The sequence below is a fragment of the Callithrix jacchus genome, chromosome 2 (assembly GCF_049354715.1).
Source record: "Callithrix jacchus isolate 240 chromosome 2, calJac240_pri, whole genome shotgun sequence".
Classification (NCBI taxonomy): domain Eukaryota; kingdom Metazoa; phylum Chordata; class Mammalia; order Primates; family Cebidae; genus Callithrix; species Callithrix jacchus.
Window position 1 is genome coordinate 65,322,562 of NC_133503.1, and position 144,179 is coordinate 65,466,740.

Sequence of the window (144,179 nt, forward strand, 5' to 3'; positions counted from 1 at the left end):
CTGGTTAACTAGTATGACCCTGACTCTACAAAAAATAATAATTTTTTTTTAATTAGGAAAAAAAAATTAGCTCCTTTATCTGAGAGGTAGGTAGTGGATAAAAATTTTTTAAAAGTTTATCTCCAGGGTCACATCTAAAATCCCCTGTCCCTGAGGAAAAAAAAAAATTTTTTTTGAGACAGAGTCTCCCTCTGTTGCTTAGGCTGGAGTGCAGTGGTGTGACCTTGGCTCACTGCAACCTCTACTTTCCAGGTTCAAGTTAATCTCTTGCCTCAGCCTCTCAAGTAGCTGGGATTGCAGGTGTGCACCAACACAGGGTTTTGCCATGTCGGTCGGGTTGGTCTTGAATTCCTGAGCTCAAGTGATCCACCCACCTCAGCCTCCCAAAGTGCTGCAATTACAGGCATGAGCCACTGCACCTGTCCTAAAAAAAAAAAATTAAGACGGTCTTGCTCTATCACGCAGGCTGGAGTGCAGTGGTGTGATCTTAGTTCACTGTAGCCTTGACATCCCAGGCTCAAGCAATCCTCCTACCTCAGCCTTCCAAGTAGCTGGGACTACAGGCATGTGCCACCACACCATCTAATTTTTAATTTTTTTTGTAGAGATGGGAGTCTCAGTATGTTACCCAGGCTGGTCTCGAATTCCTGGCCTCAAGTAATTCTCCTGCCTTGGCCTCCCAAAGTGCTGGAATTAGATATGACCCACCATGACTAGCCTAAAAAATAATTATTGATTAAAATATATCAAACAGCCTTTTATGACTTTCTAGTAATGGTTTATCTGACACATAGGAGTTTCTTAATAAATGTTGATTGAATCGGTGTTGTTTCCCATTTTGACTGATGAAGAAAATGAACTTAGGTTAATTATCCAAATCAGAGCATAAAAAGCCAGGATTTGAACCTGAGCCTGACTGCATCAAAGGCCATTCACTCCCACATTCGCTACTTTGTCAGCCTTTCTTCACTGGAGTCTGTTAAGAGACTGGACATTTATGTGGAACAAGCAAGAACCTATGTGTTTGCAGCCAGTAGTGCTACTTACAGAGAAAAGCATTATCACCAGCCGTCCAGGTCTAATTCCCTCTGCCACTCAGCAGTCATCAGCCTTTGAGCAAGTTACTCATCTCTGGGCTTCCATACAGATGATAATGCCTGCTCTGCCTTCCTATCTCATCAAAAATACAAAGATAAATGGCAAGATCAGATGGATGCCATTTCTGAGTACTCTTTGAAAGCTATGAGTATACAAATGTTAATTTTGCTATTCAGTTTACTTATATGTCCAATTTTGACATTCATTCTGCACTCACAGAAGCAATTATTTTTCACAAAAGAAAGTGTGTTCAGCTGGGCACAGTGGCTCACACCTTTAATTCCAGCACTTTGGGAGACCGAGGCAAGCAGATCACTTGAGGTCAGGAGTTCGAGACCAGCCTGGCCAACATGATGAAACCCCGTCTCTACTAAAAATAGAAAAATTAGCCAGGCATGGGATTACGCCTGTAATCCCAGCTACTCAGGAGGCTGAGGCAGGAAAATCACTTGAACCCAGGAGGTGGAGGTTGCAGTGAGCCAAGATTGCACTGCTACACTCTAGACTGAGAGACAGAATAAGACTCCATCTCAAAATAAAAAGAAAAAAGAAAATGAGTTCAAAAACCACAAAACTCAAGATAGGTTCTCTGACTTGGCATTGATACATTGAATTCACTGATACAAGGTAGACAGATACTGTCCTGTCCCTGAAGTCAGACAGATTTGGGTTCAGATCCTGCTCTTGTCCTTGGGAGATCATTTTTTCTGATCTTCTGTTTTTCCATCTATGTAAAAAGCTGTCAGGAATGGTGGCTCACACTTATAATCCCAGCACTTTGGGAGCCCGAGGTGGGAGGATAGCTGGAGCCCAGGAGTTTGAGACCAGCCTGTGTAACATAGTGAGACCCCATATCTACAAAAAAGAATTTAAAAACTAGCCAGGTATGGTGGCCCATGCCTGTAGTCCCAGCTACCCAGGAGGCTGAGGTGGGGAGGATTGTTTGAACCTAGGAGGTCAAGATTGCAGTGAGCCATGATGACACCATGGCACTCCAGCCTGGGCAACAGAGCAGAACCCTGCCTCAAAAATAAAATAATAAATAAATAAAACAGAGTAGGTGTCCACCATACAGCAGCTGTATACTCATTAACATGCTGAGCTATGTATCTAATGAGTATAATGAGTAGGTTAACCAGTGAATTCTGTAATTTGTATTTTCTAATTTGATTCTTATCTTTGTTCTCAACCAATACATATTTTAGGACTCCAAGAGTTGCATGAAAGTCAGATTTCATACTAAACTCATAGCTCCTTACTGTATAGTCTGATACCTGGTCTGAGCTCCAGATTCCAGCCATTACTTTCATCAGTAAATTTAAGTTATGATATCTTCTAGGAATCAGACTTGGCTAGTTTTCAGCAACTTATCCCAATGAAAATGATCTATAAGAACTGCAATCCCCTGTAGGCATCCAAATCATACCACATTGCTGCTGCTGAGCAGGTGAATAATTATGCATGATCAAGAGTAGGAACTAGGCCTCAAGTTGAGTTTTTCCTTTTTTTGAGATGGAGTTTTGCTCTTGTTGCCCAGGCTGGAGTGCAATGGCACAATCTTGGCTCACTGCAACCTCTGTCTCCCGGGTTCAAGCAATTTTCCTGCTTCATCCTCCCAAGTAGCTGAGATTACAGGCATGCACCACCACACCCAGCTAATTTTATGTTTTGGGTAGAGATGGGGTTTCTCCGTGTTGGTCAGGCTGCTCTTGAACTCTCGACCTCAGGTGATCCACCCACCTGGGCTCCTCAAAATGCTGGGATTACAGGCATGAACTACTGCTCAAGTTGAGTTTTAATCTTAGCTCTGTCAGTTCCTAGCTGTGTGACCTTGGGCAAACTGCTTAACCTCTCTGGACCTCAGGTTTGTCGTTTATAAAATGGTGATAAAACTAGTACTTACTTCATAGAATTGTCAGATGTATTACTTGATATACTGTGTATAAAGAACTGTGCTCAGGAAGGTCTAGCTATCATCTCTTAAAGGAGATTGGCAATGGAGTTCGTTCACAGGAACAGAGTGAAAAGTTTTTCTCAAGGGAGTTCAGACAAATACTGGTTCTTGAAAAAAGGGAAGGGTTTAAGGGCAATAGTGATATGTTGGAGCTGCTGCAGGAAATGGGAATTGGAGAATGCAAGATGGGTGGGCCTCCCTATCAAAGTTCAGGCCATGGGGTATTAGCTTGTTTCCAGGAATGACTGCATTATACAGGTTTGTTGTTGTTTAAGACAGAGTCTCGCTCTGTGGCCAGGCTGGAGTGCAGTGGCACAATCTCAGCTCACTGCAGCCTCCACCTGCCCGGTTCAAGCAATTCTCCTGCCTCAGCCTTCCAAGTAGCTGGGACTACAGGCATGCGTCACCACGCCCAACTAATTTATATATATATTTTTAGTAGAGACGGGGTTTTACCATGTTGGCCAGGATAGTCTCAATCTCTTGACCTCATGATCCACCCTCCTTGGCTTCCCAAAGTGGGATTACAGGCGTGAGCCACTGTGCCTAGGCCTGAATTAAACAGTTTACTACTGACCTTTTTATCACATTTGCAGATGTCCATTCCCTTGAGTGGTTCCCTTCTGCTATTCTGGGAAGATACCAAACTTTAAACTTCAGATAACTGCTTTTGAATGTCTGCTTTCACATTGTATAGCCATGAGATGTTCAGCCACATAATTTTTTTTTTTCAGACAAGGTTTCACTCTGTCACCCAGGCTGGAGTGCAGTGATGATTTCAGCTCACTGCAACCTCCACCTCCCAGGCTCAAGTGATTCTCCTACCTCAGCCTCCCAAGTAACTGGGACTACAGGCGCATGCCACCACTTCCAGCCAATTTTTGTGGTTTTTGTAGAGACGAGTTTTCACCATGTTACCCGGGATGGTCTTGAACCCCTGGGCTCAAGCAGTCTGCTTGCTTTGGCCTCCCAAACTGCTTGGATTACAGGCATGAACCACCACATCCAGCAGCCACAGAACTTTTGTTGCGAGGTGGATTGGCAAGTAACTGAATTTTCCAGGAACCAGACAGAACTCTACTAACCAAGAGTCCACCATTCTCTGCTGACGCTGCACACTTTGAGCAGTTCCTATCTGGTAGTTTACTAGAGTCTTTGTTCATTGGCCTTTTAAACTGGTATTTCTTAATACTTATATATGGTACAAAATAAAAATGTAAAACAAAAAAGTAGATGGTGAAAAGTATGTTTCTTTGTCACCTTGAGTCTCAATCACTCAGGTCTCTCCAGAGGCAGTTTCTAGTTTCTGTTGTATCCTTTCAAAAAACAGTATTTATTGTATTCATATACAATTGAATGTTTATTGAAATTTTGATCCATGAAGAAGTTCTCATGAGAAAAGCAGGCCATTCAAATTTAAACAGCTATGTAAGGTTGATTTATTGTCTGAACACCATAATTACAAAAACATGCACAAATAGGAAAATGTTCTTTGCCCATCAGAAATAACTAAATCAACCACGTTCTAATCTATTCTTAGCAGGAGGGCAGCTAGTTCTAGGACATGCTTTTAAAGGTCTCATCTTATGCAGCAGATGATGTCTGAATCTTGTGAAGTTGTGTGTAATTTAGGATCCTTTGTATGCTCACTTATTACTTTAAATAGGAGAGGCAACATGGCTTATTGGAAAGAACAGGAGCTATGAAGAGCCACATTCATATCCCAGTTCTGTCACTTAAAACAGCTATGCTTTGAACAACTTACACATTTAAGCCTTTTGGGGCTTGGCATGGTGGTTCACGCCTGTAATCCCAGCACTTTGGGAGGCCAAGGAGGGTGGATCACCTGAGGTCAGGAGTTTGAGAACAGCCTGGCCAACATGGTGAAACCCCGTCTCTACTAAAAATACAAAATTAGCCAGGTGTGTTGGTGAGCACCTATAGTCCCAGTTACTTAGGAGGCTGAGACAGGAGACTCTTTTGAACCCTGGGGTGAGCCAAGATCGCACCACCATACTCCAGCCTGGGCGAGACAGAGCGAGACTGTCTCAAATAAAATAAACCAAATCTAAGCCTTTTAAAAATCCATACAATAGATTTTAAAATATCTATATTCAGTGTTGTGACCATTAAATGAGACAGATAATTCAAATCATCTAGTCCAATGTCTGGCAGATAGCAGTCACTCCAGCAATGGTGGCAGTGGTAATAGCGGTAGCCATACACAGTGCACGTTCCATGTACACTACTGGGCAAAGGAGTAATAAAGCCTGATAGGGTTTTCAGCTTCCTCCATGACTTCCAAACCTCCAGAGTAGCTTTGAAAAGAGCTTTATGACAGCATAGCTTCGTGACGCTGCCTGCCTGTTTTTACTTATAGGACTGGGTTTAGGAAGGTTTTTACTTAGAGGACTCGGCTCATTGCACAACAGTGTTTCAGTCAACTCTTGTTTACTCAGTGCTGTTGGGGGGCCTCTGAGGCTCTTCCTCTAGTGGTGCTTCACAAACTTTTTGGTCTCAAGACCTGTTACACATTTAAAAATTATGGAGGATCAAAGGGACTTACATTTATATAGGTTACAGCTATCGATATTTGCCATGCTAGAAATTAAAACCACGTTTTCACACATTAATTTTATTATATTATTGTTATTTGAGACAAGGTCTCACTCTTCACCCAGGCTGTAATGCAATGGTGCAATTATAGCTCACTGTAACCTTGAACTTGTGGATTCAAGCAATCCTCCCTCCTCAGCCTCCTAAGTAACTAGGACTATAGGAGCATAACACCAAGTCAAAATTGTTTTTTGTAGAGTTGGGGGTCTCATTTTGTTGTTGCCCAGGCTGGTCTGGAACTCCTGGCCTCAAGTGATCCTCCTGCCTCAGCCTCCCAAATCACTGGGATTATAGGCGTGAGTCACTGCATCTGGCCAACATATTCATTTTAAATTAATATAAAAAGAGCAGCCGGGCACTGTGGCTTACTCCTGTAATCCCAGCACTTTGGGAGGCCGAGGCGGGTGGATCACGAGGTCAAGAGATAGAGACCATCCTGGTCAACATGGTGAAACCCCGTCTCTACTAAAAATACAAAAAATTAGCTGGGCATGGTGGCAAGTGCCTGTAATCCCAGCTACTCAGGAGGCTGAGGCAGGAGAATTGCCTGAACCCAGGAGGCAGAGGTTGCGGTGAGCCGAGATCGCGCCATTGCACTCCAGCCTGGGCAACAAGAGCAAAACTCCGTCTCAAAAAAATAAAAATAAAAAGAGCAATAAGAAACCCATAATATGTTAACATAACATTTATATGGAAAATGGCTGTTTTTTCCAAAACCACAAAAAATGTAGTTGGGGCCAGGCATGGTGGCTCATGCCTGTAATCCCAGCATTTGGGAGGCCAAGGCGGGCAGATCACGAGGTCAGGAGAGCGAGACCATCCTGGCCAACATAGTGAAACCCTGTCTTTACTAAAAATACAAAAAAATTGGCTGAGTGTGGTGGTGAACACTGGTAGTCCCAGCTGCTCAGGAGGCTGAGGCGGGAGAATTGCTTGAACTCAGGAGGCAGAGATTGCAGTGAGCCAAGATCAGGCCACTGCACTACAGCCGTGGCAACAGTGCAAGACTCTGTCTCAAAAAAAAAAAAAAAAAAAAAAATGTAGTTGGAAGAGTAACATTGTATTACATTTTGGGAAAATTCCTTAACCTCTGGCTCAATAGAAGACAAATGCATTCTCATACTACTGCATTCAATCTGTTGTGATATGTTGTTTTAGATGAACTATAGGAAGAAAATTCAGCCTTACAAAGAATCACAGTTAGAAAAGACCTGCTGGGAGAGTCTCAGGTACTCCCCAGGGGTCCTTGGACCACACTGCTCAGTCCTATTTGTTTTCTGAAGACTTTAGCACCTTGAAGGCAGAGAATATTTCTTCATTTGGTGGGTAACTGAGTGAGGACAGTTTTCATGTGATGTGTGAAAAAATGCTCTTGACAGATTGACTGATAGAGGGAGCTATAGGCCAATAGTAGCCCACATACATAATACGGAGATACTAACTTTTCTTATTTCACAGATGAAACTGACAGATTTAGACAGAATTGGTGTCTAAAGAGTTACATCCCTGGCCGTGGTGGTGGCTCACACCTATAATCCCAGCACTTTGGAAGGCTGAGGCAAATGGATCACCTGAGGTCAGAAGTTCGAGACCAGCCTGGCCAATGTGGCGAAAACCTGTCTCTACTAAAAATTTTAAAAAATAGCCGGGCATGTGGAACGTGCCTGTAATCCCAGCTACTTGAGAAGCTGAGGCAGAAGAATCACTTGAATCCAGGAACAAAGGTTGCAGTGAGCTGAGATTGTACCATTGCATTCAGCCTAGGCAACAAGAATGAAACTCCATCTCACACACACACAAAAAAAAAGAAAGAAAAGAAAAAGAGTTACATCCCTGCATTTCCAGACATTGCTTCTCAAAGAGGCTGCCTAGAAGATAAGGCAAAGGTTAGACACTCAAAGGGATCAATTCAAGACAAAATATTTGCTATGTTTAAGAAATGGGAAAGAATTCACAATAGCCAAAAAGTGTAAGCAACCCAATGTCCATTGATGGATGATCAGATAAACAAAATGTGCTATATACATATTTGGAATATTATTCAGCCTTAAAAACAAAGGGGACAGTCTGACACTTGCACAGCATGGATGAATCTTAAGGATGTTATATTAAGTGAAAGCCAGCCACAAAAGGACAAATGCTGTATGATTCCTCTTGAAGAAACCTAGAGTAGTCAAACTCATAGAGACAGAAAGTAGAATGGTGTTTTCCGTGGGCTAGGGGAGGTGGTTGGTTTTATGTTGGTGGTGGTGGTGGTGGTTTGTTTGTTTTTTGAGATAGAGTCTTACTTTGTCACCCAGGCTGAAGTGCAGTGGCGTGACCTTCTGCTCAAGCAATCCTCCCACCTCAGCCTCCACAGTAGCTGGGACTACCGGCATGCACCAACATGCCCAGCTAACTTTTGTTTAAATTTTTTGTAGAGATGGGGGTCTCACCACTGCACTTGGCTAGAAGTGGTTAAGGGATATGAAAAAGTTCTGGGCTGGGCACAGTAGCTCATGCCTATAATCTCAACACTTTGGGAAGCCTAGTCGGGCAGATGACTTGAGCTAAAGAGTTTGAGACCAGCTGGAGCAACATGGTTTAACCCCATCTCCATAAAAAATACAAAAAATTAGCGGGGCATGCTAGTGCATGCCTATAGTCCCAGCTACTGGGAGGCTGAAGTGGGAGGATCACCTGAACCTCGAAAAGGCAGTGAGCCATGATCATGCCACTGCACTCCAGCCTGGGTGATGAAGTAAGAACCTGTCTCAAAATAAAGTTTTAAAGAAAGGAAGAAAGAAGAAAAAAAGTTCTAAAGATTGGCCAGGTGTGGTGGCTCAAGCCTATAATCCAAGCACTTTGGAGGCCAAGGTGGGCGGATCACCTGAGGTCGGGAGTTCAAGATCAGCCTGGCCAACATGGTGAAACCCTGTCTTGAAAAAAAAAAAAAAAGGTTATAAAGATTGGTTACACAACAATGTGAATACACTTAATGTACACTTTTAAAAAGTTAAGAGACCGGGTGTGGTGGCTCACGCCTGTAATCCTAACACTTAGGGAGGCCGAGGCAGGTGGATCACCTAAGGTCAGGAGTTTGAGAACAGCTTGGCCAACATAGCAAAACCTTGTCTCCTCTAAAATTACAAAAATTAGCTGGTGGTGGTGCATGCCAATAGTCCCAGCTACTAGGGAGCCTGAGACAGGAGAATCATTTGAACCTAGGAGGCAGAGGTTGCAGTGAGCTGAGATCACACCACTGCACTCAGCCTGGGTAAGAGCAAGACCCTGTCTCAAAATTAAAAATAATAATAATAAAAAGGCTAAGATAGTACATTTTATGTTACCTATGTTTTACCATTATTAAAAGGAAAGGGCCTGGGCACAGCACGTTATATCTGTAATCTCAGCACTTTGGGAGGCAGAGGGAGTAGGATCCCTTGAGGCAGGAGTTCGAGACCAGCCTGGGCAAAATGGTGACACCCCATCTCTACACATACACACGCGCACGCACACACGCACACACACACACGAGGGTCCCTTGAGGCAGGAGTTCGAGACCAGCTTGGGAAACATGGTGAAACCCCATCTCTAACTCTCTCTCTCTCTCTCCTTCTATCTATCTATCTCTCAGGCCAGCATGGGGGCATGCACCTGTAGTCCTAGCTACTCTGGAGGCTGATTTGGGAAGATCCCTTGAGCCCAGGAATTCAAGGCTGTAGTAAGCTATGATTGCACCACTATATTCCAGCCTGGGTGACAGAAGGAAACTGTCTCAAAAAAAAAAAAAAAAAGAAGGAAAGAAAGGGGCCTGGCGTGACCTGGCGTGGTCGGGCGCAGTGGCTCACGCCTGTGATCCCAGCACTTTGGGAGGCTGAGGTGGACAGATCACTTGAGGTCAGGAGTTAGAGACCAGCCTGACCAACATGGTAAAACCCCATCTCTACTAAAAATACAAAATTAGCTGGGCATGGTGGTACATGCTTATAATCCCAGCTACTTGGGAGGCTGAGGCAGGAGAATTGCTTGAACCCGGGAGGCAGAGATTGCAGTGAGCCGAGGTCACGCCATTGCACTACAGATTGGGCAAGAAGAGCAAAACTCCGTCTCAAAAAAAGAAGAAGAAGAAGAAAGAAAGGGGTCTGGTGCAGTGGTTCATGCCTATTATTCCAGCACTTTGGGAGGCCGAGGCAGGTGGATCACTTGAGGTCAGGAGTTTGAGAGCAGCCTGACCATGGTGAAACCCCATCTCTTCTAAAAATAAAAAATAAAAAATTAGCCTGGCATGGTGGTGTATGCCTTTAATCCCAGCTACTCGGGAGGCTGAGGCAGGAGAATTGCTTGAACATGGGAGGTGGAGGTTGCAGTAAGCCAGCATCGTGCCACTGCACTCCAACTTGGGTGACAAAGCAAGATTACATCTCAAAAACAACAAAAAAAGAAAAGGAAAGAAGAAAAAAGGAAGAAAGAAAGGAAGAGGAAAGTGGGAGTAAACTTCTTTCTCTGAGTTTGTTCTGACTGATCTCATCCTTAACTACTCAATTCAGTTGCACAATTACTTACCGATCACATTATATGAAGAAAGTGCTTCCAGAAACAAAGATCAGTGAAACAGAGCCTATTCTCAAGGAGTTGGCCCTCTAGTAGAGGGTCAGTCAAGATACATATACAACAGAGCCAAAGAGACGTGCTAACAGGAGGAAACGGGTCTTGGAGAAGGCAGTGCTTGGACTAGAACTTAAGGACCATAGGATTTCTGCTGGGGCTAAGTTTTGGGGAAGCACTGTGAGCACAAGGAGACCAGCTAGTTTCCTACATTGCTGATCGGGTTAGAGGATTAGAATCATATCTGAAAAGTTGGTACAGACGTTGAAGAGTATTGGTCCAGTTTCTCATTTAATACAGGAATCCATTCTACTTAATGAAAGTAATCAGGAGGTAATGCAATGTGGCTACTGCAAGGAAACCATGGCCCCTGGTAAAGGACATTGCATTTATAGACCTGCTTTCTATCTTGCTTTCACTTGTAGGCTTTATCAAGCTCCTCAACCTCTCTAAGAACCTGCTTCCCTGTCTATTCCAAGCTTGGCACATACTATAATTAATATTATGTGAAAATTCTCAGCAAGTGTTATAAGCTCTGTTTATCAGCTGAGCACAGTGGTTTATACCAGTAATCCCAGCACTTTGGGAGGCTGAGGTAGAGGATCCTTTCAGGCCAAGAGTTGCCTTGGTAACATCATGAGGCTCTCTCTCTACAAAATATTTAAAAAATTAGCCAGATGTGGTGGTGCACAACTGTAGCCCCAGTTCCTCAGGAGGCTGAGGCAGGAGGATGGCTTGAGCCCAGGAGTTCCAGGCTGCAGTGAGCTATGGAACACCACTGAATTCCAGCCTGGGTGACAGAGCACGGCCCTAGCTCAAAAAACAACAACAAAAAAAACCCATTTTACCTTTTTTTTTTTTTTTTTTTTTTTGAGGTGGAGTCTCACTATGTATCCCAGGCTGGAGTGCAGTGATGCAGTCTCAGCTCACTGCAACCTCCGCCTCCTGGGTTCAAGCGATTTTTCCACCTCAGCCTCCCAAGTAGCTGGGACCACAGGCACGTGCCACCATGCCTGGCTAATTTTTTTTGTATTTTTAGTAGAGATGGGGTTTCACCATGATGGCCAGGATGGTCTCAATCTCTTGACCTCGTGATCCGCCCGCCTCGGCCTCCCAATGTGCTGGGATTACAGGCGTGAGCCACCGCGCCCAGCCCAATTTTTGAATTTTTAATAGAGATGGTATTTCACCATGTTGCCTAGGCTAGTCTCCAACTACTGACCCCATCAGCCTCCCAAAGTGCTGGGATTACAGGTGAGCCACCATGCCTTTCCTGTTTTTTTTTTTTACTATTCTGGCTAATTTCTACTTGTCTTTCAAGGCTCAGCTGAGGACTAGTTGGGTGGAAAGCCTTGTCTGGTCATCCACTTACTTTCACACTGCATTGAGTGGCCTGTTTGCAAGTCATCAGTTCCCTAGAATGTGAACTCCCTCAGGGGTGCCTGACTGACTTCTGTAATTCTAGAACCTGGCACAGTACACAAGATATACAGTGGTGCAGTAGTTAAGAGCTCTGGCCTTGAAAATCAGATCATCAGAGGTTGAATCCTGGCACTGCCAGGATTCAATGTGACTTTTGGCAATATCCTTAGCCTCCTCCCTGGGCCTCAGTTTCTTCAACTGCAAAGTGGGGATAATAATTATAATTACTTCATAGGCTGAAGTGAGGAGTTCAACACCAGCTCATGCACTTTTTTTTTTTTTTTGAGACAGAGTCTTGCTTTGTTGCCCAGGCTGGAGTGCAGTGGTGCAATCTTGGCTCACTGCAACCTCCGCCTCCCGGATTCAAGCGATTCTCCTGCCTCAGCCTCCTGAGTAGCTGCGACCACAGGCGGGCACAACCACACCCAGCTAATTTTTGCATCTTTAGTAGAGACAGGGTTTTGCCATTTTGGCCAGGCTGGTCTTGATCTCCTGACCTCAAGTGATCCACCCGCCTCAGCCTCCTAAAGTGCTGGGATTACAGGCGTGAGCCACCGCACCCGGCCGTGGGCTCATGCACTTAAACATCATGGCCCAGTGCCAGGCACAGGGCATTTAGAATAGTAAGTTACTATTGTTAAGTTCTCTTTATGTCTGTTGCACAAGTAGATGAGACTGTCTAAAAGGGCCAAGTTCTCATCAGAACACTTTGCTAAGCCCCTCGTGACCGAACCCCTAGCTCTGGGGTGAGAGACGTGCCTCTAAGGAGCTGCGGCGGGGAGTCAGCCAGGCGAGGGCGGGGCTCTGCCTGGGCTCCCGGAGGGATGGAGGCTGGCGCGCGGGTCACGAGGGTGCTCGGGAGGCGGGGCTTCCGCACGCTGGTCACGCGGTCCGCTGTTGACACTTCCGGGTGAGACCGAGTGAGGCTGCGGGGTAGGGGCTGGCGCTCAGGCGGCGACCATGGCGTATCACGGCCTCACGGTGCCTCTCATTGTGATGAGCGTGTTCTGGGGCTTCGTCGGCTTCTTGGTGCCTTGGTTCATCCCTAAAGGTCCTAACCGGGGGTAAGTGCGCGAGGTCCGCGTTGGGAGGGACGCGCGGTGAGGAGAGGGCTGGCGGGGAAGGACACGACCCCCAGACGGGTCTGAGAACCTGGCAGGGGCACCGCCTGCACTCCAGAGTCAGGCCCCCGACGCGGCGGAGCTCCTTGTGTTCCTTTTCGCAGCAGCTTCAGAGTCCTCCGACCTGAGCGAGTGGAGGACACTCAGGAGGGTGACCTTTGGCGGACCCTAGTTGGAAACGACTTTCAGGGGAGTTTTTTTTCTTATCATTGTCCTGGGTGGGGAGGTGCAGTCAGAAATGAGCAGGCCGAATCTGGGAGAAACTGGGGTTTGTCCCAAGTCGACTGTCTCCCTTTAGCCCTGCCTTTCACCCACAGGAGGCCTCTGTTGCCTGAACTTAAGAAAAGGATCAAATAAGTAAAACAGATTGTCCTCTTTGCCTCCCATGCTGTCGCCGTTGCCTACAGAACAAGCTTGTTCCACAACATTGAGCCCAGGCCTTGCATCTAGTGGGCGCCAGGAGGTAGTTGGGGCCTGATCTAAAGCGAGATTAATTACCAAAGAGCAGGAGGTATTGTTGAGAAACCCCTGCGTCATACCTTTTGGAGGGCGCTCCGGCTCTTGTATGTGAGTATAAGAAGTGCTTAGAATGATTGGCTAAAAAAGATTTTTTTTCCCCAGACTTCTTTGTTGATTAGAGAGCTCTGTCTATTTTGGAATTAAACTTTTTAACTGTAGTGTAAAATAGAGGGTTATCTTCAAAGGAGCCTTGAAACACCCTCTTTCTGGTTCCTCTTTTCCTTTTTAGTCATTTTTTCTCAGCTCAAGATCATGAGAAGTACAACTTCAACTGAAGTCAGTTTGTCAGAAACATCGATCTGTTGCTTCATTCCTTGGACCTAACTGGTGGCTTCATAGTGCCTGGTTTTCACAGTACCTTGTATGCACCGGAGGCACCCAGTAAATACCTGTTGAGTGGATACTTCTATTGTCTTTATTAAAAGAAAAAGATTTCTATTACTTCCTTAATATTTTGTGACCTGAACCCCTTTTGCTCCCTGAATACACTTGATTTATTAGTCTAAAATAAATTACATATTTTTTTTAAAAAAGGGAAAAATGGTAGATGAATTTTTATCGTTTTTAAGTATCAAATTCCTCCTCCTTGGTAACACCAGTTATATGGGGTCATCACTCCTACCTCTGGAGGTTGATGGGCAGAGTCAGAATTCTGGCATTATTAAAGCAATTGTATTTCCCGAATTTAATTAGACTTGTTTTTCTACTGGAGTTAGAGAACAACAAAGTGTTCCTTTGTTGTGTTTATATCTTCCACTGTTTCATTACCCTACTGTCTGCCTTTCTGGCTTTGTACTCAGAAAAGCATTTATTAATGTACTAATAACACTGACAATTTCTTTCTTAAAGACCACCCTCTCCCCTTCCTTGGGATGTCATTGCTCTTATCCAGGGTAATGAAACCCATCCTGTTTCCACTCAGTTTCTAGCCCTAATGAGTGTCATTGATTCAGGTGTTTGACCAACAAGTGATATATAGATGTGTCACTTTACAAAAGATACATTCTGAAGAATGTGTTGTTAGGGCTTTTGTGTGAACAACAAAGAGTGTACTTACACAAATACATGGTATACACCTAGGCTATATGGTAGAACCTATTGCTTCTAGTCTACAAACCTGTTCAACATGTTACTGTCCTAAATACGCAAATACCACTGTGTTACAACTGCCTATATAGTTGGAACACAATGGTATTTGTGTATCTAAACATAGAAAAGGTACAGTAAAAATACACATCAAACACTTAAAATGGTCCACCTATATAGGGCACTTACCATGAATGGAGCTGGCAGGACCGGAAGTTGCTGTGGGTGAGTCAGTGCGTGGTGAATGAATGTGAAAGACCAAGACATTGCTGTATACCATGGTGGACTCTAGAAACACTGTACACTTAGGCTACATGAAATTTCTGAAAAAATATTTTTCTTTCTTCAAAAAGAAGAATAGCTTCCTGTAACTTCCTGTAACTTCTTAGCTTCCTGTAACTTTTTTTCTTTTTTTTTTTTTTTTGTGATGGAGTCTCGTTCTGTCGCCAGGCCAGAGTGCAGTGGCGCACTCTTGGCTCACTGCAACCTCTGCCTCTTGGGTTCATGCGATTCTCCTGCTTCAGCATCCCAAGTAGCTAGGATTACAGGCACACGCCACCATCTCCAGCTAATTTTGTATTTTTAGTAGAGACAGGGTTTCACCATGTTGGCCAGGATGGTCTCTATCTCTTAATTTCGAGATCCACCCACCTCGGCCTCTTGAAGTGCTGGGATTACAGGCGTGAGCCACCGCACCCGGCCAGCTTCCTGTAACTTTTTTACTTAAGCTTTTGAATTCTTTTTAACTTTTGACTCTTTTATAGTAACACTTGGCTTAAAACACAAGCAAGGCTAGGCATGGTGGCTCATACCGTAATATGCAGCACTTTGAGAGGCCAGACAAGAGTATTGCTTGAGACCAGCCTGAGCAACATAGTGAGACCCTATCTCTAAAAAAAAATTTTTTTTAATTAGTTGGGCATGCTGGTTCATGCCTGTGGTCCTAGCTACTGGGGAGGCTGAGGGAGGAGGAATGTTTGAGACCAAGAGTTCCAGGTTGCAGTAAGCTATGATCATACCACTGTACCCCAGCCTGGGCAACAGTGAGATACTCTCTTCAAAAATGAAACAAGTCCAGTGGCAGAGTCTGGGAAGGAGGCTGCAGGTGCTATGTCCACCTTCATAGGCGGCAGGAAGAAGCCCCGGAAACAGCCCAAGAAGCAGGCCAAGGAGATTGATGTGGAAGATAAGTTTTTTAAACAAAAAGAGTAGATGAAACTGGAGGATCTAAAGGCAAAGGCCACAGGGAAGAGGCCCTTGGCCATAAGTAGAATTAAGAAATCTGGCAAAAAGCAAGCTATTCCATGTGCCTGAGGCAGTCGACAGTGACCCTTGATTCCATTTGTATTTAAACATCTGGATTACCTGCTATAACATCTTTTTTTTTTTTTTGACATGGACTCTCACTCTGTCACTCGGGCTAGAGTGCAGTGACACAATCTTGCTTACTGCAACCTCTGCCTCCCGGATTCAAGCAATTCTCCTGCCTCAGCTTTCCGAGTAGGTGGGAGGGTGCCTACCATCACACCTGGCTAATTTTTGTATTTTTAGTAGAGATGGGGTTTTACCATGTTGGCCAGGCTGGTCTTGAACTCGACCTCAAGTGATCTGCGTGCCTCAGCCTCCCAAAGTGCTGGGACTACAGGTGTGAGCTGCTACACACGGCCCCCTGCTATAACATCTTTTGCCACTTGTAGTCAGAATGAAGTGTTGTCCTGGAGCCTGTTGTACATTGTACATGTAAGAATATTTGAGAACAGATCAAAACACAGACACACATTGTACAGCTGTATGATTTTTTTTTAAAGAGACAGAGAGTCTTTGTCACCCAGTCTGGAGTGCAGTGGCTCCATCATAGCTCACTACAGCCTTGCCAAGGCTCAAGGGATCCATCCACCTCAGCCTCCCACTAGATAGGACTATAGGCGTGCATCACTACACCCAGCTAATTTGTTGTTGTTTTGAGACAGGGTCTCGCTTTGTTTCCCAGGCTGGTCTCCAGCTCATGGCCTCAAGCAGTCCTCCCACCTTGACCTCCCAAAGTGCTGGGATTACAAGCATGAGCCACCTCACCCAACTCATTTTTTTTTCGTTATATCCTATCCTGTAAGTTTTTTTCCACTTAAATTTTTGTTTAACTTTTTTAACTTTTTTGTTAAAAACCAAAACACAAACACACATATTTTGTTTGCTATGTGTGTTTGTGTTTTGGTTTTTAACAAAAAAGTTAAACACACATTGCTATGCCTACACAGGTTCAGGATCATCAAAATATCACTGGGCAATAGGAATTTTTCAGCTCTGTTATAATCTTATGGACCACCTGTCATTTAGGCAGTTGTTGACTGAAAGGTCATTATGTGTCCATTGCCAAGTTCTGTATTATCTGGGCCCAGTTCACAGTCTCTGCTGCAGTTCTTGCATTTCCTTCTCTTGGCTGGATCAAGCAGGTCTAGGAACAGTGTCTCTCCTAGGAGGAGTTGCTATAATACATTTTGAGAAGCACTGCACGTAGGTTGATGATCCCTGTGACCTTGAACAATTCAGTTAACTTTTTCATATTCCCATTTCCTCATTTTAAAATGGCAATATGCTTTTCTGTAGGGATTTTTTAAAAAAGGAAATATGAGTGCACAATTTAGTTAACTTTTCCATGTTCTCATTTCCTCATTTTAAAATGGAAATATGTTTTTCTGTGGGGATTTTGTTTTCCTGGGGATTTTTTTTTTAAAAGGGAATATTAGTGTTGAATTGCCCTACTTCCCCTTTACCTCTTGAAAATACTGAAAATCTGTTTGTTTGTTTGTGCTGGGATAACAGGTTCAAGCCACTGCACCTGGCTTTGGTGAATTTTTAATACAGGAGAGCATTTCTGATTTAAATGATGGAAAATATCTTCAAAAAATAAAAATGGGCCTGACATGGTGGCTCACGCCAGCACTTTGGGAGGCCAAAGTAGGAGGATCACTTGAAGCCAGAAAATCAAGACCAGCCTGGGCAATAAAGTGAGACCTGGTGTCTACAAAAACAATCTTTCAAAAATTACCTAGGCATGGTGGTATACACCTCTGGTCCCTGCTACTCAAGAAGCTGGGCAGGTGGATTGTTTGAGCTCAGAATTGAGCTCAGGATTGCTTGAACCTCCACCGAGGCTACAGTGAGCTATCTAGCCTAGGCAACCGAGTGAGACCCCTTTCTCAAAAAAATTCCCTTCTGCCCTTTCTTTTCACTGCCTCATCAGGTCCTGTAACCTCCTAATCACCCAACTTTCAGCATTCTGGTGTGCAGGGGTCTCTTGGGGAAGAGAATTTAACATCAGATGTGTCTGCTTTTCTCCCTTCTTTCCTCCTCAAAGGGTTCCTTTATTTATCTCCTTAATGAATTTTTTTTTTTAACAGAGTCTCACTCTGTCGCCCAGGCTGAAGTGCAATGGCACCATCTTGGCTTACTACAACCTCCGCCTCCTGGGCTCAAGCAGTTCTCCTGCCTCAGCCTCCTGAGTACCTGGAATTACAGGTACGTGCTACCATGCAGGCTGATTTTTGTATTTTTTAGTAGAGACAGGGTTTCGCCATATTAGCAAGGCTGGTCTCGAACTTCTGACCTCAGGTGAGCCGCCCTCAGCCTCCCAAAGTACTGGGATTACAGGTGTGAGCCACCATGCCTGGCTGAAGATTTTTTTAATTTATTTTTCAAAACAGGGTCTTGGCCAGGCATGGTGGCTCATGCCTGTAATCCCAGCACTTTGGGAGTCTGAGGCAGGCAGATCACAAGGTCAGGAGATGGAGACCATCCTGGTCAACATGGTGAAACCCTGTCTCTATTAAAAATACAAAAATTAGCTGTGTGTGGTAGTGCGTACCTGTAATCCCAGCTACTTGGGAGGCTGAGGCAGAATTGCTTGAATCCGGGAGGCAGAGGTTACAGTGAGCTGAGATTGTGCCATTGCACTCTAACCTGGGCGACAGATCGAGACTTCATCTCAAAAATAAAAAAAATAGTAAAATAATAATAATAATAGAGATGGGGGTCTCGCTGCGTTGGCCAGGTTGGTCTTAAACACCTGGCCTCAGCCTCCCAAAGTACTAGGATTACAGGTGTGAGCCACCATGCCTGTTTTTTTTTTTAAAGGGTCTCCCTGTGTTGTCCAGGCCTGGAGTGCAGTAGCGTGATCATATCTCAATGCACCCTTGATATCCTGGGCTCAAGTGATCCTCCCATCTCAGCCTCCCAGGTAGCTGAGGCTACAGGCATGCCAATGTGCCCAGCTAACTCCCCTTTTTTCATGAATATTTTCAAACATATAGAAAAGTAGGAAGAGTAGTATAATAAGTGCCATATATCACCACCTAGATTCAGTTATTGTTCAATGTATTTATATTTGCTTTATCCATGAGTGTGTGTATATATAATTCTGCTGAACCATTTGAAAGTAAATTGCAGTTATTGTGGCATTTCACCACTCAGCATGCAGCTTCTAAGACCAAGCACATTAGGAGCTGACACGTCAATGAGGGAGCATTTATATGTAACTATTAATATTAAACAGGCAATACAAAGGAGCCTCAACTCTTTCAGTTCTCTGAGATGGTCTTTTGGAGAAGAGAGAAGACAGGGAAGAGATTCCACAATGGGGCACGGAATGGGGGAAGATGAATAAAAGCTTGGAATTGAGAATCCTAGACATAACAGGTTTTGGGGGACATTGAAGGTACCTGCGCCTTCAGGAATGAAGGACTGATATTTGAACTTAGGGAGAGGTGAGAAGGATGGGTTGGAGGGAGTTACAAGTGAGGAGGTGGACTTGATTCTGTAGGTCTTCAAATGTTTTTATTGTGCGACTGTCAAAATTTATTTAGCACAATCCCCCATACATGTTTATATTTTATAAGTGTAATATATAAATTATGTATTTCAGACAATCTGACCAACTCTTAACTGATCAGTGCTGCCAGCCTGATCTACTTGGATTATTATAATTCCTCTCAAATGGTTTGCCTGCTTTCTTTTTTCTTTTTTTTGAGACTGAGTTTCGCTCTTGTTACCCAGGCTGGAGTGCAATGGTGCGATCTCGGCTCACCGCAACCTCCGCCTCCTGGGTTCAAGCAATTCTCCTGCCTCAGCCTGCCGAGTAGCTGGGACTACAGGCGTGTGCCACCATGCCCAGCTAATTTTTGTATTTTTAGTAGAGACAGGGTTTCACCATGTTGACCAGGATGGTCTCGATCTCTTGACCTCGTGATCCATCCGCCTTGCCTCCCAATGTCTGCTTTCTTTTTGCCCCTCTTTCCCCGGTCTCTTTCATCCCAGTAGAGAAATCCCATTAGAATTTGAATCAGATTTTATCAGTCCTCTCCTTAAATCCCTCCAAATAATTTCTCTTTTCACTCAGAGTCAAAGCTTTTTAAGAGTGGAAGTCCTTTCAGAGGCCACAGGGCACCTCTTTGACCTCACCTTTCCCCAGGATCCTTTCTCTGCTTCAGCCACACAGACCTCCTTCCTCTTTGAACACCAGGTACTTTCTCACCCCCTGCCTTTCAGATTAATTCTGCCTGGAATGCTCCGTCACCTTGTTCAGGTCTGCAGAGACGCCACCTCCTCAGCAAGGTTTTTCCTGACCATCTTCTAAAATTTCAGCCACAATCTCCAAGCCCTGATAGACTCTCTTTTTTCCTGCCTTATTTTCCTCCATCAGCACTTACTGACCATCTGGCATATATAGGTGGATAATTGTTGTTTGTTGTGTGTTCACCCTGTTTGTTGTCTGTCTCTGCCAGTGGCACATAAGCTTCATGAGGCAGGGTTTTTTTTTTTTCTCTTTCTTTTTTTGTTTTTTTTTTTTTGAGGCAGGGGTTTTTATCTATTTTGTTTACTGTTGTCTCCCCAGAGCCTAATACATGCTGGACACTCAGTGAGTGAAAATCTGTTGAATGAGTAAATGAGTGTGCCAATATATTAATCAAAGAAAATACACAGGAAGTGACTCATGCCTGTAATCCCAGCACTTTGAGAGGCATAGGTGGGTGGATTGCTTGAGGCTAGGAGTTCAAGACCAGCCTGGGCAACATGGCAAACTCCATCTCTACTAAAAATACAAAAATCAGCCGGGTGTGGTGGTGCATGCCTATAATCCCAGCTACTTGGGCTGAGGCACGAGAATCGCTTGAACCTGGGAGGTGGAGTTTGCAGTGAGCCAAGATTGTGCCACTGCCCTCCAGCCTGGGTGACACAGTGAAACTGTCTCAAAACATACACACACACACACACACACACACACAACTTCTAGGGGATGAGTTAAAAATAAATAAAAATAGGAGTTCTGGGCCAGGCATGGTGGCTCACACCAGTAGTCCTAGCACTTTGGGAGGCTGAGGCAGGAGGATCACTTGAGGCCAGGAGTTCAAATACAACCTGGTCAATATATCAAGACTCCTCCCTCCCATAATACTAGCCAGGCCTGGTTGTACACACTAGTAGTCCTAGCTACTTGGGAAGCTGAGGCGGGAGGATCACTTGAGCCCAAGATTTGGAGATTACAGGGAGCTATGATCATGCTACTGCACTCCAGCCTGGTGACAGAGATCCTGTCTCTAAAAAAATAAGAGTTACAATATTTGGTTCCCAAGTTCTAGGAGATGGTCTTGTTCTTCTTAGGGTGTGGACATGCCTCTTGGAAACCAAATGATGGATGATGGCGGGGGCGGGGGGGGGCGTCGAAAGTTTTTTTTTGTTTTTCTTGAGACAGGGTCTTACTCTATCACCCAGGCTGGAGTGCAATGGCGTGATCTTGGCTCACTTGCTCTCCCAAGTTTAAGTAATTCTCCTGCCTCAGCCTCCCGAGTAGCTGGGATTACAGGCACCTGCCACCACGCCTGGCTAATTTTTGTACTTTTAGTAGAGATGTGGCTTCACGATGTTGGTGAGGCTGTTCTTGAACTCCTGACCTCAGGTGATCTGCCTGTCTTGGCCTCCCAAAGTGCTGGGATTACAGGCTTGAGCCACCGCACCTGGCCCTGACAGGTCTTAAGTGGAGAATCCTGGTGATTGTTTATAGACTGAAGGAGAAGGAGAAAAGTTTCACTCTGCCAGCAGTTACTTAGTCAGGGGAACCAGGTGAATTTTGTTGCTGACAATGGGAATGGGAAGAAGGAAATACACATGGGGAGAGATACTTTGAAGTATGAATTCACAGTATTTGGTGACTGTGGAGGTGTAGAAGAGGCATGAGCAAAAGATGATGGATTTGAGGGTGGGTCGGATGGGTGGAAATGGCAGAACTTATTCTGAGGAGTAGGAGATTTAGAAGGAGAGCTTTTAGAAAGAGAGATGGGAAGAGAATAGCATAACTGAGGTTTAGAAATGATCTCTTTGCTGATGAGAGATCAAAGTAACTTTCAGACATGAATGAAGATGGAAGAGCTCACCACTAGAGAGTCATATTTTTAGAAGTACAGTGTTACTTCGTTACAGAGAATACTACCAAATAGGGTAATTACTTAGGTGTCAAAACTAATTGTCACCGTGGCCTTTCTTGTTCAGTTTCAGATAAATTTGGTTTGGACATCTATACCATGGCATCAACACATATCTCTTTAAATGCAAATATTTGATTATATAAACTTATCCCAGGTGCATCTTGAGCACACTGCAGTCTGCTGGATATTTGAGCAGATGCAGATCCATTTTCTTGGTGCATAATCCATGCTAGTTTGATAATTTGGAAAGGGGACTTAAACCATTCTGTGATGTTTGTGTAGTTTGCTAGTTATTTAATAACATTTTTCTTTTCCTTTTTTTAGAGTTATCATTACCATGTTGGTGACCTGTTCAGTTTGCTGCTATCTCTTGTAAGTATATTGTCTCTTGTACGTAGTTTTTTCTTTATTGATTATTATTATTAATTTTGAGACAGTGTTTCGCTCTTGTTGCCCAATCTGGAGTGCAACAGTGCAATCTCCGCTCACTGCAACCTCCACCTCCTGGGTTCAAGCGATTCTCCTGCCTCACCCTCCCAAATAGCTGGGGATTACAGGCATGCACCACCACACCCAGCTAATTTTATGTTTTTGGTAGAGATGGGGTTTCACCATGTTGGTCAGGCTGGTCTCGAACTCCTAACCTCAGGTGATCCACCCACCTCAGCCTCCCAAAGTGCTGGGATTACAGGCGTGAGCCCCCATGCTCTGCCAAGTAAATTTTTCTTAAAATAATAAGTAATTATTCTTGGTATTTGTAATGTGTGTGGTTTACACATTTGTTTTATTGGAGCTCGTCCCTCATGTAATATCTAGAAATAGTGTCCTAAAACTGAAAATACCACACTTTCCATGTGCTCAGTGTATTTACATAGAGTTGTTCAGTTGCTGTATCCTTCTGGGAATACAAGTGCGGTTTAATTGGCACAAATTTAAAGCTTATAATTAGCTGTAAATTATGATTGTACTACTTTATATTTACTATGGTGAAGTATTTGTTTATTTATTTATCTATCTTTTGAGTCAGGGTCCCGCTTTGTCATCCAGGCTTGAGTGCAGTGGCATGATCACAGCAACCTCAGCCTCCTGGGTTCAAGTGAGTCTCGTGCCTCAGCTACCTGAATAGCTGAAATTACAGCACATACCACCATGCCTGGCTAATTTTTGTATTTTTAGTAGAGATGGGTTTTGCCATGTTGGCCAGGCTAGTCTGAAACTTCTGACCTCAAGTGACCCTCCTGCCTTAGCCTCCCAAAGTGCTGTGATTACAGGCATTAGCCAATGGCCCAGTGTATTATTGTGAACTATTTAAATCTACTTATTTCACTGAAATATCTCTCTAATGGAGCTAATAAAGCCATTCTTTATTGTGACTTTTGTTTAACTGATGGACAGAAATTGAGCTAGAATTATAATCAAGTAGACTAAGGATAATTTTTTTTTTTTTTTGAAATGGAGTTTCGCTCTTGTTACCCAGGCTGGAGTGCAATGGCGCGATCTCGGCTCACCGCAACCTCCGCCTCCTGGGTTCAGGCAATTCTCCTGCCTCAGCCTCCTGAGTAGCTGGGATTACAGGCACGCGCCACCAGCCCATCTAATTTTTTGTATTTTTAGTAGAGACAGGGTTTCACCATGTTGACCAGGATGGTCTCGATCTCTTGACCTCGTGATCCACCCCCCTCGGCCTCCCAAAGTGCTGGGATTACAGGCTTGAGCCACCGTGCCCGGCCAACTAAGGATAATTTTTTAACAATTCATTGTAAGTTGTATCAAAATATACATATTGATCACATATCATAAAACTCCTAGGGATTTCTTTCAGTTTATTTTTTTGAGGCAAGGTCTTGCTCTGTTACCCATGCTGGAGTGGCTCCATCATAGCTCAATCATAGCAGCCTCAAACTCAGACTCAAGGAGTCCCCCTGCCTCAGCCTCCCAAGAAGTTGGTACTATTGTCATGCGTCATTATGCTCAGCCAATGTTTTAAATTTTTGTAGAGATGGAGTCTTACTGTGTTACCCAGGCTGGTCTTGAACTCCTGGTCTCAGCAATCCTTCCATCTTAGCCTCCCAGAGTGCTGGGATTACAGGCAAAAGTCACTACACCCAGCCAGGATTTCTTTTTAAGAGTTTAGAACCAATTATTTTCTTTTCTTGGAGAAAGCTTTCTAGCTTCCTGAGATTTCAGTGACATGGAAAGTGTTGGTGTTCACTGAGTATTGTTTAGTGCCCATGTGAGGTAGGAAGCAACAGTTCTGAACCATCCAATAGATGAAAGACCATGACACTTTTCTCTTCCAGAAATATTTTTAATAAAAAGTGGCCATTTCCAAGAAATACCCACTGCATGCCCATCAATAAAAGAGAACCATAACAAAATAGAAAACAAAATCATATGGCTGTGATTTAAAGAGAAAAAGAATGCAGACACGAGCACATCAGCAAAGTCCAATATTTAAGTCACATTCCGTCTTATGAGCTATGATTAGGAAGGAATCTGATTAGATACCAGAATAAAACTTAAAACAAATGCTGAACCATTTAGGTCAAAGAACCTCTATAGAAGCATCTGTCTTCAAAGGCACTCTGGTTTGAGACTCAATTTTAGAATAAGGCATAACAAATATGTTAACAGAAGGCATGCAAGGTGGTGAAAGATGGATTCTATAATTCCCCACATACTCTGAACCTAATAAAACAAATCTAGATTTTTTTTAAATTCCCATTTTTCTTTAAACAATTGCCAAGACTGAAATCAAAGATAAATAGAAGGCACAACAGTTTTGCTCTGGTTTTTATCTGGGTGTTGGGAATTTTTTTGTTTTTTGGTTTTTTTTAAACAAATACAAATTAAACATGAAAGAACTCTACTTCAAAAAAACTAACAGTTCAAGAAAAGCCTATCAGTTGCATTCTAGACATTTAAAATCTATGTCACAATTTAAATTTCAATGGTAAAAACAGTAGGTTTTAGAATTGTTTTGTGATCCTATATCAAAAGAAAAATTCTATTCCTTTTATTCAGTTTTTAAACATACCAGTGAAAACCAAACTTGTCAAACTTTTCAGTGGCAATTTCTCCACACCAGAAGGTAGTCATGACTCTCAAAGAAGAAACAATTTGGGTTTTTTTCTACCTTCAAAATGTTATCAAATCCTGTATTTCTCACAGCCTTTTGAAACACGTAGAAAATAAGAAATATTCCAATGAATGAAACATACCAAATGTCAGTAATATGCAAGACACATTCCTTTGGGGAAATGGCTGTTTAAAAAAAAAAATCCATTCTGTATATGCAGAGTAAGCAAGAAATTCAGCCTTTTTTTTTTTCTTCTTTAAAAATCTGTTACTCCTAAAATATCCACAAAATTGGAAGTGAAAGACTATAGGTCAGGAAAAGGAAAAGAGGGAGAGGGAATACACACAAAAAATTACACAAACTTGAGCAGTTTATAACAGATTGGTGTCATACTGCAAGATACTAAAGGCTGGTCAAAGAAATTCACCGTTCTGTAGGAACTAGGGTTTATATGGCTGCATGAAGATCATGAAGATTCCCTGCCATGGAGCAAGCTCCCTTCCCACTCCAAATCATGGTTTCTGCACTATGCCTCCATGGGGAGAGCCTCAAAAGACCATGAATTTTCTTTTTGACTCTGAATCTGTGAATGTTCAATAGTGGCTTCTGCACTAAGGTTTTTCCAAGAAGTTTATGGAGAAGAAATCTTTGCCAGAGTTACTTCCATGAATTTTGGCTATCTGGCTAATCATTTAGTCACTTGTTAAATGCAACTCGGTGTTTAAAGCTGAATCATAATACATTACAAAAGTTGTTCTAGGCTGGGTACAGAGGCTCACGCCTGTAATCCCCACACTTTGAGAGGCTGAGGTGGGCAGATCGCTTGAGCCCAGGAGTTCAAGGCCAGCCCGGGGAACATGTTGAAACACCCTTTCTCTACGAAAAATTATCCGAGTATGGTGGCACATTACTGTAGTCCCAGCTACTTGGGAGGCAGAAGTGGGAGGATCGCCTGAGCCTGGGGAAGTCAAGGCTACAGTGAGCCGTGATTACCCCAGTGCACTCCAGCTTGGGGGGCAGAGTGAGACCCTATCTCAAAAAGAAAAAAAAGTTGTCCCTAATGATGTTGTTTGACTGTTTAAACACTAAGGCTCAGCTGATGAAACTCTAAAATTTACTTTAGTCTTTTTTTTTTTGGTTAGAGTGTTAAAAGAGGCTTTTTTTAGGTTATAACTTAGCCTATTTTAACTGGAAGTCTGACAGGTAGCATGTGGAGGGAATTCTTATCATCACTGTGTTTGGCTCTAAAGAAATACATGAGGCCCAGCACGGTGGCTCACACCTATAATCTCAGCACTCCAGCACTGTGGGAGGCTGAGGCAGGTGTATCTGAGGTCAGGCTCACACCTATAATCTCAGCACTCCAGCACTGTGGGAGGCTGAGGCAGGTGTATCTGAGGTCAGGAGTTCAAGACCAACCTAGCCAACATGGTGAAACCCCATCTCTACTAAAAGATATTTTAAAAACTAGCTGGGCATGGTGGTGTGCGCCTATAGTCACAGCTACTTGGGAGGCTGAGACAGGAGAGTCACTCAAACCCAGGAGGTGGATGTTGCAGTGAGCCAAGATTGCACCACTGCACTCCAGCCTGAGCATCAGAGTGGGACTCCATCTCAAAAAAAAAAAAAAAAAACAAGAGTAAATCAGGGCAAATATGTATATTATCAATAACTTGTGTTAGTTGATCATTGACCATCAGCCTATCCTACTGAATCACCTATGGGAATTAGAATAAGGGAGCATTGTATCAATCCAGGTGTCAAGGATTGGTCTGTCATTGAAAAGGCCTTTGTTTTTATTGCTTTTAAGATATCTGCAATGTGAGCAGTAAGGTCTGTGGTGGTACCTTATAAAAGGGAAAATGGGGGCCGACTGCATGGCTTAATGCCTGTAATCCCAGAACTTTGGGGGCCAAGGTAGGTGGATCACAAGGTTAGGAGTTTGAGACCAGCCTTGCCAACATGGTTAAACCCTGTATCCTAAAAATACAAATTTTAGCCGGGTGTGGTGGCATGCGCCTGTAATTCCAGCTACTTGGAAGGCTGAGACAGGAGAATCACTTGAACCCAGGAGGCAGAGGTCGCAGTGAGCCAAGATCGCACCACTGCACTCCACCCTGGGCAACAAGAGTGAGATTCTATCTTGGGGGAAAAAAGGGGGTTCCCTTTTTTGATTGCACAGAGGAATGACTTGAGATTAAACCAAAAAAGGACCAAAATATTTTGTGACTTCCTGGTTCTCTATAGAGTTCTTTGAAATGTGGTTAATTTTTATTATATTGTCTTTAAAAGAAACAAAAAACCTTTCCAGTCATTCCCATGTCTTTTATTTCCACTTTCTTTTCTTTTCTTTTTTTTTTTTTCTTTCTGAACACAGGGTCTTGCTCTGTCACCCAGGAGTACAGTGGTGCTACCATAGTTCACTGCAGCCTCAAACTCCTGGGCTGAAGTAGTCTTCCTGCACCTCAGTCTCCTGAGTAGCTGGGACTACAGGCACACACCAGCACACCTGGCTAATTTTTTTTAACTTTAGTAGAGACGAGGTCCTGCTGTGTTGTCCAGGCTAGTCTTGAACTCCTGAGCTCAAGCAGTCCTCCCACCTCAGACTTCCAAAGTGCTGGGATTACAGGCGTGAACCACCACACTCAATTATTTTTCCACTTTCAAGTATAAAATGAATAATTGAATTTGAGCCTTTGTCCTTGCTATCTAGACGTTAGTCCATTTTTTCCTTTATGCTCTGCTGACAGTGGATCAGTACGTAGAGATGTATTAATAAAGGTAGTACACAGTGTTCAAACATTAAAAGGTTCTGGAGGCCATTTTATGGGGAAATGAGCTGGATAGTATTGACTTTTTGAAATCATTTTTCTTCTGTTTCTTTGAAATTCTGATCATATATCCTATTTAGCATAATACCTGAGTGAAAAATATAGATGGAATTCAAACCCCAAATATTTTACATACCTTATCCCACAAAGGAGTGAGATTCTATTAAAAAACAAAATTGAAATTCAAAGGAAACTTCACTGTTTGGCACTGGTACATTTTCTTGAAAATGACCCTTTGCAAGTAAGGCACACCCAAAGAGACTTCGGCTTTCCTAAACAAAGTCATGTTTTGAAATGCATTAATGGACTTTTAAATTGCCTTCTGTTTGTTGCAGTTTTTTTCTGTTGCCAGTTGTTCTCCTTTAAAGCTTGATTCTGTGAGGCTCAACTTGTTTGAGCTCTGTATAAATTAGGTTCTCTACCAGTAGAACCCAGATTCTGTTAATAGTTCAGCAGAGGAAAATCTGAATGTTACATCTGTTTCCCTTTTTAAGGCACAAGATTCACTTTTGTCTCTTAAACATACAATCTTGTTAAGTTACTATACTATATTTCTGGTCTTAGGTTAATTTTTTTTTTTTTTTTGAGACTGAGTTTCACTCTTGTTACCCAGGCTGGAGTGCAATGGCGCGATCTCCGCTCACCGCAACCTCCTGGGTTCAAGCAATTCTCCTGCCTCAGCCTCCTGAGTAGCTGGCACTACAAGTGCGCACCACCATGCCCAGCTAATTTTTATATTTTTAGTAGAGACGGTGTTTCACCTTGTTGACCAGGATGGTCTCTATCTCTTGACCACGTGATCCACCGGCCTCGGCCTCCCAAATTGCTGGGATTATAGGCGTGAGCCACCGTGCCCGTCTGATTTTTAATGTTGAATTATGTTGTTTACTCAGTCACCAAACTCACATGAAATTAGAAATATTAATGTTGTATTGTGAAGATAAAGTTGTTTCTTGGAAAACATGCTATGTCTTAGCACTTGACTAACTGTAAATCAAACTGGCATCATGATATAGGAAAATAAATACTGTCAGGATAAAATAAATAAGGGTCAGGAGACTGGTTCTTTTAGGTGAAAGGATATTTTGCACAATTATGTTGTAGGGTGGTTTTGAGTTTTAAGTAAGATGCTGTGTGTGAAAACTAATAGTAAAGCACAATAAAAATTAAAGTAATAGTGTAAATGATTTTTTTTTTTGAGGCGGAGTCTCACTGTCGACTAGGCTGGAGTGCAGTAATGAGATCTCGACTCACTGCAACCTTCACCTCCCAGGTTCAAGTGCTTCTCCTACATCAGCCTTCTGAGTAGGCGGGACTACAGGTGTGTGCCACCATGCCTGGCTGTTTTTTGTATTTTTAGTAGAGACAGGGTTTCACCTACTTGGCCAGGCTGGTCTCAAACCCCTGACCTCAAGTGATCCACCCACCTTGGCCTCCCAAAGTGCTGGGGTCACAGGCATGAGCCACCACCCCTGGCCATTCAGTGATTTTTTTAAATAAGTTATTTTAATTCAAAGAACTGTGTTATTTGTAAGCACAGTTTGCTTACAGGGTTGGTACAGAGCCTTATTAGAATTTATTCATTCAACGTATATTTGCTTTGCATGAGCAGCCACTGTATCTGGACAGTGGATGTGTAGCAGTGAATGAACAAAGCAGACAACCTCCCTGTCCTCTTTAATGAGGAGAAGCAGATAAAACAAATGAAGAGCCAGAGAGGCCCAGTCATTCCCCTCATTGTCCCTTCATTCACTTCCCAAACAAGTTCCGCCATTCACTCATTTCCACAAATACTTACTCAGTTATGACTTCAGAAGATTCCTCCTTACTCGATCTTCAGCTGCCTGTTGCTGGCCATCACACAGGGACCTGCACAGACCACAGAAACTCCACCTCACATGTCTAGGAATTTGCAAACCCAGAGCTGAGCCTCACCTCCTTCATTGGCCTTTCTGGATCCTGGCTCTAGAGCCACTTTGAGCACAGCACATAATCACCTGCCAGGGGCCAGGGTATACCACTTCAGTCTCCAACCAATAGCCACATGTGGTGGCTCACGCCTGTAATCGCAGCACTTTGGCTGATTGGTTTCAGGGCTGCTATTTACTTTAACATGTATTTCTTTTTTAAGTTTATGATTTTGAGCTTTGAAACCATACTATTTTCTCTCTACAAAAGTAGAAAGATTAGGATAATAAACCTTCATGTGCTTACCACCCACCTTCAAAAATGATCAATTCATGGCCAATCTTGTTTTATCCCCACTTTTCCTCCCCACCCCAGATTACAAATCACAAATGTGCCAGTTTATCTGTAAACATTTCAGTATATATCTCTAAAAGATACTCTTTTTTAAAAAGTATATATAACCATAATACCATTATGCACAAAAAAGTTAATTCCTTTATATCATCAAATATCTTATATTTAAATTTCCCTAATTGTCTCATTGTTTTACAGCTTGCTGGAATCAAGGTCCAAATAAAGACCACACATAGCAATTGGTGGATGTCTCAAATTTCTCTTTATAAGCTTCTTCTCCATATCTTTCTCTTCTCTCTTAGAAATTTTAATAGAAAAACTGGGTTGTTTGCCCTTTAATGTTGCAGAGTTTGGTCTTTGTTAATTGCATATTCATGGTAGTAGCACATTCTTCTGTATTTTCTGTGAATTGGTAGCCATATCTAGAGGCTGATCAGATTTAGCTTCAATTTTTTTGACCAGTCTCCTTCATAAGTGTTGTTGAGTACCTCCAAGAGGGGTACATAATAGCCGATTTTTCTTTGTACTGTTGGCCATCATTTATGATACTCTGTTTCTGTAATTTCTTGTTCATTCATTAGCTAGACTGTATTTATAAATAAAAGCCAAAACTGGTCGCTCATGCCTGTAATCTCAGCACTTTGAGAGGCTGAGGCAGGAGAATTGCTTGAGGCCAGGAGTATGAGACCAGCCTGGGCAACATAGTGAGACCTCATCTTTACAAAAAAATAATGATAAAAAAGTACATCAGCCAGTTGCAGTGGCTCACACCTGTAATTGGCCAAGGCAGGTGGATAGCTTGAGCCCAGGAGTTCAAGAGCAGCCTGGGCAATACAGCAAAACGCTGTCTCTGCAAAAAATATAAAAATTAGCCAGGCGTAGTGGCATGCACTTGTAGCCCCAGCTACTCGGGAGGCTGAAGTGGGAGGATCACTTGAGTCCAGGAGGTGGTAGCTGCAATGAACCAAGATTGAACCACTGCACCCAGCCTGGGCAGCATGTGACAGAATGAGAGCCTGTCTCAAAAAAATAAATCTGTAGAGATTTACTTCATAGACTATTTGTTTATCCAAATAACTGAAAAATAATTCATAAAGAAAAGATAGGATAAATATGTATTCTCCCTTTACTTACCAGTTTTCAAAACAATTGGTTCCCTAGCATCTTCTAGTAATGAGCAATGATTTTTGTTTTGTGCTAGTGTTGTTATGGTCATATACATATACTTAAACATATTTGATTGTATTGCAAGTGTAATTAATATCCTTCTTGTTCAGTTTGTCCCATCATTGGCCAGGGGGAGACTACTCTAGTTGGTTCCTGAGTCCCTTTGACAGGACAGTGGCATGTGTTTTATTTAGCCTTTCATTGGCTGGTTGTTAGTCTCTGTCTTCACCCCTAGCTTTGAAGTTCCTTCAGGACAGGAAGTATATTTTGTAACGGTAGAATCTCTGCCTTCGCTTTTGGCATGTCTCCTATCTGACTTGGTGATAGCTGCTAATAAAAGGAGATAGTGGCATTGATAATGGAAAGGGTGGGTAACTCAAATTAAATGTGTTCCTAATTTTAGACCTTCCTGCCTTTCATCCTTTCAGCTTAGATCTCCCACATGGATAGCTAGAGGAAGCCATGTGTGTTTTATTTATTATTTATTTTTATTTTTATTTTTTGAGACAGAGTCTCAGTGAAGTGCAGTGATGTGATCTAGGCTCACTGCAACCTCTGCCTCCAGGGTTCAAGCGATTCTCATGCCTTAGCCTCCTGAGTAGCTGAGATTACAGGCTTGCACTACCACACCTGGCTAATTTTTGCATATTTGGTAAAGACGGGGTTTTGCAGTGTTGGCCAGGCTGGTCTCGAACTCCTGGCCTCAAGCAGTCTGCCCACCTCAGCCTCCTAAAGTGTTGGGATTACAGGCTTGAGCCACCCCACCTGGCTGCCACGTGGGTTTTAATTTGCTTGTTTCCTTCATTGAGTTTTTCTCCATTTGTATCTTTTATTTATAGTTACTGTTATTTTCACCCAGAATCCATCCAGCAAGCATTTTATAGAGCACCTACTGTATACCACTTCCATTTCCTGGGTATACAGGGAAGAACCAGATCTCTGCCTTCCTGGAGCTGACAGTCTAGCGATGAGAGTTAAACCAGCAGATTAACAACACAACAGCAAAGTTTCTTCCTCTGTAACAGACAATTTGAAATAGTACTTTAAGGGGACAGATAACCTGTTGTGATAGAAAACAATGAGGGTGGTGGCAGGAAAAAAAAGATTTATTCATGGTGGGGTCACAGAAAGCCTGTCTGAGGAGGAATCAGCCATAGAGGAATTGGAGGCAGGGCTTTCTGCAAATGTAAAGGCACTGAGGGGTAAAGGGCTTAGGATAGCCAGGGACAGGGGCATGCACCTGTAGTTCCAGCTACTTGGGAGGCTAAAGCAAAAGGATTGCTTGGGCTCAGGAGTTTGAGACACGCCTGAGCAACATGGGAAGACCCTGTCTCTTTTTTCTTTCTTTCTTTTTTTTTAAAGCAGCTTGGAATGTTCTGGCAGGGTAGTGTTGTTGGGCTTAATAGTGAGGTGCAGTCAGGTGTGGTGGCTCAAGCCTGTAATCCCAGCACTTTGGGAGGCCGAGGCAGGTGGATCACGAGGTTAAGAGATCGAGACCATCCTGGTCAACGTGGTGAAATCCCGTCTCTACTAAAAATACAAAAAATTAGCTGGGCACGGTGGCGCATGCCTGTAATCCCAGCTCCTCAGGCGGCTGAGGCAGGAGAATTGCCTGAACCCAGGAGGCGGAGGTTGCAGTGAGCCGAGATTGCGCCATTGCTCTCCAGCCTGGGTAACAAGAAAGAAACTACATCTCAAAAAAAAATTAGGTGCAGAGTGGTAGGTTCAGGGTTTATGCAAGGCCCAGGCCAGGGGGTATTTTATGGGCTGTGCTGGTCCTTGTGTGATTGACAGCAGTAGGGGGCTGAAGGATGAGTGAGGGGGAATCTTCCAAGGTCATAATTGAATTTGTGGGGTATTTGTGGGAACAGTGGATGCTGGAACCTTTTGGGAGGTGAATAAAGAGGCTATCAGGGAAGTGATTGGGCTCTTGATTTGTTTACTATCTGCTTCTCATTAGAGAGGGCAGTGAGGTTGTCTGATTTGTTAATTCATTGCTATACATCTAGTGCCCAGATCCAGTGCCTGCTGATGCTAAATAAGGAGTTTAGGTTTATATTAAGTGAATAGGAGACATTTTAAGATTTTTAATGAAGGAGTGATTTGAGTGTGATGATTACTCTGGCTGCTCTGTGGAGAACAGACGGTTTGGCGGCAAGAATGGAAGCAGGAACACCTGTCAGGAGGTGACTGCATGCATGCCAATGAGAGATCATCATGGTTTGGTCTGTGGTGAAGGAGGAAGGCACGTAGATTTGAGAGCAAATTTAGGGGGTAGAATTTATTGGTCATACTGATGGATTAGATATAGGAAGCAAAAGAGATGGCTCCCAGTTCTAGGTTAGGCCATTTACTAAGATGTTGAAGACTTGGGACTGGATGAATTTGAAGACAGATTCAACTGCTACATGCTAATTAGGAATCAGATTGCTCTGAGACGCCCAAAAGTTGTCAGGAACTTAGCTATAAGCAGAGACATTTGAGGTCATAGGAACACATAGAATCACCTAAGGCAGTGGTTCTTCGCTGAAGTTCCTGCTGGCCTCCAGGGACAGAGACCAGGGATGCTGCTGAACATCCTGTACTGCACAGGACAGCCTCACTTTCCCCCAACGAAGAATTACATAGCCCCAAATTTCAGTAGTGCTGAGGTTGAGAAGCCCAGACCTAAGGGAAGGGGTAGAAGAGAAAAGTAAAGAAAAGATCCAACTAAACCTGGGGAATGCCAACATTTTTATGTAGGATTGATGAGGAAGAGCCAGAAAAGGGCAACCTTGAGCCTCCTTTGGTGAATAAGGATGGTGACTGGGAAAGCATGAAGGGATCAGGGTGGTGATCAACAAGCTTGAACTTCATTTGCCTAAGGACGTGCGGTTGCACTTCTTTAGAGTCAGCTTTTCACAAGGATGGCGGAATATTGGAGGCAGCACAAGGGGAGCAAAGATGTTGCAAACCCCAGTTGCCAAAGCCTGAGATACCTGGCGTGTAAAAATAAGCAGCCTTCTCTGCTTGAGAGAGCTTGGTGAGAAGGGATGAGAAGCTAGGTTTCAGTTAAGCTAGAGGCAGTGGAAAGTGCTGGAAGAGAAGGAGGTACATGAACAAGTAGCAGATCATCAAGCAAGAGTTACAGAGAACACAGTGGAAGGATTTGGAAGAAAAGGAAGGGATGCACCATTGTTGCATCAAATGGTGAGATGAGCGGAGCAGTCTGGGGATGGGGAGTAATAGATGGTCCTGGGAGGTTTTCAGTGCCGGTAAAAATTGAGGTAAGCAAAGATATGAGACCTGTTGAACTTAGTTTGTATGTTCTGTTATTAGGCGAGAATTTGGACCTGAAGGCTTTCCAGAATAGCTTGGCAGTGGAAAGGGTTTTTGCAGTGAGATGTGACTGCTGTAGATACTAAAATGGTACAGGTCTTGCCTTGTTTTCATTTTTCTGTTTTGCTATGTTTTCCCAGTATAGATATCCAGTTGTTGCTGCATCGGCTTTTGAAAATCCTTTCTCCGTGAAATTGCTTTGGCATTTTCATCCAAAATTACACAATCATGTCTGATGAGTCTGGCTCTGGATTGTCTCTTCTGTTCATTGATCTCTTTGTGTAGCCTTGTGGTAATATTATACTATCTTGAGTATTGCAGATTTGTATTAAAATCAGAAAGTGTGAGTCCTCCATCTTTGTGCTTCAAGATCGTTTTGGTTATTCTAAAATAGCCATATATATTTTAAAATCAACTAGTCAGTTTCTACCAAAAAAAAAAAAACTCTGTTGGGATTTTAACTTGGGTTGCGTTGAATATATTAATTTGAAGAGAACTGACATCTTCATGATGTTGAGTTTCCTAATCTCTTTTTCTTTCCTTTTTTTTCCCCTCGCTTCATCAGAAGAGTTTCCTAATCTTAATAGCATCTCTATGTCCAGCCTCATGGGATCGCTCCACGTATTTAGGTTTTCTTTTGTTTCTCTCAAAAATATTTTGTAATTTTTGGTGCAGAGATCTCGCATGTCTCTTGGATTTTGGGGGTTTTCATTTTTTAATAGAGACAGAGTTTTGCCATGTTGCCCGGGATGGTCTTGATCTCCTGGGCTCAAACAATCTGCCCACCTTGGCCTCCCAAAGTGCTAGGATTATAGGTGTGAGCCACTGGGCCTGGTATGTCTTTTGTTATTTTAATGTATTGAGTATTTTAATGTCATTTTTGATGCTCTTTTAATGAAGTAGTTAGGGATTTATCCATTTTATTAATCTTTTCCAACAATCAAAATTTTAGCTTTGTTTCTTTTCTGTATTTTTTGGTTCATTTCAATGTTGCCATCTGCACATTATTATTTCCTTCCAATTCTTACTTTGGTCTTTTCTAGTGTAATCATATTTAATACAATAAAATTCCCTGTAATCACTGCTTCAGTGACATCCCACAAATTTTGATATGGTGTGTTTTCATTTTACTCCTTTTGAAATATTTTCTAATTTTTCTTGTAATTTTTTTAGACCCATTGGTTATTCAGAATTATGGTGTTTAGTTTCTATTTTTTTATTAATTTCTAAATATCTGGTGCTGTTCCAGATATCTTCTTATCATTAATTGATTTATCATTTAATTCCATGTGGTCGGAAGACATACTCTTTAAGATTTCAGTCTTTTGAGATTGGGACTTATTTTATGACCCTGCATATGGAACAAGATGGTTCAAATTTTCTATGTCCTTATTGGTTTTGTTTGTTTGTTGGTTGGTTGGTCTACTACTATTAATTACGAAAAGAGGAATGCTAAAAATCACTAGTTATGATTGTGGATTTTTCTGTTTCTCCCTCTCTTTCCTCTTTAGTTTTGATTGATTTATGCTTAATTCAAGATACAATCCTTTAGGATCCTAGTTTTTGGAAGGGGTGAAGATTTTATTAAACTCCACTCTGGTCAGGCCCTGGGCCTTGTCTACTGTTTCCTGTGCCGTTTCAGATCTATAAACAAAAGCTCAAGTTCATCTTGTTTGTTACATACACTCAAGGTGTAGAAAGCAACCTGTAGTCACCTTCCTCTCTGAGTAATTGCCTTCAGTTGGGTTTGTTGTTGTTGTTGTTGGCCTGAGAATTGCTTGAGTTTCTCATGGATAATTTGAGACGTTTGTATATAGGGAAAGAGAAGGGAAATCTAGGTACCTGGCCAAGCATATTACTTGCTATATGGAAAAGTTTATTTTTCTTAGTCTGACTATAATTTTTTTCTTCATAACTTGGCAGATAAGAGGAATTTTCACACTTTGAGGTGGAAGGTCTGGTATAGAAAATAAGTATGGAGAGAAAAAAGGAAAGATATTTCAAGTTTAGAATTGGCAAAAATAGAGCATATTTCTTTGGTAGTGAAATAGCCATAGGTTGGCATTAGGTTAATGGAAAACATGTTTATGACTTTTTAAATTTTTATTTTCTTTTATTGAGATGGAGTCTCGCCATGTTGCCCAGCCTGGTCTCGAACCCTGAACTGAAGCAATCTGCCCATCTCAGCCTCCCAAAGTTCTGGGATTACAGGAATGAACCATCATACCTGGTCATGTTTATAACTTCTAATCTGAAGCTTGATCTTCTCTTCCAAACTCTCATGGCTTTCAGTATTTAGTGTTGCTGGAATTAAAATTCCGTTCCATATGATTATAGAACTGAGATCCCTGTTTCCTTGCTGGCTGTCAGTTGGGACCACTCTCAGCTCCTAGAGGCCACCTGCATTCCTGGCCATATGGTCCCTCCATTTTCACAGCCAGGAAAAGAGAATCTCCTTTGTGTCAAATCATCTCATCCCATAGCAGTCTAGGGTTCAATAAGGAGATAGAAACCACATAGTCAGTTAAACAGGGGAAAATTAAAGAATTTTTTTTTTTGTTTGTGAATTAGGTAGCCACCCAAACCAAAATAGATTGAGAGAGATTTCAGAATTATTAATTATGGCAAAAGAGTTACTAAAAGATACAAAGAACTATATTTGGTTCCCTAGGACTGAGGGAGAATACCCAAAGGACAGACTTGGAAGGGATTCAGACCTCACTAGAGAAAGTATGGTTGAACCCATCAGATAGCAAAGGAGTTTGTTGGTTTGGGCAGACCAGAGTTTGCCTGGAGTTTCTGGGTAAGCAGTTGGCCTCTTCTGGAGTACAAGCAGTGGGAGAGGTCATCGGGGGCATGGATGTAGTGGGAGTCCCTGTCTCCATAAGAACAGGAGGCCTTCAAAGCATGTGTACTTTGCAGAGGCTCTGTTTAACATGTCCAGAGGGCTGCTGAAGTTATTGCCAGGCCAAAGCTACAAGATCAGAGAGATACCATGTTCTGGCCTCAGACCTTAGTAGGCTTCACCAAATGTTCTCACACCTACTCTGTGACCTCCAGCCTACACCTGAAATGTCCCTCCAGCTTCCTCTACTGAGAAAGCTTAACAGCGTGCTCACTTTATAAGAGAAATAAAGTAATTCACTTGTTTATTACAAAGCACACATTGAAGGGTGTATTCAGAGCTGAGAGGCAAAAAATTAATGACTGAAACACAGATTCCAAATGTCTTTGTCAGGGACAGTCCTGTTCCTTTTAAGAACTCAACTGAGGGCTGTGTTCATGCCTGTAATCCTAGCACTTTGGGAGACCAAGGCAGGCAGATCAGTTGAGGCCACGAGTTCAAGACCAGCCTAGGCAACATAGTGAAATCCTGTCTCTAATAAATTAAAATAGAAAAATCAGCCAGACATGATGGTGTGCACTTTTAATCCCAGCTACTCTGGAGGCTGAGGCACAGGGTCACTTGAATCTGGGAAGCGGAGGTTGCAGTGAGCCAAGATCACACCACTGCACTCCAGCCTGGGTGACAGAGCAAGCCTGTCTGAAAAAATACAAATTAAAAAAAAAAAAAAACTTGCTTGAAGCCATGTCCAGTGGTGGCAGCTCATGCCTGTAATCCCAGCTACTCAGGAGGCTGAGATGGGAGGATTGCTAAAGGCCAGGAGTTCAAGACCACCCTGGACAACATAGCCAAATTCCCATCTCAAAGAAAAAAAACAAAAATTCACTGAATAGGTCACATTCACTCAGGATAATCACTTCTTTTTTTTTTTTCTTTTTTCGAGGTGGAGTCTTGCATTGTCACCCTGGCTGGAATGCAGTGGTGCAATCTCAGCTCACTGCAACCTCTGCTTACTGGGTTCAAGCAATTCTCTTGCCTCAGTCTCCTAAGTAGCTGGGATTACATGGGATTACAGGTGTGCGTCACCACGCCTGGCTAATATTTTGTTTTTTAGTAGAGAGGGACTTTCACCATGTTGGTCAGGCTGGTCTCAAACTCCTGACCTCATGATCCACCCATCTCAGCCTCCCAAAGTGTTGAGATTACAGGCGTGAGCCACTGCGTCTGACCTGGATAGCCACTTTCTTAAAGCCAGCTGTATCAGATAATATAATCTAACTATGGAGTGACTGTCCTGTCAGATTCACAGAGTTTTATACAGAGAGTATATACTGAGAGGAGGGAACCTCGGGAGAATTGAAATCTGCCTGCCACAGAGTGGGTGGTCATGGGAGAGGAGGTGGAGATGAGAATGACTCAGTGCTACATGAGAAACTCCTTTGTGAAGTTAAATAGGTTGTAGTTCATTCTTTGGCTTGAATACATTTTTAGCTGTCTTACAGAGAAGAGAAGGAATAACTAGTGTTTATTGAACATCTATTTGTCAGCCATGGCATAGAGCACTTTATGTTATCTCTTTAAATTGTAATACCTTGAGGCTAGGACTATTATCACCATTTTACAAGAGGGGACACTGAGGCTTGGGGTTTTAAGGACATTTGCCTGGGTTCATTTCACCAGTATTTAGTGTTGCTGGAATTAAAATCCAACTCTAATACCAAATCCCATGTTTTCTAGGAGCATCTACTAATGTTGCTGCTCTTGAAAGTATTTGTATCATTCAGTAGGGATGAGAGGATTTGACAGAGGTCGTTTTACTGGCACTGGGGCAAATCACTTGCCTGCATTTCTGCTGTCTCTTAAGGAGCTCACCGACAGAGATCACTCCTGTCATGGCCCTGGCTGGAGGGACAGTGGATCAGAAGAGAGGTCCTGGCTGGACTTCCCCATTCCAGCAGGGAAGCTGAGACTGCTCAATCTGTGTGTCACCAGGAAGTAACCCGTGCCTTTGTTCTCTGTTCTTATAGCTGAATGTGGAACAGAGGAACAAAGCAGCACTTGAGAGAGCTGAGTATAGTTGTGAGGGCATATTTTATGCTGGGAGAGTTCTAGTAACCAAGAGCTGAGCTCCTAAGAAGTAGCCAGGGAGAGTTTATAGTATGAAGCACCCGTGCATATCTCTATGAAAGCACACTCTGCTACTCTTCCTTGGTTTATTTCTCACAGCTCACGAGTCCCTTTGGGTTGGCCCCTCAGCCAACTCCTCTTCGCATCCTTATAGGCTGACATGGAACATGGCACTGCTAAATGAAATAAATAAAGAATCCCTAGGCTGCCTGATTTATCTTTTTTTTTTTTTCTTTTTCTGTGAGACAGGGTCTTGCTCTGTTGCTCAGGCTAGAGTGCAGTGGCATGATCATGGGTCACTGCAGCCTCGACCTCCAGGGCTCAAGTCATTCTCCCACCTCAGCTTCCTGAATAACTGGGACTATAGGCATGCACCATCACGCCTGGCTAATTGAAAAAATGTTTTCTTGTAGAGACGGGGGTCTCACCATGTTGCTCAAGCTGGTCTTAAACTTGTGGGCTCAAGCAATCCACCTGCCTTGGCCTCCCAAAGTGTTGGAATTACAGACATGAGCCACCGCACCTGGCCTGTTTCATCCTTTTTTTTTTTTTTTTTTTTTTAAAAAAAACAGTTTCACTCTTGTTACCCAGGCTGAAGTGCAATGGTGCGACCTTGGCTCATCTCAACCTCCGCCTCCCAGGTTCAGACAATTCTCCTGCCTCAGCCTCCCAAGTAGCTGGAATTACAGGCATGCACCACCACACCTGGCTAATTTTATATTTTTAGTAGAGAAGGGGTTTTCTCCGTGTTGGTCAGCCTGGTCTTGAACTCCTGACCTTGGGTGATCCCCTCACCTGGGCCTCCCAAAGTGCTGGGATTACAGGCATGAGCTACTGTGCCTGGCCTGTTTCATCCTTAATAGCCTATACAAACAGCCTGGTATAATGGGACTCAGGAGTCCAGGGTTCCCCTTTTCCAGCTCTATCACTGATTCTCTCTGGGGTATTAGTAGGCTCACTAGGATTTGATTTCCTCATCGTTAAAATGCAGAACTTGACCTTGACCTCAGATCATTCCAGCTCTGCAGTTCTCTGAAGACATTATTCCACCATAGCTACCTCAGTTGTTTAAATAACCTCAGATTGGTTATTAGGGTAGCCTTCAGGTTCTGAAGACATGCAGTACAGTTTGGGCAAACATGAAAGGTACATTTAGTTCCTTTCCTTGTACACATGAAGTAATAGATTCATTGGAATATGATCTCTTCCTCCACCCACTTCCATCAATTCAGAGTGGATTTTTTTCCCTTCCAATTCTCTGCATGTTTATCGGCTTGAAAGGGAAATTTTAAGTCAGGAGGTAGTCAGAGGGGCAGGCACAGAGCTCAGCTGATTAGGGGGGTAAATTCCTCTGTGAAATTTCAAATGAACTGGACTAGAATTTTTTTTTTTTTTTTTAGTCTCACTCTGTCACCCAGGCTGGAGTGCAGTGGCACAATCTCAGCTCACTGCAACCTCTGCCTCCCAGGTTGAAGTGATTCTCCTGCCTCAGCCTCCCGAGTAACTGGAACTACAGGCATATGCCACCACACCCGGCTAATTTTTGTATTTTTAGTAGAGACCTGGTTTGCTATGTTGGCCAGGCTGGTCTTGGACTCCTGACCTCGGGTGATCGGCCCACCTTGGCCTCTGGAATTTTCTTGAACTGTGGTTTCTTGGTTTTTTTCTTAAGTGAGAGGGGTGTGTGCATGCATGCACACATAATGTGTATGTGTGTGTACTTTGATAACCCATATGCAGAAGAGTGAAATTGGACCCTTTCTGTCACAATATCCTAAAGTCAGCTCAGGATAGATTAAAGATTTAAACCTGAAATTATAAAACAACTGGAAGCAAACATGCAGACAACTCTTCAGGCCATTGGTTTAGGCAAAAAAATTTTTTTTCTTTTTTTCTTTTTTTTGAGACAGTCTCTCGCTCCGTTGCCAGGTGCCAGGCTGGAGTGCAGTGGCACGATCTCGGCTCATTGCAACCTCTGCCTTCTGGGTTCATGCAATTCTCCTGCCTCAGCCTCCCCAGTAGCTGGGACTATAGGCACGTACCACCAAGCCCAGCTAATTTTTGTATTTTTAGTGGAAACAGGGTTTCACCATGTTGGCCAGGATGGTCTTGATCTCTTGACCTCATGATCCTCCCGCCTAGACCTCCCAAAGTGCTGGGATTACAGGCGTGAGCCACCGTGCCCAGCTGGTTTAGGCAAAAATTTTAAGATTAAGAACTCAAAATCACAGATAACAGGCTGGGTGCAGTGGCTCACACCTATAATCCCAGCACTTAGGGAGGTTGAGGTGGGAGGATCATTTGAGCCCAGGAATTCCAGACCAGTTTAGGCAACATAATGAGACCCTGTCTCTACAAAAAATTTTAAAAATTAGCCAGGCGTGGTGGCAAGTGCCTGTGGTCCAGGCTACTCAGGAGGCTGAGGTAGGAGGATCACTTAAGCCCAGGAGCCTGGGAGAGCAAGGCTGCAGTGAGCTGTGATTGGGCCACTGCAGTCCACCCTGGGCCACAGAGCAAGACACTTGTCTTTAAAAAAAAAAAAAAAAAAAAAAAAGAACGATCCAAGATGGCTGCTCGCTAACATCTCAGGATTGCAGCTCCCAGTTAAAGCACAGAGAACAAGAGGACGCCACACTTTCAGACAAAATTTGGTCACTCACGGAGCAGAAGATTCCCAGTGGAGGAATCACATGGGTCACCAGTGCAACTCTTGTGGCCGGCGCAGCGGTTTTGCCCGCTCCTCAGCGCAGCAGCTCGTGGTGCAGAGTAAACGGGACTGGTTTCCCTTCTGACCGAGGTTTGGAGCTCTGGGAAGGCAGAGTCACCTATTATGGACTCAAGAAGGAAGCCAGACTGGAGATTCCCGGGCAGAAAAGCACCAACAGTCTTTTAACGCCGCTGTTTTGGCTGGCGCAATGGGTCGCTCATATTTCGGCCCTGGGAATTAACAACTTGGATGTCCACTCAGAGACCTAATTTGAAAGTTGGTAATTACAAAGACGACAGGTGGATAAATTTACAATGATGGGAAGAAACCAGCGTAAAAAGGCTGAGAATACTCAAAATCAGAATGCCTCTCCCTCTAAAGAGGATCACAGTTCCTCACCAACAAGGGAACAAGGCTTGATGGAGAAGTCTGATTAACAGAATCAGACTTCAGAAGTTGGATAATAAGAAACTTCTGTGAGTTAAAAGAACATGTAGCCCAATGTAAAGAAACTAAGAACTTTGAAAAAAGGTTTGACAAAATCCTAATGAGAATAGACAACTTAGAGAGGAATATAAGTGAATTAATGGAACTGAAGAATACAATACAGGAACTTCGAGAAGTATGCACAGGTTTAAACACTCGAATTGTTCAAGCAGAAGAAAGGATATCAGAGGTCGAAGTCCAACTTAATGAAGTAAAATGAGAAGACAAGATTAGAGAAGAAAGGATAAAAAGGAATGAGCAAAGTCTCCAAGAAATGTGGGACTATGTGAAAAGACCAAATTTACGTTTGATAGGTGTACCTGAATGCAACGGAGAGAATGAATCCAAACTGGAAAACATTCTTCAGGATATTATTCAGGAAAATTTTCCTAAACTAGCAAAGCAGGACAAGATTCAACCCCAGGTAATATAGAGAACACCACAAAGATATTCCTCAAGAAGAGCAACCCCAAGGCACATAATCGTTAGATTCACCAGGGTTGAAACGAAGGAGAAAATACTAAGGGCAGCCAGAGAGAAAGGTCAGGTTACCCACAAAGGGAAGCCTATCAGACTTACAGCAGATCTCTCAGCAGAAACTCTACAAGCCAGAAGAGAGTGGGGGCCGATATTCAACATCCTTAAAGAACAGAACTTTCAGCCCAGAATGTCATATCCAGCCAAACTAAGCTTCACAACTGAAGGAAAAATAAAATCTTTTATGGACAAGCAAGTACTCAGAGATGTTATTACCACCAGGCCTGCTTTACAAGAGCTTCTGAAAGAAGCATTACACATAGAAAGAAACAACCAGTATTAGCCTTTCTAAAAATATACCAAAAAGTAGAGCATCGACATAAAGAAGAATTTACATCAACGAATGGATAAAACAGCCAGTTAACATCAAATGGCAGTAATCCTAAATTTCTTTTTTTTTTTTTTTAGGGAAAAAGAGAAAAAGAAGGGGAAAAAAAGAAAAAGAGGGAAAAAGGAATATTACTTCATTCCTAAAATGGGTTTCAATAATGGCCGATCAATATTTTGAGTGTTTAAAGTGGTTAATGCATATTTTATGTGTTTAAAATGGAGACCTCTATTGTGTTTATTTGTTCTGGCTCTGAGTTCAAATCCTGGATATCGTTATCAATTTGTTGTCTCGTTGAATCTAAATCTCACTATGTGTCTTATGTATCTGGGTGTTAAGATCTCTTATTGTTACATTAATCCTTTTACCCTTGTATCCTTATAGCTTTGAAATCTATTTTGTCAAATGTGAAAATTGCAACTCCTGCTTTTTATTTATTTATTTTTGCTCTCCATTTGGTTGGTACGTTTTTTTTTTTTCCAACCCTTTATTTTGAGTCTATGTATATCTTTGGATATACCGTTGGATTTTGTCTGTATCTTTTGATTGGGAGATTTGGTTGATTTAACTTTAGGGTTACTGCCATTTGATATTAACTGGCTATTTTGTCCTTTTGTTGATAAAAATTCTTCTTTGTGTTAATGCTCTTTACTTTTTGGTGTATTTTTAGAAAGGATCATACTGGTTGTTCCTTTCTGTGTATAATGCTTCTTTTAGAAGTTCTTGTAAAGCAGGCCTGGTGGTAATAAAATCTCTGAGTACTTGCTTGTTCCTAAAAGATTTTATTTTTCCTTCAAATGTAAAGCTTAAATTGGCAGGATATGAAATTCTGGGCTGAAAGTTTTGTTCTTTAAGTATATTGAATATTGGCCCCCACTCTCTTCTAGCTTGTAGGGTTTCCGTTGAGAGATCTGCTGTAAGCCTAATAGGCTTACCTTTATGGGTAACTTGATCTTTCTCTCTGGCTGCCCTTAATATTTTCTCCTTCGTTTCGATCTTGGTGAATCTAACGATTATGTGCCTTGGGGTTGGTCTTCTTGAGGAATATCTTTGTGGTGTTCTCTGTATTGCCTGGGGTTGAATAGTGTCCTGCTTTGCTACATTAGGAAAATTTTCCTGGATAATGTCCTGGAGAGTATTTTCCAGCTTGACTTCATTCTCTCCGTCACATTCAGGTACACCAATCAAGCGTATATTAGGTCTTTTCACATAGTCCCATATTGCTTGGAGACTTTGCTCATTCCTTTTTATCCTTTTTTCTCTATTCTTGTCTTGTCGTTTTGTTTCATTAAGTTGGTGTTCGACCTCTAATACCCTTTCTTCTGCTTGATCCATTTGGCTGTTTAAGCTTGTACATATTTCACTCAGTTCTCATGTTGTATTTTTCAACTCCATAAGTTCATTTGTATTCCTCTCTATGTTGTCTATTCTTTTCAACGTTTCATCGAACCTTTTTTCCAAGTTCTTAGTTTCTTTACATTGGGTTAGAACAAGTTCCTTTAACTCCCAGAAGTTTCTTATCATCCACCTTTTAAAGCCTACTTCAGATAATGGAACACAGTCCTTTTCCATCAGGGCTTGTTCCGTTACTGATGAGTCCTTTTCCATCAGGGCTTGTTCGGTTGCTGATGAGTCCTTTTCCATCAGGGCTTGTTCCGTTGCTGATGGGTTCTGATTTTGAGTATACTCAGCCTTCTTAGGCTGTTTTTTTCCCTTCATTATAGATGAACCGCCTTTCTAATTAGTTTTCTGAGTCGACGTCCGACTTACTGATTCCCAGTGCTGGGATCCGAGCCACCCACTGTGGCAGCCTAAATAGCAGCGATAAGACTGATGGTGCTCTTCTGCCCGGGAATCTCTGGTCTGGCTTCCCTCTTGAGTCCGCAACAAGCGGCTCTGACTTCCCGGAGCTCCAAACTCCGGTCAGTAGGGGAAGCAGTCCCGTTGGCTCTGCGTGAAGAGCTGCTGCGCCGAGACGCCGGCAAAACCGCTGCGGCGGCCACAAGATTCGCGCTGGCGACCCGTGGGGCTCCTCCACTGGGAATCGGCTAATCGGTGAGTGACGAAAATTCGTCTAAAGATGTGGCGTCGTCTCGTTCTCTGAGCTTTCACTGGGAGCTACAATCCTGAGCTGTTAGTGGTCGGCCATCTTGAATCGATCCTAAATTTCAATTGACTAAATCCCCCAGTCAAAAGATAAAGCCAAAACGGTATGCTACATCCAGACCCATTTCACACGCAAGGATACACAAAGACTCAAAACAAAGGGATGGTGAAAGATTTACCAACCAAATGGAGAGCAAAAATAAATAACTAAATAAAAAGCAGGAGTTACAATTCTCATATCTGATAAAATAGATTTTAAAGCAACAAAGATAAGTGGTAAAAGGATCAATGCAACAACAAGAGCTAACGATCCTAACACCCAGATACATGGAGACTTAGACTCAATGAGACAGAAAATTAATAAGGATATCAAGGACTCGAACTCAGATCTGGAACAAGTAAACTTAATAAATACTTATAGAGCTTTCCACTTTAAATACACAAAATATGCATTCTTGTCAATGCCACATCACACCTACTCATAGGTTTAAATGAAATATTAATTGGCCATTATTAATACCCATTTTTTTTTTTAGAATAAAGCAATATTTCCATTGTCTCTCCCACTTTTTCTTCCTCTTTCTTACTCTCCTTCACTCCTTGTTTTTCTTTCCTTCTCTCAAAAAAAGAAAAAAGAAATCAACTTGTAGACCTCTAGATCCAGGTCAGCAATGTCTCTCTCATTGCCTGATTTCCTTCCTTCCTTTCTCTCTCCCTCCCTCCCTTTCTTCCTCCCTCCCTCCCTTCCTGCCTTCCTCCCTTCCTACAAAAAAAAAAGAAAAAAAGGGCACAGGCAACAGAACAAAAATAGACAAATGAGACTATCTATTATTAAACTAAAAAGCTTCTGCACAGCAAAAGAAACAATCAGTAAATAGACAACTTATTGAATGGGAGAAAATATTTGCAAACTACTCATCTGACAGGGGACTAAGTTCCATAGTAATAAGGATCTCAACAGAAAAAACAAAAACAAAGAATCTCATTGGAAAATGGATAAAGGACATGACTAGATATTTCTCAAAAGAAGATGTACAAATGGACAACAGTGCTCTATATCACTAATCACCAGGGAAATGCAAATCAAAACTCAATGAGATATCATCTCCCTCCAGTTAGAATTGCTATTACTAAAAAGCCAAAAAATGGCTGGGTGTGGTGGCTCACACCTGTAGTCCCAGCACTTTGGGAAGTCTAGGCAGGCACATCACCTGAGGTTAGAAGTTTGAGATCAGCCTGGCCAACCATGGTCAACGTGGTGAAACCCTGTGTCTACTAAAAATACAAAAATTAGCTGGTGTGGTAGCAGGTGCCTGTAATCCCAGCTATTCCTGAGGCTGAGGCGGGAGAATCACACCACTGCACTCCAGCCTGGGTCATAGAGGAAGACTCCATCTTTAAAAAAAAAAAAAAAAAAAGGCCAAAAAATAACAGATGCTAGCAAGGATACAGAGGAAAAGGGAGCTTTTATACACTGTTGGTGGGAATGTAAATTAGTACAGCCAGTATAGAAAACTGTATGGAGGTTTTTCAGAAAACTAAAAATAGAACTACCATATGATCCAGCATTCCCGCTACTGGTTATTTATCCAGTGGTAGAGAAATCAGTATATCCAAGGGATACCTGCACTTGCATGTTCATCGCAGTGCTGTTCACAGTAGCAAAGATAGAGAATCAGTCTAAGTGTCCATCAACAGGTAAATGGATGAAGAAAATGGGCTGTATGTACACAATGGAATACTATTCAGCCATAAAAAAGACTGAAATCATGTCATTTGCAGCAACGTGGGAGGAGCTAGAGGCCATTATCTTAGGTGAAATAAGCCAAGTGCAGAAAGACAGATATCATGTGTTGTCACTTATATGTGGGCACCAAAAATTTGATGTCATAGACATGGAGAATAGAAAGACAGAAGGGACTGGAAAGGAAGGAAGGTGTGGGGATAAAAAGAAGTTAATGCGGACGCGCGCGGTGGCTCAAGCCTGTAATCCCAGCACTTTGAGAGGCCGAGGCGGGTGGATCACGAGGTCAAGAGATCGAGACCATTCTGGTCAACATGGTGAAACCCTGTCTCTACTCAAAATACAAAAAATTAGCTGGGCATGGTGGCACGTGCCTGTAATCCCAGCTACTCAGGAGGCTGAGGCAGGAGAATTGCCTGAACCCAGGAGGCGGAGGTTGCGGTGAGCCGAGATTACGCCATTGCACTCCAGCCTGGGTAACAACAGTAAAACTCCGTCTCAAAAAAAAATAAAAAAAGAAGTTAATGCAATGGGTACAAACATTAAACACAGAAGAATTAAGTCACTTCTATGTTTGATTGCAGAATAGGGTGACTATACTCAGCGACAGTACTTTGTATAGTTCATACCAACTGGAAGAGAGGATTTGAAATGATACCAACACAGGCCAGGTGTGGTGGCTCATGCCTGTAATCCCAGCACTTTGGGAGGCCCAAGCAGGCAGATCACCTGAGGTCAGGAGTTCAAGACTAGCCTGGCTGGCCGGGCTCAATGGTTCACCCCTGTAATCCCAGCACTCTGGGAGGCCGAGGCGGGCAGATCACCTGAGGTCAGGAGTTCAAGACCAGCCTGACCAACACAGTGAAACCCCGTCTCTATTTATAAATAGATAGATATGATACCAACACAGAGAAATGGTAAATAAGGAGAGAATAAAAGTTTCTAAATACTGACCTGAGCAAGCAAAGTGGTCTTCATTCTTGCTTCTGGATATTCTTTAGCGAAGGTACCAAAGGCTTGTCGATGCTAAGTGGATGGACTCTCATTTCCTGAATTCTCAATATAGATTTAACTATATTCATGCCTTCTGAAATGTTCTCAGTTCAGATATTCCAGAAGGTCACTTTTTGAAGTGGGAACATTAATCTGATCTGATTCCTGGTCTAGGATCTACTACTACCTAATAGCATTGTGACCATAGGCCAATCACTTAGCCTTTCTCTGCCTGTTTCCTGGTACAAGAATTAAATGAAAGGTTATATGTGAAGTTGTGATGTTGTGAAATATAATTTAGTCTTTGTCCTCATTTCCTGGTATACAGCTCCTAAAATCCTCAGAATCTCCGAAGTCATATATTTCTTTGTATACTAATGAGTTGACTGATGATTGGCAGCCCCTTGGTAGCTCCAGGAGGGATCTGATCATGAGACAACCAAGGAAGGATTAGAGTCAAAGGTTTCAGCCTACAGCCCAACCTCGGGGGAAGAGTCAGGGGCCAAACATTAAACTGATCACCAATGGCCAGTGATGTAATCAATCATGCCTACACAATGAAGGTTCCATAAAAACCCAAAAAGACTGAGTTCTGAGAGGTTCAGGAAAGCTAGAAGCTATTCCTGGAGGGTGGTGTTCCCAGGAAGGGCATGAGAACTTTGTGCCCCTTTCCATAGCTCACCCTGTAGATCCCTTCATCTGTATCTTCTGTACTATCTTTGTTTGTTTGTTTGAGACAGAGTCTCACTCTGTCACCCAGGTTAAAGTGCAGTGGTGCAATTCTGGCTCATTGCAACCTCTGCCTCCCAGGTTCAAGTGATTCTCTTGCTTCAGCCTCCCAAGTAGCAGGGACCACGGACCACCATGCCTGGCTAGTTTTTGTATTTTTAGTAGAGATGGGGTTTCACCATGTTGGCCAGGCTGCTCTTGAACTCCTGGGCTCAAGTGATCCACCTGCCTTGGCCTCCCAAAGTGCTGGGATTACCAGGTGTGAGCCACCATGCCCAGACTGTAATATCTTTTATGGTAAACCAGAAAAACATGTTTCCCTGAGTTCTGTGACCTGCTCTAGCAAATAATTGAACCTAAGGAGGGTTGGGGCCTCCCCGGTTTATAGCCTGTTGGGTAGAATAACCTGGGGCTTGTGATTGCCATCAGAAGTGAGGGGCAGTCTTGTGGAACCAAACACTCACCCTGTGAGATCTGATGCTATCTCCAGATAGATAGTGTCAGGATTGAATTGGAGGACACCCAGCTGGTGTTCGCTGCAGAATTGATTGTGTGCTTGTTGGTGGGGAGAAATCCCCACAGGTTTGGCTGTAGAAGTCTTCTGTGTTGATTATTGTGGTGTGAAAGCAGAGGAAAAGGAGTCAGTGTTTTTTTACTCTCAGAAATAGCATCAGTATATTTTAAAAGTTCCCTGAATGATTATAATTTGCAGCTGGGGAAGAAAATCACTCATACAACATCCTACAAAGAGCTGGGAAGTGGTGTTATCATTCTCTGTTACATATTCTTAGCTATGAAAGGAGACGGGCTAGTTCAAATTCTAATGTATTTTTTATTTAGTATTTCTAAGCATTGGCCAGTTGTCTCAGTCTCTTACAAAAGTGTTTTTTCAGGCAGCTTGTATTGCCTGCTGGGATTGGGGAAGTCCTCGGTTAGTTTGGAATTTTCCATGACTCTTAGCTCTGCACCATTAGCGTCAACTGCAGTCACAGAGCTCTTGAGTGTGTCTGCCTGTGCCGTTCTCCTCCTCCTTTTTTTGTAATGTCAGATGGATGTTAAACCTCAACTATAAGTCTTGGTATTATGTTTTTGTTTAATACCCTAGTTCTGAGTATGGATCAGAGAATCTCATCTGAATGAACTTTTTGTTTATTAAGTAGTGAGCTTGAGCTATTTTGGCCTGGTTTCCTCAGGTGTCATGTTTCCTGTCACAAAATCACCTTTCGTTTCTGTAGGCACAAACTTCTGATGCAGTGCTGGCTAATTCTCCAGCAGTCTCTCCACTGGTGATCAGAATCAGTCTTTTGATCCTTTGATTGGAAAAGCTCTAAAAATGACTGCAAATGGGAGAAAAGAGATCCACCCAGATAATGACCTAGTTGAGGTTTGACTCGTTCCCCTCTTATGGGGAGATTTAAAGTCCTGAAAGTTTAAAAGGAGACTGCTGTAGTGATATATCTACTTTTCCTTAGAAAGCGATTCCCAGTCAGGCACGGTGGCTCACGCCTGTAATCCCAGCACTTTGGGAGACCAAGGCAGGCAGATCACGAGGTCAGGAGTTTAAGACCAGCCTGGCCAACATAGTGAAACCCTGTCTCTACAAAAATACAAAAATTAGCCAGGCATGGTGGCCCAGCTGCTCGGGAGGCTGAGGCAGGAGAATGACTTGAACCCGGAAAGCGGAGGTTGTCGTGAGCCAAGATTGCGCCACTGCACTCCAGCCTGGGCAACAGTAAGACTCCATTTCAGAAGAAAGAGAGAGAAGGGGGGAGGGACAGAAGGAGGGAGGGAAGGAAGGAAAAGAAACTGATTCCCTAGATTCCATGCAGAAAGGACAGCAGTATGGGCTGGGTACAGTGGCTCATGCCTGTAATCCCAGCACTTTGGGAGGCCAAGGCGGGTGGATCACCTGAGGTCAGGAGTTCAAGACCAGCCTGGCCAAGACGGTGAAACCCCACCTCTACTAAAAATACAAAAAATTAGCCAGTCATGGTGACAGGCACCTGTAATCCCAGCTACTCAGGAGGCTGAGGCAGGAGAATCGCTGGACCCCAGGAGGCGGAGTTTGCAGTGAACTGAGATCGTGCCACTGCACTTCAGCCTGGGCGACAGAGTGAGACGCCATCTCAAGGAAAAAAAAAGAAAGGAATGCAATATATTTTACCAAATTTCACTTTCCCAGATCGGTAGTTGGAGGTTGGTTGGGCTTGTTTACCTTAACCCTGCCCTCCTTCCCGCACCACTGCCCGCCAGTGAGAGAAGTTCAAATTCATACACAGTAGACCTTTGAATAATGTGGAGATTCGAGGTTCCCATCCCCTGCACAGTTGAAAATCCATTTATAACTTTTAAATTCTCCCAGATTTAACTACTGATAGCCTACTATTGATCAAGGGCTTTACCAATAACATAAACAGTCAATTAACACATAGTTTTTATATGTATTATATCCTTTGTTCCTATAATAAAGGAAGGTAGAGAAAAGAAAATGTTAAGAAAATCATAAGGCAGAGAAAATATATTTACTATTTATTAAGTAGAAGTGGATCATCATAAAGGTCTTCATCCTTGTTGTCTTCATACTGAGTAGGCTGAGGAGGAAGAGGAAGAAGAGGGGTTGGTCCTGCTGTCTTCGTGTGGTAGAGGCAGAAGAAGGGGTGGAGGAGGTGGAAGGGGAGGTGGAAGCAGGAGAGGTGAGAGGTGGGCATATAAGCAGACCCAGGCATCCAAGTCAATGTGCATGGTTCAAACCCATGCTGTTTCAGGGTCAACTGTATTTTGAGTAGGAACTAAAGGCAGTATGTATTCTGCTTTCATTCCCCTGTCTGCTCAAGTGTTACCTACTTCCCTGACCACCCTGTCAAAGTAATGCCCCCACAAGCCATTCTCTGTTCCTTCTCCCTGCTTGATTTCCTTCGTAACAGTTATCACCTGACATTATATTATGTAAGCTCTGTGAGGATGGGGACATTTCATTTTTCTTCACTGTATTTCTGAGGCCTGGAACTTAGTAGGTGCTCATTAAATATTCCTTTAGTAAGTGAAGAATGGTTTGAATACCCAGATCTTTGCATATTGTCTTTTGTTCTTTGCTTTTGTCTAAGCTCAAACTTTATTTGGCATATGAATTACCATATCATATATAAGACCCTTTATGTAGAACTTTGTAATATAAGAAAATTTAAAGATAAACCTATGCTATTTTTCTTTTTTTTTTTTTTTAGAGACAGGGTTTAACTTTGTCACCCAGGCTAGAGTGCAGTTATATAATTATAGCACTCCAGCCTTGAACTCCCAGTCTCAAGGGATCCTCCTACCTTAGCCTCCTGAGTAGCTGTGACTACAGGTACAAGTCAGCAAACCTGGCTTATTTTTAAAAATTTTTTGTAGAGACAGGTTCTTACTGTGTTGCCTAACCTGGTCATAAACTCCTGGCTTCGACTGATCCTCATCCTTTCAAAGTGCTGGGATTAAAGACATGAGCCACTGCACCCAACCTATTTTTCACTTTTAGCCCTGAAGTAAGATATGACACCATTGTACTCACTTTATAGTTAGTCTGCTCAAGTGTTACAGAGCAGTACCTACAGAGCAATACCTTGTTATTTAGATTCTGAAGTAAACTGGGGGCAAGGGAAATGCCCATTTTGTTAAGTTCCACAATAGAATGTGTTACATATTTTAGTGGTGATGGGGATTAGAGAAGGGCATCTTACATGTTATAGTCTTATTGGAAGATGATAAGCTGAAATCAAACCTTTCCTTTACCAGTAAAAATGAGCTTGTCATATAGGTTGTGGGTCTTAACATTTGGAGAATGGATAAAATAAGACCGATTTTTCCTGAGGTTGGATGTTATTTTGATGATAAATTCAGATTAGGTGAAAATATTTTGAAGCAAAGACATCATGAATTCAGGAAATCTTGGATATTTGGAAAGATAATCAGGTAATGAGAGAAAAGACAGAAACATACTGTGATGAAGCCTCACTGCCTTGTAATATGTCTCAAGATGAAGGCAGGCTACGTCCTGGGAAATGCTTTGTTATCAGACGTGCTGCTGTTAGCACAAGGCACGTGGAAGGTTTGGTATGAATGGAATAGATTTAAGTTTCGCTAGTACACTTTTTCCATGCTAATTAAAAATGGTCATGTTCCAACATGATTTCACCGCTTTATTGTTGTTCCTCTCCCATCTTTCTTTTAGTTGGCTAATTGCAATTCTGGCCCAACTCAACCCTCTCTTTGGACCACAGCTGAAAAATGAAACCATCTGGTATCTGAAGTATCATTGGCCTTGAAGAGGAAGGTCTGTTCTACAGCACTCAGTCTTTGAGGTGACTATGTTTGTGACCTTTCCCATCAGTATGATCGGGAAGTCAGAGTTTGCTGTGACTTTTTCTTAGCATTTTATGACCATTTTAACACATGACAAGGGCAAGCTGCTGAATACAAACATGATCTGAAGAGCAGAAATAAATTTGGTACTTAAGCCATTCACCTTACCTAAGTCTCAGTAAGATTCTCTTTAGATTCTGCTATTACCCTGCCTTTTTAAGTAAATACAGTTTGATTTATAAAATTAAGCTTGCATGTACTTTTTCAGACACAGATCAAAAAAGTAACTGTTTAGGGCCGGGCACAGTGGCAACCCTAGCACTTTGGGAAGCCGAGGTGGGTGGATCACCTGAGGTCAGGAGTTCAAGACCAGCCTGGCCATCATGGTGAAACCACATCTTAAAAAAAAAAAAAAAAAGTAACTGTTTATACTTAGCATTGTGAGATCCAGCAACTTTAAAAAGTGGCTGGCAGATTTAAAATTGAGCAGGTTTCTTTCCAGCAGTAGTCAGCCGTCCGGACAGAACCGTTCCTGTGATGGTGTTACACTGCTGGGAGAGTAATGTCTTGTCTTCATCTGGTTGCCTCCACCACTGTTCTGGTGGCGTCTGGCACTGGTGCAAGACAGAGCTGTGCTTCCCTGAGAGTGTGCTAAGCATTCACTTTGGCTGCTTAGTTCTAGTCTGGGAGCAGACAAAAAAAAAAAATTAAGAAGGTTTCTGAATGCTTTGGTTGAAGAAAGGTGCCTGTGTTCATTTGTTTTGTGTTGCTATAAAGGAATACATAAGACTTGGTAATTTATATTTGGCTCACAGTTCTTCAGGCTGTATAAACATGACACCTGCATCTGTTTGACTTCTGGTGAGGCCTCAGGAGGGTTTTACTCAGGGCAGAAAGCAAAAGGGGAACAGGTGTGTCATATGGTGAGCGAAGGAGCAAGAGAGAAAGGAGGAGGTGCCAGGCTCCTTTAAACAAGCAGCTCTTGTGTGCATTAACAACTACTTCACTCATGACTGTGGGGAGGTGTATTAGTCCATTTTCATGCTGCTGATAAAGACATACCTGAGACTGGATAATTTATAAAGAAAGAGAGGTTTAATGGACTCATAGTTCCTCATGGCTAGGGAGTCTTCACAATCATAGTGGAACATGAAAGGCACTTCTTATCAGAACCAAGCAAAAGGGGTCTCCCCTTATAAAACCATCAGATCTCATGAGATTTACTACCATGAGAATAGTAGTAAAATCCGCCCCCATGATTCAGTTATTTCCCACTGGGTCCCTCCCACAACACATGAGAATTATGGGAGCTATAATTCAAGATGAGATTTGGGTGGGGTCACAGCCAAACCATATCAGGAGGGTACCAAGCCACCCATGACCAAAACACCTCCCACTAGGCTTCACCTCCATCATTGGGGATCACATTTCAACATGAGATTTGGAGGGGACAAATAATCCAAACTATATCAGTGCCTTTTTTTTTTTTGCGGTGGGGGGTAGGGGTGCAGGGACGGAGTCTTGCTCTGTTGCCCAGGCTGGAGTGCAGTGGTGGTGTCTCAGCTCACTGCAACCTCTGCCTCCCGGGTTCAAGCAGTTCTCCTACCTCAGCCTCCTGAGTAGTTGGGACTACAGGCGCATGCCACCCAGCAAACTTTTTGCATTTTTAGTAGAGAAGGGTTTCACGTGTTAGCCAGGATGGTCTCCATCTCCTTACCTTGTGATCCCCCCGCCTCAGCCTCCCAAAGTGCTGGGATTACAGGCGTGAACCACCACACCTGGCCCATCGGTGCCTTTTGAAAATCAGTTGTAGCTTCTGTTGTGTTCTGACGGTCAGAGAGGTTAGGAGTGGTATAGTGGAAAGATTTATTCACTGGCTGAGAGTCAGGAAACCTCTTATTTAATTTGTTGTGTTGTTTTCATTATTTTGTGTGTTTTTTGTTTTTGTTTTTATTTTTTTGAGATGGAGTTTCGCTCTTGTTACCCAGACTGGAGTGCAATGGCGCGATCTCGGCTTACCGCAACCTCCACCTCCTGGGTTCAGGCAGTTCTCCTGCCTCAGCCTCCTGAGTAGCTGGGATTACAGGCACTTGCCACCATGCAAGTTTTTTTTTTTTTTTTTTTCGTATTTTTAGTAGAGACGGGGTTTCACCATGTTGACCAGGATGATCTCGATCTCTTGACCTCGTGATCCACCCGCCTCGGCCTCCCAAAGTGCTGGGATTACAGGCTTGAGCCACCGCGCCCGGCCTCATTATTTTGTTAAGTGGAGGTTAGCTTTAAATGCCTTGACTAGATTTGGGTACAACTTTTTTAGCTTTTTCAGTGTTACTGTAAACTGTGTATTGCCTCCCATCAGGAGAAACAGGATGTCTGACTCTCCTATTTTTAGTAATGCTAATGTGATCACTGGGTTCAGTAAGGTTCCTTCAGTTGTAAAGTTCTTTTTTGTCAAGTGATTTTATCCATGGATGATCATAGCCTGAATTTATCATTTTAGTTGATACAGCAAATGGTGATTTGCTGCTGCTTTTTTTTTTTTTTTTTTTAATTGAGACAGGATCTCACTCTTGTCACTTAGGCTGGAGTACAGTGGCACAATCACAACTGACTGCAGGCTTGACCTCCTTGGATTAAGCATCCTCCTGCCTCAGCCTCCTGAGTAGCTGGAATTATAGTCATTTGCCACCATACCTTAATTTTTTGGTTTTTGAGACAGGGTCTCCCTCTGTCACTCAGCTGGAATACAGTGGACCATCATGACTCACTGCAGCCTTGCACTCCTGGCTCAAGTGATCCTCCTGCCTCAGCCTCCTGAGTAGCTGACACTTCAGGCATTGCACCACCATGCCTGGCTAAATTTTAAATTTTTAATAGAGACAAGGTCTTGCTATGTGGCCCATGTTTTGGCTAATTTTTAAAATTTTATTTATTTTTTTTATAGAGATAGGATCTTTCTGTGGCCCAGGCTGGAGTGCAGTGGTGTGATCACAGCTCACCGCCACTTGAATTCCTGGGCTCCTGGGATCCTGCCGCTTTAGCTATCCAAACAGCTACAGGCATGCAGCGCCACTTATCACTGATTTTTTTTTTTTTTTTTTTTAATTTTTGTATAAACCAGGTCTCATCATCTTACCTAAACCGGTCTCAAACTACTGGGCTCAAGTAATCCTCCTACTTCAGCCTTCCAGAGTGTTAGGATTATAGCCATGACCCACCATGCCCAGCCACAAATGGTGATGTTCCAGTTCTATCTTTATTTATTTATTTACTTCCAGCCAGAGTCTTGCTCTGTCGCCTAGTCTAGAGAGCAGTGGCACGATCTTGACTCACTATAACCTCCGCCTCCCGAGTTCAAAGGATTCTTCTGCCTCAGCATCCCAAGTAGCTAGGACTATAGGCGTGTGCCACCTGTAGTGGCTAATTTTTGGTTATTTTTAGTAGAGATGTGTTTTTACCATGTTGGCCAGGCTGGTCTTGAACACCTGACCTGAGGTGATCCATCTGCGTATGCCTCCCAAAATTCTGGAATTATAGGTATGAGTCACCACGCCCACCCAGTTTCTCAGTTGTATTATTACCTGTGTATTTGATGAACTGAAATGCTTCTATAAAGATTTCCTGCCGGGCACAGTGGCTTATACCTGTAATCCCAGTACTTGGAGAGGCTGAGGCAGGCAGATTACTTGAGCCCAGGAGTTTGAGACCAGCCTGGGCAATGTGGTGAATTAACCAGGCAAGGTTTTGCACACCTGTAGTCCCAGCTGTTCGGGAGGCTGAGGTGGGAGGATTGCTTGAGCCTGGGAGGTAGAGGTTATAGTGGGCCAAGATCCAGCATAGGTGACAGAGCAAGACTGTGTCTCAAAAAACAAACAAAAAGCTTTTCCTCATCAACAAATTATTTAGTAGCCTTGAAATACAGATCGCAGTGGCTCATGCCTGTAATCCCAGCACTTTGGGAGGCTGAGGCGGGTGGATCACGAGGTCAGGAGTTTGAGACCAGCCTGACCAACATGGTGAAACCCTGTCTCTACTAAAAATACAAAAATTAGACAGGCATGGTGGCACGTGCCTGTAATCCCAGCTACTCAAGAGGCTGAGGCAGGAGAATCCTTGACCCTGGGAGGCGGAGGTTACAGGGAGCCGAGATGGTGCCATTGTACTCCAGCCTGGGCAACAGAGCAAGACTCCATCTCAAAAATAAAATAAAATAAAAATAGGCCGGCGCCTGTAATCCCAGCACTTTGGGAAGCTGAGTCAGGTAGATCATGAGGACAAGAGATGGAGACCATCCTGGCCAACATGGTGAAACCCCATCTCTACTAAAAATACAAAAATGAGCTGGGCGTGGTGGCACACGCCTGTAGTCCCAGCTACTCGGGAGGCTGAGGCAGGAGAATTGCTTGAACCCGGGAGATGGAGGTTGCAGTGAGCCGAGATCGCGCCGCTGCACCCCAGCCTGGCACCTGGCGACGGAGCGAGACTCTGTCTCAAAAAATAAATAAATAAATAAATACGGATCATAAAGAAATACAGGAAATGTAGAATAAAGGTTTAATTCTTTTAATTTTCATAGTAAGATGTTGGTGGCCAAGTTACTTTCAGGGTATTCAATGAGATTTTTTTTTTTTAATTTTAAATAATTACATTTTTTACCTTTTGTATCCTTTCTATGTTATTTTGGTTTGTCTATTTGTTTGTTTGCCCATGAGAGCCTGTTTAGGCTGGCTTCTATGTCCTTTTAAAGTTAGTTTTTGGTAGTTTCCTCACTTTCTGACAACATCAAGATGTCTAGGCCCCTCTTGTATATTTTCTGTCCCAGACTTAGATTTAGCTGTTCCTTCAATTGCTTTCTAAATTTCCCACTAAAAGGATGTCTGAGAACTAGTCAGTTCTCAGGCCCACTTGACCCTAGTTCTGTTGAGTGGAAATGGTGTTTAAAAATCACGATTGAATGCTAGGTGTGTTTGTTGCTGCTGGGGTATAATTGCTTCTAAGACTTTTCAGTGGAAAGAACCAGGAAGTATGTATGTATTTTTCAGAAGAAAAATAATCGTAAGTTTACATTAGTATTTTCTCTTCAAATATAACATTACAGAGTTTTTATTTCTTTGGTTTTATACTTGTATGTGTACTGAAAATCCTTGTTCCTTTTCCTTTTTTTTTTCCCCCGAGATGGAGTCCCACTCTGTTGCCAAGGCTGGAGTGCAGAAACCTTCACCTCTAGGGTCAGGTGATTCTTCTGCCTAAGCCACTTGAGGAGCTGAGACTACAGGCACACTCCACCACACCCAGCTAATTTTTGTGTTTTTGTGTGTTTTTGTTTTTCTTTTTTCGAGATGGAGTCTCACTCTGTCGCTAGGCTAGAGTGCAGTAGCACAATCTCAGCTCACTGCAACCTCTGCCTCCCAGGTTCAAGTGATTCTCTTTCATTGGCCTCCCGAGTAGCTGGAACTACAGGCACGTGCCACCACGCTCAGCTAATATTTCTATTTTTAGTAAAGATGGGGTTTCACCATGTTGGCCATGCTGGTCTTGAACTCCTTACCTCAAGTGATCTGCCCACCTTGGCCTCCCAAAATGCTGGGATTACAGGTGTGAGCCTAACCTGAAAATTCATTTCATGCCTGACCTGAAAATTCTTGTTCCTTAATAACAGTAACTTTTGTTTTTTGTTTTTTTTTTGAGATGGAGTTTCTCTCTTGTTACCCAGGCTGGAGTGCAATGGCGCAATCTCAGTTTACCGCAACCTCCGCCTCCTGGGTTCAGGCAATTCTCCTGCCTCAGCCTCCTGAGTAGCTGAGATTACAGGCTTGCGCCACCGTGCCCAGCCAATTTTTTGTTTTTTTTAGTAGAGACGGGGTTTCACCTTGTTGACCAGGATGGTCTCGATCTGTTGACCTCGTGATCCACCCGCCTCGGCCTCCCAAAGTGCTGGGATTACAGGCGTGAGCCACTGTGCCCGGCCCCAGTAACAGTAACTTTTATTATTCTACAATGTATATAAAATTTTTTTATCTGAGGGTCTCTGTCACCCAACCTGGAGTGCATCACCACAACCTTTGCCTCCTGAGCTCTCGATCCTTCTACCTCAGCCTCCCAAGTAGCTGGGACTCTAGACACACAACACCACACCTTGCTACTTTTTTGTATTTTTGGTAGAAACACGGTTTCACCATGTTACCCAGGCTGGTCTCAAACTCCTGAGCTCAAGCGATCCACCTGCCTTGGCCTCTCAAAGTGATGGGATTACAGGTGTGAGCCTCTGTACCCAGCAAAATACTTTCAAGATAATGCTAGTATAACTAATAGATATGAGTTCATCAAGTTCTGTTTCCTGAAGTCACTTAAAATAACAGCTGGTACAGTGGTATGTGCCTGTAATCCCAGCTGCTCAGGAGGGTGAGGCAGAAGGATCTCTTGAGTTCAGGAGTTTGAGACAAGCCTTGGCAATATAGCAAGACCTCATCTCAAATAATAATAATAATAATAATATATATATATGTATTTTTTTTTTACTGCAAGGTACATATTTTTATTTTGAGGCAGGGTCACACTGTTGGTCAGGCTGGAGTGCAGTTGCATGATCTTGGCTCACTGCAACTTCTGCCTCCCAGCTGAAGCAGTCCTCCCTTGTCAGCCTCCCAAGTAGCTGGGACTACAGGCATGTGCCACCATGCGTGGCTAATTTTTAAATTTTGTAAAGATTTTGCTGTGTTGCCCAGGCTTGTCTCAAACTCCTGGGCTCGAGTGATCCACCTGCTTCAGCCTCCCAAAGTGATGGGATTACAGGTCTGAGCCACCACATCTGGCCTGTAATTATTATTATTTCCCCTGACAGTATTGTCACCAGTTTGATAATATAGTTAGACTAAGTTGTGTTCAATTTATTGTATTTTTTTTCTGTTTTATTTGCTGCTGTTTTTTGAATATAAAAAACATATTTCCAAAGTCAAATTATGAACAAGATATATTCAGAGAAATCTATCCTTTCACTGTTTCATTTTGCAAAGATTAAGCAAATACATATATTTATACATACGTATACACACACATATATTTATACATATGTATACACACACTGCTGTTACAGAAAAGATAATCAGTTATATATACTATTCTGTACCTTGTTTTATTCACTAAACAATATATGCTAGAGATTGCTGCATGTTGGCATATACACACTTTTTCATCTCTTTATAGCCATTGATATCCTTTCAGATTATTTCTAGTCTTTTGCTATTACTAATAAAGCCACAGTGCCATCCAATGCACTTATGTCATTTTCTGATTTTGCCGGTGATCTTTAACGTAGCCTCCTTGAAAATGGAATCTGTGGTTTAAAGATACATACAATTTTTCTAGATACTTCTGCATTGTCTTCCGTAGAGATTATACTGTTTTTGCATTCCTATCAACAGTATATGAGTTTGTTTCTCCACAACCTGAATTCTGCCAATTTCCCCTTAAATATATATATTTTTATATATGTTTACACGTGTGTGTGTGTGTGTGTGTAAGAGATGGAATCTCACTATGTTAACCAGGCTGGTCTCAAACTCCTGGTGTCAAGGGATCCTCCTGCCTTGGCTTCCCAAAGTGCTAGGATTATAGGCATGAGCCAATGTGCCTGGCAATAATACCAATTTTTTTTAACCTGCCTTTTTCATCAAGTTCTGTTTTCTACCTTTATTTCAACTATAGTGAATGTTAGCTAAGGCTGTTGATTGGGGTTTGACTCTGAGAACTTCAGGCCTCAGTTGGATCTAGTTCCAGCATTACTTTTCACTGGACTTCTCTGAGTTTCATTTCCTTCCATTATAAGGAGAAAATTGGGCCCTTTGACACTAAATAACACTGGATGGGTGTATCTGAAGACATTTTATCTGCTTATTCTTTTCACTCTCAAGTTCTGTCAACCTGAATAGTTGACAGATTCCTCATGTTTTCACTCTGGTGAAAACAGCACAAACTTGGGCTGCTTGAAACCTTTATACTAAAGATGGTTCCTTTAAAAGCAAAATGCCAGGAAGTAGGAGGGCACAGCCAGGCGATCCCTAATTATGAACATCATGTCATGCCTATTCTGCATTCAACAGAATTATAACAGTAGCAAACTCTAAGACTTTGGAGTTAACATATCAAGAGAGCTAATCTCTGCCCAGCATTAGAACAGACAGGCTCTTAAGACAGAAGGACTTGCCTTTTTGGATGGTAAAGTCGAAGGATTGAGCTCTGTTTACCTTTTGAATTTTTAAATTTTACCTAATGATGAGGTGATAAAGGAGTTTAGAAAGTAGATTTGGGTCTGACCTCACCTGATAAGGAAAAATGTTTGATTTTGTACATGATTTATTTTAAGAGGCCAGATTTGGAAAGTAGGTATAAGCCAGTCATGGTATTCAACAGAGAAAAAGGGGGACCAGTTATGAAAGCTTTAGAATAATCTTATATAGATGAAATGGAATCAATCCAAAGACACACTGTTAAATACATGGCTGATCTTTTGCTGCTTTAATCACTGTAATTGTCATGATTTTCCTTCCCGAATTGAAGAACCGAACCACAGCCTAATGAGAGGCTGAGTTATAGCACATTATGTTTATTGGCTGGAAATAAATGTGCCCAGTGCCCACTCCATCGCTGGCTTTGCCAGCCTTGTCTGCTCCCCTTAGATTCCTAAGTGTGCCTTCATAAGATGTATATGGGACTCTGATGCCAAGGTTGCTGTTTTTGTTAATGTTCACTTTCCCACAGCCTGTGGGGTGTAGTGCTACTATGGAATCTCCTTGGAGGAGTGGCTTTGGCTTCAGACCCAGTGTCCTGGAAGTTACTTGGTTTAGCACAGCATTGTTACCTGGTAGATGAGCTGATATGGTTGACCACAGTCTGAAGCCATAGAAATGCTCTATTTTATTATAATCTAGGCCATGAAAGAAATAGAAGATATTGATAATTAGGCCTCTGCCCTGTGCAAGCTGTTTTTCTATGCATTGCAAAAACGCTTGGGTGCTTATGAGGTGTATGGTACTAAGTAGGGATTTCAAAGAAGACTGGGCTTCAAAGGGGTTTGTGATCTGTTGGGAGGTTGAATTAATGCATACTTGGGAAAAGTTCAACAGTGCAAGGTGTTATGTGGTTAAAAAGTGTATCTTTTACTCTGACCACTCTGGCTGGGGATTCTGCTGCCACTTCAGACTCAGCCATGCCTCCATTTCAGTTCCCAGTATCATAGTTTTCCCTTTCAGGGTCAGAACTTGTCGCATCTTTTTTCTCCTCTTCCTCAAATCCATTTGCTCTTGTTTTGTCTCTTGTGTCTGCCCTTCCTTTGCAATTCCTCCTTCAGGCACTCAGACTTCTGCCTCAACTTTCTACAGCTCTGAATTATGGCAGGGGCTCCTCATCTGATCTCCCTGGCTCCACCATCATTTTCTGCAGAACAACACTGTTTCTTTTCTGGTGTAGCACTTCCTGAAATAGATCGGCTTGCCTCAGAAACTGTCAGTAGTTGCCTGTGGCCTGCAGCAGGGGTTTTTTGTTTTTTTTTTAACCTAAGGGTCCCTGATTGTAGAGTACATGCCCTCTGAAATTTGATATAAAATGTTGTAAGCACACAGCTTTTACCAGGGTCACCAGCAGTCCCATGAGTCATAAAAGAATGGCTAACTGCAGGTCATGTCCTGCTCTCTGACCTGACTGTCAAGGCCTTCCCTTCCCAGTCTGCCTCTCTTCTCACTGCTTTCTGCCCCAGGCCCTAGTGGTACAGGCCCTACTATTTTCATGTTCTTGACCTCATTAGCTCTACTTGGTGTTTACTGACTCTCACTACCCTACTACATTCATCAATTTAGAAAACAACTTGGTAAATACACTCTCCTGTGAAAATTCCTTCTGCTTTCTTGCCTTAGTTCACCCATTCTCTCTTAATTCTTTCTGATGCTTTCTCTTTGAGTGCCCAGCTGGCAAATCCTAGCACTTCCTTCCTTGGCCGCTTTGTTTGAAAGTGATTTCTTTTCTTCCTAAAGGTATTAAGCTCTCCAGTTTTTGCCATTCATTTGGTACATTGCCTGGAATTGTTAAATACATGCTTAACTCCTTGTATTTAATCTCTTAACAATATATATAACCTTACATATCATAGTAAGGAATTATTTTACAAATTTATCTGAAATTTTTAAAAAGATAAAAATTAAACCTAACATATCCTTTAAGAATTATATTCACTTACTCTTTCCTGATTTCTTGATTAATATTTTTGTTATCTTCATTGTCAGTTTTATCTTTTTTTTTTTTTTTTTTTTTTTGAGACAGTCTCACTCTGTTGCCCAGGCTAGAGTACAGTGGCACGATCTTGGCTCACTGCAACCTCTACTTCCTGGGTTCAAGTGATTCTTGTGCCTCAGCCTCCTGAATATCTGGGATCATAGGAAGGTGCCACCATACCCAGCTAACGTTTGTATTTTTAGTAGAGACGGGATATTACCATGTTGACCAGGCTGGTCTCAAACTCCTGATCTCAGGTGATCTGCCCCGCCTCCCAATGTGCCGGGATAACAGGCGCTAGCTACTGTGTCTGGCCCATTGGCAGGTGTTTGTTTGTTTGAGATGGAGTTTCACTCTGTCGCCCAGGCTGGAGTTCAGTGGTGCGATGAAACCAGTGTTAAAGTGAGACAAAATCACACTACTGGCTGGAGTATAGTAGTTCAATCTTGTCTCACTGCAACATCGGCCTCCCAGGTTCAAGTGATTCTCCTGCCTCAGCTTCCCTAGTAGCTGGGATTACAGGCATGGACCGCCATGCCTGGCTAATTTTTGTATTAGTAGAGATGGGGTATACCATGTTGGCCAGGCTGGTCTCGAACTCCTGGCCTCAAGTGATCCACCCACCTCGGCTTCACAAAATGCTGGATTACAGGCATGAGCCACCAAATCTGGCCCTCTGTCAGTTTTATCTGATAGTAACCTTAATGACTCCTTTATTTTGCAAAATGAGAACATGGACCCTTTGATTATGTTCTCCAGCCCCACCCACAATCAGCTATTTCATATCAAAGATGATAAGAATATAGGCTTCCTCAATTTACTCCAAAATCAGCCGGACACAGTGGCTCACACCTGTAATCCCAGCACTTTGGGAGGCCGAGGTGGGCAGATTGCTCAAGCCCAGGATTTTGAGACCAGTCTGGGTAACATGGTGAAACCCTAGCTCTACAAAAAAACAGTACATAAATTAGCCAGGTGTGTTGGCACACACCTGTAGTCCCAGCTGCTTGGGAGGCTGAGATGGGAGGATCTTGAGCCCTGGAGGTGGCAGTTGCGGTGAGCAGTGATGGTGCCACTGCATTTACTCCAGCCTGAGTGACAATGAGACCCTATCTCAAGAATAAATAAATAAAAATTTACTCCAAAATCAAACCACATGAATTTTCCATGTAATATATGCTCATTTGCATTTTATTTATTTATTGAGATGGAGTCTTGCTCTGTCGCCCAGGCTAGAGTGCAGTGGTGCAATCTCTGCTCACTGCAACCTCCACCTCTCAGCTTCAAGCCATTCTCCTGCCTCTGCCTCCCAAAGTGCTGGGATTACAGACATGAGCCACCATGCCTGGCCTACATTAATTTTAAACTGGCATCATTGATCTTGAGTGAAAACTATCCTCCATTTATATATCGTTTTTCAAAAGTGAAGGCTTATTTTTCTTTTTTTTGGATTTTTTTTTGTCAAAAAATACCTATACTATGAAGAAGTCTAATCAGTGTGCTCTTCATGACAAACCATACATATTCACTACTTCAGTATTCTCAGGTAAAATTTATTTTATTGGCCAGGTGTGGTGGCTCATACCTGTAATCCCAGAGCTTTGGGAAGCCAAGGCAAGAGGAAACTTGAGCCCAGGAGTTTGAGACCAGCCTGGGCAATATAGCGAGACCCCATTTCTACAAAAATTTTCAAAATTAGCTGGGCATGATGGAGTGGGCCTCTAGTTCCAGCTACTTGGGAGGTGGACACAGGAAGATTGCTTTAATCCAGAAGGTCAAGGCTGCAGTGAGCTGTGTTTGTGGCCACTGCACTCCAGGTTGGGTGAGGGAACGACTGTCTGAAAAAAATATTATTAGCTTTGCACAGTGGCAGTATTGTAGCCAATGAGGTTTATCCAAGGCACGATTATTGTTAATTGAAAGCTTTTCCCAATACCCCGCCGTGACGACTTGCAATGTAGTCGGCATTGGCAATTTTTGACAGTCTCTACAGAAACCAAATTAAAAAAAAAAGAAAAGAAAAAATTATTATTTAATGATTAGAGATAGGGTCAGGCTCTGTCACCTAGGCTGGAGTGCAGAATGACATAATCATAGCTCACTGTAACCTGAAACTCCTGGGTTCTAGTGATCCTGTCACCTCAGCCTCTGGAGTAGCTGGGACTGCTGGTATGTGTCATCATACTATAGAGAGTCTCACTATGTTGCCCAGACTGGCCTCAGGCGATCCTCCCGCCTTGGCCTCCCAAAGTGCTGAGATTACAGGAGTGAGCCACCATGCCTGGCCTAAATTTGTAATCTGCCTGATACTGATACTTGTATAAAGCAGCTGTTCTGTGGCCTAAGGAAGAGAGCAGAAAATTATCGCTAGATTAAGTGAAAGATTTTATGAGGCTTTCAAACTACAAGAAACAAGTAGCTCTGGTAATTGCCACTCCTTGGCCTGATGTTGTTTTCCTAGCACATTGTAAATATAATCTGATTAGAGCCTGATAGCTCATGCCTGTAATCCCAGCACTGTGGGAGGCCAGGATAAGCAGAACGCTTTAACCCAGGAGTTGGAACCCAACCTTGGCAACATGATGAAACCCCATCTCTACAAAAAATATAAAAATTAGCCAGGTGTGTTGGTGTGCCCCTGTAGCTCCAGCTACTTAGGAGGCTGAGGTGGGAGCATCATTTGGGTTTGGGAGGTTGAGGCTGCAGTGAGCCGAGATCACACCACTGCACTCCAGCCTGGGTGACAGCGAGACCCTGTGTCAAAAAATAAACAAATAAAAGATGGCATTGAGTTTAAGCTACTAGAAAAAGAAAAGTGTCATTTGTCACCTACACTTGAATAGCCAGAGTGGGGAGCAAGCTAGAAGACAGTCTCAAGTACAAGACCAGTGCAAGGAGCCTGCTCCCTAGGAGCCTGGCCCCAGAGCAGAGCTCTCCGTGCCTTTGGGAACCTTGCTTCCATGCTGTCAGAGGGAAGGGAAAAATACAGACTCTTGAAACTGTGATGAATTCATTAGATTCCAGCACCATCAATCTCAGTCAGCTTCACTCTTCCTGCTTTCTGTGACATAGACTGTTACTTGTGTTCCTCAGTTCAGCAGTGTCCTTGATTACTGGACCTTTTGCCACAGCCCTACAAAACCCAACCAAACTTGCACCAGACTGATTATCCTGTGTTTCTTTTATTGTTCAGCATCTGCACATTTTTAAATGTTGGCCTGGTTAACTTTCTTGATGTTAACTTTTTGCCTTCCTGAGGATTGAATGTATGAGAATCAGTTACCAGAATGGTTTTGTTTTGCAGGTCACAAGAAGAGAATGCCTTCTAGATGCAAATCACCTCCAAACCAGACCTCCTTTCTTGACTTGCCTTTTTTGGCCATCAGCTGCCTTAAACGTTAACACCACGTTTGAATGCCTTTTTCTACATACAATCCAGTGTGTTTTCCTTCAGCTTTTTTACACTTTGGTGACTTACGTGCCTACTTAACTTGAACTGTGTGGACTCCACAAAATGATTATGCACTCTTCTGAGATAGAAGATGCTGTTTCTTCTGAGAGATCCGTTACTCTCTCCTTGGAATCTGTGGATTTGAAGATGGCTCCTGCCTTCTCACATGGAAATCAGTGAAGTGTTTAGAAACTGCTGCAAGACAAACAAGACTCCAGTGGGGTGGTCAGTAGGAGAGCACATTCAGAGGGAACAGCCATCTCGACAGAATCACACCAGACTCTATTTTCAGGATGAATTTCTTATTTCTGCCATCTTTTGGAATAAATATCTTTTTCCTGTCTATGGAAATCTGAGTTCAGTGTTTGTAAAGTTCCTTTTTATAAGCTTTTCTATTGCTACATATGCCTTTAAAAAATAATTTTGTAGTCTAAACATAGGTTAGATATATAAACCCTACCATGTAGTTTGAGATGCCTGAAAAGACTGGTAAGTGCTTTTTTAAAGCATTCAGTAACCATTTAAGTGCCTACTGTAGCCAAGGCACTGGAGAGATCAAAGATGTGTACATTGGAGTCCCTGCAAGTTCACAAGCTATTTGGAGAGGTGTGATTAGTATACATAGAGCTGTATATAAGGCTGTGTTTGAACTTTGTCCTTGAAAGTGGTAACATGGTGAGCAGGTCAAGGATATCTGCTAGCCATAGAACAAGGCAGCAAATGCTGCTGAGATGGAACCATTACAGCCTCAGACACAGGACTAAAGAAGTCAAGAGTGATTAAAAAGCCAGGGGCAGGAGACAATAATTTTGTGTTTCAGTAGCAGGCATCTTGATACACTAATTTGAGGGATTTATTACTTTTAAGAAATTAAAAATTAAAATGAACCTAAATGTTCACCAGCGCATGGTTTTTGACAGCTAGCCAAGAATGGATTTCCTGTTTTTCAGTTTGTACTTTTCTATTCCTCTCAAACTGTCTGAACTCATTACTTTGCTATTCTTATTACCAAAGTGGATTTCAAGTTAAGTGACTCTCCTGCTCTCATTTCTTTTCATTCTTTACTTTTGTTTTGGGCAGTCTGTTAGGCAACTCCAGTCTTCATTTTTCCAGCAGGAGGGCCACATTAGCTAATTTCGTGGAATCCATGAAACACTGATGATTTGAAGTTAAAGGGGCCATGGTGATATAGGCTAATCCTATCATTTTTATAGATAAGGAAGCTGAGCCTAGACCGGGAGAATTTCTCACCCAGCTTAATGCAGTTGGTCAGAGGCAGACCGGAGTAGGATCTATGTGTTTGTTTGGTTTTGTTTTTGTTTTTGAGACAGAGTCTCACTCTGTCACCCAGGCTGGAGTGCGGTGGCATAATCTCGGCTCACTGCAACCTCCACCTCCCAGGTTCAAGCAATTCTCCTGCCTCAGCTGAGACTATAGATAGGCACACGCCACCATACCCAGCTAAGTTTTGTATTTTTAGTAGAGATGGGGTTTCACCATGTTGGCCAGACTGATCTTGAACTCCTGACCTTGTGATTCACCTGCCTTGGCCTCCCAAACTGCTGAGATTAGAGGTGTGAGCCACCGTGCCTGGCCAGGATCCATGTTTTCTAATTTTCACACTAGAGCTCCTTTCACAGGCTACCTTGCCTCCCTCAGAGTTGTCTTGGCGAGGAGCCAACTCTGGGTCTCTGGTGGGAGGGAAAAATTCTACCATTGCAGATTATCAAGCTGTCTCCTACCAGAACAACATACATGGCCCTTAGTCAGTATTTGTCATCTGAGAAAGTAATGCTGGTGGTTACTGCGGGTACATAAAAGGATGCCACAGTCTGAGCTCTGATGGTGTGAGGAAGTGTGACTCCAGTGCTACTGTGTTCCCAGATTCTACAAGTCAAACTCTGCAGCCTGTCGTCACTGGGGACGAGTCTGACACCTTCCCCACTCCCACCCTAGACTGCTTTCCAGCAGATTACAAGGTTTTTGAAACTGTTTTCCAAGCTGAGCCTCATGGTGACCTTAATGTGGCAGCACTTCCCTTGAGTGTGGCTTTTGTCTATCTTGAGTTCAGTTTATGCATTAGCTGACAGGGAGCCTGCATAAGTTCCGCACAGCAGATCTTAGCTGTGGGGTGCCTTCCACTGTGATGGCGGGTAGCTTTGGGGGTTCTCATTGGTCATCATAGTTTGGCATGTTTCCAATTAAATGGCGCAGTTGAAGGCAGAAGTCATTACCCTGACTGATTCAAGATTATGAGTTCTGTTTTATTCTGTCAGTTGGTAGTAGTCCATTTTTTTAAGAAGCCCCATCTTTCTTTTCTTTCTTTTTTTTTGAGACTTAGTTTTGCTATTTTGCCCAGGCTGGAGGGCAGTGGCATAATCTCAGCTCACTGCAACCTCTGCCTCTCAGGTTCAAGCAATTCTGCCTCAGCCTCCCAAGTAGCTGGGATTACAGTTGCCTGACACCACATCCAACTAATTTTTTGTATTTTTAGTAGAGATAGGGTTTCACCATGTTGGCCAGGCTGGTCTCGATACTCCTCACCTCAGGTGATCCACCCGGCTCAGCCTCCCAAAGTGCTGGAATTACAGGTGTGAACCACCACACCTGGCCAGAAGCTCCACCTTTATTTTCAATAAAAAATTAACAGACTGAATTACTTTTATTACTATGCACATCAAGTTACTGAAATGATGATTTCATATACTAAACCCCTAAAGATCGCACTTGCAGGTACAGAGATACAGAAATGTCTACAGCCCGCAGATGTTTACTTGAAAAGATTCTTCAACAACAGTTTGTTATTGGGTTTCCTCATCTAGCTAAAGATTCTCTAATTCTCCACAATCAAACGGATGTCTATGATTTTGATGACAAAATTTCTAGTGAAGTGATCCACTTGTATGCTTCTGATGTGTCCTAAGTGAGTTAAAGGAGACACTGGGGAGTGAGCTGGATTATGTTACTGGTTTGCTCGTGGGCTTGCTTGCTATTTGGAGGGAGTGGGTTCCTACAGACATGAGTAAGGAAGATCAGGGTGTTGACTGCACTAACAACTGTGGGAAACACGGGAGATGGGAGCACAGAAGGGCGTGGTGCTATGCCAATGAGGTTTTGCTCATCCTCCAGTAGTCCTCCAGGGAAGTAAAAGGCCCTAATAAGGTAGCAGCTCAGGCCTGAACTTACAGGGTTCTCTCCAAACCCTACTGTGACGTAACTCTTAATGAGACCCTGCTGGCCTCAGCATAAAGCAGAGATCACCTTTGCCTATGAAGAAGGAAGGAGCTCATTTCTTAGCCAAATTGTTTGTCAGAGATCTCCCAGAAAAATTGCTTGCAAGCTTCCAAAGGCCAGGTACTGTAACAAGGCCACCACCTAAGTTACCCTACTATGGTTGAAATGAGGAAGGGAATGATGAAATCAGCTCAGGGGTTGTGAGAGGACACTCACCAAGTTCCCTTTGCCCAGAAAGTCACCACCCTTGAACTCTGGATGTCTCATTTATTAAATTCTTGAGAAAATTCAGTGCTATTAATACATAAATCCAGGTATATGTTCTCTCCTCAGCTCACCCTTAATTATGGAACTATTTTGTTACAACGTGATCATACATCTGAGATGGATGTTTGTGAATCATACTTTCTTAACCATTCCCTTACTCCATTCAGTGTATGTCAGGGCCCAGACTGGAAGGAGCTCCATTTAGCCCTTTCAGAGGTTACTGAAAATGTTCCTGTGTTATATTCCATGTGATGTGGCCTCCTGGGACAATCAGTAGACTAGAAGTCCTAGGTTTGCAGTCTTATTCCATCACTAGCTGTGTAATGGGCAAATAATTTCATTTCTGACTCTTGGGTGTTTTCATCTGTGAAATAGGGATCATGCATACCTTTTCTACTACATGAGGTTGTTACAAAATGAGATTTTGGTGGTGAAGATGATTTGTGAATTATCATAATACAAAAGGAGTATTTTCCAAATAAATGACCAATTCCCTAGGGCACACTGATGTTACTTTTCTATTAAGATAGGACCCAGAGGGACAGCCAAGTGATTTTTTTTTCTACATATGATTACACTTTGGGTTTGTTTTGTTTTGTTTGAGACGAAGTTTCACTCTTGTTGCCCAGGCTAGAGTGCAATGGCATGATCTCGGCTCACTGCAACCTCCGCCTCCTGGGTTCAAGCAATTCTCCTGCCTCAGCCTCCCAAGTAGCTGGGATTACAGCTGCTTGCCACCACATCCAACTAACTTTTTGTATTTTTAGTAAAGATGGGGTTTCACCATGTTGGCTAGGCAGGTCTTGAACTCCTGATCTCTGGTAATCCACCTTCCTCGGCCTCCCAAAGTGCTGGGTTTATAGACATGAGCCACTGTGCCAGGCCTATGGTTACACTTTTGATTAGTCATTTGTACTTGGAAGTAGGGGTTTACAGAAAAATAAAAGGCACCCTTATCGGGCCCTCAGTCCTGAGTTCAGAGCCTAAGTGGCTGGGCCACACCCTTCCTACCCTTCCATGTTCTCCCAGCTCTTTTTTTTTTTTTTGAGACGGAGTTTTGCTCGTTACCAAGGCTGGAGTGCAATGGCGCGATCTCGGCTCACCGCAACCTCCGCCTCCTGGGTTCAGGCAATTCTCCTCCCTCAGCCTCCTGAGTAGCTGGGATTACAGGCACGCACCACCATGCCCAGCTGATTTTTTTGTATTTTTAGTAGAGACAGGGTTTCACCATGTTGACTGGGATGGTCTCGATTTCTTGACCTCATGATCCACCCGCCTCGGCCTCCCAAAGTGCTGGGATTACAGGCTTGAGCCACTGTGCCCGGCCTCTACCAGCTCTTATACCAGGAAGGAAGTATTTCTGGCATGATTTTGAAGATGAAGGGTGAGGATTGATTGGTTTCTTTTAGCACTGTTTTTGTTGTTTTCTTTAAGCATATAATGATGTCTAGATGTATGTTACTGCCCCAGATTTATATTTTATCTTTTCTTTGATGTTGCTTCAAAAGTTGTACCTTTTTGTTTAGCGCTTTTTTTTTTAAGCAATGGTAGGTGTTTGGTCATGCTGAAGTAAGTTTAGAATTTGAGAAATGATTTAAAATTGTTGCTAAGACTCATGAAATATTTGGCAAGAGTCAGTTACTCCTTTATTAACATGAATTGTATTTAAAAATATGTGTCTGCACATTTTAGAAGTTTCATACTCCATCCTCTATACAAAAGTTCTTTTCTGTTTGGGAGAACATATGTGTTGAAAATGGAGATGGAGGCCAGACATGGTGGCTCACACCTATAATCCTAGCACTTTGGGAGACTGAGGCAGGCACATCACCTGAGGTTGGGAGTTCAAGACCAGCCTGGCCAATATGATGAAACTCCATCTCTATTAAAAATACAAAAATTAGCCAACTGTGGTTGCAAGTGCCTATAATCCCAGCTACTTGGGAGACTGAGGCAGTTGACTTGCTTAAACCCAGGAGGCAGAGGCTTCAGTGAGCTGAAATTGCTCCACTGCACTCCAGCCTGGGCAACAGAGTGAGACTCCATCTTTAAAAAAAAAAAGACAAAAGAAATGGAGACTAAAGCAAACGTTATGTGTTACTTTTTCCTTGGCCCTTTTATTTCAGTTTTCTCTCAAGAGTTGAGTGGATGAAATTAACTGCAGAAAATTCATACTTTTCAAAGGACAGTAAAACATAAAATATCATTGTAAAGAATACTTAGTACGGTTAACTAGAAATAACCTAATGCTGACATAAGGAGCTGTTTAAATCATGTTGCTGTATACAAATGAAGGAAAATCCATTTTGTTTTCAAAATATATGCCTAGAAAAGAGAAAAGAACAAAATTACTAACATTGCTTGCCTCCAGATGGTAATTACAACTCTTCTTTTTCCTTTCAGCATTTTCTCCAATGAAAATGTAATAGTGTAGTAAAAAGAAACAATATAAGTTATTTAATAGCAAAAGATAATGGTCAGATTATGCTACAAGAAAAGGAAAACAGGATTTTAAACTTCTATGCATAGAAACAGCCTGGTATGAAACAGACCAAGATGTGCAAAGTGATTATTTATTTTACAATGTTGTGTCTTTTCCAAATTTTCCATAAACAACATGTATTACTTTCATAATCAGGAAAAAAAAGTATATTTTTGAGGGCATCATTGTCAGAAGTGTTAGTACTTCCTTCAAACATAATTTAGTGCACACACACACATTTTTTAAAAAGTTATTCAGGGTCGGGGAAATGAAGTTACTTAGATTTATGAAAACACTGAAGTTATTATGAATCAACGAAAATAAGTGAGTTCATACAGAAATTGTGATTGTTTTCATTGTGCAGGACAGAGCACTGATCATTCCATGTATAAGATCCAACCTCCTTTTGTATAGATGCTCACAGTGACAGAATGGGGAAATCAAAGGGGAGCATTGATTTTTATACTTCCCACACAGAAAAGTGGAAGCCTAGGGTATTAATGCTCTGGGGTCCCACCCAGGTTAGAAAAAGCCCAACTGTTCTTCCATGCCTAGCTGCTCCAAGCAAAGCTTTCATTCAGGGTGTCACTACTTCAGTTAGAATTCCATCTCAGTGAAATGTATTGACCCTCTTTTTCCAACTCCCACCGCCTCTGACGCCAACTCCAAAAAAAGGGAGTATTCCAGTAGCTGAAGATGCTCAGCAGCTAATACTGCCACCACCATGAATCCAATCAAGATTCCATATCAGTTTCTGACAGGATATTGACATGGTTTCCATGGTTTCCTTACACTGTCCACAGTGTGGTATTACTGTGGGTTGCCACTCCAGAACAGAACAAGCAGAGCAGATATTTTGTCAAAGTAAGCCTGTTTTGAAGAAGCATGAATTAAGAAGCTAAGTGTGACTTTGTCCAAGCTGCAGACACATTTCAGCAACAGGTTGAAAAGGTAGTTCAGCCAGTTTCAACCAGGTTGCACAGATATTATCAGGTACTGTTTTTGTCCTGATGTTAGCTGCTTGAGCAAAAAGACTCAGCAACCAGACTTCCTACAACCTAGAGTTTAGCAGGGAAGAAAATTAAATAGTAATGATGAATGGTTATTTATGCTACACCATTGCTTCTCAAATGGTAATGTACAGATTGCCTGGGGATTGTATTTTAACAGATTCTGATTAAATCAAGATGGGAGCAATGATTCTGTATTTCCAACAAGCTCCCAGGTGCTGGTGCTTCTGGTGGGTGGACCCCACAAGAGCAAGGTGCTGTATCTTAGGGAAGTACAGATTGCTAGGTAAGAGTGAGCACTAGAAACACTAAATTCCTGGTGGGAAGAAGGGTACTTGAAGGAAATGACCTTTAAGAGTAAACCCCAAGGATGAATAAGAGTTTAGCAGAGAGGGTGGGGTGCAGTGGCTCACACTTGTAATCCCAGCACTTTGGAAGACCAAGGCAGGAGGATCACCTGAGGTCCGGAGTTTGAGACCAGCTTGGCCAACATGGTGAAATCCCATCTCTACTAAAAATACAAAATTAGCCAGGCGTGGTGGTGTGCGCCTATAATCCCAGCTACTTGGAAGGCTGAGGCAAGAGAATCGCTTGAATCTGAGAGGTCACAATGAGCCAAGATCACGCCATTGCACTCTAGCCTGGGCAACAGAGTGAGACTCCGTCTCAAAAAAGGCTTAGCAGAGAGGAGTGGCTGAGGTATTTCCAGTAGACTTGTGAAGTTGTTGCAGGAGTCCAGGAGAGATAGGTGTCCCTGAGTGTGGTAATGGAAATGAATTCAGAGAATAAGCTACATTGGGGTCATAATTATTAGTTCATATACATAAACTTCAGTGAGTGATTGGTTATGTGGGGGGCAGTAAGGAACAGGAAGGAGTTGAGGATTATACCAGGATCCGACTGGGTGATGGAGCCCTTTACTAGGGTGGAGGCACAGGGGATACAATAAGCTTGTTATAGCCCGATGGGTTCTTCTTGCCTGCTGCCCAGAAAAGCCAATGCACTGAGAATGGCCTGAGTGTTGCAGCAGAGAAAGAATTTAATAATCACAATGCCAGCCAAGCATAAGGACTGGAAATCATTCTCAAATCTGCCTCCCCAAGAATTCAGAGGCTAGAGTTTTTAAAGGAAAGTTGGGTGGGCAGGCGGCTAGGGAATGGGGAATACTGATTGAGTTGGGGATGAAATAATAGAGGGTTGAAGCTGTCTTCCTGTACTAAGTCAGTTCCTGGGTGGGGGTCACAAAACCAGTTGGGTCAGTTTCTTGGTTATCAGTTCCCAGCTGGTCCATCAAAATGCACAGTCTGAAAGATAACCTCCAACACCAGTCTTAGGTTTTACAATAGTGATGTTATCTATAGGAGTAACTAGGGAGGTTACAAATCTTGTGACCTCTAGCTACCTGACTCCTGAACCATACTTCTGACCTTGTGGCTAATTTGTTAGTTTTCTGAAGGCAGTTTGGTCCCTGTGTGATGAGGGGGTTAGTATTGGGAAGGAATTCTTATCATCTTTGTTTTAAAGTTAAACATAAACTAAATTTCTCCCATAGTTTTCTTGCCCTACACCCAGAAATGAGCAAATACAGCTTGTGAGGTTAGAAGCAAGATGGAGTCAGCAATGCTGGATATCTGTCACTATCATAATCTTTACAAAGGTGGTTTCAAGCTTAAGGACACCGTGGAGTCTAGTTGTAGACAAAGAGTTGCAGGAAGCTGAGGTGTCCACTGCGGAACACTCCGAGTGGGCAATTGTTATTTGGGCCTTGAGGTTAAGAAGGATCAGACTGGAGGTTAGAATGTGGGCACCAACACAGAGATCATAGAAAATATGGGTGTGCATAAGGGCCAGGAAGAATGTGATAGAGTGAGAGGAGAGGCTGTCAAAGCTGCAGACCTGAGGAGCACCCACTCGTCAGGGGTGGGCAGAGGAAGAGGAGGACTCTGTAAGGGGCAGCCATTGTAAATGGTCCTGGTTTGGATAGCTGTCAGCACCACTCTCACCCCCAGTTTATTAAGTATTTTACATACATTATTCTGGTAAGTAAGTGGGACACATATTGTTCCTCTTTTATAGCTGGAGCAACAGATCAACAGTACAGCAAACCTACTCCCAACAGCTTGGCTGCCTTTCATCTGGTATGTTTACAGGGCCTCCAACCAGCCCTCACTCACCCACAGCTAAGCTGCCCAATTCTGAGATTCTGCTGCTTACAGCTGCAGTTTTTTCTCTCCTGATTTTTCTTCATTGTTATCAGTGCTATGGCTAATAATAATGCCTAACACATAGCAGTTCCACATACAGATTTTTTTTTTTTGTTATTATTATTGAGATAGAGTCTCGCTCTATCACCAGGCTGGAGTGCAGTGATGTGATCCCAGCTCACTGCAACTTTCGTTTTCCAGTTTCAAGCAATTCTCCTGCCTCAGCCTCCCAAGTAGCTGGGACTACAAGCACACACCACCACTTCCGGCTAATTTTTTGTATTTTTAGTAGAGATGGGGTTTCATCATGTTGGCCAGGATGGTCTCAATCTCCTGACCTCGTGATCTGCCCACCTCTGCCTCCCAAAGTGCTGGGACTACAGGTGTGAGCCACTGCGCCTGGCCTATTATTATTTTTTAAGACAGCATTTTGCTCTGTCACCCAGGCTGGAGTGCAGTGGTGCAATCTCGGCTCACCGCAACCTCTGCCTCCCTGGTTCAAGCAATTCTCCTCCCTCAGCCTCCAGAGTAACTGGGACTACCGGCACGTGCTACCACGCTCGGCTCATTTTTTGTGTTTTAGTAGAGACAAGGTTTCACCGTGTTAGCCATGATGGTCTTCCTCTCCTAACCTCCTGATCCACCTGCCTCAGCCTCCCCAAGTGCTGGGATTACAGGCATGAGCCACTGCACCCAGCTCACAGATGTTATTCTTAATGTTTCACATATGTTAACTTGTTTAATCCTTATAACAACCCTATTAAATACATTTATTATTATCTTCATTTTATAGATGAAGAAATTGAGGTCTAATGTTGCAAGCTGTTGTCAAAAGATAAAGGTATAACAAACTTAGTTTAAAGATTTCAATTGACTTTATCTGCAATTCTAGAATCAGGCAACACTTCATTCCATAAAACTGAGTAAGTCCCAAAGAGCTGAGCTTTACACACAGAGAAGGGCTGAAGAAAGCAGAAGCAAGGAATAGTGTTAGTCACTTTTAGACAGAACAATAGAAATGTAACTGTTTAGTAACATTGGGTTACTTCAGGCTATCTTTTTTATTTAAGGATTAAAGCAGAGGAACTTACCTATCATACTGATTGAAGATTGAAACTGGCCTCTTTGGGAAACTGGTTGTTGTCTGTCTCTCCTATTTCTTGCTAGATCAGAAAACAGTTTAGGTTTGGTGATCTGGAACTTTAACATGGCTGACTCCATTTTTATTTTTAGCTGGTCTGTTGGGGACTAGTGTAGGAGCTTATTCCGAAACAATGGCCTCCTATAATGTTTTATTTAAAACTGATAAGTAGAGGACACACAGGGTTTAAATCCAGGAGACTCCGGCTGGGCACCGTGGCTCACACCTGCAATCCCAGCACTTTGGGAGGCCGAGGCGGGTGGATCACGAGGTCAAGAGATCGAGACCGTCCTGGTCAACATGGTGAAACCCTGTCTCTACTAAAAATACAAAAATTAGCTGGGCATGGTGGCGCGTGCCTGTAATCCCAGCTACTCAGGAGGCTGAGGCAGGAGAATTGCCTGAACCCAGGAGGCGAAGGTTGCGGTGAGCTGAGATCGCGCCATTACACTCCAGCCTGGGTAACAAGAGCGAAACTCCGTCTCAAAAAAATAAATAAATAAAATAAAATAAAAATAAATCCAGGAGACTCCGACTTTAGGGTTCAGGTCTGTCACTGAGGCTCCATGGCATGTTTCTGATGTGAAATTCCTCACCTTACCCACTGTCTTGTAGTCTTAGCTTCTTGACCACACCTTCAACCTTTCAGTGCCTATGGTTCCTCCCAGGTCTGAAAAGTCACATGGTTCTCATAATACCTTCCATTAAGCCAATAGGTTCCTGAAAATGAGGCCAGAGGCCATGTGGAGAATCCTAAACCTACTGCCTGGGCATGGGCAGGGTCCTGTGGTTCTGAATGGCTCAGAATGAATGAATTTCCTCCCATCCCTGGGATCCCAGCTCCCGTCTCCCCCTAGCTCCCCACCCAGACAGCCTTGGAATTACTAATCTCCTGCCTTAGAGGCAGACTATCAGGCCCAAAGGTAGTTCTTTCATTCTCTTTTTTTGTGACACCTCAATGCCCTCAGGCAATAAAAGGGCCTGGCTTGATTTCCCTGAGTTGCCCAAGGGGGCTGGCACCTGCGTTTCTCAGGTAAGGTGCAGCACTACCTGCTCTATGCCAGCGTTTCTGAAGCGCGGCGTCATGGGATTTTCGAGTGTTACACAGCAGGTGCATAGACAGTGCAGGTCCCCGAGAAAGCATCATCCTATCTTACCTCCCTCTGCCTGGAAACTTTCACCCCTCTCAGCTCGACCCCAGGGGCAGGTCCTGGAGGCAGTGTCTCTCCTCCTTCCCTCCAGAGGTGTGCACTCTGCTTCCCACAGCAACCCTTGCTTATCCCCATTATCACAACTGTACAGAACTCTCAGGTCTTTTCCAGGGGCCGCAGAAGCTTTCCTGCACAGGATAACTTGTTTAAGTTTGATCCCTACCATCTTGCACAAAAAGTTGCTAAGTAAATGTTCATTCACTGAAAGTTGGCTTGTAAAAAAACATTTTGTGAGAGATCAGCTTTTTTTTTTTTTTTTTTTTTTTGTAATTTTAGTCTCTAGGTATTGAGTTTGCTTAAAGGAAGGTAAAACTGTCTGACCTGGAGCTCTAAGGTCTTAGTGGGTAAATTTCATGTGACAGTCACACAGTGCCCCCTCACTTAGAAGAGCCCTGCACGTGATTTGATGCTCTGCTCTTGTATTGAAATTCTTAGTAATTTTTTTTATTTTTGAGACAGAGTTTCGCTCTTGTTGCCCAGACTGGAGTGCAATGGTGTGATCTTGGCTCACTGCAACCTCCGCCTGCCAAGTTCAAGCGATTCTCCTGACTCAGCTCCTCAAGTAACTAGGATTACAGGCATGTGCCACCACGCCCTGCTAATTTTGTATTTTTAGTAGAGACGGGGTTTCTCTATGTTGGTAAGGCTGGTGTCAAACTCCCGATCTCAGGTGATCTGCCCACCTCGGCCTCCCAAAGTGCTGGGATTACAGGTGTGAGCCCCTATGCCTGGCCTTGAAATTCTTAGTAATTTTTGAACATGGTCCATGCATTTTCAGTTGTCACTTAGCCCCACAAATTATCCAGCTGGTACCGCATACTAGAGGGAGACCCTCCAGTCAATCAGCAGGTCTGAATTGGGATCTACAACTATCTGTAATCCCTCTGAAAGCACCTGCACCATTAGGGGTGTGTATATTTGTGTGTGTTTTTCTGGAGAGCAAGTCTGTGGCTTTCATCAGACCTGAAGCAAAGCTCCAAGCAGTGGTTATTAATAATAACAGTAGCCATCTTTTACCTAGTGCTTATTGTGTGCCAGGCCCTAAGGACATTAGGTAATTGTGATAAGGACAGGAGGCAGGGAAATACCGGGTAGAAGACAGTGGTTCTCTGGCAAAGGCCCCACCCACAAGCCCAGCCCGTGGCCCTAACTGAGAACTTTACATCCCTGTTTTCCCACCTGAGTGTCACTTTTTCCAAAACTACCCCGGCCTGCCAGACCCTCCCATCCTGTACCCATAAGAACCCCAAACTCCACTGGCAGAGAAACAGAGCAGCGTGGCAGAGGAGAGAAGAGAAGAAGCATCTGAATGTCAAAGAGGCAGCTGGTCGCCTGGTTAGTCCCCAGCCAAACTCCAGGTGAAGATCATCTTCCCACTCTATCCCCTTTCCTGCTCCCCATTCCACTGAGAGCCACCTTCATCACTCATTACAACCTCCACATTCACCATCCTTCAAGTCTGTGTGACCTGATTCTTCCTGGATGCTAGATAAGAACCCAGATGCCCAGAGGGCAGGGTGTAAAAGGCCATCACCCCGACTCTCCTCTGAGTTGGTTAACACTTAGCTGTCCATGGGCAGCAGGTGCTAATAGGAGCATTAATTGTAATACACCCCTAGAGGCTACAGTGGGTCCAGAGTCCAAAAGTGCTGGCCCTGGCCACAGCACCTGCTCGCCTGTGTGCTCCCCCTCCTGCAAGGGGTTTGAGTAAGCAAGCCACACCCCTGTTGCAAGTCCCCCAAAGTGAGGCAGGGAACTCTCCTGTCTCAACTGTGATAAGTTCATTATCTAATGCACAGCAAGTCAATACCTCGTGACAGCAGGTTGTAGCAGAGAAACAGGATTAATCACAGGGTCATGAAACGAGATGAGAGGGAACCTTAAATCCATTTCACTGAGGAGTTTGGTGCTAGGATTTCTAAGGGTTTTGGAGTGGGCCAAAGTGTGGAGATGGTTGATGGGTTGAAGAGTGCAGAGTGGGGAGTGGGGCGGGGGGCAAAAAAAAAAAAAGAAGACTGCAGAGTGAAGTCATGGGATAGGGAGCTGAAGAAGCTGGATTCTCATGCTGATCCTGTTCCTCTGTGGGAGTCTTCCAACTGGGTACTGGAGGTGGGGTCTAGAAAACATCTTAAGTGAGCTTTAAGCAAAAGGCTTATGATTCTAATATCAGAGATCCTGTCTATAGGAACAATGGGGATGGAAATCAATTTTTTTTTTCTTAGATGGAGTCTCGCTCTATTGCCCAGGCTGGAGTGCAGTGATGCGATCTCAGCTCACTGCAACCTCCACATCCTGAGTTCAAGTGATTTTCCTACCTCAGCCTCTTGAGTAGCTGGGATTACAGGCACATGCCACCAAACTCGGCTAATTTTTGTATTTTAGTAGAGATGGGGTTTCATCACATTGGCCAGGATGATCTTGATCTCCTGACCTCATGATCCACCCACCTTGGCCTCCCAAAGTGCTGGGATTACAGGTGTGAGCCACCGCGCCCGGCCAGGAAATCAATTCTTAAGTGGTTTCATGACCCTGATGTCAGAAGTCCTGCCTGTAGGAACAACAGGGATGCAAATGATCAGTGTCTAGTGCTCCATGCCTTTTTTTTTTTTTTATTTTAGATGAAGTTTCACTCTGTTGTCCAGACTGGAGTGCAGTGGTGCAATGCCACCTCCACCTCCCAGGTTCAAGCAATTCTCCTGCTTCAGCCTCCCAAGTAGCAGTGACTACAGGCATGCACCACCACGCCTGGCTAATTTTTGTATTTTTAGTAGAGACAAGGTTTCACCAAGTTGGCCAGGCTGGTTTTGAACTCTTGACTTCAGGTGATTCACCCGCCTCTGCCTCCCAAAATGCTGGGATTACAGGTGTGAGCTGTTGTGCCCGCCCATGCTCCATGATTTTTAGCAACAAGGAAATGGGGGGCCAGAGGGCAGCCTGATGAATGCTTAATTATATTTCTGGGCTGGGCGTGGTGGCTCACGCCTGTAATCCCAGCACTTTGGGAGGTCGAGGTGAGCAGATCACCTGAGGTCAGGAGTTCGAGACCAGCCTGGCCAACATGGAGAAACCCCATCTCTATTTTGAAAAAATTATGTTTCTGTCCAGAACCTGGCATGCAATTCTTGTCAACCCTGCGGGGACAGTTTCAGTTACATTTGTTGCTGTATGCTTCACCAGATTTTAATTGGATTGGGGCAGGGCAGAGAGTAGTATTGCACATTTCCTGTCTTCTGTCTTCTTAATACTTCCAACTCCTCTGTCCTCACCCAGAGAGGAGAAGAAAAAACCACCTACTGGGTCCTCCCTTCTCCCATGGTGCTCACAGGAGACTCAGCCTGTGTCATTACTCTTTTCGTTAGGAGGAGGGGAGAACCACCCCCTACTTTGTCCTAATCCCTACTTCAAGTCCCACCATTACTCCCAATTTTCCCAAAAGTGGTTTCTTCTTTGGCCACACTGTGGAGAGGTGACGGGGTAAGTAAACAAGAGGCCCCCCCCTTTTTTTTTTGAGACTATTGTGCACGCTGGAATGCAGCCATGTGACCATAGCTCACTGCAGCCTCAACCTCCCAGGCTCAAGCGATCTTCCCACCTCGGCCTCCCAAGTAGCTGGGACTACAGATATATGCCATCACATCCCACTAATTTTTAATTTTTTTGTACAGACAAGGTCTCATTATGTTGCCCAGGCTGGTCTTGAACTTCTGGCTTCAAGGGACCCTCCCACTTCAGACTTTCAAAGTGTTGGGATTACAGGCGTGTGCCACCGTACTCAGCCTAAGACTGGCTGTCATACTGATGGGTTTTCTGGCATCAGGAAAGAGGCGTAGCCAGCTCACTTGTGACCTGCTGCTGGAATCCCTCTGGCTTTATCTATAGGTAGATACTGAGTTATGGGGACTGAGTAATGAGAAGAAGACTTGGTTCTTCCTCCTGGTACTGCCTCTCTTAACATAGGACAGAAGCTACAGCTGGCATTCAGGTCTGTTGATGTGCTTTGTGTCCCACTGTTGCAGTTCCAGAATGTTGTACCCATTTATTTTACACTTTTCATCTTGGAGTCTGGGCCTTGTGAAAACAAGATGAGAACCCCCAAAAAAAGCTGTTGGGTATAGTCCCAAGTTTTGCTGTCACATGAGGGAACGCTAAGACTTGGTGGATTTGTGGGTTAAAAAAAATACTTTGGATAATAGGATCCCCTAACTTCACCATCAATTCTCTGAATTTTAGCAGCCTCTCTGAACAGTTTACTTTCTTCACTTGGCAATCCAACTTCACTGTGTTAATGGGATTGGGTTATTTGGTCCACGCCTTCATTTGTATTTCAACAAACTATTCTCATGGCTTCTTATCGATCCGTTCCTCCACTTTCTGTTTTTATCATCCTACTTCTGACCTCATCAACAGAACGTCTTATTGTACCTGTCATTTAGGAGTATTTTCTACAACAAATGCTGGATTGTTCTCACTCCTTAGCTTCCTGGTTCACTATCAGTTAGAGTTGCTGATACTACCAGGGTATGTTCAGCTCAGCACTGACAAAATAAAACAAAACAAAAAAGCTATAGGAGCTATTAGTTGTCCTATGAGTTTCTAGTCTTAGTGAAATAGTCAAAACAATTTTGAGAGGAATGCTGCCTTGGAAGATAACAGAATCCTGAAGCCCCTGAGTCTCTGGCTGCTTTCCCTTTGCTGTGCTACTTTCCCTTCTCTGCTGCTTCTCTACTAAGAAGCTTCCAGGCACATTACTCCATGGATTGTGGAGAAGGGGGGGCATCTATTTTTAAATTTTATTTATTTATTTGAGACAGAGTCTTGCTCTGTTGCCCAGACTGGAATACAGTGGTGCAGTCTTGGCTCACTGCAATCTCCGCCTCCTGGGTTCAAGTGATTCTCCTGCCTCAGCCTCCCAAGTAACCAGGATTACAGGCACCTGCCACCACACCCGGCTAAATGTTTGTATTTTTGGTAAAGACAGGGTTTCACCATGTTGGCCAGGCTGGTCTCGAACTCCTGACATCATGATATGCTCGATTCTGCCTCCCAAAGTGCTGGGATTACAGGCATGAGCCTCTGGACCCAGCCTAAATTTTATTTTAAAGAGACAGGGTATCATCATGTTGCTCAGGCTGGTCTTGAACTCCTGGGTCAAGTAATTCTCCTGCCTCAGCCTCCCAAAATGCTGCAATTATAGGTGTAAGCCACCATGCCTAGCTGGGAGGTATCTAGTATGCATCAGGCCCTGCATTTAATCTTCAGAATCAACCTGTGAGGCACATTATCACAGAATTAAGGAACAAACAGGTTAGTTACTTACCCAAGTAAGTTTTTCTAGCAAAAAAGTGGCACTGAAATGCATATGCATCCTGCTCTTCACAAACTTCTTTTTTTTTGAGGCGGAGTTTCGCTCTTGTTACCCAGTCTGGAGTGCAATGGCGCCGCAACCTCCACTTCCTGGGTTCAGGCAATTCTCCTGCCTCAGCCTCCTGAGTAGCTGGGATTACAGGCGTGAGCCACCATGCCCAGCTAATTTTTTGTATTTTTAGTAGAGACGGGGTTTCACCATGTTGACCAGGATAGTCTCATCTCTTGACCTCGTGATCCACCCGCCTCGGCCTCCCAAAGTGCTGGGATTACAGGTGCGTGAGCCACCCCGCCAGGCAACAGAAAGGTTCCACCGAGACTCCTACTCAGATCCCTGGATTCAGAGTCCAGAATGCTCACTATTATTACACCATGGAACCTTTCTTCACAAACTTCTAAGGCCTCCCTTCTGCTAAACTCTACTGTTGAACTGTAGGCTTTCCAGGTCAGTCTTCTCTACTAGGTTCTGAGTTCTTCCAGGGGAAGGACTGTGTCTTCAGTACACATGTTAGGTACTCCACAGAGGTTACAGTTATTTCTCTCCCTTTCCTAATCCCTGCCCATCACTAAACATAGGCTGGAAGATGGTTATCTAATGAAGTGCTTTGCATTCTTTCTTCATCACTCGAAGATTTGTGTTTATGCCCACTGTTTTTTTTTGTTTTTTTTTTTTGAGGCGGAGTTTCGCTCTTGTTACCCAGGCTGGAGTGCAATGGTGCGACCTCAGCTCACCGCAACCTCCACCTCCTGGGTTCAGGCAAGTCTCCTGCCTCAGCCTCCCGAATAGCTGGGACTATAGGTGCGCACCACCATGCCCAGCTAATTTTTGTATTTTTAGTAGAGTCGGGGTTTCACCTTGTTGACCAGGATGGTCTCGATCTCTTGACCTTGTGATCCACCCGCCTCGGTCTACCAAAGTGCTGGGATTATAGGCGTGAGCCACCGCGCCAGGCCTTATGCCCACTTTTTATTGAAGAAGTAATATCAACACACAAGATATGAATAATACAAAGCAGTAAGTACATCAAGTGCTTAGTTCAGTGGTAGAGAAAAGGAGATTAATGAGGGCAGAAATAGACATGGTAGAAATAGATTCCATGAAAGAGGTGAGATCTGGAGCCATGGAGGATGAACAGAATTTAGATATTAATCTGTCCTTTCAGACCACAAACAGACCCCTATGCCATGGCAGGACTGGTGCTGGGGATGTGAAATGGGGTGGGGTGAGGAATCAAGATAAACAAATGAGAGACTAGAGAAGGATATTTGGGACCAATTCTAGTGCTTTCTGTGGAAGTAAGAAACCGAGGCTCAGAGCTGTCATATGAAGAACATTGAGTCCTCTTGAGAGATCATGCAGTGGGAAGAACTGACCTTTCTTCTTCCCCCAAATAATTACTTTATTTTATTTCATTTTTTTAAGATTAGTCAAGTGCAGTAGTGAGGGAAGGGAGCAGAACAAGGAGTTCCATCTGTAACTGACTGTGAACAATTGAGATAACTCACTATCTTTGGACCAGCCCCCTCCTCCGCCAATGTTTTTTTTCTTTGAGACGGAGTTTCACTCTTGTTGCCCAGGGTGGAGTACAATGGTGTGATCTCGACTCACTGTAACCTCTGCCTCCCACGTTCAAGCGATTCTCCTGCCTCAGCCTTCCGGGTAGCTGGGATTACAGGCACCTGTCACCACGCCCAGCTAATTTTTGTATTTTTAGTAGAGATGGGGTTTCATGGCCAGGCGCGGTGTCTCACACTTGTAATCCTAGCACTTTGGGAGGCTGGGGTGGATGGATCACCTGAGGTCAGGAGTTCGAGACCAGCCTGACCATCATGGTGAAACCCCATCTTAAAAAAAAAAAAAGAGAGATGGGGTTTCACCATGTTGGTCAGGCTGGTCTCGAACTCTTGACCTCAAGTGATCCACCCACCTCAGCCTCCCAAAGTGCTGGGATTGTAGGCGTGAGCCACTATGTCCAGTCCCAAATAACTTTTTTTTTGGTAAGATGAATGAAGGATGGATCCCCATTGCCAACCATCAATTAGTATCTGTTTTCAATTCACTCTCTTCAAAACTCCAGTCTTCTCAGAAAGAAAATCAGTTTTTAGTGTCAGAAGGACACAGCTTTTCCTGGAGCTCTTCCAGCTTTGAGTTAATTAATCTCATGTCTAAAGCTGTGAAGTCTTATTTAACAAATTACACAAGCCTAGAGGGGTCTGGAAATAAAACAGTTGGACCTGAAATGATAATACTCTCTTAAAAGATGTCTATGTGAGCAACAGGCATAGCTCAAATCTACTACAATGAAGATTTACACATAGTGCAAATTTATGACCTACAGGTCATATGGAAAGTTAGGACCTACGCCAACCATTTTAATTCTTTCAGGATGTGGGCTCAGTGTTGACGTTAAAAGGATCATAGAGAACACCCAGTTTTAGTCCTGATCTCTTGTGGTGAAGAAACTGGAACTCAGAGGTCACCCTGGATCTTACAGTTAGTGGTAGAGCTCAAATTGGGGTCTTGGCTCCAAAAACAGTTTTCCAAACACATGAAGGTTTGAAGTAGGTAAAATGCCTGCACATACAAAGGATATATCTGGAAGAAGACACAGAATGGGGTTAACTGTGGTTGTTTCTGAGAAAGAAAAATGAGTAGCCAAGAAACAGGAACAGGACAGAGATTTAATTTTCACTGAATACTTTTTTGTACCTTTTGAATTTTGTACCATGGATATATGTTACCTTATTGAAAATTTAAAAAAATTTTTAAGAATTAAATGGAATTCTAAGTATCCATTGCTTTGTTTCTCCGCATCATATTTGTATAAAGCATGTTTTTCTGACTCATGCTATCTCAGTATGTAAATTATTCCACAGGAGCCAGGTTAAACACTTTGGAAGTGGCGATGTCAGTTGGTTACTACTTTGTGGCTAGAACAAAAAGCCAATGCTATTAGAGAGTTCCAACTTCCTGACAACTTTGACTGTGACAGAATCTGGCAGGATAAAACCCAGAGAAACACAAATCAATTCAGAGCCAGTGATTTCATTCACTCCAGAGCAGGATATAGTCATTAACAAACCTTGATGGAAAGGTCTCCTTTTGCCAAAACCTCATCCTTTCCAAGACAACGGAAGAGGGAAAGGTGGGAATCCAATGTAATTTACTAGTAAACACCTTCAGAAGGCAGAGCCTCATGCTAGGAGATAAACCTGGCTGCCCCCTGACCCCAGGGAACTGCCCAGTAGAGATGAACATGCCTGTGTCCAGACAGCAGTGTAACAATGGAAGGGTTGGCCATCTGCTGGAGCTTTTTCAAATATCATATTACAAGAGAGGATGGTTTGTGATGTATTCTGGGGAGATTTAATGCATGAATCTCATGGGAACAAGTCAGGGAACTTGGCTCAAACTTCCCAAGCTAGTTTTTCTCTGTTTCAATTTTAAATTTTCGTTGATGTGGAAAATTAGAATGTGGTATGTATTTGATTTAAAAAAATTATAATCCTGGTACTCACTGTGCAGTAGGGGAAATACTCATTCCTTCATTGGGCATTGAGACCCTACTATGTGGTTGATATTGTGAAGGCTACAGAGGGGAGATCTACACCTTTACTTTCCTCTTAGGTATCTACATATAGCTATCTATCAATTTTGTGTACAAAAGTATTATTTTAGTGGCTGTTAACCTGCTAAAGTCTCTGTACTTGCTAAAGTTATCTGTACTTGCCATTCAGTCCACAGTACATCTTCCAAATGATGCAATTTAATAATTAAACTACTCATTAAGTGAACAGTTAATTCTTTTCTTTTTTAAAATAAAGACGGGGTTTCACCATGTTGGTCAGGCTGGTCTTGAACTCCCGACCTCAGGTTATCTGCCCGCCTTGGCCTCCAAAGTGCTTGAATTACAGGCGTGAGCCACCATGCCCAGCCATGAATAGTTAATTCTTAAACAATTTAATAATTAAACTATTCATTAAGTGCTTAGTATATGCCAGGCACTATGATAAGTGCTTTATATGAATCATTTCACTTAATTCTCACATCATTCCCAAAAGGTACTTACAGAGGAGGAAATTGAGCTTTACAGAGGTTAAGTAATTTGTGCTGCTTTACATGTGGTGAACAAGGATTCAAATCCAGGCTATTCACTGAACCAGTATATAACGACTTTCTATGTACCAGGCATGAAAGGTAGAGGATAAACACAGCCAGTCCCTGCTTTCCTGATGATTATGATCTGTGGCTTTTTGATTCCAAAGTCCATGGTTTTGGCAATGACACTATACTACTTCTCTCAATCTGTGCAAAAGGGAGTACATTTTCAAAGGCAATTCTTCCTAACAGAAAACTGGCACCCTGGGCAGGTGTCTTTATTCTCCAATCTTCCTTTCCCTGTACTTAAAAAATCAAATTTCTGTGTTCAGATCAATTCCGTGCCTTTAAGATGTATAAAAAGCATCTGCAAGAATAGGCTGTGACAAAAGACAAGGGCTCCAGCCCTAGCTAGCTCATTTACTAGCTGCCTGACCTCAGGCAAGTAACTCCTCTCAGCCTCAATTTTCCTGTCTGAAAAATGGATAGATTACTACTGTATGTGTTTGCAGGGAAAACTGAGATGATAAGCCCACCATATAGTTCTCGTTAAAGGGACGCTGTGTCACGGAGTCTTGTTTGTCTAGGTGCTTCTGTAACAGTGACATTGCTTGTACAGTCGTATTTGTGCACTTTAAAAGTGTATGCAGTCTAATTGATCCCTGTGTCTCGGAATACGTGCTAAATATTGAGTTGGTGAATGAATGAACGAACGACAAAAGGCAAGGTTTGTTTCTAATTAAGACGTTCAGATGCGGAGGTCGTCCATTACCCAGGACATCGATATAATCCCCCAGCTAATCAAGTTAGTCACTTCAAGTTTCAGTGAACCTAAACTACAAAATGGGCAAATGAACACCTCGTGCCTCACAGCGCATTTTGAGATTTGATAAAACGCTGGATTTGAAGCCTTTGTAAAAGGAACATCCTCTCCCAACCCGGGCCTGCTGCCGAGTATCGGAGACAGCCCACGCCAACACTGCAAAGACCGGCGCCGAGCCCCCGCTCCGCCCTCTCTTCCTGGTTTTTTCAGGTAACCCGCCCCTCCGGCGACACGTGACAGGGGTGCCCCGCTGCACCCAGTCCCTGATTGGCCGGGCTGCGGAACGCCTCGCGATTGGCCCGAAACCGGCGGGCCCCCGCCTCCCTCCTCCTCCTCGCCGCGGCCCACGTGAGGGGGGCGAGTCACGCGATTTCCGGGAACCCGTCAGGAAGGACATAAACAAAACAAACCCGAGGCAGCATGGAGAGGGGCCGTGGCCCCTGCAGCGGAACCGGACCGAGTCCCTGAGCCGCTCCTACACCCACAGGTGAGCGCCGTCGCCCGCTGCCAGGAGTCCCCAGGGGCCTGGGCTTAGGGGACGAGCGGAGCGGGGGACGGAGGGCCGCTTGCCTAGGAGGCAGCAGCGCCGGGGCTCTGGGCCGGGCCGGCGCGGGGCGGGGGCCGGGACCACTGCCGAGTGCGAGGGCGCGCGGGTCGCGGGCCACCGCCTGCAGGTCTCGGGGGGCTTCACTCCCCTCCCCCACTCCCGGCCCGGGACGGTTACGTAAAAGCGCGGGGCAGCGGTAGGTGGGACTCGCGGGCAGGCAGCAGACTAGGCCGAGGGTGGGCAGCGCCGGGCGTCCGGCTGGCCGGGCCGCCCGGCCCTTCCCCGCTGCCTCGGAGCCCCGGGCCGCTGCTGCCGGCAGTCGGCCTGTCAGAGAAGAGAGCGGGTGGGAGGGGCCCAGGAAGGGAGGGGAGGCGAAGCTGGCGGGGGAGGAGGGGAGAGAGGGGCGTGTGAGGAAGGGCCGGGGCCGCGGAGGTTGGAGCCAGGCTGGCAGGAGACTAGGAGGCGCGGGCTGCAGCTAGGTGGGGTCCGAACAGGGGTGTCTCGGGGGTAGCCGCTCCCCCTTCTGTCCCCGCCTCAGAAGCGACGGGCGAGAGGGGCCTCCCTCCCGGGATTTGTTTATATGTCTTCTCAAAGCAGCTTGAAGCGGCTTAGGGGCGGAGCCCTCAGAGCTGAGTGGCAGGCTCTGCTGTCCAATGAAGCAGGCGGACGGAGACCACTGCACCAATGGGCTCGGGGGAGGCGGTGCCGTGGCCCCCCTGCCCCCAGTTAGGCTGTGCCGGAGGTGGGCCGGGCGGGGCGGCCATGTTAGATGGGAGGGGACCAGTGGTGGTGGGTCACTGAGAAGGGAGGAGACAGGGCAAAGGGCGAGGGAGCCGGGCCGGGGGTGTTTCGGGTGTCCGAAGGCGAGTCCGATCGGACCAGGAAGTAGCTCAGGGGAGCCTGACCCCGACTCGCCTTTTTCCTCACACGAGCTGAGGAGGCAGGGAAGTACCGAGGGTAGTCAAGCCTCCCCTGGGGGTGGTTCCTGGGACTAGATGGAGCTCAGTCTCTGGATTCTCCCTCTTTCTCGGCCCTACGCTTCCTGACAAACCTGGCCGCCAAACCCTGTAATCGCCCTCCTTTAACCCAAGAAAGCAAATCTTTCTGCTGTTTCTGAGCTGGCTTGAGCCTTAAGACTACCTTAAGGAGGTACTTGGATAACTAGCGGTCTGAATTTCTGTACCAGGCCTGAGATAAGAGACAGGCAGTGAAGGGGAAGTTTTGCTTTTCTGAATTTTGTAAAAGAAAACGGGACTAGAAAAGCCGAGAAAGTTGAGGGCTGGGCGGGATTTCTGTTTTTTTTTTTTTTTTTTTTTTTCCAGTCAGGATGCCTTTTAAAGATTAGGCCCGGTGCTTGTCCTAGTCTTACTAGTAATTTGCCCGTCTTGTTCACATGAGTTGGTAGCCCACATTAATTAGCTTCTTGAGAAAAAACTGAGCCCAGAGAGTTATTTAGGTTCGAAGGTTCTTTAGGACTTTCTCCAGTGAATATCTTGCAGGTGAAAAATAGGATCAAGGCCTGGCATTTCTTTTTTTAAAAAAGCAGAAAACGAGACTTCAGTATAAATCTGGTAATCTGTCATAAACTGGTTGTCACTTGATTGAACTTTTAAATATCTTTAATCTTTTAATCCAAAATAGCTAGGATATACACCAGAGGCAGGGGAAAATGGTATGAATGATTCGAAATCACTTATTCTGTTCCAATTGTATCATGATTTTTTTCCTTTTGGCCTTGTTAAATACTTAATTTAGATTTGTGTTAACATTGGATTACAACCTGTGGCTACATTGGTGTTGTCAAGGGTACCAAGCTATTGTTGCATCTTTGGTTAAGCACTTAGGTGTAGGAACATGCCTTAGATAGATCTTGCAGGGGCTAATGAAGAGTTAGCTGTATTAAGAATTTGAATTATCTTTTATTTTATTAGCTGGAGAAAAAGAGTAATTGGCAAACGATTCATCATTTTTTTTTTTTTTTTGAGATGGAGTCTCCTTCTGTCACCCAGGCTGAAATGCAGTGGTAAGATCTTGGCTCACTGCAGCTTCCACCTCCCAGGTTCAAGCAATTCTCTGCCTCAGCCTCCCGAGTAACTGAGATGACAGGCGTCTGCCACCACACCTGGCTAATTTTTGTATTTTAATAGAGACGGGGTTTCACTGTGTTGGCCAGGCTGGTCTCGAACTTCTAGCCTCTGGTGATTCACCTACTTTGTCCTCCCAAAGTGCTGGGATTATAGGAGTGAGCCACTTTACCTGGCCTGATTGATCAATTTAGTACTTTGGCATGACTGACTCAGTTCTATTAATAATGATACATAAAAACATAATCCCTGATTATTTGATAAACTTGAGTTCTTAAGTATAATTTTTGCAGTAAAAAATAGTATTAGTTTATCAGTTTTTATTTTTCTTTCTTTTTTTTTTTTGAGACAGAATTTTGCTCTTGTTACCCAGGCTGGACTGCAGTGTCACGATCTCAGCTCACTGCAATCTCTGTGTCCTGGGTTCAAGCAATTCTCCTGGTTGACCCTCCCAAGTAGCTGGGATTACAGGCATCTACCACCATGCCCGGCTAATTTTTGTATTTTTAGTACAGATGGGGTTTCACCATATTGGCCAGGCTGGTCTTGAACTCCTGACCTCAGATTATCTGCCTGCCCTGGTCTCCCAAAGTGCTGGGATTACAGGCATGAGCCACTGCATCCAGCCTATCAGTTCTAATTGTATCGGATGGCGCTGCATTGCTCTTGAAACCATAGCCCTTCATAATGCCATAATTAGTTTCAGAGAAGTATAGTGAAAATTAAAAACTTTTCATTGATACCTAGAATATTCCAGGCACTTTTCAGTGTTGCATCGATTGATAAAGTCAATCAATTAGCATTGCTTATATAATGTTCTCTTATTCTAAGAATGGCAAATAGATTAAATAGAACTTATTTGGGTATAATTCTTTCATATGACTGGTAGATCAGCTTTGAGATTTTTAGATTCCTAAACATAAGGTGGCTAAATACCTCCAGAAGAGAGTCTGGATGCTCCATTTACTATCTCATTCTCTGTCATGTCAGGTGAAAGCAAGCTTTTTTATAAAGACAATGTTCTACTTACTTTACTGGGTGGATGGGTGGGTTCTCAAACATCAGTGTAAGAAGTAAAGGAATAACTAACATGATTCCTGGTGGTGGTTACTGAATACAAGTGACAATGAAGTACAGTGAGTTTGTGTGTTGGTTCTATTAATGTAGCTCAGCTTTTTTTTTTTTTTTTTTGAGATGGAGTTTCACTGTTGTTACCCAGACTGGAGTGCAATGGCAGAATCTCGGCTCACCGCAACCTCCACCTCCTGGGTTCAAGCAATTCTCCTGCCTCAGCCTCTCAAGTAGCTGGGACTACAGGCACGCACCACCATGTCTAGCTAATTTTTTTTTTTTTTGTATTTTTAGTAGAGATGGGGTTCACCTTGTTGACCAGGATGGTCTCGATCTCTTGACCTCGTGATCCACCCACCTTGGCCTCCCAAAGTGCTGGGATTATAGGCGTGAGCCACTGCGCCCAGCCTAGTTTTCTTTTCTTTCTTTCTTTTTTTTTTTTTTGAGACAGAGTTTTACTCTTGTTGCCCAGGATGTAGTGCAATGGCGTGATCTCGGCTCACTGAAACCTCCGCCTCCTTGGTTCAGGAGATTCTCCTGCCTCAGCCACTTCCCTAGTCGCTGGGATTAAAAGGCGTGTGCCACCACGCCTGGCTAATTCTGTATTTTTATTTTTATTTTATTTTATTTTATTTATTTATTTATTTATTTATTTATTTATTTATTTTGAGATGGAGTTTCGCTCTTGTTACCCAGGCTGGAGTGCAATGGCGCGATTTCGGCTCACCGCAACCTCTGCCTCCTGGGTTCAGGCAATTCTCCTGCCTCAGCCTCCTGAGTAGCTGGGATTACAGGCACGCGCCACCGTGCCCAGCTAATTTTTTGTATATTTAGTAGAGACGGGGTTTCACCATGTTGACCAGGATAGTCTCGATCTCTTGACCTCGTGATTCACCCACCTCGGCCTCCCAAAGTGCTGGGATTACAGGCGTGAGCCACCGCGCCCGGCCTTAATTTTGTATTTTTAGTAGAGATGGGTTTTCTCCATGTTGGTCAGGCTGGTCTCAAACTCCTGACTTCAGGTCATCTGCCTGCCTCGGTCTCCCAAAGTGTTGGGATTACAGGCATAACCCACTGCGTTTGGCCTTGTAGTTCAGTTTTTAAAAGATGAAGAGAACTAAATTCACTGGCTTTTAATTTTTGGTCAAGATTGGCATTTATATGTTTATTAAAAAAATACATATATGCTCCGTTTCCTGGGTTCAAGCGATTCTCCTGCCTCAGCCTAACAAGTAGCTGAGATTACAGGCATGTACCAGTATGCCCAGCTAATTTTTTGTATTTTCAGTAGAGACAGGGTTTCACCAATTTGGCCAGGCTGGTTTTGAACTCCTGATCTTAAATGATCTGCCTGGGTCGACCTTCCAAAGTGCTAGGATTACAGGTGTGAGCCACCGCGTCCTGCCAATTATGTGATTTTGAAATGAATTAGCAGTGACTTGTTTCTATGTAGGTTTGAACTTGGACTTTTTTCGAGGACAATTCACTGACACTTTTACCGTATTCAGTAGCTAATTTCGGGATAGGTAAACTCTTAGACTAGACATAAATTTGTCAGATAATTAGTTCTGATTATTTTAAAACAGGGGTTGGCAGACTTTTATTTCTGTATTGGATCAAATAGTTAATATTGAGACTTTTTCAGCCATATAGTCTTTGCCACTACTACTCAACTTTGCAATCTGTAGCATGAAAACAGCTGTAGAAAATAAATGTTTCTACATATTTTTGGGCTGTATTTCAATAAAAGTTTATTTACAAGAACAGGCTGTGCCTCTATTTGTGCTTCCACGGCTATAGTTTGTCAACCCCTGTTGTAAGACATCAGTCATTGAGTTTTAAGTACTTAGATGTTAAGGTGTTTCAGAATGCACAAATAGACACTTTAGGTAAATTTGAGCATTTGCAGATTGTATGTATCTCCTGCTTTGAAGAATTTTTAGTATAAGAGCATATGGCAACACTGTATTTTGTATTTTTACTTCATTTACATATAAATGTTTTCTTGAAAAGCTGTTTAAAGCAAATATTGGTACAAGTCCTGTTGATTTTAGAGAAGCATTCTGATTGAAAAAATTTGGCCGTAAGATATGATACCTAAGAATCTTAATATATTCAAGATATGGTCCTCTTGAGGTTTCAAAGCTCATTTAGCTTTTAATCCTTAACAAAACTGTATAGCTGTTTCAAGAGATGATAGTCACGTGAATAGTCAACACATGTCCTTATATTCAAATATACAGTTAATTTAGAAACTATTAATACATCGAGTGCTCATTGCCTGAGATGCTTGAAGAATTACTTAAAGAGAGTAGGATGCTTTTTCCAGACTCGAAAAGGTACAGATTACCTTCCCTCTTTTTCTGGGAAAAATGTCAAGTGCCTGGTGAAGCAGAGATGCCATAATCTAAAAATATACACTGACAAATACTTAATTTTTTGATAGCTTTTGCTTTGTTTTTAATGTAATATTTCACCATTTTTGTTGACCTGGACTGGATTTCAAGTGGAAGCATTAAAGTTTAGAAAAGAGAATGTATTGACCTTTATGAACTGAAAAGCATCATGTAGCCTGCAATCTGTTTCTAGTTCTAGCTAGTCTAGGGTCTGGCTAGATGACTACAGGTAATCTCCATTTATTAATTTTTAGTGGTAGGGATCAATAATGTTTTCCATCTCACAAGGGGATACTGGGACATTTTTAGTTACTGTATTCTTAAACTGTTGTACTTTGAATATGCTAGAATTTTGGGTTTCTCGAAGCCACCTCTCAAAGCTGGATTCGATTTTCTCCTGGCTTGTCTTCTTACTAAACTGTGAGCTCCTTGAGGTCAGAGTCTTTTTTTTTTTTTTTTTTTTTTTGAGACGGAGTTTCGCTCGTTACCCAGGCTGGAGTGCAATGGCACGATCTTGGCTCACTGTAACCTCTGCCTCCTGGGTTCAAGCAATTCTCCTGCCTCAGCCTCCTGAGTAGCTGGGATTACAGGCATGCACCACCGTGCCCAGCTAATTTTTGTGTTTTTAGTAGAGACGGGGTTTCACCATGTTGACCAGGATGGTCTCAATCGCTTGACCTCGTGATCCACCTGCCTCAGCCTCCCAAAGTGCTGGGATTATAGGCGTGAGCACCCGCGCCCGGCCGAGGTCAGAGTCTTGTATTTTATTTCTGTATATTCACTGCCTCACACTGTGCCTGATACTTTATAGTGCTCTTGAACTGTTTAAATGAGGCATGCGTTGCTAAGAACTGTTTATCTGTAAGGTAATAGTCTACTATTAGAGATGTTGGGCTTGTCTTAGTTAGAAAGGAGGAATTAAATCGTCTGTTCAAACAAAAAGCCTTCATTCTAAAGTTGATCCGTTCTTTTAGAAAAGATTGCAGAGAAGCTATTTTGATGATGATAAAAATTTCCTAATTCCTTTGTTAATTTGTTTTCAGATGAACTCCATTAGTTACACCTGTTTAATATTCCTCCCAGGTGTTAAAAAAAAAGTTGTGTTTTGTTCTTTGGATTTGTCCTTAATATTTGGCAAATAGGCCAGGCGCGGTGGCTGAAGCCTGTAATCCCAGCACTTTGGGAGGCCGAGGCGGGTGGATCACAAGGCCAAGAGATCGAGACCATCCTGGTCAACATGGTGAAACCCTGTTTCTACTGAAAATACAAAAAAATTAGCTGGGCATGGTGGTGCGCGCCTGTAATCCCAGCTACTCAGGAGGCTGAGGCAGGAGAATTGCCTGAACCTGGGAGGCGGAGGTTGTGGTGAGCCGAGATCGCGCCATTGCACTCCAGCCTGGGTAACAAGAGCGAAACTTCGTCTCAAAAAAATATATATATATATATGGCAAATATGGATGGAATCTTTTTATTTTATATAGATTTGGGATAATTATTCATCTGCATTGCAGGGTCTTTTTTTTGGGGGGGACACTGTAAAAATCATTCTTGTTAGAAAGTCTGATTCACCTCTGTGGGGTAGGCTAGGGTTTGGAGCGAGTTTGATGCAGGGTATGGCAATGGTATCACCAGCCAAGACTTACATGCATTTTCACCAATTTATGACCTTTCTTCCAAAATCTATATTGGAACTCTCCTTCCTAAACAGCTTTCTAAACTACTGCTCTCCCTACTAATTCTTGTCGACTTAAATCATTCTACACTCTGTCTTTTCAACACCAAAACCACTTTTATACCTTTTGTTATCAAGTCATGTTTTAAATTATATATGGGTATTACAGACTTTGACAGTTTCCTACGAAAGCCTCACAAGTTTGTTGATTTCTTTTTTTTTTCTTGAGATGAAGTCTCACTCTGTTGCCCAGGCTGGAGTACAGTGGCATGATCTTGGCTCACTGCAACTTCTGCCTCCTGAGTTCAAGAGATACTCCTGTCTCAGCACCCCACCACACTCAGCTCATTTTTTTGTATTTTTAGTAGAGACGGGGTTTTGCCATGTTGGCCAGGCTGGTCTTGAACTCCTGACCTCAGGTGATCTACCCACCTTGGTCTCCCAAAGTGCTGGGATTACAGGTGTGAGCCATACCGCGCCTGGCCTGCTGATTTCTTTTTCTTAATTTTTAATTTCTTAATTAAATTTTTTTTCTTTTTTTTTTTGAGACGGAGTCTCGCTCTGTCACCCAGGCTAGCGTGCAGTGGCACAGTCTCTGCTCACTGCAACTTCCGCTTCCTGGGTTCAAGCAATTCTCCTGCCTCCCAAGTAGCTGGGACTACAGGTGCCTGCCACCAAGCCTGGCTGATTTTTGTATTTTTAGTAGAGATGGGGTTTCATCTCAAGTGATCCACCCACCTCGGCCTCCCAAAGTGCTGGGATTACAGGCTTGAGCCACCGTGCCCGGCTAAAATTTTTTTTCTTAAAGACCAGTGTGATAGTAAAGCTTGCTGTTTTTTTTTTGTCCTCCAGTTTTCTTTAGATTCTTGTTGTGTACTTGTTTTCTTCAGTATAATGTTTTGTTTGAGGGTTTTAGGTGTTTTTTTTATTTTATAAAAGCAGTTCCACCATTCCTGATGGAATTGCTGCCTTCTCTATTATAGGTTAGTCATTTACTGAGAAATTTAAAGCATTACAAAAATAAAACTTTTAAAAAGGTCCTTAATAATATGGGGAGGAACTAGGAGTAGGGTAGATGTACTTTTGAAAAGATTTACTGTAGAATTCCTTATTACAGCAGGGCTTCTAGCATCCTACTTATGTCGTATAAACGAGGTAGACTCGTGCAGTTGTTGTTGTTTGAGACAGGGTCTTGCTCTGTCACCCAGGCTGAAGTGCAGAGGCACATTCATGGCTCACTGCAGCCTTTACTTTCCAGGCTCAAACAATCTTCCTGTCTCAGCCTCCTGAGCAACTGGCACTATGGGTGTGTACCACCACACGTGGCTAATTTTAAAAATTATTTGCAGGGACAGAGTTTTACTGTGTTGCTCAGGCTAGCCTTGAACTGCTGAACTCAAGCGATCCTTCTGCCTCAGCCTTCCAAAGTGTTGAGGTTACAGGTGTGGGCCACTGTGCCCAATTGTACAGCATTGTTTTTTTTTGAGATGGGGTCTTGCTCTGTCATCTAGGCTGGAGTGCAGTGGTGTGATCTCGGCTTACTGCAGCCTCCGCCTCCCGGGTTCTTGCAATTCTCCTGCCTCAGCCTCCCGAGTAACTGGGACTACTGGTGCATGCCACCACTCCTGGCTAATTTTTTGTATTTTAGTAGAGAAGGGGTTTCACCATGTTAGCCAGGCTGGTCTCCAACTCCAGAGCTCAGGCAGTCCGCCCATCTTGGCCTCCCAAAGTGCTGGGATTACAGGCGTGAGCCATTGTACCCAGCCTGTACAATTTTTAAACTACTTTTTAGTAAGGTTTTCATCTTTACCATTGAATCCTCTACTAGAGTTGTCCATAGACTAGGAGAAGAGATAGACATCACAACCCAATGTTATGCTAGTTTTTCAGAACAAAATGTTCTGAAAATATGGAAGAAGGACGCTAACTCTGCCTGGGGAAAGTTGAATATTCATAGAAAAAGTGGTGTTTGAACTTAGTTTTGAAGATTAGTGAAGGAAACATTCTAGTACGGTTGAAGTATAAAAGATGTGTAGTGTGGAGTTGGGTATGAGATGGTTTGAGCGAAGGCAGAGGTGGGAGGGAGAATGGAAGAGGAGGAAACTGATATGTAAGATTCAGGAGGAAATAGGTTTTTTTTATTTGCTTTCACCTTGTCCTCGAATTCTCTTCAGTCTGTTCTACGCTGTCATGTCTCCATTCTTTTTTCTCTGTAGCTCCCTGTATCTCTGACTTTGGTTGATTGGTCTTTTCTTCTAGTGTTTCATTTTTCTTTTAGTCCCACCTTCTGTCTTCTAATGTACCTTTCATTCTAACTCTATGTGTCTTTTGCCTTTATTTCACCTCCCTCCCTCTCTTTATTCCCTTTGGGTTATATTTCTTTCTTTCTTTCTTTTTCTTCCTTCCTTTCTTTCTTTCTTTCTTTCTTTCTTTCTTTCTTTCTTTCTTTCTTTCTTTCTTTCTTTCTTTTTCTTCTTTCTTGACAAGATCGTGCAGTGGCAGAGTCATGTCATTGCTCATTGTAGCCTTGACCTTGGACTCAGATGATCCTCCCACCTCAGCCTCATGAGTAGCTAAGATTACAGGTGTGTGCCACCATGCCTGGCTAATTTTTTTTTTTTTTTTGTAGAGACAGAGTTTCCCCACATTGCCTAGGCTGGTCTTAAACTCCTGGGCTCAAGCCATCCACCTCCTTGGCTTCCCAGAATGCGTGGATTACAGGCATGAGCAACCGCACCTGGCCCCTTTGGGCTTCTCTTTGCCCCTACCTTTCCTTTTCATTTGCTGTATTACTATTTTTTGTTTTTTGAGATGGGGTTTTGCTGTGTTACCCAGGCTGGCTTCAAATTCCTGGCATCAAAACAATCCCATCTCAGCCTCCTGAGTAATTCAGGCTGCAGGTGTGTGCCACCTCTCATGTTTTATTTAAAAGCAAAACAAAATAAATTCTTCCACGTTATCTGCTTATTTTGCATATAAATAACGATATAAGTTGATTCCCTCTTGAAAATCTTGTAAGATCAACTAGTTTTTGATACCTGTCCAAATACTAATTATCCAGTTTTGTGAATTTTTTATGAAGCATTTTCCTTTGTTTTCAAAGATGTTACTTCTTTGAAGGCCACAGTGTAGAATGCGACTACCTGTGTGCCCTATTTTCTATTTCTTATGTACCTAGAAATTGTTCTATAATAAAGTCTAATTCACCTTTTTCCTGAAGTTTTCCCAAGCGTTCCCAGGTAATAATATTCTCGGTAGTTGTCTATTATTTTCTAAACACCTCTTTTTAAAATTCAGCTTTATTGAGTCATAATTTACATAAAAGAAAATTCAGCCAGTTTTGAGTTTTGACAAATACATGCCATCATCTAATCACTGTTATATCTCCAACATTTTTATCACCTCAGAAAGTTCCTCATGCCGCTTTCATTCAGTTCTCCCCTTGCCCTTGGCTCCAGTCACTGGTTCGCTTTGTATCACTATTGTTTTGTCTTCTCTGGAATTTCATATAAATCTAGTAGTAGAATGTGTTGTCTTTTGAGTCTGACTTCTTTTCGTTAACAGTAATTTTGAGATACTCATATTCTGTTGTGTATTCGTTGAGTCGTTTTTTTAGACAGGGTCTCATTCTGTTGCCCAGGCTGAGTGCAGTGGCACCATAATAGCTCATTGTATCCTTGACCTCCTGGGCTACAGTGATCCTCCCTCCTCAGCCTCATGAATATCTGGGACTACAGGTGCCCACCACCATGCCTGACTAATTTTTGATTTTTTGTGGAGATGGGATTTTGTCATGTTTCCCAGGCTGGTCTCAAACTCCTGGTTTCAAACAATCCTCCTGCCTCAGCCTCTCAGAGTGCTGGGATTAGAGGGGTGAGCCTCCCTGTAATAAACAATTTGTTTATCTGTTTACCAGTTGATAGACATTTGCATTGCTTCCAGATTTTAGGCTATGATAAATAAAACTGCTATAAACATTCATGTACAAGTCTTTTAGATACCCTTTTCAACATTAATTGCATTTTATTTGGAAGTTGAGTTGCATAGCGCTCAAAAGTGAACACCCTGGAGTAAGCAACATTCACAAATAGGCATTTTGCTGGTTCTGTGGTTTTTTTTTTTTTTTTTTTTGTTTTTGGAGATGGAGTTTCGCTGTTGTTACCTAGACTGGAGTGCAATGGCATGATCTCAGCTCACCGCAACTTTCGCCTTCTGGGTTCAAGCAATTCTCCTGCCTCAGCCTCCTGAGTAGCTGGGACTACAGGCGCGCACCACCATGCCCAGCTAATTTTTGTATTTTTAGTAGAGACGGGGTTTCACCTTGTTGACCAGGATGGTCTCGGTCTCTTGACCTCATGATCCACCCACCTCGGCCTCCCAAAGTGCTGGGATTATAGGCGTGAGCCACCGCGCCTGGCCGGTTCTGTGGTTTTGAACATCTTTCGGCTTAGATTCTTCATCTGTAAAATGGGACTAGGTGGAGATTCGAGCAAGCTAGAGAGCACAGGCCAATTTAAAGAGGATAACTCTTACTTCAGTTCAAGTACCCAGTTCTTTCTGGGAATAGGTACCTAATGTCAGATCTAATTTTTTCCCCCAAAAGAGTGGTATTTGAGATCAGACATCAAATTTTACTTGAAATTTCATGTGAAATTTAAATACTGGCAGTTAAAATTTAAAAAAACAACAGTGCGTGGGCTGAACACAACTGATTTGTGGGCAATGATTTCTTGCTGCAGTCTAGTTTGAAACCTCTGCTTTAAATCTTAAGTTAATTTTATCTTCTCTTTTAAAATGTGTATCCTCCCAGTGGAGTGTACTTGTTATGTCCTTTTTACCTTAGTTTTATAACTTAGCGTAATAACTTGCTGGTTTTCAAAATTCCCCAGTTAAAAACTAATGAATTACTGTAAATTTTATTCTTTCCTCTGATTGGAAGGATATTAAGTATACTGAGTGCCTGATGGAGGTGCGGAACTATGTTCTGGTTGCTTTATCAACTTCTTCTCTGTTAGCTGCTGATTCTGTTTAGTGCTATGTTTTCTCAGCAGTTGGAATAATCTGCCTCACTTGTCTGATTTATATTAACACTTTTGAGACAAGTATGGTATAGATTAAACTCTGCATGTCTCTTTATTAGAAACTATGCAAGGTATTGTGGATGTATACATACATTTTATATCATTCTGTTCCCTCAAATTGTCCAGAACCGTATGGTGAAGCTAGTATGATTAACTATGAAAAAGTGATAAATTATATGTAATTGTTTGAACAATAAAGAGCAGTAATCTCTCTAAAGAAGCCTTTTCCCTTTTATCTGCTACTTCTTTATTGTGTATAAAGATGATTAGTTTGCAGCTTTATGAATTACTTTGTGAGTCCAGAGATTCTTTTGCTGATTAAACCAGCATAATTGACATTCACCCTCATAAGGCTGGGGGCAAGGGTGTTAAGTGTCCTTTGTTGCCTGAGTGTTCCATATCCACCCTGGTTCTAGCTTGGTGGAATGTGGAATTTAGACAGTTTAGGATTCTGAATTGAGTTTGGGTTTATACCTTGATAGCAGCAACATCTGAGAATATCATATACCAAGAAATATATCTGAGAATAAAAATAGCCACCATTTATTGAATGTCTGTTTTGTGCTAGGGCTAGATACTTTATATATTATTTTATTGTGAACCACAATATCTCCACAAAGTAAGGGAGAATTTTTGCATTTACATGTAGAGTAAGGCAGGTGAGAGTCCACAATGAAATTCTTTTTTTAAAAAAAAGTATATATATTTTTTGAGATGGAGTCTTACTCTGTTGCCCAGGCTGGAGTGCAGTGCCGAAATCTCCACCTCCCAGGTTCAACTGATTTTTTCCATCTCAGCCTCTCCTGAGTAGCTGGGATTACAAGTGTGCGCCACCACACCCAGCTAATTTTTGTATCTTTAGTAGAGACAGGGTCTCACCATGTTCGCCAGACTGGTCTCAAATTCCAGATCTCAAGTGATCCACCTACCTTGGCCTCCCAAAGTTCAGAGATTACAGGCGTGAGCCACTACTCCTGGCCAGGAAATTCAAAATATTCACTTATAATGCATAACCTTTTACCTAGAGTTTGTTCCTCATAAAGCAAGCCTTTTAGGACTATTAGAGCCAAAGAGGCACTGAGCTTTTCTCAGTGTTAAAAGAGATGAGTGCAAAACCATGTTCAAATAACCTCTGTACTGGCTATTAAATAGTTTATGCTGTTATAGCTGTTTCACGCAGTAGGAAGGAATTTGAATAGAATTTGAAAATTGTTTCTAGTATATGTTCATGCTGCTTTTGAAAAGGTGCCAAATCTGAGAAAGGAGGAAGGAAATGATTTTTTTTTTTTTTTTTGAGGCAGAATCTTGCTTGTAGTCTAGGCTGGAATGTAGTGGCGTGATCTTGGGTTACTGCAACCTCTGCCTCCCGAGTTCAAGTGATTCTCATGCCCAGCCTCCCAAGTTGCTGGGACTACAGGTGTGTGCCACCATGCCTAACTAATTTTTGTATTTTTAGTAGAGACAGGGTTTCGCCATGTTGGCCAAGCTGGTCTTGAATTCCTGACCTCAAGTGATCTGTCTGCCTTGGCCTCCCGAAGTGCTGGGATTATAGGCAGTGAGCCACACTGTGCCTTGCCCATACCATGTATTTTGAAGCAGAGCTCAAATCTTTGATAACAGGAGCACCAAAGTTGTTAAGAGTGTGTGAAGAATGTCTGGTGTCACTGGAATCCTGCTGTGTTTCTATGCGGCTGCCATTAATTGTAGTTCTCTGTTTAACATTTTGTAGATTTCTGCAGAACAGCTTAGAAAATGAAGTGGTTATTTAAATCTTTAACATCTAAAACAAAAATATTTTAATATGGTGAGTTTGTCTTTCTGCTTTGTAGTTTAAAATATTAAAATAATGACAAGAGAAAGAAATCAGTCCAGTGCCTGAATTCAGTTAATTTAAATTAAATTAAATTCTACTTCTCCTCTATCCTCTCTTCCCTAGAAAATAATTATATCAGGACTTTAAAATTGACTAAAATTTAAACATCACTCTTCTTGGAAATTAAAAATTCAGGAGTACAGTTTTTCATATTTTTACTATATGATACTACAGTGGTTCAAGACTCAATTTAACAAACTACTGTAAGATGCTTTGGAGCATATAAAAGATGCTCAATAAATATATATTGAATGATTTACTTTTTTGTAATAGTGAAGAGCGCTGCACTTTTGACTCCTTATCCAGAAGGACCTGTAGTCTTAGGGGATTTCCCATTCATTGTCAGCCAACTCTTGTGTGGATGGATGACTGCTTGGAAAGGCAATGCTTTTGGCACTGTAGTGAAGTAGGTGTGAGATATGATGGTCATTTTCAAAGATTTCACAATCTGGTAGTGGAAGCAAGGGGATAGGAGAGAAGAGGAACAATATGAGCTACCACATGACGGTCAGAGTCTGACTACTGGAAATTCTTAGTGGAATGAAGTGGGCCTGTAACTACCTTGAGGATTAGGGGAAATTAGGAGTAGTAGAAGACAGGATCGGAAAGATAGTGTCATTGTGTATGAGTATTTTGTTTTTGTTTCTTCTTAATAGAAACAGCCTATGTGGCCCAGGCTGTTCTCAAACTCCTGGGCTCAGATGATTCTCCAGCCTCAGCCTCCCAAAGTGCTGGGTTGGTGGGTGTGAGCCACTGTATCTAGCCTAATATCTGAGTAGTTTGGACATTATCCAAGAAATGTATGGAAGTTGCTGATGACTTAGGAGCACAATGTTAATATGATGTTTGGTAGGTTGGAAATAATAATTTTATATTAATTATTATTTTAGGCTGAGTGTGGTGGCTTATGCCTGTAATCCCAGTACTTTGGGAAGCCAAGGCAGGTGAATGCTCGAGCTCAGGGGTTCAAAACCAGCTTGGACAACATGGTGAAACCCTCTCTACAAAAAAAATGCAATGATTATCCAGGTGTGCTGGCACATTCCAGCTACTTGGGAGGCTGAAGTGGGAGGGCTACTTGAGCCTGGAAGGCAGAAGTTGCAGTGAGTTGAGATTGTGCCACTGCACTCCAGTATGGGTGAGCAAGACCCTGTCTCAAAATTTATTTTAATAATTTTAATTTCTTTTTTAAGAGAGAGAGTCTTACTCTCTCACCCAGGCTGGAGTGGAGTGGCACAATCATAGTTCACAACAGTCTTGAACTCCTGGCTCAAGCAGTTCTCCTGCTTTAGCTTCTCTGGTAGCTGGGACAACAGGCATGTGCCACCACGCCTGGCTAATTTTTACTTTTTTTTTTTTTTTGTAGAGACAGGGTCTCACAGTGTTTCCAAGACTGGTCTGAAACTCCTGGCCTCAGTCCTCCTGCCTTGGCTTCCCAAAGTGCTAAGAATATTAGCATGACAGTATTTTTTTTTTTTTGAGACGAAGTTTCGCTCTTGTTACCCAGGCTGGAGTACAGTGGCGCGATCTCGGCTCACCACAACGTGCACCTCCTAGGTTCAAGCAATTCTCCTGCCTCAGCCTCCTGAGTAGCTGGGACTACAGGCGTGTGCCACCACACCCAGCTAATTTTTGTATTTTTAGTGGAGATGGGATTTCACCATGTTGACCAGGATGGTCTCGATCTCTTGACCTCGTGATCCACCCTCCTTGGCTTCCCAAAGTGCTGGGATTATAGGCATGAGCCACCGCGCTTGGCCTTAGCATGAGAATAATTTTAAAATGGGGGATAAGAACTCAAGAGAGGGAGAGGAAGAGAGAGACAGGAAGACCAAGACTATAGGGTAAATATTAGAATGGTAAAATATAAGATGATGAAGGCCAAGTAAGAGTTGAGAAAGAGGGAAGGGCAAAGTCAAACAGATGCATTTGTGCTCAATACAAGGTAAGTGATCTGTATATCTTTGTTAAAAAGAATTAATATGGTTTAACTAAGCGAGTGGGCGAGAAGGTACAGAGTCAAGGCTGAAATCAGCCTTCTATCCCTGAAGGTCAGAGAGTGATAGTATTATTGACAGAATAGGAATGTTTGGATGGGCAGATGGCATGTTGTATCTGAGGTGGTGGAATGTGAACATGGAGATATCCTCATCTCAGATAATAGAGCTTATGCATGCACATGTTTAGGTTCAAAATATAGATTTTGGAGTCCTTTAGATTGATCTTTGAGGACCTAAGAGTAGAGGTAGTCTTTGTGAGGATAGGTTTGCTCGGAGGTATCTATTTACTGAATGGCCTTGGACAAATCTCTTATTCTTGCTGTACTTTTTATTTATTAATGTAAAAAGGGTTGGATAGGGACTGGGGGATAGAGGTTATCCTGATACTATGACTACTTTACCTAGATATTTTATCAAAATACTGGTACTTGTTACTTCACCAAATTGTTTTATAAAATGACAGGATATAGCAATGTACTTTAATCTGTAAACAGCTACACAGATATAAACTGAGTATTTTGTCCCCAGTGGTAACCAAAGTTGGCTGGGTTTAGAAATGCATCCCCTGGTTCTGTCTGAAATTGTTCTACGCTCTTATTCTTATGCTCTGAACAACTTAATTGACAGATATCAAGACTGCAAAAAGCTTCCAATACCTTGCAGTTGCTAGTTTTCAGAAATAAAAAGTAATCCTTCCCATTCAACTCAGATTAATCCAGATACTTAGTTTTATAGTCTTTTTTTTTTCTTGGCCAGGCTAACGCCCATAATCCCAGCACTTTGGGAGGCTGAGATGGGTAGATCACCTGAGCTCAGGAGTTTGAGACTAGCATGACCAACATGATGAAACCCCATCTATACTAAAAATACAAAATTAGTTGGGTGTGGTGGCGCAGGCCTGTAATCTCAGCTACTTGGGAGGCTGAGGCAGGAGAATGGCTTGAACCCGGGAGGTGGAAGTTGTAAGGAGCCAAGATCATGCCATTGCGTGCTCCAGCCTAGGCAAGAAGAGTGAAATTCTGTTAGTCTCAAAAACAAAAACAGGTTGGGCGCAGTGGCTCACGCCTGTAATCCCAGCACTTTGGGAGGCCGAGGCGGGTGGATCACAAGGTCAAGAGATTGAGACCATCCTGGTCAACATGGTGAAACCCCGTCTCTACTAAAAATACAAAAATTAGCTGGGCATGGTGGCGCGTGCCTGTAATCCCAGCTACTCAGGAGGCTGAGGCAGGAGAATTGCCTGAACCCAGGAGGCAGAGGTTGCGGTGAGCCGAGATCCCGCCATTGCACTCCAACCTGGGTAACTAGCGAAACTCCATCTCAAAAAAACAAAAACAGAAACAAAACCAAAAAAAGATAATTTTTTCCTTATTGGTTCCCAAAGGGCTTTGATTAAGCTCCCATATGTTGTCTCTGTAGCCCAAAGATAAACCAAGTTGGATAGAAGCCTTTGGAAAGGAATTGAACAAAATTCTCACTGAGAGTTCTTTACTCTTCCTGTAACATGGCATTCTAAGGAGAGATCACTTTGGAGATGTAGTATATTCTCTTAGCTTTTTAAGATTGTCAGTAAGGCCGGGCTCGGTGGCTCAAGCCTGGAATCCCAGCACTTTGGGAGGCCGAGGCGGGTGGATCACGAGGTCAACAGATCGAGACCATCTTGGTCAACATGGTGAAACCCCGTCTCTACTAAAATTACAAAAATTTGGCTGGGCACGGTGGTGCGTGCCTGTAATCCCAGCTGCTCGGGAGGCTGAGGCAGGAGAATTGCCTGAACCCAGGAGGTGGAGATTGCGGTGAGCCGAGATCGCGCCATTGCACTCCAGCCTGGGTAACAAGAGCGAAACTCCGTCTCAAAAAAAAAAAAAAAAAAAAGATTGTCAGTAAAATGTGGTTTAACTATATTTTTGTGGCAGACCTAATTCACCTCCCATACTTTATTTTTCATTTTTAAAAATTGTTTATTATTTATTTATTTTTCTGTTTTCTGAGACAGTGTCTCTCTTGTCTCCCAGACTAGATTGCGGTGACATGATCACAGCTCACTCATCCCACTGCAGTCTCCATCTCCTGGGTTCATGTGATTCTCCTGCCTCAGCCTCCCAAATAGCTGGGATTACAGGTGTGCACCACCATGCCTGGCTAATTTTTGTATTTTTAGTAGAGAGGGTGTTTCACCATGTTGGCCAGACTGGTCTTGAACTCCTGACCTCATGTGATCTACCTGCCTTGTCCTCCCAAAGTGTTGGGATTACAGGCGGGAGCCACTGTGCCTGGCTACCTCCCATGTTTTAAAAACTCTCTGAGTATGAGAATAAAAGACTATTGGATTGAGCAGGTATACAGAGTTTGCAAGGTGGTGTGGCAAAAGGATCACAACTTCTTACAAAGTTACTGTAAGTAATGCTTTGGTTAGGAAAATGATCGTTTTTCACCCAATCTGAGGGAAAAGTTACAACTTCTTCCTCCTTACTTTTCTCTTTTCTCATTATCCTTCTTTAAAGACTAGCAGCTGCAGAATTTGGAAAGTAAATAATAAGGATGTTTTGCTAATATTTGTGGCATAAAGTGTAATTATCCATTTTGAATTTTACTTGCCTATTTCTAAATTTTGGAGTCTAGAGAACTGCTATCAAAGGGTAAAGTATAGTGATTCACTTGTAGGTTTGGTTACAGGATTCATATTACATAATAAAGGGAGAACTTGAGCCCCACTTTTCCCCCAGCGTGTTCCTTGCATAGGCAACCCCTGCTGCTTCAATGTTTTGGCGACTTTGGGATATCTGGTATCAACTGTACCTTGAAAACAGGTAGTGGCCTGACTTAGTAAGCATCTGAAGGACTGTTTTGTTCTACTCTTGCAGAGTAGAGTACTTTTTAAAAGAAAAGAAAGGGAATTATTGAGCAGGACATATGAAGTATAGCAGGATGGACAGAATATGAGGCAGTTGGGTCCTACTTTGCTAAAAAGCCTGGGCAGTCTGATGAGTTGTCTTTCTTACCAAATAAGGGAGTCACGTGGGGTATACACATGGTATAACCTTTTAAATCACCAAGTTGACCTGCCCTTCCTGCCTCCCTGTTTTCTTGTCTCCTTGCCTCCCTTCTTCACTTTCCTTATTTTCCTACCTCCTTGTCCATACCCCTCTCTTCCCCTGCTTTCCTCCCTTTCCCTCTCCTGCTTTCTTTTCTCCCCTCCTGCCTACTTCCCTGCCTCCTTTCCTTTACCTCCAGTCTTAGTCTGTTTTCTGTTGCTATAACCACATATTGGATAATGGATAATTTTAAAGAAAAGAGATTTATCAGCTGGGTTTGGTGGCTCATGCCTGTAATCCAAGCACTTTGGAGGCCAAGGTGGGCAGATCACCTGAGGTCGGGAGTTCAAGAACAGCCTGACCAACATGGTGAAACCCCGTCCTAAAAAAAAGAAATTAAAAAAAAGAGAGATTTATCTCTGGGCATCATGGCTTATGCCTCAAATCCCAGCATTTTGGGAGGCTGAGGAAGGAGGATCACTTGAGCCCATGAGTTTGAGACCAACCTGGGCAGCATAATAAGACCCTGACTCTACAATAAAATGTAGTTATGTAAAAAGTAAAAACAAAAGAGATTAGTTTGGCTCACAATTCTGAAGACTGGAAAGTCCAAGAACATGACACTGACATCTGTTGAGGGTTATCCCATAGTAAAAGGCGAAGGGTGAGTGCACATGAGACAGAGGAATTTGAGTTGAATTTATTTTTTCTATTAAGAGCCCATTCCTGTAACCAGTGATAATGTCATTGATACCTATCTCTTAAAGGCCAATACCATTAGGATGGCAATTAAATTTCAAACATGTTTTGGTGGGGACATTCAAACCATAGGACCTACCTTGCTTGTCTTCCTTTCTTGCCTTTCTTCTTCTTTCAACTTTACTGAGGATTAAGTCTTAGGAGAAATTATTTATTTATTTTTTAAAGATGGGGTTTCACCATGTTGGTCAGGCTGGTCTTGAACTCCCGACCTCTGGTGATCCACCTGCCTTGGCCTCCAAAGTGCTTGGATTACAGGCGCAAGCCACCATGCCCAGCCCAGAAATGATTTATTTAAATTAGGGATCACAGCCAAGCACAGTGGTTCACACCAGTAATCCTAACACTTTAGGAGGCCAAGAAGGGCATGTCACCTGAGATCAGGAATTTGACACCAGCCTGGCTAACATGGTGAAAACTGGTATTAAAAATGCAAAAAATTAGCTGAGCGTAGTGGTGTACACCTGTAATCTCAGCTCTCAGGAGGCTGAGGCACAACAATTGCTTAAATCCGGGAGGTGGAGGTTGCAGTGAGCTGAGATTGCACCACTGCATTCCAGCCTTGCGGGGTGAGGGTGGACAGAGTGAGACTCTGTCTCAAAAAAAAAAAAAAAAAAATTAGGATTTAGGACAGTTTCTGCCTCTTAGAATTGTGGATCTGGTACAGTTCAAAGACAACAGAGAGAGGACCAACACCTCTGATCACATGAAAGAAATGAGCATGAACCAGCAAAGGTTAGGAAAGATCAAAGTAGACCATAGTATATTAACTATACAGCAGTATGAATTTATTGGCATTCCTCTTTTTTTCGGAGGGGAGATGGGAGTCTCACTCTGTAGCCCAGACTGGAGTGCAGTGGCATGGTCACGGCTCACTGCAGCCTCAGCCTCCCAGGTTCAGGCGATCCTCCTGCCTCAGCCTCCCAGAGTACTAGGATTACAAGCATAGGCCACTTCGCCTGGCCTATATTGGCATTTCTTACCTAAAAAACTTAAAATTGTTATGTTAAAAGGTACATAAAATTTACTATTTTAACCATTTTTAGCTGTACAATTTTATGGCATTAAGTACATTGATAGTATGGTATAATCATCACCACTGTCTATTCCAGAACACTTTTTTTTTTTTTTTTTTTTTTAAGAGACCGAGTCTCACTCTGTTGCCCAGGCTGGAGTGCAGTGGCACAATCTTGGCTCATTGCAACCTCTGTCTCCTGGATTCAAGCGGATTCTCCTGCCTCAGTCTCCCAAGTAGCTGGGACTACAGGTGTGAGCCACCATGCACGGCTAATTTTTGTATTTTTAGTAGTGACAGGGTTTCACCATGTTGGCCAGGCTGTTCTTGAACTCCTGACCTCAAGCAATCCATCTGCTTCGGCCTCCCACAGTGCTAAGATTACAGGTGTGAGCCACCACACCTGGCCTCCAGAAAACTTTTATCATCCCAAACAGAAACTATGTACTCATTAAATAATAACTATCCCAGCCCTTAGTGACCTCTATTCTACTCTCTTCCTCTATTCTAAGCACCTCATATAAGCCTAACCATACAATATTTGTCCTTTTGTATCTATGTATTTTACTTACCATAATGTTTTTAAGGTTCATTCTTATTGTAGTATGTGTCAGAATTTCATTCCTTTTTTTTATGACTGAATAATATTCTGTTGTATTTTGTTAATCCATTCATCTTTTTGTGGACACTTGAGTTGTTTTTACCTTTTGGCTTTTGTGCGTAATGGACATAGGTGTACACATATCTATTTGGGGCCCTGCTTTCAACTCTTAGGTATATACCTAGGAGTGGAATTGCTAGGTTACATGGTAATTTGATCTCACTTTTTGGAGAAATACCAAACCATTTCCTGCACCAGCTGCACCATTTTACAGTCCTACCAGCAATGCATGAGGGCTCTGATTTCTCTATATCCTTGCCATTTTTTTGGATAATACCCATCCTAATTGATGTGTCAGAAATGTTTTAACATTTACTCTGATGAATGTTAGATGACTCAGAAGAGCTACTTACTGTTGTGAGGAACCAGTCTCCTTAAGTTACTAAAAGGGGCCAATGGCCTAAGCCAGTTTCATATAAAAGGGGAGCTGCAGGGATTCTAGCCATCATATACAGCATCTGCTTATTCTTAAAATACTCAATTTTAAAAGAGGTTTATTTATTTCTTGATGTGAACCTTTTCTTTATATGTAGACTCAGGGATTAGCTGAAACTCTCAGATTCAGAAAGAGCATAATTTAGGAGCTCTTGAATACATGTAAGCTGCCAGGACACACCAGTCAATTCTTGGGTTTGACTTTTAAAGTTTTTATTACTTATTTCGGCAGTTCTAGGGATAAGCTTTTTGGAAGAAGATTGTACCTATTATCTTACTTTATCTTTTATCTTGTGTATGTTCAAACAGAGACAACAAAACAAAACAGAAACAAAACCCAAAAACCCAGGGTAAGACCTGGCAGAAAGGGGCTATATAAGAATTTGAAGTTGTGGCTGTCTTCAGGTGGTACCATCGCAGCCAAAAAATCATGTGTTCCTCCTCATTGATTGCTTTAGCCATCTAGGATCTAGTTCTGTTACAGGAGTATCTTTCTCTGCCTAACAGCTTCTGTTGTTTATTTTTGAATGAGCTCAGGTACAGGAAATCTACTGATAAATAATATTTCTAATGTACCACGTCCTCCCTTGAAAAACTCATAAAAACTGTATTGGGGGTAGGGTGTGATGGCTCACTTCTCTAATCCCAGCATTTTGGGAAGCTGAGGTGGGTGGATAACCTGAGGTCAGGAGTTCGAGACCAGCCTAGTCAACATGATGAAACTTCGTCTCTGCTAAAAATACAAAAATTAGCTTAGTGTGGTGGTGCATGCCTGTCCCAGTTACTTGGGAGGCTGAGGCAGGAAAATCACTTGGACCTAGGAGGCAGAGAGGTTGCAGTGAGCCAAGATCATGCCATTGCACTCCAACCTGGGTGACAAGAGTAAAACTCCATCTCAAAAGAAAAAACCAAAAACAAAAATTGTATTGGGAACTGGTGAACCAGTGCTGTGAATCAAAGAAGGCAACAACTAGAGGAATTTAGCCTTTCCCTTTTTTCCCCAACTTCTCTGGAAGAAATACAAATCTTGAAGTAGGCTTCAGGTCAGGGTGGAAGATTTAATGATCAAATAAATTTAGGAAATGGTATCTGGTATACTCATCGTTTGGTGATTTATGAAACACATTAACACAGTATTTCCAGGAAGTCCGGTAGTAAAGACAGTATACAGCTTTGTTTAATGTGTTTTTCAAACGTCGTGACCCTATTGTTGAGTAACCATTGACTATTCTTTGGAACAAATATTCCTTGGTTCACACTTTGGGAAATTAGATGACTGCTTTTTAAATTTAATTTTGTATTTATTTTTATTTTAAAAAATTAAGACAGGGTCTTTTATCTTGTATAACATGTTTTGCCCAAGCTGGACTCGAACTCCTGGGCTCAAGCAATCCTCCTGTCTCAGCCTCAGTAGCTGGGACTACAGGCATACACCATGGTGCCAGGCTATTAGACCATTGCTTTTGATGTATTTTAATATCAAAGCTTCAAGTAAAATACAGATATTCTTGAGTGCAAAGATAGTGTAAAGGCATCCTGAAAAGCAAGTTGTTACACCTTCTTCCTCATTGTTATTATTCTGCTTTTTAAATATTAATGTGCCCTTTGCATATGGTTTGCTGGTACAGCATGTAGTTTTTGAGTAGTCTGTCATTATGGAAGATGCTATGTAATGGCAATTTCTATAGAAAATTTTTTTCTTCTTTTACTTTTGGGTGGGCAATTTTGTTCTTTGTGGTTGTGTTGCAATAAATGTTTTGGAAGAGTACGAAGCTAAGCATTTCTAGAAAATGGGTGCAAAATGTTGGGGATGAAGATAGTTTGTTGTGAAGTTGTCTCATTAATTTTAGAGACTGGGAGAGTTTATCACTGAAAAGGAGTTCCATGGCATAGAGTAGAATTGGTCCTTTCCCTGTCCTGTTTGCTGCCACTTGCAAGACTAGGAGAAACAACTAGGTGAAAGAGCTCAACCTGTTACTTGGTAGATCTCTCTGGGAATCAGTGCCTTGAAAACATTTAGTCCTAGTGCTAACAGTTACCACAGGTGTTGAGCTTCTGAGCTAGACTAGCTGTGGGACAAATAATGAAAAAAAAAAAACAAACAAAAAAACAAAGCATGGCACAATATACCTGTTGATGATAATCACCTTTCCAAATTAATTTTATTACTACATCTTAGTGTACTTATCTTAGTGTACTATCTCATTCATTCTCATAACATTTGTATTACATAGTATAAGTATTCTCTGATCTGGGAGTTAAGGCATAAACTTAACAAATGTGCTGTAATTCATATGGCTGTTTCAATTACGGGATCAAACCTGGAATCCAGGTCTCCTAAACAATTGCTCTTTTTGCTAACTGCATTTACTGAAGTTTGTTTTGATGTGTTTAAATACATTTTAAAATAAATACATGTATTTGTATTGAAGTTTTATGGCTTAGATAATTAAATGGCCAGGAAAGAGTATTGCTTTTTCCCTTAAGATCAGAAAAATTAGGCTTAGAAAGATGACCTTACCTAGTGTTGTATACTTTGCAGGTGAGAGCTGTGACTAGAATTTAGCCCTTTTTTGTCCACCATTTCCCTGAGAAACCAAGATTCTGGTAGATAATATCTTTACTAGATGCCAATAATTATATATTGAACAGAACTCATTCTCTTCCTGAGTCTTCAATCCTATTTTTTTTTTAACTTTTAAAAATATTTTAATTTTTTTGAGACAGTTTCACTCCCTGTCATCCAGGCTGGAGTGCAGGGGCACTATACCAGCTCACTGCAACCTCTGCCTCCTGGGTTCAAGCGATTCTTGTGCCTCAGCCTCCCAAATAGCAGAGACTACAGGTGCGTGCCACCATGCCTGGCTAATAAGTGATCCACCTGCCTCAGCCTCCCAAAGTGCTGGGGTTATAGCTGTGAGCCACTGTGCCCGGCCAACCCTATCTAGTAAGGTTAAGATTTTAGATTTTCAAGGACATCAAACTTTTCTTCCAGATCCAGGTTTTATACCAATATTATACTGGTCCACTTTATTTGAACACATGACTTTAATTGGATGCCATTTGGGGGGGCCTAAGTCATAGATCTAGAAAAGGTGACTGATCTTTCTTCTCACAGGAATCAGGGGAGAGAATTAGGGCAATGACTATGACTATATACCAGTTGTAGGATGATAGCATGAGGTCATGTAAGGAGAAACTGAGCAAGAACTGGCCTTTGGCAGGAACAGGGTGCAATCTAGTTACACTGTAGCACTGAATTGAAAAGCATAGTTAACTTTATTTCTAGGCCCAGGCTGGGCACTTTGACATCCTTTCGTTTCCTACATTAGTCCAGTGAGCTGGGAATCACAGCTCACTGGAGGAGAGAGTGCAGCAAAGATCCAGGAAATACAAATTTTAGTCAGTTTATTAATCTAATTAAGTAGAACAATTATTGGGTCCCTTGTTGACACTATCTCTTAATCGAGCTCTTTGAAATTAATATGATCTCCTGTAATCCCAGCACTTTGGGAGGCTGAGGCAGGCAGATCACTTGAGGTCAGGAGTTTGAGAACAGCCTGGCCAACATGGTAAAACCTCCATCTCTACTAAACATACAAAAATTAGCCGGGCATAGTGTTGCATGCCTGTATAATCTCAGCTACTCGGGAGGCTGAGGTAGGATAATTACTTGAACTCCGGAGGTGGAGGTTACAGTGAGCCAGATTGGGCCACTACATTCTAACCTGGGTGACAGAGCAAGACTCTATCTCAAAAAAAAAAAAAAAAAAAAAAAAAAAAAGAATTAATATAATGTACCACTCTAACCCAGACAATGTGCTGACTTCAGAAGGCAAATTCAGTGTAAATTGACTCTTTACCAATGTAAGAAGTGACACTGCATTTAGACTGAATTAGATCAAGGATAGGACAGTGGTTCTCAGAACTTTAGAGAGGACCAGAATCACCTGGAGGACTTATTATAAAACATTGTTGGTACCCACTTTTAGAGGTTCTGTTTTGATTTTGCATTTTGGACAATAGGTTGATGCTGTTGTTGGTACTGCTGGTCCTTGGATCGCACTTTTGAGACCCACTGATCGAGGACAAGAAGATGAAGCAAGTATAACTGTTTAGTTCCTCCTGATTAAGGTCTTCACAGGGAAGGGAGAAAACATTAACATTTAAGCCTCTACTCTGTCAGAATCATCCTGTGCCAGATGATTTGGTAGTCATTGTTTAACTTAATGCTTGAAATCACTCCGCAAAGTAGTCCTCGACCCATTTTCCCTCAAACATACTCCTATTAAAAACTTGCTAGAATAATTCTTTCTTCAGTGACAGCTTTTACTTATAACTGAAAGAATAATGTTGGGATATACCATTACAAATGTGATTTTATTTAATGTAGATGATATGTTAAGTTCCATTGCTGACTATTATGTATTCATTACTCTTCCTGTTGACTTATGAGAGACATAAAATGTAGATTAATTTAGCAGTAATGATTATACAATAGATGGAGTTAAAATTTGAGATAGGTTTTCTCATAAAGAACATAAAGTGAATGAATTTGACTTTAAAAATCAGTATATTACATCTTTCAGATCACAGAAAAAATGAGCCTATGATAATTTTGTGGTTTTTTTTTAGTGTTGCCAATTTGTTATTTACCAACTCTATTTTAGAAAAATACAAGACGAGGAATGGTAAATTACAGAATAGTCAGTATTAAGATGTGACCAAATCCTTGATAACTCAACCATAAGACTTACTCATTTAAAGCACAGTATTCTCTGTTAACATTGTTTTTGAAAAGTCAGCCTCTTTTTTGAAAAGTCAACTTGTTTTTAATGGAACTCAGTGAAGTTACTTTGTGTTGTTTGACAGACCACATCGCACAGAGTTACTGAAAAATAAAAGTGGTGATCTAAGCAGTTGAGTTGGAAGCACTCTGGGGAAACCTGCTGTTTATTGTGAAAATCATCTTTGGTCTTGGAATTAAAAGGAAAGCTGGAAAGGAATTTACAAACAAGAAAAAAAAGAAGTTTGGAATCGGATTCACAAGATCTGGGCTTGGAAATGCCTCAGGTAAATCATACAGAGTAGGTGCAAAGTTTTGTATTTTCCCACTACAGAAAGTCAAAACCGTTGGTTCTATAAATTTTTACATCTTAACACGACTTTGCATACTACCTTTTTCAGATATCTTATTTCTGATCTCATCTAGTTTTGAGTACATGTTCTTTCTTCTGTTGCTTTCTATTTTTTATTTTGCTATCACCTGAAGTTTAATGAGTTCTACACAGGTAGTATGATGAACAGGTAGACGGTGGACAGATCTGCTGGCTTTATGGGGTAAAACCAACTACCCTGAAAATTAATCTGCCACAGCAATCCCATTTCTATCTCCTCACTCTCCCTATTTCCCAATTCTTACCTTTCGTTTATGCCAGCTGAATTTAGAAATAATTAAGAGGACATAGAGACTTCAGGCTCCCTCCCTTTACCCCTCTCATCTCTCTCTCTTTCTCTCTCGTTTTTTTTTTTTTTTTTTTTTTTGAGACAGCTCACTGCAACCTCTGCCTCCCCCTCCCAGGTTCAAGCGATTCTCCTGCCTCAGCCTCCCAAGTAGCCGAGACTACAGGTGCACACCACCATGCCCAGCTAATTTTTGTATTTTTAGTAGAGATGGAGTTTCACCATGTTGGCCAGAATGAATGGTCTCGATCTCTTGATCTCATGATCTACCTGCCTCAGCCTCCCAAAATGCTGGGATTACAGGTGTGAGCCACTGTGCTCATCTCTCTCTTTCTCATAGACACACACACATACATATGTGGGCACATGTAAATACTTCCTCACGAAATATATCTAAGAATGATTATATCTGTTTATATATGGCAACTACTCTGAATTGATCAGTTTTGGTTTGAGGCAATCACTGAGACAATCAGTGAAGCCCTGTTAGTCCCTATTCTACTTACCTAAACTCCGTTTCTTCTCCAGTGGTTAGCTCTTGCCCCTCCCCTGTTTGTTTCAGTGGTGGGGAGAAACCTAGAAGTAATGAGTGGGTAGGGACTCTTGGGTGGCTTTTTGTATTACCATACTGAGCTATCCCTTGAGCACAGGGAATCAACAATTTGCTGGGATTGTTTGGTGACTTGGAGACAGGCAGAAAAGGCAAAGAAAGGGAACTTGGTAATAGATATTGAAAAGACCAGCAGCTGGCTGGGCATGGTGGCTCACAGCTGTAATCCCAGCACTTTTGGAGGCTGAAATGGGTGGATTGCGAGGTAAGGAGATTGAGACCATCCTGGCCAACATGGTGAAACCCAATCTCTACTAAAAATACAAAAATTAGCTGGATGTGATGGCATATGTGGCTGTAATCCCAGCTACTCGGGAGGCTGAGGAAGGAGAATCACTTGAACCCAGGAGGCGGAGGTTGCAGTGAGCCGATATCGTGCCACTGCACTCCAGCCTGGAGACAGAGTGAGACTCTGTCTGGAGAAAAAAAAAAAGACCAGACCAGCGGCCTACTGCCACCCCAACCTCTGTGACAGATGGACTGCTTATGCCCATTTACAGTGGTTGTCCATTCAAGGTTTAGTTTTATATTTATTGAGTACTTGCATTTGGGGCTTAAATTTTAAACTTATTTTCTCAAGCTAACTTTTTCTAGGAAGAAAGGTCCTGTAGGCCTGGAAGTGTTGGGAGAAGATAAGAGAAATAAAAATAAAATGAGATGGGGGCCGGGTGCGGTGGCTCAAACCTGTAATCCCAGCACTTTGGGAGGCCGAGGCGGGTGGATCACGAGGTCAACAGATCGAGACCATCCTGGTCAACATGGTGAAACCCCGTCTCTACTAAAAATTACAAAAAATTAGCTGGGCACGGTGGCGCATGCCTGTAATCCCAGCTACTCAGGAGGCTGAGGCAGGAGAATTGCCTGAACCCAGGGGGCGGAGGTTGCCGTGAGCCGAGATCGCGCCATTGCACTCCAGCCTGGGTAACAAGAGCGAAACTCCGTCTCAAAAAAAAAAAAAAAAAAAAAGAAAAAAGAAAAATGAGATGGGAAGTACCAATGAAGAAAAATATGATGAGAAAGTGAAAAGGCCAGTTTGTGGAAGATAAAAAGTATACAAAAGGAATGAGCAAATGGATTAATACCATTTAAAAACACTCTGCAGAAACTTGCAAAAACAGAAAAACTAGAGTCGGGCGCGGTGGCTCACGCCTATAATCCCAGCACTTTGGGAGGCTGAGGTGGGTGGATCACGAGGTCAACAGATCGAGACCATCCTGGTCAACAAGATGAAACCCCGTCTCTACTAAAAATACAAAAATTAGCTGGGCGTGGTGGTGCGCGCCTGTAGTCCCAGCTACTCGGGAGTCTGAGGCAGGAGAATTGCTTGAACCCAGGAAGCAGAGGTTGCAGTGAGCTGAGATCGTGCCATTGCACTTCAGTCTGGGTAACAACAGCAAAACTCCGTTTCAAAACAAACAAACAAACAAAAAAAAAACAGAAAAACTAAAAAAAAATTTTTGGCTTGGCACAGTGGCTCATGCTTATAATCCCAGTACTTTGGGAAGCTAAGGCAGGTGGATCACTTGAAGTCAGGAGTTCGAGACCAGCCTGGCCAACATATAGTGAAACCTCATCTCTGCTAAAAGATACAAAAATTAACTGGACGTGGTAGCACATGCCGGTAGTCCCAGCTATTTGAGAAACTCAGGCAGAATAATTACTTGAACCTGGGAAGCGGAGGTTGCAGTGAGCTGAGATTGTGCCACTGCACTCCAGCCTGGGTGACAGAGTGAGAATATGTCTCACCAAAAAAAACATAAACAAAAAAAAAACTTAAAAAAAAATTCTTTCTCTTAACTCATTTGGATTTGGTTAAAAAAATAAATAACAAGAAAAATTCTTTCTCATTCTCTTCCTTCATCTTAGATTTCAAAGTGAGGCCTTTCTACTATTTGACCCACTTTAGGAGGGTGAGCCCAGACTTGACTCTGAAGGGATTCATATAGATATTAAAATGTAAAAAGAAGATGGAGAAAAAAATAAGAAGGAGAATTAATGCTGGGTCTCAGGACTTTTTTTCCCCTTTAATTATTATGGAATGGACTGTGCCCTTTTCAGGAATCAGGATTAAGGCTACACAACTCATGCCCAAGTTACTGGTCTTACCAAGGAGATTTTTTAGTATTTAGTTGATTCTGTTTCCATTATGTTCCTGCAGGCATTGGTTGTACTAGATAGTGATGCTCAGCCTGAATTTAATTTTTAATCTTTAGTTTGATTTAAACATTACTTTTAGTATGATGCCGACACCAGCTGTGCAGAAAGGGCTCTGGAGAGATGTTCATAGCAGCACACACCTGCGGCTCTTCTTTGATTCTGGAGGCTCCAGGGCAGCCGATATTGTTTTGTCAAATATGTTTTTTTTTGTTTTTTTTTTTTTGAGAAGGAATTTCGTTCTTGTCACTCAGACTAGAGTGCAATGGTGCGATCTTGACTTACTGCAAACTCTGCCTCTCAGGTTCAAGTGATTCTTCTGCCTCAGCCTCCCAAGTAGCTGGGATTACAGGCGCTCGCCATCATGCCTGGCTAATCTTTGTATTTTGAGTAGAGATGGGGTTTCACCATGCTGGTCAGGCTGATCTCAAACTCCTGATCTCAGGTGACCCACCTGCCTTGACCTCCCAAAGTGGTGGGATTACAGATGTGAGCCACTGTGCCTGGCCATCAAATACATTCTTCAGGCCTTTCTGTGTGAGTGCAGAACACTTTCACATACCTGACAGCCTTCAGGTCATGGGCCAGCTTTTTAGCGGTTTCTGGAGTGACATCCTGTTTGTTCTTGGCAAGTTTCTCAATTGTAGAGGGATCATCTCTGAGATCAGTGTAGGCCCCAACAAGCAAGAAGGGAGTCTTTGGACAGTGGTGAGTTATCTCAGGCACCCAGTTTTCTTTTACATTTTCAAATGGAGATGGAGAGACTGCTGAAAAACAGACTAGAAATACATCTATTTGTGAATAACTCAGTGGTCCTAATCCGTCATAATCCTCTTGCCCTGCAGTATCAAAAAGTCCGAGAGTATATGGTTCTCCACCAATCATAACTGTGACTGCATGGTTGTCAAAAACAGTCAGTACATTATTGGGTGTACTTGGAAATTTGTTGTGTAGGATATCAGGAGACATGTTTTACCAACAGCACCATCACCCACTTAATTGTCCTCATTGCTGAAATAGTTTTGTATCCACTGTAAATATTTCAAATCTGATGTTGACCTTCACTTATCCACCAGGGCATTGTCAGCACTCTATTTTTTTCTATTTTTGGGTATTTTCCTAATTTAAGTCTACAGTTTAATGCTAGCCAAAGCTCTTAAATATACTATACAGTAGGAAAAATATAGAAGTGTTTTCTGAAAAGAATAAGTTACTTAGTGGGAGTAGACTTGGGGCTCATATGTGATAAATTGGTCTCAAAGTAATCTTTAACTTTCTAAAATAAAAATCACTCTGTTGTAGCCTAGTGTAAGCGGAATGGATCCGCCTTTTGGGGATGCCTTTCGAAGCCACACCTTTTCGGAACAAACTCTGATGAGCACAGATCTCTTAGCAAACAGTTCAGATCCAGATTTCATGTATGAACTGGTAAGCAACATTTTCTTGGTGTTGGTCTTGATTGATTTGGGGTAAAAGTTTGTGGGAGAGTTTTTTATTTATAAATGCCTGAAAAGAAAAAAAAAAGTGCTTGGGACAAGTTTAATTCTTATGATTATATATCTAGTAATTTTATTTATTAATTTTTATTTTCATTTTTTTTGAGACAGAGTCTCACTCTGTCACCCAGGCTGGAGTGCAGTGGCACAATGTTGGCTCACCGCAATCTCTGCCTCCGAGGTTCAAGTGATTCTCCTGCCTCAGCCTCCCAGGTAACTGGGATTACAGGCATGTGTCACCACATACAGTTAATTTTTGTATTTTTAGTGGAGACGGGGTTTCACCATGTTGGCCAGGCTGGTCTCAAACTTCTGACCTTAGGTGATCGCCCGCCTCGGCCTCCAAAGTGCTGGGATTATAGGCATGAGCCATTGCACCTGGCATACATCTAGTAATTTTAAAAGTGTGCATGAACCCATCAAAAATGGTAAAAGATTATCTAAATATCTTCAGATCTAGTTTTTGATAAAGAGAATAGGCAACTTTTTTTTTCTCTGTGTCTAAAGGCTAAAGGACTTTTCAGCAGGAAACTATGGAATAATAACATTGAGCAAGGCATGTGACATAAAGAATGTGACACAAAAATAGCAATTCCAAGCAGGATCTGAATATACTTATATTTATTCTTGAGGGAAATAGACACTTAAAATTCATAAGAGAAACATTTTAGAACTGTTTTAAATACATAAAATTGAAGCAACACAGAAATATATAAAAACTAGAAAACTGAATGCTCAAATGCATAAATCTACTAAAAATTATTGAATTGGGGCTGGGTGTGGTGGCCCACGCCTGTAATCCCAGCACTTTGGGAGGCCAGGGTGAGTGGATCACAAGGTCAAGAGATTGAGACCATCCTGCCCAATGCAGTAAAACCCCATCTCTACTAAAAATACAAAAAGTAGCTGGGTGTGGTGGCAGGCACCTGTCATCCTAGTTACTCGGAGGCTGAGGCAGGAAATATCTTGAACCCGGGAGGTGAAGGGTTCAAGATATTGAGATTCCGCCATTGCACTCCAGCCTGGGCAACAAATTGAGATTCTGCCTCAAAAAAAAAAAAAAAAAAAATTAACTCTGGAAGACTGAAATTTTCCTCATTTTCTTCCAGTAGCCCCATCCTCCAAATCTTTGATCAAAATATAACTAAACATATGTATATGCTTTTTTTTTGGCATATACTTTTTTTTTTGAGACAGGTTCACTCTTGTTGCCCTGGCTGGAATGCAATGGCGTAATCTTGGCTCATTGCAACCTCTGCCTTCTGGGGTTCAAGTGATTCTCCTCCTTCATTCAGCCTTCTGATGGCTGGGATTGCAGTGATGCGCCACCACACCTGGCTAATTTTGTATTTTTAGTAGACATGGTGTTTCTCCATGTTGGTCAGGCTGGTCTTGAACTCCCGACCTCTGATGATCCACCAGCCTCGGCCTCCCAAAGTGCTGGGATTACAGGCGTAAACCACCATGTCCGGCCTGTATATACTTTTTAATTGGATAATATAGTTAACAGTTTTCTGTAACTTGCTCTTTTAAAAATAAAAATGGCTGGGTGTAGTGGCTCACACCTGTAATCCCAGCACTTTGGGAGGCTGAGGTGGTCAGATCATGAGGTCAAGAGATTGAGACCATCCTGGCTAACATGGTGAAACCCTGTCTCTACTAAAAATACAAAAAAAAAAATTATCCAGGCATGGTGGTATGTGCCTGTAGTCTCAGCTACTTGGGAGGCTGAGGCAGGAGAATCACTTGAAGCGGGAGGCGGAGGTTGCAGTGAGCCAAGATCGTGCCACTGCCCTCCAGCCTGGGCAACAGAGCAAGACTCTATTTAAAACACACACACACACACACACACACACACACACACACACACACACACACGTAGTAGGCAGTCTTTTTTTTTTGTACATTAAGAGCTAAGCTGCATTCATTTCAGTGGCTTCAGAGTCTTAACTGGTATTTGAAATTGACATCTCCAGTGGCACACGCCTGTAATCTCAGCACTTTGGGCGGCCAAGGTGGGTGGATCACTTGAGGTCATGAGTTTGAGACCAGTCTGGCCAACATGGTGAAAACTCATCTGTATAAAAATACAAAAAAACAACATTATATCCCTAAAATTCGTGAAGAGTATTTTACTCTGCCTGCCCAAGTGTTGTTATAAGGTTTTGAAAAGGTCTTACCATTCTGTGGCTGAATTCCAACTCTCTTTAGATTGCTCTTTGCTTCCATATTAAGTTCCCACTTAAGACATCTTCTTTAATGAAGTTGTCTTCATTATTTGCTTTTTTGTTTATTTTTCATTTTTATTACTATTTTAAATTCTTCTCTCTCACATGTTACATTGTTTGCTGTTTAATTGAAGCTCCCCCCACCCCCTGCCACTAAGGAGATTCCAAAATCCTTCTAATATCAAGAAATGGAAACTTTTTTTAGGAAGAATGTTTATGGTAAAACTCAAGAGCTCTTGATATTTGGATCATACCTGAGCCTCTCAAGGGACCCACTTTCCCTCTTTTTTAAATTTAATTTTTAATTGTTTTTCATTTGTTTTATTTTTACTCTTCTTTTTCTTGCCTAAGGAAATGATAATAAAGTTTCATGTCAGTAGCTTTTATGTTAAAACAGACCAAAAGTAAAGTGTTGATTTATCAATTTGATATATGGAGGTACATATTTCCTTCTTAAAATATGATGTGAAATTTCTTTTTTAAAACCTTTTTCAGGATAGAGAGATGAACTACCAACAGAATCCTAGAGACAACTTTCTTTCTTTGGAGGATTGCAAAGACATTGAAAATCTGGAGTCTTTCACAGATGTCCTGGATAATGAGGGTGCTTTAACCTCAAACTGGGAACAGTGGGATACATACTGTGAAGACTTAACAAAGTATACCAAACTAACCAACTGTGACATCTGGGGAACAAAAGAAGTGGATTACTTGGGTCTTGATGACTTTTCTAGTCCTTACCAAGATGAAGAGGTTATAAGTAAAACTCCAACTTTAGCTCAACTTAATAGTGAGGACTCACAGTCCGTTTCTGATTCCCTTTATTACCCAGATTCACTTTTTAGTGTCAAACAAAATCCCTTACCCTCTTCATTTCCTGGTAAAAAGATCACAAGCAGAGCAGCTGCTCCTGTGTGTTCTTCTAAGACTCTGCAGGCTGAGGTCCCTTTGTCAGACTGTGTCCAGAAAGCAAGTAAACCCACTTCAAGCACACAGATCATGGTGAAGACCAACATGTATCATAATGAAAAGGTGAACTTTCATGTTGAATGTAAAGACTATGTAAAAAAGGCAAAAGTAAAGATCAACCCAGTGCAGCAGAGCCGACCCTTGTTGAGCCAGGTTCACAAAGATGCAGCAAAGGAGAACACCTGCTACTGTGGTGCAGTAGCAAAGAGACAAGAGAAGAAAGGGATGGAGCCTCTTCAAGGTCATGTCACTCCCGCTTTGCCTTTTAAAGAAACCCAGGAACTGTTACTCAGTCCCCTGCCCCAGGAAGGTCCTGGATCAATCGCAGCAGGAGAGAGTAGCAGCCTTTCTGCCAGTACATCAGTCTCAGATTCATCCCAGAAAAAAGAAGAGCACAATTATTCTCTTTTTGTCTCTGACAACTTGAGTGAACATCCAACCAAATGCAGTCCTGAAGAAGATGAGGAAGATGAGGAAGATATTGATGATGAGGACCATGATGAAGGATTTGGCAGTGAGCATGAACTGTCTGAAAATGAGGAGGAGGAAGAAGAAGAAGAGGATTATGAAGATGACAAGGACGATGATATTAGTGATACTTTCTCTGAACCAGGTATTACAATGCTTGCAAGCTTACCAGACAGACCTTTCTATTACTATTTTGAAATAGAAAGGTTTTGCTGGGGTCAGGCGTGGTGGCTCACGCCTATAATCTCAGCACTTTGGGAGGCCGAGGCGGGTGGATCACAAGGTCAAAAGATCGAGACCATCTTGGTCAACAAGGTGAAACCCCATCTCTACTAAAAATACAAAAATTAGCTGGGGCATGGTGGTGCATGCCTGTAGTCCCAGCTACTCGGGAGGCTGAGGCTGGAGAATTGCTCAAACCTGGGAGGCGGGGTTGCAGTGAGCCAGGATCGCCATTGCACTCCAGTCTGGATAACAACAGCGAGACTCCGTCTCAAAAAAAAAGAAAGGTTTTGCCGGGCATGGTAGCTCACGTGTGTAATCCCAGCACTTTGGGAGGCTGAGGAAGGTAGATCACAAGGTCAGGAGATTGAGACCATCCTGGCTAACATGGTGAAACCGTCTTTTTTTTTTAAAAAAAAGGTTTTGTTTAGATGATTTCTCTTAGTTTGGGAAGTAAATGACTTAAATCTTGGCTTGGATATGTGATTGGTTTCTCTATTCAAATAGCTCTAAAATGATGACTTTTGCTCACATAAGGGTTCATAAGCTGATTCCTTGAGGGCTTATTTATTATTTTTTTATTTGTTATTTTAAAAATTAAATTAGAGATGGGAGCTTGTCATTGTTGCCCAGGCTGGTCTCGAACTCCTGGGCTCAGGTGATCCTCCTGCCTTGGCCTCCAAAGTGTTGGGATTACAGGCATGAGCCACTGTGCCCAGTCGAGGACTTAATGTATTTTATGTTAAGTAACCTGTTTTGTCACTCTTTTGAGCATTTGTGCAAAGATGCCAAGAATTTATTGGTTTAAAAAATATTCCTGTTTATGCATATGTCTCTATTATAGTTGAGATAAGTTAGGAGTATACAGAATGTTGAACCGAGTGATGATGGTTTATATTACTCATGCCAATAGCCAACAAAATCTTTTTATGAATAATGTAAAAGAGAGGTTTCTTTGTGTCTGCTACATTTTAATTTATATCATATTTTCCTATTTAAAATGCATGTTGTCATTTGGTGAGCATGAAGGAGACTCAGCTTTATTTATGTGCAGTGCATATAAATAAAAGGGACAAAGAAAATGAAATGTGTGGGGGAACTGGTTCACTTCAGCATTTACATGCTTGGGCTTTTGGCACCGTTGGCTTGTGCAGTTTATTTATGAAAATGATATTGCCAAGTGGCACATGGTCGAAAATGCACAAAGTAGTAAAGATTTCAAATTTATACGAAAGTTATTTTCTTCAAAAGTAGTATTGGTACTAATTCTGCATGAAAACTAAGTTACTCTTATAAAAAAAGAAACTAAAATATCAAAGAGGGCCTTTTTGTTAAAATGATGATTGCTGGAATTTCAGGCAGTATAAACGTAGACATTTAATTTTCTGAGAGGCATTTAAGGCATAGTACCTATATTATAACCAGTGAAACACTGTTATTGCTGAAAGACTTTTTTCTGTGGTGAAATCTTTCTATTACATAAATGCTTAGATTTATCCACTTGATACAAACAAACTTTTTGATTTGGTTGAAGTTTCAAGTAAGCAAAAGGTATTTGAATATGGAAGAAAAAGATTTGTGCCTTTTTCGTGGTTCTGTGTAGTCTAGGTAGAATAATTGTCTTTTTACTATACAGGAAAATTTTTTTCTTGGCAAATGAATAATATCTGCTTGGAGATGTTTCAAGGAGACTTGTCTTTGTTGGTAGGGGTAATTTATATAACTCTGCACGTGGAAGATCATAGTGCTGTTTATGAGTGGTCCTTAAAGTCTTGACAGATCGATCCTGTTGCTTTGAGTCTTGTATTTAGGAGTAGGGGAAGGGTAACTAAGGGAAATGGAAAATGTGGGGAAGGAAATGCTTTTAGCAGCTGGTGTTTAAAGGAATATATAGATCAGAAGGATTCAGTAAAACCTACAGTAAATCCTACCATCACCAAGGCAGCAAAGACTATGTTCTCTACCTGACTTTGGGTTGTAGTTTTGCTTTTCTTTGACTTTCCCTCCTCAACTTTATTGAGGTATGTTTGGCAAATAAAAATCATATATGTTCAAATTGTACAACATGTTCTGATATGTGTATACATTGTGAAATGATTACCAAAATCAGGCTAATTAACATACCCATTACCTCACTTAGTAGAGTAGTAAGAACATTGAAGATCTACTCTCTTAACAAATTTTGTGTACACAACACACACATTTTTTCTTTTCTTTTTTTGAAGCAAGGTCTGGCTCTATTGCCTAGGCTGGAGTGCGGTGACATAGTCTTGGCTAACTGCAACCTCCGCTTCCCTGGCTCAAGCTACCCTCCCACCACAGCCTTCCAAGTAGCTGGGATCACAGTCATGCACCATCACACCTAGTGTTTGTATTTTTTGTAGAGATGGGTTTTGCCATGTTGCCCAGGCTCGTCTTGAACTTGTGAACTCAAGCCACCCACCCACCTCGGCCTCTCAAATTGCTGGGATTACAGGCGTGAGCCACTGCACTCAGCTCAGTATTGTCTGTAGTCACAGTGCTGTATGTTAGATCTCCAGAGCTTATTCATTCTGCATAACTGAAACCTTGTACCTTTTGGCCAACATTTTCTCTTTTTTTTTTTTTTTTTTGAGACGGAGTTTCACTCTTGTTAGGAGTGCAATGGGGTGCGATCTCTGCCTCCTGGATTCAGGCAATTCTCCTGCCTCAGCCTCCTAAGTAGCTGGGATTACAGGCACACGCCATCATGCCCACCTAATTTTTTTGTATTTTTAGTAGAGACAGGGTTTCACCATGTTGACCAGGATGGTCTCGATCTCTTGACCTCGTGATCCACCCGCCTCAGCCTCCCAAAGTGCTGGCATTACAGGGGTGAGCCACTGCACCTGGCTGGCCAACATTTTCTAATTTCCCCCACCCACCAGCCCCTGGCAACCTCCATTCTACTTTCTACTCTCTGATCCTGAGTTTGACTTTTTCTTTAAGATTTCGCATATAAATGAGATCATGCTGTATTTGTCTTTCTATGCCTGGCTTATTTCATTTAGCATAATGTCTTCCAGGTTCATCCAAGTGTCACAAAGACACGATTTCCTTTCTTTTTAAGGTGGTATAATATTCCTGTATGTGTGGGTGCGTGCGTATAACTCACATTTTCTTTATGTATATGTTCATTATTGGCCCCTTTGTTGATTCCTTATCTTGGATTTTGTGAATAGTGTTGCAGTGAACATAGGAATGCAGATATGTCTTCAAGATACTGACTTTATTTCTTTTGGCTATATCTCCAGAAGTGGGATTGCTGGATCATATGCTTGTTCTATTTTTAATTTTTTGAGGAACTTCCATACTGTTTTTTATAATGTCTGTGCCAATTTACATTCCTACCAGTAGTTTACAAGCATTCTCTTTTTTCTGCATCCTCAACAACACTTGCTATCATTTATCTTTTTGATAATAGCCATGCCGACAGGTATGAGGCGATATTTCATTGTGGCTTTTGTTTGTATTTCCCTAATGATTTGTGGTATTGAGCATGTTTTCTTAAATTTCTTGGCTGTTTAGGTGTCTTTCAATAAATGTTTATTCAGGTCCTTTGCCCATTTTTTTTCTTTTCTTTTTTTTTTTTTAAAGATGGGGCTTTACCATGATGGCTAGGCTGGTTTTGAACTCCTGACCTCAGGTGATCCACCCAAAGTGGGTCCCAAAGTGCTAGGATTACAGGTGTGAGCCACCACGCCCGGCAATTTTTTAATTAGGTTGTTTTCTTGCTATTACATTGCTTGGGTTCCTTGTATATTTTGGATATTAGCCCCTTGTCAAATGTATGGTTTGCAGATACTTTTCTTTGATTTCATAGGTACTCTCTTCACTCCGTTAATTGTTTCTTTTGCTGTGTGGAAGCTTTTTAGTCTGATGCAATCTCATCTGTTTATTTTTGCTTTTGCTGCCAGTGTTTTTGGAGTTATATATTTAAAAAAATCATTGCCCAGACCAGTGTCAAGAATTCTTTTTCATGTTTTTCTCGTAGTATTTTTATTGTTTAGTTCTTATGTTTAAGTGTTTAATACATTTCGAGTTGGTTTTTAAAATATGGTATGAGATAAGGGTCTCCAATTTCATTATTCTGCCTTTGGATATCCAGTTCTCCCATTACCATTTATTGAAGAGACTATCCTTTACTTACTGTTCGTTTCTGGCACCTTTGCCAAGGATTAATGAATTGGACATAATGTGGGAATTTATTTCTGGGCTGTTTTATTGGTATATATGTCTGTTTTTATGCCAGTACTATACTGTTATAATTACTATAGCTTTGTAATATGTTTTGAAATCAGATAGTGTGATGTGTCCAGCTTTGTTTTTCTTACTCCATAGGTAGCTTTGGCTATTCAGAATCTTTTGTGATTTCATATGAGTTGTAGGGTCTTTTTCCCGCTATTTAAGGATTGCATTGAATCTGTAATTTGCTTTGGGTAATATGGATATTTTAGCTGTATTAATTCTTCCATCCATAAACACAGGATATCTTTCTATTTATTTGTGTCAGTGGTTTCTTTCACCAGTGTTGTATAGTTTTCAGTGTATAGATCTTTCAGCTTCTCAGTTATGGCTTTTTTTCCTAAGTTTTTTTTTTTTTTTTTGGTGTGACACTATTGTAAATGGGATTGTTTTTTTCTTTTCTTACAGCTGTTAGCATATAAAAATAAACTGATTTTTGAATAATGATTTTGTATCCTGCAGCTTTTCTTAATTAATTAGTTCTAACAGTTTTATGGTAAAGTCCTTACGGTTTTCTATATACAATATCATGTCATCTACAAACAGAGACAATTTCTTTTCCTATTTAAATGCCTTTCCTTCTTTCTTTTTTTTCCTTCTTTCTTTTCTTTCTTTCCTTGCCTCCCTCACCTCCCCCCTCTTTCCTTCCTTTTTCCTTCCTCTTTTCCTTTCCCCTTCTTTTTCTTTCCTTTCCTATTTTGCATAATTTCTCTAGGTAGGACTTCCAGTATTATCAATGTATTGAATAGTAGTTGAGAGAATGGGTATCCTTGTCTTGTTCCTGGTCTTAGAGGAAAAGCTTTCAGGATTTCATCACTGAGTATGATGTTAGCTATGGGTTCATTGTGTATGGCCTTTATTATGTTGAGGTATATTCCTTTTATATCTAATTTGTTAAGTGTTTTTTAATCATGAAAGCATGTTGAATTTTTTTAAGCAAATACTTCCAGATCTTGAAGCATGTTGAATTTTGTCACATGTTCTTTCCATATCTATTGAGATGATCATATTGTTTTTATCCTTCAGTCTGTTAATGTGGTATATCATTGATTGATTTGCATATATTGAATCATCCTTGCATCTCAGAGATAAATCCTGCTTGATCATGATATATCATCCTTTTAATGGGCTGTGGAATTTGGCTTGCTAGTATTTTGTTGAGGATTTTTGCATCCATGTTTATCAGGGATACTGGCCTGTGATTTTCTTACCTCGTGTGTTCTTGTTTGGTTTTGGTATCTTGGTAATACTGGCCTCATAAAATGAGTTTGGAAGTGTTCTCTACATTTCTTTGGAAGTATTAGAGAAGGATTGGTATTAATTCTTCCTTCAATATTTAGTAGAATTTACCAGTGAAGTCAGCAGACCCTGGACTTTATGTCATTGAATTTGTTCGTTCGTTTGTTTTGAGATGGAGTCTCACTCTGTTACCCAGGCTGGAGTGCAGTGGCACAATCTCGGCTCATTACAGCCTTTGCCTCCTGGATTAAGTGATTCCCTGCCTCAGCCTCCTGAGCAGTTGGGACTACAGGCACTCACCACCACGCCCAGCTACTTTTTGTATTTTCAGTAGAGATGGGATATCTCCATGTTGGCCAGGTTAGTTTGGAACTGCTGACCTTGGGTAATCTGCCTGCCTTGGCCTCCCAAAGTGCTGGGATTACAGGTATGAGCCACCGCGCCCAACCAAGAGTTTTTGATCACTGATCCCGTATTCTTACTTGTGATGATTTGTTTGTTCAGATTTTCCAATTTTTTTCATGATTCAGTCTTGGTATGTTTCTAGGAAATTACCCATTTCTTCTAGGTTATTCAATTTGTTGGTGTATAATTGTTCATAGTAGTCTCTAATGATTCTTTACATTTCTGTGGTATTAAATCTGATTTCTCCTCTTTATAATTTTATTTATTTGAGTCTTCCTTTTTTTTAGTTTAGCTAAAAGTTTGTGAATTTTGTTTTCATTTCAACAGAAAACTTCATAGATCCTTTCTATTGTTTTTTAGTGTCTATTTCATTTATTTCTGCTCTGATCTTTATTATTTTCTTCCTTCTGCTAACTTTGGGTTAGTTCTTCATTTTCTACTTCCTTGAGGTGTAAAGCTTGGTTGTTTATTTGAGATCTTTTTTTTCTTGATGTTGGTATTTATTACCATAAGATTCCCTCTTGAATTTGCTTTTGTTGCATCCCATAAGTTTTGTTATATTGTGTTTCCATTTTTGTTTGTCTCAACATATTTTTGTATTTCTCTTTTGATTTCTTCTTTGACCCATTGGTTTTTCAAGAGTGTGTCCTTTAATTTCTACATATTTGTGAATTTTCCAATTTTTCTTCTGATTTCTAATTATATAATTGCCAGAATATCATACTTGGTATTATTTCAGTCTTCTTAAATTTGTTAAGACTTGTTTGTGGCCTAACATATTACCTAAACAGGAGAATGTTCTGTTTGTGCTTGAAAAGAGTGTATATTCTGCTGCTGTCAGATGGAATGTTCTATATATGTCTGTTAGGTCCATTTGGTCTGAAGTGTTATTCAGATCCATTGTTTTCTTAGTTGATTTTCTGATGGTCTATCCATTGTTGAAAATGGAGTGTTGAAGTCCCCTACTATTATATTACTGTCTCTTTCTTCCTTTAGTTCTATTAATATTTGCTTCATTTACTTAGGTGCTTTGATGTGGGAATACCTATATTTACTGTATATATCATCTCTTGATGAATCAACCCCTTTATTATTATATAAAGACCTTTGTCTCTTGTGACAGTTTTTACTTTTTTTTTTTTTTTTGAGACAGAATCTTACTCTGTTACCCAGGCTGCTGGACTGCACCAGTACTATCACAGCTCACTGTAGTCTCAACTACCTGGGCTCAAGCAGTACTATTGCTTCAGCTTCCTGAGTAGCTGGGACTATAGGTGTGTGCCACCTCTTGTGACAGTTTTTGATTTAAAGTCTATTTTGTCTGATATAATTATAGCCAGCTCTTTCTGGTTGCCATTTCCATAGAATATCTCTTAATTTCTTCACTTAGAGCTTACATACATCTATTTTTTTTTTTTTTTTTTGAGGCAAGGTCTTGCTCTGTTGCCTAGGCTGGAGTGCAGTGGTACAATCACTGCTCACTACAGCCTTGATATGCCAGACTCAAGCGGTCCTCCCAACCTCAGCCTCCTGAGTAGCTAGAACTACAGGCATGCACCCCCATACCCAGCTAATTTTTATATTGTCTGTAGAGATGAGGTCTCCCTGTGTTGCCTAGGCTGGTCTCGAACTCCTGCGCTCAAGTGATCGGCTTGCCTTGACCTCTCAAAGTGCTGGGATTATAGGTGTGAGCCACTATGCCTGGCCACATGCCTCCTTAAAGCTAAAGTGCTTTTCTTGTAGGCAGCATATAGTTGGTTCTTGTTTTATTTTGTATTCATTTAGCCACTCTATGTTTTTTTGTTGGGTATTAATAGGTAAGGATTTACTGTTGCCATTTTGTTAATGTTTTCTGACTGTTTTATAGTTCTTTTATTACTTCCTCTTTTGCTCTCTTCCTTTGTGATTTGTTGGTTTTTTTATAGTGGCATGCTTTGATTTCTTTTTCTTTATCTTTTGTGTTATCTACTACAGGTTTTTCTTTGTGGTTACCATGGGGCTTACATAAAACATAAGTCCTTTTAAAGCTGGTAATAGTTTAACTTTAGCTACATATAAAATCTCTACACTTGACACTTTTTATTGATACCACAGTTAACATCTTTTCGTATTGTGTATCCCTTAAGAAATTCTTTTATATATAGCTTTTTTTTTTTTTTTGAGACAGAGTCTCGCTCTGTCACCCAGGCTGGAGTGCAGTGGCACAATCTTGGCTCACTGCAGCCTCCTCCTCCCAAGTTCAAATGATTCTCCTGCCTCACTCTCCCAAGTAGCTGGGATTATAGGCACCTGCCACCACACCTGGCTAATTTTTTGTATTATTATTATTTTTTTTTAGTAGAGATGGGGCTTCATGTTGTTGGCCAGGCTGGTCTCAATCTCCTGACCTCAAGTGATCCACCCACCTTGGTCTCCCAAAGTGCTGGGATTACTAGTGTGAGCCACCATGCCTAGCCCAAATTGTTTTATATATAGTTATTTTTAATGCCTTTTTCTTTTAACTTTTATACTAGCATTAAAAGTGTTTTGCATATCACTATTACAGCATTAGAGCATTCTGAACATGACTGTTGTTACTTTTACACAGTGAATTTTATACTTTCTTTTCTTTGTCTTTTTCTTTTTTTTTGGAGTTGAAGTCTTGCTGTATCTTGTAGGCTGGAGTGCAGTACCACGCTCTTGGCTTGCTGCAGCTCTGCCTCCTGAGTTCAAGTGATTCTCCTGCCCCAGCCTCCTGAGTAGCTGGGATTATAGGTGACCACCACCATGCCTGGTTAAGTTTTGTAATTTTAGTAGAGATGGGATTTCACCATGTTGGCCTGGCTAGTCTCAAACTCATGGCCTCAGGTGATCCACCTGCGTCAGCCCCACAAAGTGCTGGGATTACAGGCTTGAGCCACCATGCCTGGCCTATGTGTTTTCATGTTGTTAGTTAGCATCCTTTCATTTCAATTTGAAGAACTCCTATTAACATTTCTTGTAAAGCAGTCCAATGGTGATGAACTCCCTCTGCTTTTGTTTTCTGGGAAAAGTCTTTTTTTTTTTTTTTTTTTTTTTTTTACCTTGAGAGATAGGGTCTCACTAGTTACTTAGGCCAGTCTTGAATTCTGAGCTTAAGCGATCCTCCCAGTTCAGTCTATTGAGTAGCTGGAACTACTGATGTGCATCATCATGCACAACGTAGGAAAGCTTTTATTTATTTTTTTCATTTGTGAAGTACAGCTTGCTTGCTGGGTATGTTGTTCTTGATAGGCTTTTTTGTTTTGTGTTTTGTCTTACTCTGTTGCCCAGGCTAGAGTGCAGTGGCATGATCCCAGCTCATTGCACTCTCAACTTCCTGGACTCAAGCAGTCCTTCTGCCTCAGTCTCCCAAGTAGCTGAGGTGTATGCCACCACACCCAGCTAATTTTTGTGTTTATTTGTAAAGATGGGGTTTTACCATGTTGCCGAGGCTGGTCTTAGACTCTTGGGCTCAAGCATTTTACCTGCCTTGGTCTTCCAAAGTGTTGGGATTACATGCTTGTGCCACCATGCCCAACCCAGTAGTTTTTTTTCTCTCAGCACTTTGAATATGTTATCTCACTCTCTTCTAGCATTCCAGGTTTCTGCTAAGAAAAACCACTGACAGTCTTATGAGAGTTCCATTGTATATAACAAGTTGCTTTTCTCTTGCTGCTTTAAAAAGTCTCTTTTTGTCTTTGACTTTTGAGACTTTGATTAGAATGTGTCTTAGTGAAGTTTTTTTTTTTTTTTTGAGATGAATTCTTGCTGCTCTGTCACTCAGGCTGGAGAACAGTGGCACCATCTTCACTCACTGCAACCTCTGCCTCCTGGGTTCAAGTGATTCTCCTACTCAGCCTCCTGAGTAGCTGGGATTACAGGCACCCACCACCATACCCAGCTAATTTTTGTATTTTTAGTAGAGACTGGATTTCACCATGTTGGCCAGGCTGGTCTCAAACTCCTGACCTTAAATGACCCGCCCGTCTTGGGCTCTCAAAATGCTGGGATTACAGGTGTGAGCCACCATGCCTGGCCTGACATTATTACTTTAAATAAGCTTTCTGCCCCTTTTTCTTTACTGTTTTTACTATACCTATAACGTGCATTTCATTTTCCTTGATGGTGTCCCACAAATCCTGTAGACTTTCTTACTCTTTTTTTTAGACAGAGTTTTTGCTCTTCTTGCCCAGGCTGGATTGCAATGACGTGATCTTGGCTCATAGCAGCCTCTGCCTCCTGGGTTCAAGCGATTCTCCTGCCTCAGCCTCCTAACTACCTGGGATTATAGGCATATGCCTCCACACTAGGCTAATTTTTTTTTCTTCTTTATTTTATTTATTTATTTTTATTGCATTTTAGGTTTTGGGGTACATGTGAAGAAGATGCAAGATAGTTGCATAGGTACACACGTGGCAGTGTGATTTGCTACCTTCCTCCCCTTCACCTATATCTGGCATTTCTCGCCATGCTATCTCCTCAATTCTCCACCCCCGCTGTCCCTCCCCTATTTCCCCCGACAGACCCCATTGTGTAGTGCTCCCCTCCCTGTGTCCATGTGTTCTCATTGTTCAACATCTGCCTGTGAGTGAGAACATGTGGTATTTCATTTTCTCTTCTTGTGTCAGTTTGAGAATGATGGTCTCCAGGTTCATCCATGTCCCTACAAAGGACATGAACTCATTGTTTTTGATGGCTGCATAATATTCCATGGTGTATATGTGCCACATTTTCCCTGTCCAGTCTATCATCGATGGGCATTTGGGTTGGTTCCAGGTCTTTGCTATTGTAAACAGTGCTGCAGTGAACATTCGTGTGCATGTGTCCTTATAGTAGAACGATTTATAATCCTTTGGATATATACCCAGTAATGGGATTGCTGGGTCAAACGGAATTTCTATTTCTAGGTCCTTGAGGAATCGCCACACTGTCTTCCACAATGGTTGAACTAATTTACACTCCCACCAATAGTGTAAAATTGTTCCTATTTCTCCATATCCTCTCCAGCATCTGTTGTCTCCAGATTTTTTAATGATTGTCATTCCAACTGGCGTGAGATGGTATCTCAATGTAGTTTTGATGTGCATTTCTCTAATGACCAGTGATGATGAGCATTTTTTCATGTTTGTTGGCCTCATTGATGTCGTCTTTTGTAAAGTGTCTGTTCATATCCTTTGCTCACTTTTGAAGTGGCTTGTTTTTTTTTCTTGTAAATCTGTTTTAGTTCTTTGTAAATTCTGGATATCAGCCCTTTGTCAAATGGGTAAACTGCACAAATGGTTTCCCATTCTGTTGGTTGCTGATTCACTCTAATGACTGTTTCTTTTGCTATGCAGAAGCTGTGGAGTTTGATTAGGTCCCATTTGTCTATTTTGGCTTTTGTTGCCAATGCTTTTGGTGTTTTGGTCATGAAGTCCTTGCCTATGCCTATGTCCTGAATGGTTTTGCCTAGATTTTCTTCTAGGGTTTTTATGGTGTTAGGTTTTATGTTGAAGTCTTTAATCCATCTGGAGTTAATTTTAGTGTAAGATGTCAGGAAGGGGTCCAGTTTCTGCTTTCTGCACATAGCTAGCCAGTTTTCCCAACACCATTTATTAAATAGGGAATCCTTTCCCCAACTTGGCTAATTTTTGATATTTTTAGTAGAGAAAGGGTTTCTCCATGTTGGTCAGGCTGGTCTCAAACTCCCAACCTCAAGTGATCCGCCTGCCTCAGCCTCCAAAAGTGCTGGGATTACAGGCGTGAGCCACCACACCGAGCCTAATTTTTGTATTTTTAGTAGAGATGGGGTTTCATCATGTCGGCCAGATTGGTCTCGAACTCTCGACCTCATGATCCACCTGCCTTGGCCTCCCAAAGTGCTGGGATTACAGGTATGAGCCATCATGCCTGGTCTCTTTACTGTTTTTCATTCCTTTTTCTTTTTGTTCCTCTAACTGGATAATTTCAAATGACCTGTCTTTGAGTTCACTGCTCCTTTCTTCTGTTAGATGAAGTCTTCTGTTGAATCGCCCTATGGAATTTTTCAGTTTAGTGATTGTGTTCTTTAGCTCTATATTGCATTTCATTGTCTATGTTCTCTTGCTGCTCACTGAACTTCTTTGATACAATTATTTTGAATTCTTTTTTAGGAAGTTCATAGATCTGCATTATTTTGGATTAGTTTCTGGTGCTTAATTTTCTTCCTTTGCTAGTGTCATTTGTCCCTGATTATTTGTGATCCTTGTGGCTTTGAATTTGTGTCTGTAGAGGTCATATTGGTGCCTAGAACTGTGGAGGCAGGCCTGGAGCATGGGTCATTTGGGGCCAGTCTGAAACCTGGCTCTATAGGAGTTGACCTGGCAATAGGGTAGGCTTGAGCCTGAATCCATGAGACCTTACCTGACACCTGTATCTGTGGGGGTGGACTTGGTCCTGACTCTACAGGCACCAGCGTGGCATGGCGGTCTACTGGGGAAGACTCGTCAATTGGGACTGTGGGTGTGGGCCTGGAGTCCAGGTCTCTAGGGGTGGGTGGGCCCTGAGCCTAGGTCTGCAGCTGCTGGCTTGGTGCTGGGGTGGGCCTGTGTTCTGGTTCTGTTGGGGCTAGCTTCGGTCCATGGGAACCATTTTGGAACCTGGAGCCATACTTTTCTTTGATCTTTAACTCTGCTCTAGATTCATCCTTGATCCCTTGACTTCATTCCCTCTGGATATGTTGAGAGATAAGGGGGTCTGTTAAGGGAGATCACATGGTTAATTGATCCCCGTTTTTATTTTCTCATCCCTGTGACTCTCACAGGGAGGCAGAACTAGTGTTATAGTTGTCCTGTCACGTCACATTCTCTTCTCTTGACTTGTAGGAGAAACCTTATTTGTTACATGTTGTTCTTACATAACAAGGCAGTGGCTTTATACATTAGCTGGCATTTGGGAGGGTCAAATTCTCTCCTTGGACCTATTTGACAATTATCCTAAATTTGTAGATGGCATTTAATTCATTAACTTTCAGTGGACTTTTGAAGAAAAACTCTTTTGATTAGTATGATTTGGACAGTTCTCACAAATGTTAATAAGCACCATGCTTTAAACATAAAATTAACACAATTTTGTGATATTATTTGGGCTTTATTCACCTTTGCTAGTAAAATTTTCTCCTTTTCCTAGAAGAGCTAAACAAGTGACTTTAAAGATGCAAAAGTGAGTCACTGGTGAGGAACAGGAAGAAATTCTTTGTAGCAAAAGAGTAAGGATAGCTATAGTTTCTTCATTGCTAGTTTAGGGTGGGTTGATTGGTTTAATTTATAGCTGACAGTTTACAAAGGCCTTTTTGTGATGACTAGCTCCCTTGATGCTGTGTCTTGGCACTTGGCTACAACAGTTCATGAACCTACAAAGTTTCAGGAAAGGTGCAAAATGGAGTTTTAGTCTCTTTTCTGGATTGGCTCCCAAATTTCAATAGAGTCTTTTCTGTGGACAGGCTACAACTGTTTAGGGTCATGAAATTACATGGTTGTAAGACTAAGAATTGGGGTCCCAGAATGAGACTTTAGTTTGTAATCTTCACTAATCATTTTGACAGTTGACTGTACCAGCTTATTGACAGTAGTCTGTACTAACCAGAGATGTGTGATTGAAATTTTAGGCAGTAAATGTGGTCTTTCTTACTTTTTTTTGGTAATCATGTCAGATAGGAATCAGATCAGTACGATAGTTTATCACGTGAAAAGAAAAGGGAAAGGGCTTAATGAGAAATGTTGCGTTAAACAAAATCATTGATAAAATTTTGAGTACCTACTTTTGTGGAAGGCACTATATATATTAGGTATTGGCTATACAGAGATGAAAAAAGTAGACATCTTTATCTTCGTGGAACAGTGTTATGTGACTTTATTTACTGTTACGATTTCTTTGAGTCTTTTAGTATGTCTTTGTGTTCTGTGATTTGGCAAGAGAGGTATACAGGATGAGAGATTCTTAAACTTACCTGACTACAGAATTCACTTCGGGTAAAGCCATATCTTATGATAAGAGTGTTCTTCAGAACCTAGTTTGAGAAATATTTAATGACTGTAAGTACAAGACCAGTGATCTAGGGGTATAATTTTTTTCATTCTGTTTAATCATTGGTAGTCTCTATATTGAAAGGTGGGTGGTAGCTGCACATGATAGTTCATGCCTGTAATCTCAGCACTTTGGGAGGCTGAAGTGGGAGGATCGCTTGAGCCCAAGTTCAAGGACACTGTGGGCAACATAGGGAGACTCCTGTCTCTACAAAAAAAATACAAAAATTTTCTCAGTGTGGTGACAAGTGCCTGTATTCCTAGCGACCCATGAGGGTGAGGCGGGAGGATTGCTTGAGCACAGAAGGTCGAGGCTATAGTGAGTTGTGATCATGCTGCTGCATTCCTGCCTAGGTGACTTTTCCTAGGTCTCCTGCAAGTCTCCATCTCAAGAAAGGTGGATGGCTTTAGGCAAAAAATTTGGGGGTGGTGGAGGAGAGAGAGAGAGAGAGGGGAGAGAAGAGAATATGTGTGTTCGTGATGGTGAATTTATGGTGTATGCTATTAGAAAATGTTGTTATATTAAGTCATAGAAAACTGATGGCTACTTCGGGGAGGCTGGGTATGGTGGCTCATGCCTGTAATCCCAGCACTTTGGAAGGCCAAGACAGGTGGATCACAAGGTCAGGAGATTGAGACCATCCTGACCAACATGGTGAAAACCTGTCTCTACTAAAATATATTTTAAAAATCAGCCAGGTGTGGTGGCATGTGCCTGTAGTCCCAGCTACTCTGGAGGCTCAGGCAGGGGAATCACTTGAACGTGGGAGGAGGAGGTTGCAGTGAGCCAAGATCGCACCACTGTACTCCAGCCTGGTGACAGAGCCAGACTCCATCTCAGAAACAAACAAACAAAAAAAAAACAAAAAAATTAGTTGGGCGTGGTGGTGTGTGCCTGTAATCCCAGCTACTCGGGAGGCTGAGGCAGGGAATTGGTTGAACCAGGGAGGTGGAGGTTGCTGTGAGCCAAGATCGTGCCTCTGCACTCCAGCTTGGGTGACAAGGCGAGACTTCATCTAAAAAAAAATAAAAAAAGAAATATATGCAGGTAAAAATCTATTCAGATTATTTAATTAGGCACAAGAAAAGTGGGAAGCCTACTTGGAGCAAGACCCCTTGAGTTGTGAGGCCTGACTCAGTCCCAGCTGTGCCAAATCATGTCAAGCCTCCATGAGCATTTTAGTTTGTATAAATGGAGCTAATAACCTCCTTCCTAATCAGGGACAGTGTTTTGCCAGAGTTCCAGGTCCCCACGGAGAGGCAAAGGTAGTTACTATCTAAGGGAGCATATCAAATAAAGCATCCAGGAGGATGTTCAACACACACACACACACACACACACACACACACACACACACACAGCTGAGGAAGCTATATGTAAAATTTTTTCCCTTATGCTTTGGGCTAGGGTAGGCTTAAGTGTGGAACACCAATTGCTGACATTGATAGGAAGGTGGGAATGTTTTGGTTGGTACATCTGCCTGTGGAGGTATTCGCAGTCAAATTAGGGTAATCTATGTGAGCCAGTAATTTTTGCTTACCTAGTGTAACAAGGGCCTTTTTGTTTTTCATTTATTTATTTTTTGATACAGATTCTTGCTCTTGTTGCCCAGGTTGGAGTGCGGTGGCATGATCTGATCTCACTGCACTCCACCTCCTAGGTTCAGGTCATCTCCTGCCTCAGCCTCCTGAGGAGCTGGGATTACAGGTGTGTGCCACCATGCCCAGCTAATTTTAGTATTTTTAGTAGAAATGGGGTTTTGCCATGTTGGCCAGGCTGGTCTTGAATTCCTGACCTCAGGTGATCCACCTACCTGGGCCTCCCAAAGCGTTAGGATAACAGGCATGAACCACTGCAGCCCACCCCTCATATTTTTTTTATAGTCATCCCTTTCCTTCACTGCAACCCCTGGCAACCACTGTGTCCATATAATTTTTCCTTTTCCAGATTATTATATAAATGGAAGCACACTCCTGATTCATTCTTTGTTTGGAGAAAATTTAGTAAAATTCCAAAATTTGAACTTTTCCTCAAAGCAAACATATCACCTTCTTACGTTTTCAGGAGGGAAGAATGATCATTTTATGTAGGACCAATGCTGCCTAATTTTTTTCTGCTTACCTTAGGTTTGGATTGTGTACATTCTTGCACAGCCCATTTCCTCTTCCTCATGTACCTAGCATTAATGATCTGGAGTACATTACAGGTGGCCATTCTCTGATGGTATTTTAAATTTATAGGTCATTCAATATTGGGTCTGACCAACAGTTCTAGCAACTCAGAATTAAGTATTTTCTGAAACTTGCCATTAGTCAGGAAGATCCCCCCTTCTTAAAAAGTGAAGTTAATGGCTGGGCATGGTGGCTCATGCCTGTAATCCCAACACTTTGGGAAGCCGAAGCAAGTGGATCACCTGAGGTCAGGAGTTCCAGACAAGCCTGGCCAACGTGGCGAAACCCTGTCTCTACTAAAAATACAAAAACTAGCCAGGTGTGGTGGCAGGCACCTGTAATGCCAGCTACTTAGGAGATTGAGGCAGGAGAATCACTTGAACCCAGGAGGTGGAGGTTGCAATGAGCCAAGATTGTGCCATTGCACTCCAGCCTGGGAGACAGAGCAAGACTCCGTCTCAAAAAAAAAAAAAGTGAAGTTCATACAAATAGCTTTCAATAAAATATTAACTAGAATAGGCATATAAGTTTTTTATCTGATAACCATTGTGAGAACTGTCATCTTTTATGCTTTTCCAAAAGTAGGGTGAGAAGTAGGAAGAAAACTAATGTAACCTCATAAAATTCTGCCCAGTAGAACACTGTCATAGAAATGTACACGGCTAAGCGTGGTGGCTCATGCTTGTAATCCCAGCACTTTCAGAGGCCAAGGCCAGAGGGGCTGCTTATGAACCTAGGAGTTCAAGACCAGCCTGGGGAACATGGTGAGATCTCTATTAAATAAATAAATAAAAATAAATAAATAACTTTTTTTTTTTTGGAGACAGTCTCATTCTGTTGCTCAGACTGGAGGCACAGTCTCAACTCACTGCAATCTCCCCCTCCTGGGTTCAAGTGATTCTTGTGCCTCAGCCTCTCGAGTATCTGGGATTACATCGTGCACCACCACGCCCTGGCTAATTTTTGTATTTTTGGTAGAGATGGGGTTTTGCCATGCTGGCCAGGATGGTCTTGAACTCCTGACCTAAAGTGATCTACCCATTTGAGCCTCCCAAAATGCTGGAATTATAGGTGTGAGCCACTCTTCCCAGCCTACAAAAATTTTTTTAAAAAAGAAAAAATAATTTAAAAATACTAAAATACACATATCTTTCTGTGTGGGATGTTTCAGATACGTAAATATTAGAAGGAAGACATTTAATAAAGTCATGATATATGTGTCTAAGTACTATTATCCGATGGTACTTTTGATAATCCTGTAGCTATCCTGTAATTGTTTTCTTAATCCTGTGTAAAGATAATAAAAATAGTATCATATACTAACTTATAAAAAAATCAAAGAGAAACCCGAGGAAGATTAACAGTGTAGTTATCTGTTTATTAATCTCTGAATGTTTTATGAGTTAGGGATTTACATATTAAAAGTTCTCTTATAGACCTAGTTTATTATTTTTGACATGCCAATGATGTTTTCATATGCAAGGAAATGTACCAAATTACAAATAGAAGGGATCTTTTTGTTTGTCCTTATTGACTTATTGAAATTTATGGAGCTTAAAAATCGGGGGACCTTTTTTTTTAAGGCTATGAAAATGATTCTGTAGAAGACTTGAAGGAGATGACTTCAATATCGTCACGGAAGAGAGGTAAAAGAAGATACTTCTGGGAGTATAGTGAACAACTTACACCATCACAGCAAGAGAGAATGCTGAGACCATCTGAGTGGAACCGGGATACCTTGCCAAGCAATATGTATCAGAAAAATGGCTTGCATCATGGTAAGAGGGAATTGCAGTCAGATATTTATTGTCCCTTTAGTTAAGTTGAGATACTAATCCATAATGCTTACCCTGTGTACCTAGGCATTCAACCCTTCCTAGCAAACTGGAGGCGGGGACTGTAGAGCTGCTACATTTGCCTTACTGCTCTGCATCACTCACAAATAGCTTTTACCAGTGTTAGGAGTCCTCATGTAAGTAGGGAGGAAGGACTGTGCAAACATGATTTCATTTCTAGTCCCTTCTTAATCTACTTACCCCATCCAGGAACCAACTGCTGGTTTCTGATCTGTCACAGTTGCTATATAACCAGAAGGGTTGAAGAGATAGTGAACAGGCTGTCTTACATTCTTGTCTAATCCCCAGATCTAAATGTAAATGGGGGGACTGAAATTCAAATGGTAGTGGGGATAAAAGGGTAAGGAAAGAAAAGAAAGGAAGGATGGTTATGGAGAAAAGGAGTAGTAGAGAAGAGTTGAATACCTGTAGGAGGAATCAGAAGAAATTTATAATCTTAAGTAGGTCAGGCCATGTGCTGTGGCTCATGCTTGTAATCCCAGCACTTTGGGAGGCTGAGATGGAAAAATCCCTTGAATCCAGGAATTCAAGCCTGCAATGAATTGTGATTGTGCCACTGCTCTCCACCTGGGCGACAGAGTGAGACCCTATCTCTAAAAAATTTTTAAAAGTGTGACCATCTTAGGTAGGTGAAATTTTGAATTTTGAACTCAGGAAGCTGTGATTAAGTAGAATTTATTCTGCACAAATGTTATTTTTAAATCTAAAGTTTCTAGTTCTGCTTTGAGTAAAAAAAAATCCAAAGTCTACTGAAAAAAGTGGGGAGGGAAACTACTAGTAAGCATGATCGTCAGTAAACAGGCTGTTTACTCATTGTACAGATGTGAGTTGCTAAGAATTTTTGAGGACAAAAATTCCATCTGACATATATTTGTGCCTCATTTTCCCTTTCCACTAGCATCCAGGTGTACTATATTGTCTCTCAGTAAATAATTATCA

General features: G+C 42.3%; 2 protein-coding genes, 2 long non-coding RNA genes, 2 other non-coding genes and 1 pseudogene across 23 annotated transcripts in view; 5 read left to right on the forward strand and 2 right to left on the reverse strand.

Moving 5' to 3' along the window:
• The first annotated feature begins 12,573 nt into the window (after window positions 1-12,573).
• On the forward strand, window positions 12,574-67,540 carry ATP6V0E1 (ATPase H+ transporting V0 subunit e1). 2 transcript variants are annotated; one of them, XM_003732295.5, is made up of 4 exons: window positions 12,574-12,741; window positions 22,203-22,250; window positions 53,345-53,474; window positions 67,043-67,540. In XM_003732295.5, the coding sequence occupies exons 1-3, from the start codon at window positions 12,638-12,640 to the stop codon at window positions 53,436-53,438; spliced, it is 246 nt and encodes an 81-aa protein (XP_003732343.1). In that variant the 5' UTR covers window positions 12,574-12,637; the 3' UTR covers window positions 53,439-53,474; window positions 67,043-67,540. The 2 variants fall into 2 exon arrangements, with proteins under 2 accessions (XP_003732343.1, XP_002744618.1); XM_002744572.7 differs by having other exon boundaries at window positions 53,345-53,446.
• On the forward strand, window positions 12,750-15,467 carry LOC128931013 (uncharacterized). The gene is made up of 2 exons (XR_008479261.2): window positions 12,750-13,365; window positions 13,547-15,467. It is a non-coding gene; the product is annotated as an uncharacterized LOC128931013 (long non-coding RNA).
• Window positions 53,973-54,173, forward strand: LOC118151925 (small nucleolar RNA SNORA74). Its single transcript, XR_004740317.1, has one exon. It is a non-coding gene; the product is annotated as a small nucleolar RNA SNORA74 (small nucleolar RNA).
• Window positions 65,594-65,734, forward strand: LOC118151743 (U4 spliceosomal RNA). Its single transcript, XR_004740158.1, has one exon. It is a non-coding gene; the product is annotated as a U4 spliceosomal RNA (small nuclear RNA).
• Window positions 67,541-68,164: 624 nt separating the features above from the next.
• On the reverse strand, window positions 68,165-84,403 carry LOC118151336 (uncharacterized). The gene is made up of 3 exons (XR_004739502.3): window positions 84,056-84,403; window positions 77,478-77,549; window positions 68,165-73,015 (listed from the first exon to the last, which is right to left on the reverse strand). It is a non-coding gene; the product is annotated as an uncharacterized LOC118151336 (long non-coding RNA).
• Window positions 84,404-89,383: 4,980 nt separating this feature from the next.
• CREBRF (CREB3 regulatory factor) overlaps window positions 89,384-144,179 on the forward strand; it is an 84,325-nt gene continuing 29,529 nt past the window's right edge. For 3 of the 17 annotated variants that reach the window (XM_078364576.1, XM_017969667.4, XM_054251807.2), the window contains exons 1-5: window positions 89,384-89,511; window positions 116,526-116,726; window positions 121,183-121,308; window positions 124,100-125,186; window positions 142,968-143,162. In XM_078364576.1, the coding sequence (XP_078220702.1) occupies window positions 116,718-116,726; window positions 121,183-121,308; window positions 124,100-125,186; window positions 142,968-143,162 (1,417 nt within the window). In that variant the 5' untranslated portion in view covers window positions 89,384-89,511; window positions 116,526-116,717. Of the gene's footprint in view, window positions 89,512-90,353; window positions 90,721-115,679; window positions 115,759-116,525; window positions 116,741-121,182; window positions 121,309-124,099; window positions 125,187-142,967; window positions 143,163-144,179 lie in introns of those variants that run through there. The other 14 variants (XM_078364583.1, XM_078364574.1, XM_078364578.1 and 11 more) reach the window with 9 other exon arrangements.
• Window positions 117,083-120,961, reverse strand: LOC108590554 (cell division control protein 42 homolog pseudogene; annotated as a pseudogene).

Bases quoted from the DNA above. Each gene is read 5' to 3' on its own strand.
- ATP6V0E1 (XM_003732295.5), top strand. From the start codon at position 12,638: ATGGCGTATCACGGCCTCACGGTGCCTCTCATTGTGATGAGCGTGTTC. The intron at 12,742-22,202 runs GTAAGTGCGCGA...TCCTTTTTTTAG, and splicing joins CCTAAAGGTCCTAACCGGGG to AGTTATCATTACCATGTTGG. The intron at 22,251-53,344 runs GTAAGTATATTG...TCTTTCTTTTAG, and splicing joins TCAGTTTGCTGCTATCTCTT to TTGGCTAATTGCAATTCTGG.